At 39.7% G+C, this 144,179-nt stretch overlaps 1 long non-coding RNA gene across 4 annotated transcripts; it reads left to right on the forward strand.

Annotated features, from left to right (window-relative positions):
• The first annotated feature begins 16,514 nt into the window (after positions 1–16,514).
• On the forward strand, positions 16,515–88,769 carry LOC122564049 (uncharacterized). Of its 4 annotated transcripts, XR_015752340.1 has the most exons (5): positions 16,515–16,806; positions 66,059–66,175; positions 77,235–77,424; positions 80,965–81,108; positions 85,208–88,769. It is a non-coding gene; the product is annotated as an uncharacterized LOC122564049 (long non-coding RNA). The 4 variants fall into 4 exon arrangements; XR_015752343.1 differs by lacking the exon at positions 80,965–81,108; XR_015752341.1 differs by lacking the exon at positions 77,235–77,424.
• Positions 88,770–144,179: the final 55,410 nt, after the last annotated feature.

Here is a 144,179-nt window from a genome sequence, read left to right on the forward strand (position 1 = left end):
GAGGCAAATATTAATTCTGCGGCTAAAACCTATGACAGTACCAGATCCTCAGTGCTTCACATTCTCCTCCTCATCGGGATAGGGAAGTCTGTCTTTTGCTGAACTTTGGCATTTTGATTGAACCAAGCCCTGTTGGACAGACATTCCACTCCATCATCCTTTTGGCTGCCAGCTGTGATGAGAGTTACTTGGTCAGGTGCTGCCCTGTACAGAGCTTGACCCTATGGTTCTCATCCACAGAAAATAGTTCTGAGGTGGAGTCACTATCAGACATGTTAACTCTGATTTCTCTCCACCCATGCTGCCAGATCTGCTGAGCTTTTCCACCAGTTTTGTTTTTGTTTCTGATTTCCAGCATTCACAGTTATATCATTTTTAATTTTGTAACCTTATGACCTTGAGGAAAAATTATTATAAAATGGGATAACAAACGACACACACCAACACTGGTAATAAGTTTAAGAAGGCAAAGGCATCCATCTCTTAAATATCCTTGATCTCTTATATCCTGCTCCCTTATATACATTTACATTCATGTCTTGGCAGTTGGTTGAAGACAAGATGAATGTGACTTCCAAGTGGCTGTTCATTACCATTTCTCCTCACATTCTCTGTGACCATATCTTTCTAAACCTCAGCAATCAAGAGAAGTCCATATGAAATTCCCTCTTCAGACTTTCAGCCATTTTCCTCCCACCACTTCATCTCAGCAAACTCTTTGTGTCCACATTGAAGCTGGTCCGTGTCTCTCCTCCTGCAATGCTTCTAGACTGCCTCCCCATTTCTTCTCCAATTCCTAGTCAAGCCCATTTCCTCCAAGAAGCCAGCTGTTTCCTTTAATATAACTCCTGGCTGCTTACCATCCTCCTTCTCGACACAATGCTCATGGCTATTGTCAAGCTGTTACATTGAGCACTGCCCTATCTCTTTGATGGTACCAAAGGGTAATTGTGTTTATTTTTTTGTAGAGAGAAAGTATAAGAAATAGCTTACCCTTTGCACAATGATGTGATAGTTAATATGTGAGTCATTCAAAGAAAAAGGGCTAAAATACTGCAATTGCAACAGAAAGAGAGAGAAAGCAGTTCGAATGAGAGAATCCTTAATATGCAGAAAGCGAGTTACAAAGACTTTGTTTTCTATTTTTGCCTGAACAGTTCTATAGCTGAAAATGAGTAACCATTATTAATGTCTATTGTTGTTTTATATGATCAGGTAATGAAAGTTAATAAACTACACATCAAAAGGATGCAAGCAATACATGTATAAACTTTTCTAAATGTTGATTAATACTTAGTAAGGAATAATGGGTTCTTATTTAACTGAATCACACTGCTGTATCCACAAAGGCTTGAGTGATCTATGGATCATGTTTGAACCATGAAGTTAATGTATAACCTTTAATTTTGTTTCACCAGTTCATTATTTAAAAGTGTATATTATGTTTTTATAAAACGCAAGCAATGTTAATGGATGCATTGTGATGCTCTTATAAATTGGAATTTTTGTTGTGAAATAACTTCAGAACATATTTTTGCAGCAGAGCATAACAAGTATTATTTTTCAGATCAAAAAGCAAATTTGTCAGGTAAATCCAAATCTATTAATTATTAGGAAAAATATGTTTCTGTGCAAAGGTGACTGTACAGGAAATATTGTGTAAAGCAACATTATTGCCATTAGATGGACCCTAGGGTGTGATAATGAATTTGTTTGGGTGAAACCATGGCAATATTTCAAAATCATGGGATAAGCAGAAGTTTTATTGTTTGTGTGAAGTAGAGAATTTTGGAATATATGGTTTATTATCTGTGGCCCATAATTACATAACTCATGAGACCAGATTCATAGAGGCATTATTTATTTTACATGATACTGCTATCTAACAGATATTCATATGTCGCTTTTGAGATAAAATATATTTGAGGAATTAATGTCAGGAATTTAAGTAATTTTAGGTTGTCACAAATATAGGTTTTCTTGCATGTACAGCTTATAAGAGGCCGGGGCATAACAGACTTAGTAATGTCATGGAAAGTAATCCAAAACCAACAATATAAAAAAAGAATTTTTCAAAAATATGCTGTGGAAAAAGGATTGAAATAAACAGATGTTAAAGTTAAAAGCAAAAGCAACATACTGTGGATGCTGTAAATCTGAAATAGAAACAGAAAATGTTGGGAACATGCCTCTCTTACCTCCAGACAAAACTATTCCAATGCACTTCTGGCTGGCCTTCTACATTCTACTCTCCATAAACATGTTGTCATCCAGAACACTGTTGACCATGTCCTTGTTTATGCCAAATCCCATTTGTCCTTTGCCCTGTACTTGCTGTCGTACACTAGATAATCAAGAAATGCCTTGATTCTAATGATCTCATCCTTGTTTTCAAGTTATTCCATGGTCTCACCTCTTATCTCTCAATTTCCTCCACCTGTACAACCGTTACCCCAGAGATACCTGGCATCTTGAGCATCTCCAATCACCACCTGTGTTATTGATAACTGTTCTATTCTGCTGAGGTCCTTGGTCGTGAAATTCTCTCTCTAAGTCTCCCTTCCTCTCTTTGATCATATTCCCCAGTACTACGGTAGGAGGCTTAGCGTCAAATTTTGCTTCATAACTCTCCTGTGAAGTTATTGGGATTAACTCGCTTGGAAAACCAAACTATTTGCTCGAGGTGCTACATGAACATATATTGTTGTTTTATAAACACTTATTAGATTAGGCAGTATATATGAACAGGGAATAAAGGTTAATTGATCATTTTGATGACATTCCAACAAATCTGAAAAGTTGTTTTTCTGAAAAAAGTAAAAACAGTCAAGTTTGCTCTAGTCTTGATGATGGCTTAGTGAAGGCATAATGGCTAGAAAAGAAAGACACCAGTCTGCAGCTCACATGTTTGGCAAAACAAATGATCTTTTTGAGGAGTCCAGCATAAAATCTTTTTGCTGGTATATTTTTGCGGATGATACAAAACCTGAAAACATTGTAAGCTGTGAATAGGACAGCAGGAAACTTCAAAAGAATATAGACAAGTCAGTGGAGTGGGCAGACAAATGGCAAGTGATGTTTAATGTGGAGAAATGTAAAGTGATGCATTTTGGCACAAAGAACATGTAAAACCAGTGTAAACTAAAGGGTGCACAGAAGCAGATACCTGGTTATTATAGTTAAGTTACTAAAGGTAGCAGGAAAGGTAAAGTGAGCAGTTAATAAACGATGCTGCATCCTCGGCTTTATTAATAGGGATGTTGAGTAAAAGGGCGGGGAGGACGTGCTGAACCTGTATGAGACACTGATTAGACATTAGCTGGAGTATTGTGTACAATTTCAGGTGTCATAATTTAGGAAGGAAAGAATTTTATGAATGAATTGGTTAGAATCCAGCAGAGGTTTACAGAAATGATTCCAGATCTGGGAAACTACTGTTAGTTGATAGGAAGGAGAAGTTGAGACTGTTCATCTTGGAGAGGAGATTTGATCAAAGTTTTCAAAATCATCGGGGTGATAGGCAGAGTAAATGAGGAGAAACTGTTCTCTCACATCAAAGGATCAAGACTGAGAGGTCACAGATACAAGATAATTTGCCAAAGAGAAAATTGTAACTGGAAAAGCGCAGTTGGTCAGGCAGCATCTGAGGAACAAGAGAGTCAAAGATTTGAGCCTAAGCTCTTCATCATAAATGAGAGCTTATGCTTGAAACGTCGGTTCTCCTGCTCTTCGGATGCTGCCTGTCTGGCTGTGCTTTTCCAGCACTACACTTTTTGACTCTGATCTGCAGCATCTGCAGTCCTCACTTTCCCCTGTGGAACGTAACTGACTGGGAGTGAGATAGAGGCAGATTCAATTGAAGCATTTTGATTTTTTTAATTATCAGATAATTGTTTAAACAGAAGCAACAATCAGAGTTATGGAGAAAAAGCAGGAGAATGGCACAAAGACATAATGCTCATTTCGAGAGCCGGTGCAGACATGAAGGTCCGATGGTCTTCTTCTGCACAATAATAAAGCTGTGGTTCAGTGAGAGCACACCATGGACAGCTCAGATGGCTAACTCATTAGTTATACTTTATCCATTTTATATTTGTTTATTTTTTTATAGAGTCATAGAGTTATACAGCACTGAAACAGACCCTTCATTCCAACTCATCCAGGCCGATCAGATATCCAAACCTAATCTAGTCCCATCTGCCAGCACTTGGCCCATATCCCTCTAAACCCTTCTTATTCATATACCCATCCAGATGCCTTTAATGTTGTAATTGTACCAGCCTCCACCACTTCCCCTGGCAGCTCATTCCACCCTCTGTGCAAAAAGGTTGCTCTTTAGGGTCCTTTCAAATTTTTCCCCTCTCATAATAAACCTATGCCCTCAAGTTCCAGACTCCCGTGCCCCAGGGAAAACACCTTATCTATTTACCCTATCCATGCCCCTCATGATTTTATAAACATGTTTGTGTCAAAAGATTAGTCAAACAATTTTGTCCATATTACCTGAGATTTACAATTAGCTTCAATCCTAGGGGTTTTTTAAATGATCTGGGAAGACGGAAACAAATTTGATTTCAAACTTGAATTGCAATCAATGTAATCCTTACTGTTGTTGATATTCAATTGAGAGTATTAATCATTCCTGCTGGCTTATGAAAATATTCGTTTAACATGAAAATTTGGTCTTTCTGTCTATCTCCTACTTCAGTAAGGCAATGTAGAATGATTGGTGCTATTTCTTGCACTTTTTTCAGTTTAGTCCACTGCAAAGACCGTGCACAAGGGGCCTGGTGATGGGTGAAAATTGCAGTATGTCTCTGGAAGGAGTTCCTCAGCTTTGGGAAGAAGGGGTTGAGGAGGCAGTGACTGTCACATGGCAGACATCGGAGAATCTACTTTGAAGTTACCATAATTGTACACGTCTCCCTTCTTGGATAAAGCCACAATCACAGTGTACCGAACAAGCATCAACATATGCTCTTCTTCTCTGATGAGGGATATGACATTGTGCAGCCATGGCAAGAGCATATCTTCACAATGTTTCAACAAGGATTCTATCTGCTCCAGAAGTTTTGTTGTATTTTAGCTGCTGGATGACCTTTTCAACAACTATACATGCCTTTTATGATCTCACAAAAGCCTTTAACTTTGTCAGTTGTCAAGTATATTCCTCAAATTTGGCTGCGTTCAGAAATTTGTCATCATTGTCTGCTTACTCCATGACAATGTGCAACAAGTGATCCTCACCAATGGCACCACCACAAGCCCTCCTAAGACATACACCATTGCACCAGTTCTCTTCTCCATTTGCCTTGCTGCAATTCTATATCTCTACAGTAACAAATTACCTGCAGGCAGGGGATAATCTAAAGAATAGACAGAAAACTGTTCACACTGTGCTGCCTCCAATCCAAAGCCAAAACCACTCCAACTCTGTCTTAGAGCTTAAGTACATAGAAACCTTTGTGCATGCATTCATTCAGAAATTGAACTCTGGGTCAGTGTAGATTCCTTCTTCAAAGCAATTGAGAAAATGAACCTTTACTAAACAGATGGAAAACTTAGGTCCTTTTCCAGCAGTTCCCACAGCAAAACCTTTCTTCCCATTGATTAAGATTAACAGTAAGATCCTGAAAAATATAGACCATTTTTCATACTTTGGGAGCTCATCTAACAGAGATTACAAAATCCATTATCATCTCTAAATGCCACCTCAGATTTTGGCCAACTGAGACAAAACTAAGATTGGGTTTTGCTGGGAAATAATGATCCCCTGCTTCTATGTGCTTTAGAGAATAAAAGGCAACCTACAGTTGGCACCTCAAAGCACCCTGGAAGCAAAGCCAACTGTACCTTCACAAGACACTCAAAATTCAGCATCACAAAAGGTATCCAACTGCAGCAGCATCTCCCAATCCAGTTTGGCCACATTTGAGGCATCAATCACTCAAAAACAGCTTGGCTGGACAGAACATGACTTTCATATACTTGACACCAGATTCATGAAGCACCTACTCTTCTTAGAACTCATGGTCACTGGAGTATACTCCCAGAAGGATAGTGGAAATGTTTAGGGACATCCTCAGAGCATCTCTGAAGAGGTCAAAACGTGCCCTCTGACTCATAGGAAACCCTGTCTAATGACTAACCATATTGGAGTATGGTCATTTGAGTGGCACCAAATGTGTTGAGTAACCTCATCAGGAAAATGTATTGTAGTAATTGCAGACACCTCCAAACAACCCATCTACCCAACTCTTCAAATATCACTGTGCTCCATCACTTTGAAATGTTAAATTAATATTTTATTGTCAAGCATTTTACTGTTAATAATGTTCAGCTAGATTTAGATTGATACATGTTTAATTCAATATTAACACTTTGTTCCAATAAATTATGGTCATATTCCATCCTTTCATATGTTTGAAAATGATTTTATTGATTATCAAAATGAGAAATATCAATGCTAGGAAATGAGGGATTTTCCACATAAAACTCACAATATCAACATCAGCCACTGCTAGATCAGATTTGGTGAAAATTTGATCAAAAAATATTCACACTATTCAACCCAAAAATGTTTGTTTGTCTCAATCATTGACGAATAAGAACCTCCTGGGCATTAATATTCCACTATGATGTTTCCATTTCCAAAGTGATTATCGCTGTGCTTTTTTGAGTTGGATTGTCACTTTAGTGCTGTGTGTAGCTATTATGGACTTGCTTGCTTGTTAGGCTGCCAGCAGCATAAAGTAAAAATAAAGTAAGGTCATATATTTAATGGGATGGGAGGGGGGAGGGAGGAGGGGTTGTGGAGGTGGTGGAGGTGGTGGTGGTGGTCAATTGAATAGGTGTATTCAAGTAATGAAAAGATGAGGAAGATGGCAAATAATTAGGGAGACTAAGGGTTCAAATACATGATTGTTTGAAAGTGTGAGCACTGTTTTATAGAGTTATGAAAAAGGCTAATAGTATTTTGCATGGAATAAATGGAGACATAATGTACTAGAGAAAAGTAATGAGGATAACATTGGATTAGGCAACAATTCAACATATTTAGATCCGATGCAGTTTTGGGAGCTCCATTTCATTTATTACAAATGTCTTCAGGATAAAAAGACGAGTAGTATAAAGTACTTGAACGAATTCCACTGGAGCAGACGGGTTACAAGGCAATTTAACAGCGATTTTTAAATAAAGACTTTTAACAGGATATATAGAAAAGGAAGCATTTTTAAAACTTGCAGTATATAGTTCCTTAACTAATGACATCTGAAAACTCTTCTGGCCAATTCATTACTTTTGAAATATCAATACATCAACAAACATTAACACAAAATCTGTATATTACAACATCCAGAAAAAACACAAAATTAATGTTTAAAACAAAATCAAAGAACTACAGATGCTTAATTATCTGAAACAAAAACAGAAATTGTTGGAGGAACTCAGCAGTTCTGGCAGCATCTCTGGAGGGAATGCAGAGTTAACGTTTTGGGTCCAGAGAAGCTTCTTCAGAATGAATGAAGATAAATGGACAGTTACTTTATTTAGTTGCATTATGGATGCCGAAAGGGCTACAGGGAGAACTGATCTTCTCTGAATATCATTATAATATTTTTATATCCCCCTGAAAATTCAGTAAAGAAGGACCTTAGTTAATACCTTTTCTGAAATATGGCATCTCTGGCAAGGTAGCACACAATACTGTATCAAAGTGTCAGCCAAGATTATGCAGTTAATCCTGGTTCAAAGGTGAGAGTGACACCATGAAGCCAGGATATGACTGGGAAATTCCTTAAAGAGATAACACAATGATTTTGACAGATTTGTGGCAGAGACGTACATGCAAAAATGAAGTTCCTTAACACAACAGGTATGGCAATAGTTTAGGAACTGATCCAAGCTTTTTTGACAAGTTCACAATGATGGGTCATCAATGTGATATTGTCTTCAAGAAAGTGATGAAATGAATGTAAGAGATTTTATTTTTACACAGAGTGGGGAGCAGAAGATGGAATTTTTTTTCCAAAGGGAATGGTTAAGACAAAAGTAATTGCATCTTAAGGAAACAGCACATAAATATTTACAGCAGAGAAGTTATTGAGTGAAGCGGAAAAATCAGGGGACTGGTTCAGTTTAGGATTGATCTAGTTAAGAATCGGAACAGACATGTTTGGGATGGACTAAGTTAAAAATCACACAACACTACGTTGTAGTCCAACATGTTTATTGGAAAGTACAAGCTTTCGGAGCGCTGCTTCTTTATCATGATTTGGAGATGCGGGTGTTGGACTGGGGTGTACAAAGTTAAAAAATCACACAACACCAGGTTATAGTCCAACAGGTTTAATTGGAAGCACACTAGCTTTCGGAGCGATGCTCCTTCATCAGGTGATAGTGGAGGGCTCGATCGTAACATAGAATTTATAGCAAAAATTTACAGTGTGATGTAACTGAAATTATACATTGAAAAATTGATTGTCTGTTAAGCCTTTCATCTGTTAGAATACAGTGAGAGTAACTGTATTCTAACAGATGAAAGGCTTAACAGACAATCAATTTTTCAATGTATAATTTCAGTTACATCACACTGTAAATTTTTGCTATAAATTCTATGTTACGATCGAGCCCTCCACTATCACCTGATGAAGGAGCATCGCTCCGAAAGCTAGTGTGCTTCCAATTAAACCTGTTGGACTATAACTCGGTGTTGTGTGATTTTTAACTTTGCTTCTTTATCAGGTAGCTACCTGACGAAGGAGCAGTGCTCCGAAAGCTTGTACTTTCAAATAAACCTGTTGGACTGTAACCTGGTGTTGTGTGATTTTTAACTTGGTCCAGCTCAATTCAACACCAGCACCTCTACATCATTTTTGGGATGAACAGTTGACTTTAGATCCATGATTCCCTGGCCTTCCAGCGCTGAAAGTTTTTTTTGCTAGAATAAGTGATTGATATTGATTACTATGATAATCAACAATTCCAATTTCATTATATAGAGTGGTCAAAGATGTTTCTTCTGGGGGAGCACAAACAGTCTGAGCGTATGGTCCATATTAGTATTTACAGCAAAGATAGAAAGGTGGGGATGTGGTCCTGCAATTGGAATTTAGTGTGGTTGGTATAAAATTGATAAGCAGGAGTCTAAAGTAGTAATCTCTGGATTACTCCCAGTGTCACATGCAAGTGAGTACAGAAATAGGAAGATAAAGACAAGTAAATGTGTGACTGGAATGATGGCGTGGTAGGGGGAGGGCTTTAGATCCTTGGTAGACTGGGACTAGCTGTGGGGGAGATGGCACCTGCACAATCTAGATGACATCCTTGTGAAGTATTTTGCTAGTGCTATTAGGGAGACTTTAAACTTATTCAGTAGAGATGTGGGAACCAGGAAAGAATATTAGAAGGTAATACTAGTCAGATGAAATGCACAGAGAGGCAAATGGCACTAAAGTAGAGAATAGTAATTTAATGGGTGAAGTTAAATTAAAGAGGAAGAAATTAAAGCTAAATCATACTGTATACATATGAAAACACAGAGTACATTTAATAAGATTAGGGAGTTACAGGCACGATTTTCTTGTAGGATTATGATGTTGTAGTGATAACAGTGACCTGACTTAAGGAAGGCTGGATCTGGGTGTTTAGTATTCCTGGTTAGAAGGTATTCAGAAAAGATTCGAAAGGAAGAAAAAGAGGGTGGAGCCATTAAGTGGGAGTATTGCATTACTGGAAAAAAAGAATGTTTTAGAGAACATAAGGAAAGAATCAATTCAGCTTGAGCTGAGGAATAGGAAGGCTGCAATTTCATTGTTCAGTGTAATATATACACCACCAGCTTGTGGGAAGAATAGAGAAAAACAAATCAAGAAAATTAATGAGACTATAATAGTCTATAAACATTATAGACTAATTATGATGGAGAACTTTATATATTCAAGTATAAACTGAGATAGTGGTAGTGTAAGATACAGCGAGGGACAAGTGTTCCAAGATGTGTACAGGAGAATTTTCTATGCATCCAGTTCAACAAGAAAGGAGGACTGAGAGACCTGGATCTTTGAATGAGGTGGGCTAAGTAGTACAACTGACAGAGAAATAGCATTTAGGGGACAGTGATTACTATATTACAAGGTTTAAGATGATGGTAGAAAATGACGTTGGTCAATCCAGAGTTAACTGGCAGAAAGCACACTTCAATGGGGCAAGATTGGGATGGACTGGACAGACTGCAACCAAAGCTTAATGAGAGAAACAGTAGCTGAACAATTAACTACCTTCAAAGATGACATGGGTTTGGAATTGTTGAGGTATGTTCCCTCAAAAAGAAAATTCAGGACAAACAAATTCACACCTCCATTTCTGACAGAGAAAATAGAAAATAAGTTAAAAGAAGAAAGTATGCTCAGGACGGTGTCAGGTTGGAAATACTGTTGATAACCAAATTGAATATAAAATTTTCAGAAGGAAAGTGAAAAAGCAAATATGAATAGCAAAGAGGGAATTTTGGAAAAAAAGCATTCCCAAAGTCTCCTCTGAGTACATAAATCGTAAACATATGGCAAAAGGAGGAGTAGAGCCAATTAAATATCAAAAGAGGCATGGTTGAGGTGTTAAATTAATTCTTTGTAGCTTTGTAAATTAATTAATTTGTCATCCATATTGGATGGGGAAACTCAGTCACTGGAAGAGTTTTAAATTAACGAGGAAGGTGTATAGAATAGGTTGCCAGTAACTAAAGTTGACAAGCCACTGGCACTAGATGAGATGCATGCAGAGATATTAAAGGAAGTGAAAATAGTAATTGCAGAGGCACTGGTAATCATCTTTCAGACTTCTCTGGATTTGGGAATGGTGCTGAAAGATCAGAGAAGTGCAAACATTATACCCTTGTTCAAACAGAGTTGTAAATAGAGTTGCAGCAGTTAGAGATCTCTGTGATGGGAATGCTTCAAGAAATAATTACTCATTATCAAATTAATAATCACGAAAAGATGTAGCTTATTTGGAAGACTCAGCATAGATTTGTTAAGGAATAAACATGTCTAACTAACTTGCTGAGGTTTTTAAAGATGTGGTAGAGACAGTTGATGATGGCAAGGCTGTTGATTTGATGTATGTGGACTTCACGAAGATATTCAGTATAGTGCCACACAAAAGATTTGTGAGGAAACTAATAGGTTATGGAATAAAAAAAGTATCAACATGGATACAAAATTGGCTGGTGAGTTGGAAATACAGAGGAATGCGTAATGGGTATTTTCAGGCTGGGAGAAAGTTTGTCATGGAAATTCCCAGATGTTAATATTTGTTACTTTATCTAGATTTTGCTGTGCATGGGACAGTTGCAAAGTTTGTGGATGACTGCAAGCTTCAGAAAAGGTTAAACACTGACGAAGGCAGTGTAGAATTTCAAAAAGACATTGGCACATTGGTGGAGTTGGCAGATGGGTGGTAGATGAAGTTCAATCCAGGCAAGTGTAAAGTGATGTTCTTTGGAACAAAGAACATGGAAAGACCATATAAAACACAGTACTATACTAAAGGGTGGACAGGAGCAGAGAGCTGTATGTGTACATAAATCATTAGACTGTCAAGACAAGTAGAGAGAGCTGTTAACAAGGCATATACATATTTAAGCTTCATAAAAAGGGGCAAAATTTAGATAAACAAGGAGGATATGATGAATTTACATAAAACATTAGTTAGACCTCAGTTGGAATATTACATACAGTCTCAGCAGTAATTTTAGGAAAGATGTGAATGAATTGAGAAAGTACAGAAAAGGTTTAGAAAAATATTCCTGGGAGGAAATATTTCAGTTAAAAGGATTGATTTTAGAATTGGGATAATTTTCCTTGGAGAGGAGACCACTGATAGGTGATTTGACAGAAGTTTTCAAAATCATGAGGCATCTGGACAGATCGTATTTGGAGAAATTGTTCCCATTTACAAATGGATGGAGAACCAAAAGGCACTGTTTTAGAGTTTTGCAAAAAGAAAATGCACCTCTTTTTCACACAGCGAGTAGCTAGGACATGAGGTAGTAGTTGGAAATTCACTGCTTGGAATTGTGGTGGAAGCAGTTTCAATTGAAGGATATGGGGTGTATACTTAAATTGAAACAATGTACAGGGTTATAGGGAAAAGGTAAGAGAGTTGTCACAAGATGAAACACCCTGAGGGCCAGTGCAGACCCAATGGGCCAAGTGGACTCCTGCATTGTAACAACTCTGTGATATCATGTGTTCATCTGGATCATCAAAGGAAAATGGACAGACATTGGTCTTTATTCATCTAGTAATTTCTACATTCCTGTGACACAATAGACTGAAAGACCTCCTTCTGTGCATCAGCACTAGAAGTTCTATTGTGACAAACCAAACATTTTGGCCTAATGCCATCACAGTCAGCAAACAGAGACTTTTATCCAAGTTGCCAACACAGGATTCGAAGCCAGTTCCCAGGGTTACTAATCCAGTGCATCATCCCACCATCAAAATTATCATATTTTATTATAGTAGCATACCATCTTAGCAATTGTTCAGTTTGATTGTGGGTGAATCCTGGAAAAATCACTTCTATTGATCTAATGTTTAAATCTGTGTGTAATGTCACAACATTTGCCTACATTTTTATGCATACTTACATGCATCTACATTTGTCCATTTTATTGTGGTTCTGTAGTTCCATTTTTCTATTACTCATAATGCATTTACATCAAATTTGACTAGAAGTTGCTACAGGCAACAAAAGAAACATGACAAAACAGTTCAATTTAGTTATTCTGCCATTTTGTCTATTTTCTTATTGTTACTAAGAGTGATATTGACAATTAAATAGGATTTACCATAAGTAAATGAATTGGAATGGTTTAAAAGATTGTGTTCCATGAAACTGCAGGGTAATATCTTATTGATTTGATGCAGTGATGCTTATTTAATTCTTTCAATCAAAACATAAAACTGAAATGTGCTTTCCCTGTTGTGTCAACTCGGAGAAAGTGTGGACAGGAGATCAGAGTCAGGTAGCATCCGAGGAGCAGGAGAATCAACGTTTCAGGCATAACCCTTCATCAGGAATGACTCACTCCTGATGAAGGGTTTATGCCTGAAATGTCGATTCTCCTGCTCCTTGGATGCTGCTGGACCTGCTGTGCTTTTCCAGCAAAACACTCTTAACTCTTTCCATGTTGTGTGTTTGATACGTATCACCAGCTATGGCTTTCTTATCTGTAAAGTAAATGTACTTGTGTAATAATTTTCCCAAAATTATTTTCTGTAAATAGATGAAATTAGCGAATGTTAATCGGTGAATGTAAAATGAAACAAAATATAAATGTAAATGTGTCCAACCTGCAACCTTTGCCACTTACCTGAGCAGTTGTTGGGACCCTGGTTTGCTCCCTTCCTCATCGAAAGAGAAAATGTTGTCCTCAATGACTCCTATGTTTCCTAAAAATAATTTGTGTAAAATATCAAAGGTTATATGCCAGATAAATTGATTCCAGGCATATACTTTTCCAGTTATAGTTTGATTTCTATTCATATTCACAGAGTTTGACTACACTGATTATTTGTGCCCCCACCCCCCACCCTTACACCCAGTCAGGCGCTCTCTAAACATTTAGTCATTAACTATTCCCTAGTTCCATTCAGTCTTGGGCATCCTGGCCAGACATTACTAGATGAAAGCGATTTGCACATCAATGTTTAGTGGACTAGGGCCAGATTTTGTCATGACTTCCCAGATAGTCACCAAATCGACCTTTATCAAGAAGGTCCTGTTTCCACACTGTTAGTAATCTAATCTAATCTAATCAAGGTAGATCTTTGGAACTTCCAATGCAGACTTTGAGCAGAACACAAGAACATCTTGTAAATTCTGTCTTAGAAAATCTGATGGATTAAAGTTTTCATGTTGTTTCTGGTAGCTGACTATAACATTTATGCATTCTTGATCCCTAGGTTTCAGGGCAGAACAAAATGGATAGACATCATGTGTATAAGTTCGAGTGACAACTCATGGAACCTATGCAATTAATTCATAGTTCAATATCTCATGATAATCTCTCATATAGTTTGAAAAATAATGACATAGTATATGTCAATAACAAACACAACAATCACTGGAAAAGCTCAGTGGGACCGGCAGCCTTTGTGAAGAAAAATTAGAGTTAATGTTTTGGGTCCGGTGACCCTTCTTTAGACATCATCTATGTGTTGTGACAAAGAATGATATTAATGTTCATTATATTGCTGTGTCTGTGAGAAAACTGTATCCTATGTTATACAGAGAATAACAAATGACTGGCAATGAATGATAAGGCAGCAATGTAAACAAACTGTGTGGTTAATGTCATGAACCAGCTGAATCACTTAAAATAGTGCATACGGCACAGCTTTTAATTATAAATTTGAATAATATTTAATTAATGTTTTGTCTGTTTCTACTGCATCTTCTATTGGGTCAATCATATCAACAGCATTGACAAAAAAACAAAAATTGACTTATTGATCCAATTCCTCCTTCTCTAAGCAAAGCTGTTGAGCAACAATGAGAGACAGAGACTGGAGGAGGAGAGGAGCTGAAGTAGTTTGTTAAATCAGTACAAAACAGGAATTCTTGGTATTTGTCATAAAGATTATGGACTTTGAAATATTTGGTCCGCCCACGTAATGAGTTTTTTGGACCAAGTGTGTTATAGCACTATAAATAATAGCTTACTTCTTATTTTCATATTTAAATATTTACACATATTGTTGGTTTTCAGAGTTAGTTAAAAGTCATTTTCTATAGTTACTTAGGCTACAGGTGTGTACCAAAAGCATTTCCTCAGTCTGCTGAGAAAAGCCGTTGAAGAGAAACACTTTTTTTTTAAAACTAACAAATATGATTATAAATATTAGCTTATTTTTGTATGAATTAGTCCAGTTGGTTTGATCTGGTTCTTTCCCTTATCAGTTAATAATAACCATGATGGATGCAGTAAAACATTTATGGGAGACAGTTAGGTATCTGGCATATGCGTTAAACCATATTTAAGCATCTTCAAATCTTCTACATCAGTACAAAGTGCATACTATTTCTCCACTGACAAAAACACTTAATTAGTCCAAAGAGATTAGATGCAGGTTGACAGAGCCAGGTTTTGGGGATCCCCAAATGTGCACAGTGGTGCTGATTTTGTTTAAAATGTTAAAGCTCTGCAGTTTAAAAGTATAAAGCTACTAAAAGTACAAAGTTTCCATATACTAACATTTGAAGCTGAGTAGGTAGAAGCCAATTCCTAAGAAATTTGTAGCATCTTCAGATTGGCTAAGTCACTTATCAACAATGTCATTAGTGTACTGTAGACATGCCAATTTCTCAACTATCATTAGCAGATTTGTCATTTTGGTGTTGCATCAAGATCAAAGAAATCTGAGTCAAACCTACCCCTCCCATAAGGAGTCACAAGATGACTTCAGTGTTCACTGAATGTAAAACTGAAATGATGGCTGGTGAACATGATAGTTCATTGTAATATTATGAAAATATTCCTAATCATGGCATGGAAATATATCATATCCTACAGAGTGATGGCTTTAACAGTTGATGGTATGGATTTTATGTAGTAGCTGTTTACCTCTCACTGAAGCACAATAATGATTTTCATTAATCTCAATTCGTAAAACTGCATATTTTCATATTTAGCCTCCATGTAATAGAATCAAGTTTCCATTTGTTTACATCAGCAATGTCAGTGTAATCAATGCAGTTTTAGCTGAAAGAGAGCAAAATATTTTAGGTTGTTGGTAATGACTGGCTTATGCTTGAAGTCAGTTATATTTGTGTTTTTATTTAACCTATTTTTCTAATCAACCTTTTCAGAGATGTTATTACAGATCTGTTGAGCAGGTGGGACTTGAACCCACTCTTGGTCTATGGGGTAGCGACACTACCTTTGTGCCACTAGAGGGCTCTATATTTGTGTCTTGCACTACATCAAAATTCATTTCACCTGGTTCAGATCTTGACTACAAAATGGGCCATTTCCCCAGATCAAACTGTGAGTATCCACAAATTATATTTATTAGGGAAGGCTCTTCAAATTCTGTTTATTGTCGTAGATGCATAGGGATTAGCAGGCATTTTTAGGAAGTGCTTTTCATTTTAAAAGCATTTAAGTTAGTGAGAAACACATTAGTAAAACCTATGTAGCTATGAAATGGGCTAGTTTTTTAAAAATGGTTTTAGATTACTTACACACAGATGCATACCCTTATTTAAAAGGCTTCTATTAAGCACTAAATCCATTTTCAGCTTATTAAGAAAACTATGATTGGTTACCTCCCTTAAATATGTCAAAATATATTTCTTTATTGAACAGAAAAAAGCAGTTGTCTGGTTGCCATGTTTAGATCCTCCTGACCTTGGGCAAATCAGTGGCTCCCAGACTTGTCAATCATTGACAGTCTGGAAAAAAAAATCTCATTCATTACTGACAGTAGACTTTAGCCAATACAAAATTGACTGAGGATCATTTCTGTAATTGAGCATCCTCGCAGATGAACAGAACATAATGATCCTGGTTCATCTCCCTAATGATGTTCTCAGCCTCATAACATAATGCATCATAATCTAACATTAACATTTGCAGCTGCTCCTGACTGCACCAGACTGATTTTGAATACTACTTTAAAGACCTGTGTTTTCACTGTCCAGTTCAACTTCCTCTTGCAGTTCTGAAAGGTCTTCTTAGTGGATGAGCAGCCAACAACCTGTATTGCCCAGGTTGTTTCTGACTTTATAGATGTTGAGGTAAGGAAATTGATCTGCCAACAAACCCATTTACTTCACCGACCAGCTCTGGAAACTACCCTGGCAACGGTGAAATGAGATCCTGTAATAGTTGGCTCCTTTCAGGCTGAGGTCCAAGGAAGGAGGTATGTGACCTGCGGGACTAATCAGGGATGGAGTGGAAAATCTGCATGGGGCATGTGGTGTCTTGCCCAGCAATTAAATTGGGGAGCTAGGCATGCAATGACTGTCTAGTGTACTCTGTAAATAAGTGTTATTAGTTGCATTAAATCATTGTGTTTTCTAAGTTATCAGGCAGAGCCAAGCTTTGAAGCTATTATATTGACAATGAGGTAGAAGTCAGCAGCTCAAATTGCTTAAAAAAAGACCAGACAAGTCCAGCCTACAAATAAGATAACAGTCAAATGCCTCTTTTCAGAACATTAAAGCTGTTTAATCTAGCAACAGAAGGTTGGATATAGTATGTTGAATGCTTCAAAATCTTGTCATGCTAATGAATTAGAAGGGGAGAAGAAACAGGGATTTGTCCAACTGCATGTGGCACAAACATATAGTCTGATCTGAAACTTAACGTTCCCTGATGGCCTGGATAACAAAACAATCATAGATACTGTAGAATTACTCAAAGGGCACTACCACCCTAAGCTCCTGGTAATTTGATTTATTATTGTCAAATATGCAAGAGTACAGAAAAAGGTTCTGTATTGCATGCAGTACTGCAGATCATAACATACAAAGACATTGGATGATTGAACAGAGCGAGGAATACAAAGTTATGGCTGCAATGAAGGTGTACAAAAAGCAAGATTAACATTAGATTTGAAATTTGAGAAGCCCATTCAGAAGTTTAATAACAGCTGAGAAGAAGATTATCTTGAATCTGTCGGTATGTGTGTTTAAGCTTCTGTATCTTCTGCCCAACAGAAGAGGTTGGAAGATATTATAATAGGGTGGAAGGGGTCTTTGATGATGTTGGCTGCCTCTCCATGGCAACGAGAAATGTAGAATGAGTCAATGGATGGAAGGTTGGCTTGTGTGATGGTCTGGGCTGTGTTCACAACTCTGTAGTTTCTTATGTTTGTTGCCAGAGCAGTTGTTGTTGTATCAAGCTGTGATGCATCCAGATAGAATACCTTCTGTGGTGCATTTGTAAATGTTGGTGCAGGTCTTTATGTACATACTGAATTTCCTTAGCTTCCTGAGGTGGAAGTGGAGTTGTTGTGCCTTCTTGATTGTTGCATTGATGCAGGTGGTCCAGGGCAGATTGTTGGTGAATTGTCACTGCTAGGGACTTGACACTCTCAGCAACCTCCACCTCAGCTCCATTGATGTAGAAGGGAGCATGACCCCCTTTTGCTTCCTGAAGTCAATGATCAGTTTTGTTGACATTGAGGGAGAGATTTGCACCATGTCATCAAGCATTTTAACTCTTTCCTATATTCTGTCTTGTCATTGTTTGATATCTGGCCTACAATGGTCATTGATTTGTAGGGGGAGTTTGGATGAAATTTGGCAACACAGTCATCGGTGTACGGGGAGTACAATAGGGGACTGAGTACATATCCTTTCAGGATGCCGGTGTTGAGGATTGACATGGAGGAGGTGCTGTCTGATTGCGATTTGTGAGTCAGGAAATTGAGATCCAGGTGCAGAGGGTGGAGTAGAGACCTAGATCTTGAAGTTTGGAGATTAGTTTAGTTATGATTTTAGCATTGAAGGCAGAGTTGTAATCAATAAGTGGAAGCCTGACATAGTTTTACAACATTACAAGTTTAATTTGAACAGGAGAGCCTCAGGAGAGACTATTGCAGCCTTTGTAAAGATTTTTAGAGAGATTGAAAAGCCTTATGATTTTGAGTCTGCATTCAACGACATGCTAAGAGATCATTTAGTAATTGTCAATAATAAGGAAGCCACACAAAAGAAATTTTGACAAAATTAGAAATAGATCTTAAAAAAAAGTCCCTATGGAAAGCATGGAGAAAGGGCACCCAGGAGTACAAAATGCTCTGAGCAGTGCAATCCAGTTAGGGTAGGAAACCGCAAACAGGAGTGGCACCTGGAGTGAAGATGCTGGTCCAGCAAGGAAATGAATATGGGAATTGGAAGAGCAAGAAATATAAAAGATTAAATCAACAAGCTTGGATACAGCCTGTGTGCACAAAGTGTTTTAAATTCAGGAAGCCCCCAGCAGAAAAGGACACTTGAGGCATAAGTGCAAGTATAAGCAAAGCCTACCAGCACAAGTAAATCGACAGGATCAGTCCCATATAGAAACTGGTTCTGAGGTGAAGTGGACAGTTATGTCTGTCAACAATGTAAAAATGAGAAATCTCACCCTGATCACAGTGGAGCCATTGGTAAACAGAAAGGTATTATGAATGGAACAGACATTGGAGCTTCTACTATCATTGTGGAGGAGTAACCAGTATCTTCCCCTGAGGTTGAGGACCACTGGGTCCAGACTGATGACATATATGGAGAAGATATTAAGAGAACGGGTACAACACTGGCTCCAGTGACTAATCTGCTCAACTGCCTTTAGTCATGGTGGCTGATCAGAGACTGCGTTTAATAGAGCAGGACTGGCAGCAAGAAATCAAATCAGATTGGCTAAAGATTCTCAACATCTAAGAAGGATCGTATCAATATACCCACTTGCCTTTTGGAGTTTCATCAGCATGTGCTATATTCTAAACCACCATGAAGAGTTTATGACGTGACTTACCGGTTGTTATCGTATTGGTAACAGGTCAGATGGTAGAAGAACACTTGTTGAATTTGGAAGAAGTATTAAAGAGATTCCAAGATGTAGGAGCGTGCTTCAAGACAGAGAATTGCACCTTCCAGTCTAAAGAGGTGTTTTTCTTGGACTGTTGTGTGGATGCACTGGGGTACCCCATGGAGCACAATATGAATGCAATCAAGGATACTGGCCAGACTGATATCCACAGGAACCTTATAAATAGAGGAAGTGAAGGAATGACACAAGGATCATGTCCTTATGAAATAAATCCAACAGTAACAATCTCATTAGACATACCTCAGTCAGTTGAACTACATCACTATAAGACAAAAGAGACTTACAGTTTAAAAGACATTTGGATAAGTACATGAATAAGAAAGACTTGGAAGGATGTAGGCCAAGCACAGGGCAGGTGGAATTAGTTTGTTTGGGATTATGGTCGGTGTGGACTGCTTGGACTGAAGGGTCTGTTTTTGTACTACTGTATGACTCTATCATTCCTGTGGGAGGCATATTCTCAATTATTTAGACCCAAGGACTGGAATTCTATGAACAACCCCTTACCCCGCTCCACCTCTTTGGCTCTTCATCTTGCTCCTCCTTAAAGAAGCTTCTGAGGAATGTCTTTGGTCCCGTGTCAGGTTTCACTTGGTTATACTTCTGTTAAACACCGAGGGATGATTTACTATACTATGTGATTTCCATTTAGTGTTGTTGATTCTATAAATCCTCTAACTCATGTTGAAATAATTTTGCCAATCAAAATTTTAGACATCAAAATGCATGATATTTGAGACACCAGATTGCAAAGAAAATAGTAAGTAAGAAATTGATGTTTGTGTTTGTTTTTAATGGTTTCAAGGTTTAGTGTTTAATTATTAAAAGATTGGAGATCACAATGTGCTAATCCACCACATCGCATTCAAACAATTACTGAACATCACTGTCTGCACTGGTCAGTCAGGATCCTGTCATGCTGGCAGGATCAGACATATTGAGCTGTTTAGCTTAATTTTGGCATCTAAGCCAGACCTCATGCGTCAAACTGCTGTGCAATCTCATGCGAATTACATGTTCTTTCATCTGTTAATTGAACAGCGAAAACTCAATTCGTGTGCCAAAGTTCAACCAACCGAGTTCTGGGAATATTTCAGTAATGCTGCATCAAATGTAAATATACTTATTTACCCAGAGGATTCTGATCTCTCAAACTGACCATGTATAAAAACTATATTTGTAACATTTTAATTAGTTTACCTTGCTACTTGAAATCGGATAAAATCATAACATATTGAACCTTTTCATATATCAACATAATCAATGAACATCATTAGCTTGCTTTGTAATTCCTATTTATCCCCCAAAATTAAAAAGAAATTGCCTCTCATCTCTGCAGAGCAATACAAAAGAAAATGATATCAAAACTAGAAATTTATAAAACAAGCAAGTAAATGTTAAATGTGGACGCAGCTTTTTAGTAAGTAATATTTTTATGCCGCAGAGCACAATCATTGTAATTCAAATGGACCCAAACCTATCTCTAAATATAATGTTTAATACTGTATTAGTATTGGAAAGTAACACAGTATTTAATCCACCAATTCTTCTCTACTGCCCCATTTTTATAGAGGTTGGGCTGATTCTGAGGATGCAGCAAAATAACATTTAACCTGCGTTTGTTTCCAGAGCTTGAAATAATGAGTGGTAAATGTAGTACTTCTCATGAAAGACAATATTAGATAGGAGTTTTTGTTATTATCCCCTCAAAAATAATTTCTCAGATAATAATCAGCTTCCAGGTGAGCTGTGAATATATTATTACCCTCAAGGCTGGTAATTCAAACAACAGGTACACTTATTGGTTGTTGGGGAAATGGAGACAGTGGGGATTCAGGGATGAGGTTGAGGGGTAGTGAGAGGGATATGGGCAGTTAGGGAGATAAGTGGGAAAGGATGTTGGGGTAGTGAGAATGGGGTGAATGCAGAGGGAAAAGGAGGTACCAGAAAAGTGAGCACACCTTACATTATGATGACCAGTGGGATTAACTTGTATTTCATTGTTTAGAAGGACGAGGAGTGATATGATTAAGGCAGCTAAAATGTTAAGAAGTCTTTAAGAAACTAGTCTGAAGAAATTATTTGCTCTGAGGGAATTGAAAACAAGGAGGCCATAACTTTAAAATGTAGGCTAGGAAAGAGCAGTGGAATTTTGAAATATAAACAGCGTTAAATTATTGGAATTACCAGGATTCAGATTAACAAATATTTTGTGAAGTATGGATTAAATGTTAGTAAATAATGAGTTGATGTACAAATCACCCACAATCTATGAGTGATGAAGCAGGCTTAATGGGCTAAATAGCCAACACACTTTTTCTTATGGTAGAAGAAAGGGGGAGGAGATTGAAAATATTGGTAAAAGAATATAAAAAGGTCAGGAAGGAGTGACAATAACAGAAGGGGGTGACAGAAAAAGCATCATCATAGGATCATAGGGTCCAGAACAGGCACTCCGGCCCATCAAGTCCAAACCACCAAAACTACACTAAATCTATGCTTGTCCCACCTTCCAGCATTAGGCCCATTGCCTTGAATGTTATCAAAGTATTTTTTAAAGTTTGTGAGGTTGCCTGCCTCAGGTCAGAGGCAGAACAGAAGGGATGAGTAGGGCTAGGAACAGGAAGAGTAGAGGAAATGGAGGAGATTGGAAGGACAATCCACAGCTGAAGTATTTCCATTAATTAGTTTTGAAAGGCAGTGATGTGGCAATTCAGGTTGCCATCACCAAAAATGTGTGCACAATATAATTAGGGAGAAGGTTTTCTCACTCAATTTTAACTTAAAACATGTGAATGCTTCATGACTATTTAAGGATAAAAACATTACTTGATGCTTGGAGTCTGATTGGGACTGGGGAAATGGGGGAGTGCTCTATAGCCAGGACAATGTAAGCAACACATCTGTAGCACACAAGTTGAACTCATAACAAGACTTTTGGCTTCTCTTGTTAGTAAAATGGTTTCACTCAGATTGTGTTATCTGGTGTGATAGGGATGCAATCACATTATACTGATCCAGTATCCATTTCTGTACATGTTTAGTTATTGCATGTTTGGTAAAAGAAGAATTGTCATTTTTGCACTAACCCATACCTAAAGATGATGGGGTACCCACTGTTTAAGTTTTGATCATTTAGGATAACTTATGTCCTAAGACCTGAATGATTGGAAGGAATAAATCAATTCTGATAGAATCCTTCTTAATGTCTCAAGAGCAATGAAGAGTGCTGCCACAGGATACACCAGCTTTCCAATGAAATGAGAGCAATTTGCCATTTTGTGCAGTGGGAAAACTTTGGAGTTCAGCAAAACATGGTTAACTGCTCCCTTTCCTGATAAGTAGGGATTTGCAAATAAGGTAAAAATTTGAGGTCAATGTGGATCAGTAAGGACAGAATGAGACTTAGGTGTAAACTAGAACTCTGGAAGTAGAATTGTGTGACAAATTGTAGAGTGTTTAGATGGGAAACAATTAAAGCAAACATTACAGTAGTGATGACTGGAATAACACATTGAAATGATTACCAAATGTTCTTCCTAAGCTGAATGGTTATGCAGCAGCCTGTAAATTCCTGCACATGCAGCACACTAATTGGCCTCTTTAAGTTACCTGATGTATCTTCAAGGCAAAAATGCTTAAAAAGGATCATACACATAATCAAATCAGAGAATACATTGATGAGCATACTGGTAATGATTAGATTGAGGTAAAAGTGTTGAGTAAATGGATGTATATCTTTATCCTTGGCATAACTACTGAACATGTAGCTAATGAAACTGTTATAATTGTGACATGATGATGTTTGGGTCAGTCCAACTTCAGATAAGATTTCCTCTCCTGTTATCTTTTATCTAAAATTGTGTTCAATTAAGCCAATTAATGCTCACTCAGATGAGTGGCTACGACATGTTGGCAATAGGGATAAGACTCACCAGAGAAAAAGTGTCAAACAACATTATTCAAGGTTAATCTAGATACCAATACACAGTGGAAAAAAACATGGTGGAAAAGCATATATTAAGGAACATTGTTGAACGAAGAAATGGTTCTGAAAGAGCTGATGTTAAAGTTACACAATATACAATCCAATTTGATATGTTACACCGTCTTTAGATGGACAATCTGACAGACTTGCACAAGATTCCAAAGGGTCAAAGGTGACATTCCTGTCTCCTGCATTATAGGTAATTATGTCTAACTAGTCAATATAAATAGAACCTTATGTTATCATGCAGTAAGCTATCTTTCGTTGTATACGACCAATCCCTCCTCTTGTTCAGACTAAACAGTGGTATATCCTTTACAATTGATAAGTAAACAGGCCCTGAGACTCAGCATAGAGAACAGAGCTGAGAACTTTGATGACACAGTTGTAGGATCCCTACCCCTGGGCCAAAAGGCCTGGGATCAGAGGTTTGTCATAATAAGTCCATACAAGTTGACTAAAGATTGGTGGCAGCACTACAGCAACTGTTCGGTACAACAAATACAGTAACTAGTGTCTGGAAAAGGCCTATGATAACCATGTGATGTGTCCAAGCACTTTGGGTGATCAATTGGCATCCAGGTGAGCTACGAATCCTATCTTGGCCCACCCATAGCCTTATGCAGAACTATAGATGGGCCAACTAGTGGCAGAACTGCTATAGATGGTACACTATTGAAAATGTGGTGTGGCACAAACAGGGAAACTGCACAAAAGATGTTGGGCATTATTTTACTTCTCAAAACAGCATGAAGAAGCACTACTTTGGGGAAAAGGCTCTGCCCACACCACAGAAAGCTAACTGCCTTCCATCCTTTGACTCCATCGATACTTCCCACCGATTTAGAAAAGCACAACATTATTAAAGACCCCTCCCACCCTGTTTATATTCTCTTTCACCCTCTTCTGTCAGGCAGACGATATCAAAGTTTGAATACACGTACAAATAGATTCAACAACAGCTCCTTCCCAGCTGCTGTCAGACTTTTGAACAAACCTCTCAAATGTGAATTCTGATCTCTCTCTCTGCACCTTCTCCGCAGCTGTAACACTGTATTGTACAATCAGTTCTGGTACCCTGACGCACTTCATATGATGCGATCTGCCTGTGTATAGTATGCAAGACAACAATTTTCACTCTGCCTCTGTACATGTGATAACAATAAATCAAACTCCAACTCAGTGTTCCTTGTTCATCATAGAAACTCCTATTAAGAGCAAACAAGATATTTGTTTTCAAAAGCACATCTGTGCAGTAGTATTTCACTGTTGGATAAATTATGGATGTGGATGGTTATTATTGGAGCATGGAAATCATTGCTAATGGCTACCATACACAATTTTAAGTGAGACATAGAGGCAGAAATTATTATTTTGTCAGATAGCCTTAGATGACCAAATGAAGTCACCCTACAACCTCATCCATTAAATTATCTATAGCGGGAAGAACCAGCTTCTCAGTAAAAGGCTAGTTTTAAGCAACATTATGATACAAATATAAACAGATTGTTTAAGCACCATATGACCACCCATATTTATTGTTCAGTGCGAAAGCTTTCACAGGCCTCAGTCTCATCCTTAAGGCAGACAAAGTTTATCAGTCAGACACCGACAAGTGAGTTTAAACAACAGATCCTCTGACTTTTTAACAGATCCAGGGAAGTTCCATGTAGCACATCAAAAAAAAAGGCACCTGCATCTTCCAACTGTTGGTTTACACACAGGAAGGTCCTGAACCCAATAGCATTAAGAGGAGACTGAGATAATGTGCTGGAAAGGCATTTCTAAAGTCATACAGCTGACTACATGATGCTAGTTCCTAAACTGAACAACTCCATTAAAAATTGTGTCAATTTAATACATTTAATCAAGGCAGTGCATTAATACCTCAAAATGCATCTGAAAACAAGAACTTGACTAGACTCACAAACAAAAGTCAGACGTTCTTCACCAAGCTAGATGTGACTAGTGGCTTTTTGGCAACTTTCCTTGGACATGGACCCTAAAATGTTTGTAAGAGCCATGCACAAGTACCATAGGAGGGACAGTATAGGATAGGCAGCATCCAAGGAGCAGGAAAATCGACGTTTCGGGCAAAGCCCTTCATCAGGAATGAGCGATGAAGGGCTTTTGCCAGAAAAGTTGATTTTCCTGCTTCTCGGATGCTGTCTGGCCTGTTGTGCTTTTCCAGCATCATTCTAATCTCCAGCATCTGCAGTACCCACTTTCGCCTCAGTGTAGGATAGGCCAAGCTCAAACCCTTTAGAGTGATGTAGAATTGGCTTCCATTGCAAAAAGGATCCCATGACTCCGGAGAGCACCATGTGAAGGGGCATTGTACCCACATGGCTGCATAAGCCAAGATCAGACCTTGTTTACACACAAAATGTATTGATCGATAGAACAGCAGGGCTTTAATTTTGTTTTAAAGGAGAAACAGGTAGCTAGATGGCTTTCACAATTCAATCCTCAGAAAGATATTGTTACAACACAGTCACCAAGGTCTGAAATAAATGTTGAGAAAGCCTCACAAAGCAGTTTTCCATGATCTTTCACAACCCCCAATAGAATTCCAAAACGTTTCAAGGACATTGGTGAAACCAGGGAGTAGGCTTTTTCTGTAAAGCACAGAGACTTTGACAAGTGAAACAGGCGGTATGCAGTGCAGGAGCCAAAATAATGCTTGAGGATAAAGAATAATTGGAATCATAATGTTATATCCGATCATAAGGACCTGGTATTTGGATCTGTAGGGCTTCTCAAAAGGTTACATTTCTTGCTATTCTCTATGTATAATGATGACCAATAAGGCTTGTTCACCCTGATGAGAATGGACATGTTCTTACAAATAGAGCAATGATAATCTAGTAAATATAGAGACTGGTGATGACGCTGACAAATTTGCACCAAAGGTAAAAAGGTGAAAGTAAGTAATACAAAATAATGGCTCTGTGGGAGTGGGTTGGCAGAGATACAGGAAGGAAACATTATATGTTTATGAACTATTAATACTGGAGACTGTCAAAGAATCATAGAATCACAGAGTTGTCACAGTGCAGAAAGAGACTATTCAGCCCAACATGTCTACATCAGATCTGACAGTCTCCAATGAACAATATGACTTTAAGCCATTCATCTGTCTTTTCCCTATATCTTTGCACATTGTTTTTATTCAAATTATCAGCTAATACCATATTGAATGGCCTCAATTGATTCTGACTCCAGTAGAACTTTAGGCAGTGCATTTTAGACCCAGGCAACTCATTGTGTGAAGACGTTATTTCATACATCAAATTTGCTATGTTTGCAAATCACATTAAATTCGCACCCTATCATTCTCATACTCCCTATCATTTAACAAACAATTTATCCCTCTCTACTCTATCCATACCCCTCATGAACTTGAAAATTGCCACCAGATCTGCTTTTAGTCTTCTGCTCTTCAAGGAGAACAGCCCCAACTTAGTCATAGATTAGAGAGTCTTACAACATGCAGACAGGTCCTTCGGTCCAACTCATCCATGCCAACCAAGTTTCCTAAACTGGATTCATCTCATTTGCCTGCATCTAGCCCATAGCCCTCTAAAGCTTTCCTATCCATATATCTGAGAGAAAGTGAATACTGCAGATGCTGGAAAATGAGATGAAAAGTTTGGTGCTGGAAAAGCACAGCAGGTCATGCAGCATCCATGGAGCAAGAGAATGAATATTTTGGGCATAAGCCCTTCATAAGAATGTGGAGGGGAATGAGAGATAAATAGGGGGATGGAGGGTGGGGCTAGTGGGAAGGTAGGTGCAAAGGTGGATGCAGGTGGGAGGTGATTGTGATAGGTCGGTGGAAAGGTAGGACAGGTCAAGATGGCCGTGCCACATTGGAGAGTTGAATCTGGGATGAGGTATGTGGAGGGGAGTTATGGAAACTAGTGAAGTTGATATTGATGTCACGTAGTTGAAGGATCCCAAAGTAGAAAATGAGGTGTTCTTCCTCCAGTTGGCTGATGGCTTTGATTTGGTGGTGCAGGATTTGCGTGTCCTTGGGGGAGTAGGAGGGGACATTGAAGTGGTTGGCCACAGGGCAGTGGGATTGTTTGGTGTGTGTGTGTTCCAGACATGTTCCCTAAAATGCTACTCCTGGTTGGCGTCCTGTCTCCCCAATGTAGGGGAGACCACGTACCTGTCCAAATTTCTTTTAACTTTTGTAATTGTACCCATCTCTATCACTTCTTCTGGCAGGTCATTCCATATATGCACCATCATCTGTGTGAAAAGTTTACCCTCCTGTCCCTATTAAATCTTTCCCCTTTTACCTTAAACCTATGCTGTCTTGTTTTGGACTCCCCTATCCTGGGGAAAATACCTTGGCTACTCAGCTTATGTATTCCTCTCATGATTTTATAAACATCTACAAGATCACCCCCCACACCCACACCCAGCCTCCTACTCTCCAGGCAACAAGTTCCCAGCCTATCCATCCTCTCCCTATAACTCAAACCTTCCAGTCTCAGTGACATCCTTGAAAATCCTTTTTGCACCCTTTTCCATTTAATTAATATTCTTCCTATAGCAGGGTAACCAGAATTGTATGCAGTACTCCAAATGTGGCCTTACCAATGTCTTGCACAACCATAGCATAATGGCCCAATTCCTGTACTCAAGGCTCTGACCAATGAATTCAAATGCCAAATGTCTTCTTCACCATCCTGTCTACCTGTGATGCCACTTTCAAGGAACTATGTGCCTGCATCCATCTCTGTTTGATGATACACTCCAAGGCCCAACCATGAACTATAAGTCCTCCCCTGGTTTGTCTTAGCATAATGCAACACTTTGCTTTTATCTGAGTTAAAATCCATCTGCTATTCCTTGGCCAACTGTTCCAGTTGATCAAGATTCCATTCTACTTTTAGATAAGCTTCTTCAGCATCCACTAACCACCATTTCTTGTGTTATCTGCAAACTTACTAACCAAGCTTCCTATATTCTCATCTAAATTGTTCATATAAATCATGAACAACAGTGGACCTTGAACCAATCCTTGCAGCACACCACTGGTTACAGATGTCCAGTCTGAACAACAATTCTATACCACCATCCTCTGTCTCCTATTGTCAAGCCAATTTTGTAACCAATTGGCTAACTCTCCCTGGATCCCAAGTGATCTAATCTTATTAAACAGTCTACAATGTGGAACCTTGTTGAAAGCCTTGCTAAAGTCCATGTCGACAATGTCAACTACTCTGCCTTCATCTATCTTTGTGGTCACCTCTTCAAAAAAACACAATCAAATTTTTGAGACTTCCCCAATCTTGGATGTTATACCAAACCCCAGGAACTCCACTACAAACCATCCTTTAGCCCAAAAAAACATCCTGTTTCCTATCATTCAGCCAATTTTGTAACCATGCTGCTACTGTCCTTTTCATTTCATGAGCTATAACTGTATGGCAGTGTATCAGAAGGCATTCTGAAAATCTTGTATGTCACATCAATGGGCATTACCCTTACCCTTTCTGTTACTTCTTCAAAAAGCTTCAAGTTAGTCAAACACACAATTCCTTTAGAAATCCAATGGCAGTCATGATTTGGAAGTGCCGGTGTTGGACTGGGGTGTACAAAGTTAAAAATCACACAACACCAGGTTATAGTCCAACAGGTTTATTTGGAAGTACGAGCTTTTGGAGTGTTGCTCTGATGAACCACCTGATGAAAGACTAGCGCTCTGAAAGCTTGTGCTTCCAAATAAACCTGTTGGATTATAACCTGGTGTTGTGTGATTTTTAACTTTAGAAATCCATGTTGACTGTTCCTAAATAGCCCACCTTTTTTCAATGTGCTTCCTAACTCTATTCCTCTAATTATTCCTTTAAGTTTTGTCACCACTGAAGTTAAACTGACTGGTCTGTAATTGTTCGGCTTGTCCTTACTACCTATTTTGAACAAGCTCTAAGGTGAGATATGTAAGTAGAAATGGATCGGAAGGGTCAGTACAAATGTTTTATCTTCTTACAGAAAAGACCATGGGGCCAATGTTTTATTGAAAAGAACCATGTGTAAACCAGTTATATTAATGAGTCTGAATAATGTGTTCCATGAAAGAATACAGAATGACAATGCTGGGTAGGTTAAAAAGATGCAACAATGCTAATTTCTGACCTTATCCCATTTACACTTGATAACCAGGCCAGGAAATAAATTGGCTAACTGACTTAAATGAACAGTTCCTAAAATATCATGTGCAGAAGGGAATTGATTTAGTCGATAACTGAAGAACTTGAGGCAAGTTAGAAACTGGAAAATAGCATGGCCTGCATGTAATCACATCAGAACAAGCTTTTGGCTTGGATGGTAGCAATTGGATCATAAATACTACAGTTGTTGGAGAAAGGACTGAAGGATATATGATTATAGATAAATGACTTATTAAGGATTGCTTATTGCAAATCAAATTGACAAAGCAAACCCTCCGTGAGGAGGCCAAAATTATGAGACCAAAAAAACCACTAAAACATTTGTTTATAAACTCATTAATTACGGACAACTGTAAGTCATAAAAATGTCAGTAAAGGATGTTAACAATTTTGTTTTAAAGTGATAAAGAAAAAAAACATTGTTAATTGCAGCAGAGCCACAAAAGTATATATTTAAAGATCAGACAAATCTTTAATGGAATGGGATTGGAATGGATAGAATAGACATGGACTGAGATGGCCAACTGTCTCATGGAATACAATGGTTCTTGTTGGTAGTGGTGTCTTCCTCTGCAGGGCAAGCAGACCAGTGCTTAATAACATAGACATGCAATTCATGAGATAAGTGACTGTCTGTGTGCACAATGTGTCCTTGCAACAGCATTGCAATGAAAAGTAATGGTGTACTTCAAAGTGCAGCATTAAAATGCAGACGCATACCGTAAATGAGTTAGAGATGTACCATAATGATGCAATGAGGCTAAAACATGTCAGCTGCCAACATCCATAGACATGTAGTGTGTGTAACCATTACCTATTGAGTGTTCCTTATGATGTTGGTGGGTAGGTGTCCAGGATGGAAATCCAGAGGAAGAAGAAGTGAACTAGAGGTTTCAGGTACCCAGTCTTCACATTAGGAATTCTCAGCATCTAGTTTTTATCTGGTGATTAGTAGAATAGGTGACTGCATAATAATGAAACAAAATTCTGTAATCATAAGGGTGATAGGCAGTGATAATACCCAAATAGGCCTCTTGCTGCTCACAAGCAAGAAAATTATATCAACACTTGGGACTTTGTTAAAAAATGCAACTTGTCAGTCTCAATGTTGAGAAAGGCCTCACTCAGTTTCTCAAATGATTCTGCCAAATTTCTTGCCGTTATTGTTGAGGGCCTAGTAAGATTTCACCCAGCTATTTTTCTGGAATCTCTCAAAGTCTCCTTGACAACATCAGTCACTCTTGTCTTGGATCAATCATCATTTGTCTTTTCAAATAAAGTTTCCAAAATAGGTTCACACAAAACCTATGACTGCTCAGAAAATGTAGTTCTCATTGCTGATCAAGTAAAATTCTGATGCAATTTATCAGGATAGCTTGGAATGGACACACACACAAACAACCTGCTGCAGTGATGTTGGCAGAAGAAGCAACTACCCATGAATCTGAGTCAACCCTACCCTAGTTCAAATGTTCTTTTTGCACATGGGATCAAAACCGGTAGATCTCAGTTCAGTTCAAAAAGTATATCCGTTTACCACAGTTCTGTGAATATCTGCATAGATAGAATTTCGGGAACCTATAAAGATTGGATTACTTTGGGATGTTATGAAATAGCAGATGTCTTGCATTAGCTTCACGCTGAAAACTGGGCAAAATCCAAATTCAGTCAAACTGACTGGAATCTATAACATATATGGAAGCCAGTTACAAATGTGTTGTGAAGAAGTGAAAATACTAAATGTCCACAGAGACTGTTGACCAGACGGCACGCAGTTGAACATTCCCAGGAAAGCAAGTAATGGAATACGTGAGATTCAAATTAATGTTTCCTCAAGTTCTATTTATATGATACCAGAGGTCTACAGAGTTACATATGAATTTACACTATTCAAAGTAATTAATAGTCACATTGTAGAAGATTAAGTACCATGTTCATGTGCATTTTTTTATAATGTTCTCATGTCTAATTAAAGTGCCATTTTACTAATTGTTTCAATAGGCTCTGTATAGGGAAAATGACCTCTGAATGGCTCTTGCCCCTTCTTTTAATCTATGTCATACTGTAAAATCCCTACGGTCTTGGTGTTATAAATGACCTAACCACCAATTTAATCAACTATTTTTTGCATTTACTTTAAACCAAAAGCAGATTCAGAGACCCAAATTTCCATTGGTCCACACTTCGATCAGTTCCGTAAATAGAAAGCCATTATAAAATGGACTATATGGAGAAGGGAAGCATGTCTACTGTCGGCTGAAAAATGTAAAAGTGCTTTTAAACTGCTTAGTATTACAAAACATAATGTTGTTTCATCAATCTGCATTGAGAGGGTGTATGACTGACAGAGGCTTTTAATAGTGTCTTTTGAAAAAGGGAAATTTACATTGAGGAAATGAGTTAGAATGTATTTGAAATGTAAATTAGTTTCACAATAGCATGCATTGGAGAGTATTTATAGGCTAAAATCTCCTTTGTGTCATGGATACTTTACCTGATTATAAACCCTTAATGGAGAAAGTGAGGTCTGCAGATGCTGGAGATCAGAGCTGAAAATGTTTTGCTGGAACAGCGCAACAGGTCAGACAGCATCCAGGGAACAGGAGAATCGACGTTTCGGGCATAAGCCTGAAGAAGGGCTTATGCCCGAAACGTCGATTCTCCTGTTCCCTGGATGCTGTCTGACCTGCTGCGCTGTTCCAGCAACACATTTTCAACTATAAACCCTTAATTACATGTTTTGGTTGTCACTTATTTAAATGGGCGTGTAGAGATCATTTTATAATATATATATATATATATATATATATATAATCAGAATGGGATAAATTGATGTAATACTATATAAGGGTTTTGTTAAATAAATATTTCTTAACACTTTCCTTGTGTCTGCTGTGGTTCACATTGTAGCATTATTGTCTCTGAGTCACTAGCTTCTATACATAAGGCCCTATCCAGGCTTGAGCCCAAAAATCAAGGCTGAAACTCGGTGCACTACTACACAGCTGGAACCTTTTGGTTAAGGTAATAAATCAGACTCCATCTGCCTGCTTAGTGGATGTAAAAAAAAATCGCATGGCACTATTTCCATAAAACTATTGGATTGAGATCAATACTTATTATTAAATTTCATCTAAAAACAGGTTACCTGCTCATTACCACTTTGATGTGTATGGACGTTTGCTGTGCGCAACTGCATTTTCTGTATTGCAACACATATATAAATGTATTTCTTTGGATGTAAGATTGCTTTGAGTAATCTAGTGATCATGTAAAGTGCTATATAAATAAAATGTCCTTTCTTGTTGTTGGGATACAATTCAAATGCCCACAATACCTGAGACCATAGAGACTTTAGTAAGACTTAAAGTTAAGTTTATTCGTATCAATTATATCATCAGGACATGACTTTGCCATTTAATTTTGGACCAGTTCCTTTCTGACAAAAACATTTCTATTCCAAATTTAAGAGAAATTGAGATGAGCAAGTTGAAATTGCATCAAGAATACAGGAGAATCTTCCAACAATTTAAATCCCATATTTGCACTGTTTCTGTACAATTGGTATTGATGGTTGTGGGTAATCAGAGGAAATTAGGTTTTTAAAAAATACATTTACTTCTACAGCGAGAGAATTTTCTATCAATAGGCAGCAAACGCCCTACAATACATTTTTCAGCTGCACCAATAAAGATAAAACAAAAATCTTTGGATGTTGGATATCTGAAACAAAGAAAAACAAAGTGCTGGAAAAACTCAGCAGGTTTGGCAGGATCTGCGGAGAGAAAGAAAAGAGTTAACATTTTGAGTCCAGTGTTCTGATGAAGTTTTTTTTCTCTCACTCCACAAATGCTGCCAGACCTGCTGTATACATGCAACATTTTTTGTTTTATTTCATAATGACGTGTTATGGACCAGATAAAAACCCCTCACCATATTTTAAGAAGGTAGCTGAGACCCTAACTTATTTTAAATGTAGATATGAAGGGTTATGTTTCAGATGTGATGCAACTGGTCAAACTACTCAACATTAAACAAAACACAAATTATTTAAAGACTATAGGTAAAATACAAACAAAAGAAAGAGGAATTTAGCATAACTTAACAATTACTAACAAACTGATCCCATGTAGTAATATCTTATAAACACACTCTTTGGCAAAAAAAACCCAAATCAGACACAGATTTTCATATACAGTTCTTCAATCCAGAAGGGAAAAAACATCAAGAGAAAATTCAGAGAAAGTAGTAGCTAAGAGACATTCCCTGAAGCTCCAACACTTTTGAGACCCCAAAGATTTCCGCTTTAAACTAAAAAAAACTTCTCAAAACTCACTAAAAAAATAGAAAGGCTGGTCTGTGAGAGATGGCCATAACCAGGCTGCTTCCACTCCAATTTTTAAGAACCCATAAGGCCTCATAAATTGTTTACTTTCTTAGAGACAGCTTGCTACCTCTGTCTTATAATCTCTCTCTCTCAAAAAAACTGTACAAAATAATCTCTTAAAGTGACAGCATCACCACAGATGAGAAAGCTTAAGGTCTTGAGACATGGCTAATAATAAAAAGGTATGCTGTTAATTTATCATTTTCCTAAAAAGTTCAATCCTAAGTTACCTTACCCATTTATAGCAATCTCAGATACTGATCTTAGTTTGTAACCAGCAAGCAGTTAATGCTCAATTACTTTGACATAACTCAACTGCTTGTTATTTATTTGTCTGCTAGCCCACTGCATTAATTCTGTCTTACTCAGCATTTAAGTTTAAACTAAACTTGCAACAATTCAAAAATGAAAAAATAATATATTGCACTGACATTATCTATTATCCCTGAAACTGTCCATAAAATACTCATTCTTTGGTTTGTCATTTATATAAATTATTTGGATGAGAATATAGATGGCATGGTTAGTAAGTTTGTGGACAACACCAAAGTAGGCGGCATTGTAGACAGTGAAGAAGGCTTTCTAAAATTACAAAGGGATCTTGATAAGTAGGTCATTGGGCTGAAAAATGGCAGGTGGAGTTCAATCTGGATAAGTGCAAGGTATTACATTTTGATATATCAAGCAAGGGTAGGGCTTACACAATGATGGTAGGGCTTTGGGTAGCATTGTAAAACAGAGGGACCTAAGGATGCAGGTACACAATTCTTTGAAGCATCACAGGATGGTTAAAAAAGCATTTGACACGCTTGCCTTCATTGCTCAGTCCTTTGAGTATAGGAGTTGGAAATGATGTTGAAGTTGTACAGGACATTGGTGAGGCTTCTTCTGGAATACTGTGTCCAGTTCTAGTCATCCAGTTACAGGAAGGATTTTATCAAGCTGGAGAGGGTTCTGAAGAGATTTACCAGGATGATGCCAGATATGGAAGGTTTGAGTTATTTAAAAAAGACTGGATAAGCTGGGATTTTACTCACTAGGGTGTAGGAGATTGAGAGATGATCTGACAGAAGATTATAAAATAAGGAAAGGGATAGTTAGAGTTAATGGTAGTTGTCTTTTGTCTATGTTGGGGAATTTCAAGGCTGGAGGCATATTTTTAAGGTGAGAAAAGACAGATTTACAAAAGGCATAAAAGGCAAATATTTTATACATAGGTTTGCATGTGGAATGAACTTCCTGATAAAATGGTGGATGTGGGTACAATTACAACATTTAAAAGACATTTGGATAGATACATGAATAGGAAAGGTTTGAAAGAATATAGGCCAGAAGTAGGCAGATGGGACTCGTTTAGTTTGGGATTATGTTCAGCATGGACTGGTTGGACTGAAGCGTCTGTTTCCATGCTGTATGACTCTATGATTCTATGACTTTGCTTAATATTTTCTTTGATAATTGGAGAAAAGATTCAGGGAATTGGTAGAAACTTTATTTTAGCATTCTAACCCCCATGACTCAACGTTTGTGGGTACAAATCCAAACACAGGAACTTGCGCATAAAATTAATCAGAATATAAACAAGGGAATTCTCCACAGTATCCTGATCAATAGTCACCCCTCAAACACCACCTACAATTAGATGACTATCAAATTGTTGTTTTGGTACCTGAATGCGAGTTGTCTCCTGCATTTTCTAAATTACGCATGTCAAAATTCAAAAGAAAAAGGTATCTCATTGGCTGCAAATTGCATGAGACAATCTGAGGCTGAAGAAGATGCTTATGAAAATGCAAACTTTTTTTGTCCTTTTTCTGTGGTAACAGCCAGATACAATGCACGTGGAATTAACATAGTTAACTATATATGCTACAATTGATGGAATATATTAAGTCTACATTTTTCAACTGTGTATGGATAGATTTTCCTTTTCACTGCATTTGAAAATTTGGCATTCCCCAATTACAGTAAAGAGGAAGAGATTTGAGATCTGTCATGACTGGTATCTGCTCTTTCCCTTGCACTGATCTCAGATTTCCTGTTGAGGTCAGATTTCTGGTTGATGTTAACCAGCACATGCTCATTGTTCTTATTTTGCTGAAGTGTGAGAGTGTTTTACCAGTCTCAAGTTGAGCATGCATTTTATAGGAGCTTGATCTATACATAATCTGTTCAGCCCATATATGCAGAAAAAAAGTAAAAGAATTGTTGGCTATCAAATCTTACATTCAAGGGGTTAGATGATAATAACCAAATTCATTTTACAAAGGAAGAACTTGCTTTTAACAACTCTTAATAGTCATTAGAAGGAAGAAAATTATGATCCTATCGTTCTGGGCTGATTCTGAACTAAATAAATATTTTCATCAAATTATGCAAGCAGTCTATTAAGAAATGTGTTTTAAAAGTATGGCTTTTGTCAATTATGATGGTTAATTTGAAAGATTTGACATTAAAGGGCATAAATACCATTCATGCCTCCGGGTAGCACATTGTTCATTTTGTTTTGTATGTTATAATTTCTACTGGTTGCAAAACCTTGAAATAGAATTGTAACAAAAGTGTAAATGCTCTTTTCAACTGTATTCTGTCAAGATACAATAACACTTGTAGTTTTATACATGTAATGCACACATTTTAAGAACAATGATATATGCCTGCATCAGTCTTACATTATAAATCCTGCTTCATTCAACAGCTTAACTAAAGGTCAGGCAAGTTAACTTGGTTATTTCATCACCAGAACAACTTGTTCTGCTCTTCAGTATCAGGTCATGGATATTTTGCTTAGCTTTGCTAATGGTGGCATAGTGGCTCAGTGGTTAGCACTGCTGCCTAACAGTGCCAGGGACCTGGGTTTGATTCCCACCTTGAGTGACTGTCTGTCTGTGTAGAGTTTACACATTCTCCTGGTGTCTGCGTGGGTTTCTTCCTGGTGCTCTGGTTTCCTCCCACAATGCAAAGATGTGCAGGTCAGGTGAATTGGCCATGGGAAATTGCCCATCGTGTTAGATGCATTAGTCAGGGGTAAATGTAGGGGAATGTGTCTGTGTGAGTTGATCTTTGGAGGATTGGTGTAGACTTGTTGAGCCGAATGGCCTGTTTCCATACTGTAGGTAATCTAATCTTTACTGTAATGATGTAGACGAATTATCATTTTGTAAAACATAGCACTGATATGAGTGAATTATCTTTTAATTTACTTTATATTATGCTTTACAACAGCTTGCTATCTATACGGCGTCTTTTCATTTGACTTCTTTGAAAAAGAAAATCTAATTTATTTATTATAAATAGTGTCACTCATAAGATACCAGTGAAACAGTGTAATATATACAAACACAAATAATATTAAGTGTTATCAACAATGGTTGCAATGACATGTCAAGTGGGGAATTTTAACTGCTAGGGTGGGAGGGTTTCAGTGGATCTGTCAGGTCAGAAAAGCAAAAACTGCCAGCGTGTCAGGAACCCAACATTAAACCCTCTGCCTTCTGGATTTAACTTGAGCATATTTGGTTACATTCGAGGAATCCTGTGGGACAGACTGTTTTTTTGTTCTCAATGTGTGCTAATAGGCAGTTGAGTGCATTTTCTTTACCCTCAGTACTGGCTTTAATTGTCAGTGCAAGGATTTCACTGGCTTCCTGGAACTTAGTAGGTAGAGCAAGAATTGACAGACCTTGGATATTGACAGGCTGGAAAGCTTTATAAACTAAGAAATGCAAGCTGTTTTCTTCCCTTAGTGAGAGGCTTTTACTCACAGGATGTGTTCTAAGAGTCTGCCTTCACTACTTTGGAGGTGATTTCTGAGACTAATCCATTTTATTCCTGCTGCTTTGCAGGTGTTTTTTTTTTGCTTTTAATCCATACTTTCCAGCTGTCAGCCTTCTCAGCAGCATAGAGATAGCTTTTGCAGCTCGAACTAAGACCTCGATTGAGGAACAAAATGAAGAACAAAACCAACACCAGTTGCAACAGCAGCACCAATGGCAGGAAGAGGAGCAGCCTTCTCCTTCCTCACCTGTCACCCCAAAGGACAGAGGAAAAGAAAACAGAGTTGCAGCTTGCGGGAGGTGATACCTTCAACACAGGTTATGCTAGCCTCCTTCCTGCACCAGTCTATAAGGAACACTTACTGGTCTTGTGGAAAGTGAATTGAGATGGGTTGGACAAAGCTTTGACAAAGGGTCAGTTAGACTCTAAACGTCAGCTCTTTTCTCTCCTTACAGATGCTGCCAGATCCGCTGAGATTTTCCAGCATTTTCTCTTTTGGTTTGAGATGGGTTGGATTTTAGTCAATGTTCAGATCCCAACTCCAGACTGTGTTCTGGGTGAGGAACACATTTGGTGGGATCTTGAAGTTATTTTCAGGGGCGAGGGGAATTAAGAGGGGGTGTTTACAGGCCCCATCAGTGCAGAGGGAGAAACTAGTAATACTGGACTAATGAAAGATCAGTGTACTATCAGCAAGTTTTGAGAAGATTTGTAGCTCAGGTTGAGGTTCCAGATGTAGGTTTGCTCACTGAACTGGAATCCAGTTCAGCAAGTAAACCTACATACAGTGTACTATCAGTTTTCAGACCAGCAGATAAAACTGGTCCTGATACCTGTCATACAGGTCATTATAGAGACAGAAAAACTGTAGATGCTGGAATCCAAAGTAGACAGGTAGGAGGGGCTGGAAGAACACAGCAAGCCCGGCAGCATCAGGAGGTGCAGTCCTGAAGAAAGGTTACATCCAAAACATCGACTTATGCACCTCCTAATGCTGCCTGGCTTGCTGTGTTCTTCCAGCCTCCTGCCTGTCTACTGTCTACAGGTCATTATGACAGAAATATTGCTCTTGTAGCCAGTTACATTGGTCAAGGTACTTGTCGCAATGTACCACACTGTAAATATGTATGAATTACACGTTACTGTCTCTGGTGCAGCCCAAATATATTCTTCATGTTTTCCCAGAGTCTAACAAACTATATATAAAAGTCTGTAATTGTGCTGCTGAGGGTATATATGGCAATATCAAATGCAACATCATTTAACAGTTTGAAAGAACTTTTATTGAGAATGCCTTCTCTTTACTTTCCTAATGTCTTTTTTTAAGCAACATCCTGTACTTTCTATACTCATCTAGGGCACGTACTGCTTTGAGTCTTTGATGCCTACTATATTCCTTTCTTGCTTCTAGCTTCCTTTCTTTTCCTTATCCAATACTCTATTTCTCTTGAAGTCCATGAACGTGATGTGCTTATTACCATCATGATTCTGCTTAAGTAAGGGGCAACATCAGCATTCTCTCATGCAACTCAATTATCCCAAATGGGAAATTACAGCAGCTTTAACCCTCTCCTCCCTTAATTCTTTGGGAAGACTCAATCTAGACATGGGATACACAACAAGTTTAATCAGTGGCCTTACGATTGACACACACTGGTATGTTGAATGCAAGCAATATGAGCTTTGCTTGGAGATAGTCCATGTTCCACATTTATCCCATAAAGTCATAATCATCAAATTTGCCAATGTTTTCTTGGAGTCATCAAAGCGGACACACTGCCAGGATGGTGAGACTGCAGTTTATATTTTTTAATGTTCTTCAGTGGTCATTATCCTGAATAACCCTACTATTGACTTTGACCATTATATCTGAGCAAAGTGAATATATGAGATTACATCACTGCAAATAATTAATTGGCCCAATTAAAAGGATTTAAACCCCAGTGTTATCACCTTCCAATTCCCAGTGGTTTATCTAACTGTGGAGTTCAATGCAGCAACAGGCAAAGTCAAGGAGAAATAACTTCACGTTCATACAGCCAGACTTTGAAAGTCCATATATGAAAGTATGTAAACTAGCCGGTCATTGAACAGTATAGATTGTTGTTGACCAATCAGAATGATGGCTAGGTGTAACTCTGGTCTTAAACTTCTTGTGGAGGTGAGTAAGGCACCAAAAGGTCATTGTCCTTATCTGCAGCCAGCACCAGTTTTTGGGGGCTCAGAGACGATAAAAGTCATCTTTTTCGAACTGCAGCCTTTATTGTATCTTGATGGACCCAGGCAAATGTGAGGGAAGATTGTATAAACTTCTTTTTGCCTCCCCTTGTAACATTTTAATCAAGGAGCAAAAACTTTAGTCCTCCACTTAGCAGTTAATTTCAAAAGCCCATATTCAACATCTTTCTCCGTCTTTGTTCATTTCCGTGTGTTCAATGTGACTGTTGGCATCAACTCGCTGCAGAACAGCACTCATCATATCAGTTTAAAGGGTGATGGACAAGTCCAACCGCTGAGAGGGGCTATTGGTGTAACCTAGACCTTGGTCTGATTGGGAGAGGTGTATGCAGAAGGAAATCAAAAGATGCCACAAAGGAGACATGCCCAATGATGACTTTAGAAAGTCTAAAATGCAAAGTGGCTACGGCTGCCAGGTCTCTGCAGGGTAGATTGCCTGTGGGCCAGAGCTATGACCCTCAGGCTACTGCAGTGCTAGGGCATAATGATGGAATTAAAGGAGACACTGCTGCTCCTCCCATCAGCCTGGAGGCCACCTCGCAGGGACCTGTCAGCCATCTGGAAAATTCAAGAGGTTTACAGTTCATGCAGTCAATAGGTAGTGTGTTTTAATGGTTTCCCACCATTGATAAGTAAGTCGTGGACATTTCCCAGAAGCAGCTAGTAACACAAAAGAACTTCACACCTTTTCAGAATGAAATTTTAATCCTAAGAGAGTTCTTTGTCATCATTGTGCAGATAACATTTGTTTTTAATTCCTGCTGATAGCTAGTCAATATGAGTGAGTATTACATTTTATATGGCAATATCCACTTCAGGTAGCTGTGAGACCTGATCTCTCAATCACCAATGACATTCATACTGATACTCTGCTTGTCCCATCCTTCTCTGCAAATATCAGGTGGCAATGGCTGGAGGATTGCCCACAGTTCTCTGCTCTACATGGTGTCCCATGTTCTAAAGCCCTGCAAGGAGAGAGAGAAGAGAGTTGTGAGCATGAGAAATGAAATTACAATGAAATCGTAATGGGTGGAGGGTGACTAAGAGAGTTGGGTGTGACAAGTCAATACAATGAGGGTGAGTGGTGGTTGGTCAGGTGTGATCTGAAGCAATGCCTCAAAGAAAGGACCGAATGGAGCTACAAGGTGTTTTAGTTTGAGGAATGCCGTCTGGGCAAGTTTGCGTAGTTAGAGTGACAGAGTTTGCACTTCCTATCCTGATGAGCCATTGAACCTTTTGAAAGACTATCCAGGACCAAGGCAACACATTACTGCTGCTCACTTCCTTGGCCAATTCCAGCCATGCATATGTCACCTCCAGGACTCTCAATCACAGAAAACAGGATCTCCGTGTGGGCCCAGCTAGAAGAGCATCACTAGGAGCTAGGTCTCTCTTGACAGTTACAGAATGCTTCCATTCAGGGCCTCACTGGGTGCTTTAAATACTGAAGATTCAACAGTGATGTACAGTTTGTCATCACAAATTCTCCCCTTCATACCCCTACACCGTCTCTGATTTGTCCAGAGTTCCGCAATTAGGACACTAATTCCAATGTTCTATTTTAAAACAAAATCACTGACTAACCTACTACTCACACACCTTCAGATTCGGAAATGCCGGTGTTGGACTGGGGTGTACAAAGTTAAAAATCACACAACACCAGGTTATAATCCAACAGGTTTAATTGGAAGCACACTAGCTTTCGGAGCGATGCTCCTTCATCAGGTGACTACCACCTGGTGTTGTGATTTTTAACCTTTCAGATTCCTTACCCACTGCCAGCCTCCCTTATTGTGAGTGATCAACGTCATAATCTTCAGCCCAGAGTGTTCAGTGTCATCAGTGAGTGAAGCTGCAGGAGGTAGATGCCATTTTCCTTTCAATCCTCTCCGAGAACGCATATTTCCTTTTTTTTTGCTACAGACATGGCTGCTATGCTGGTGTCCTCCCACTTCTGAATTTGCAGTAAATCTAATCTTAATATCATTGTGTCATTTGAATGTACAGGAGTCTCAACTGTAAGAAAAATGAATGGAAGCAAATTGTGAGCAAAACTTGTGTTCAAACTTTGTTCCCATGACCTTGTCCGGCTGCCATGTTAAACATTTGAAAGCGTATTTGGACGATTATGAAATTTATAGAGCCCCGGATTTCAGAATTTAGACCCCATTTGCTTGACTTCCTCAGAAAGAAAACATTCAGAAAATGAATTTTCTATGAGAACAACAAATATAAGAAAAATGAATGACAATATATTTTCTCAGAGCTCAAATTGTGAAAACTCCTTAATAAGATCCTTGTTCAATGTGTTCGGAATCTGAAAGTTGAATATTAGTCTTAGGAAGGGTTAATACTGAGGAGTATTATAAGTACCAAGCAATATGTTGATACAATTTAGACTTATGGCAGAACCGCTTGGGATTTCAAAGAATCCCTACAGTGTGGAAGCAGGTCATTCAGCTTTTTGAGTCCATATCACCCCTCTGATGAGCATCCCACCTATATTTCACCCCCCAACCTATTCCTGTAACCCTGCATTTCCCAGGGCTAATACACCTAACCTGCAAATCCCTGGACATTATGGTCAATTTACCATGGACAATCCACATAACCTGCACAACTGCCTGTGAGAGGAAACCAGAGCACCCGGAGGATATAGCATCTCAGAGGAGTAAGATCAAACATCCAGCTCTTATATTGTTTCACTGTAGTCTGTAACTAATCACTAGCATTCAATAAACTAGTTCTTGTTCAATGTTAGGTGTCTCTTCTAGTTGTATCAATAATTGAGTTTCTGCACCACAACAGCTCAAGCAAGCCGAGTAGATTCCTACACTTAAAGATGATGCTGGAAGCCTACCACATGGTGAGATGCTAAAGATAGATCGCCGCACATAAGACATGGCTGTCAGTGGGACAAATTTTATTTAGTGCGCCTCATACAACATGGTAGCAGTGACAAACATCTTAAGATTTTCCAGTATCTTCAGACTCAGCTTTAAGTCACTTTACCATGCAGTTAGCAGCATGGAACAGCTAAGCAATTAACACCTTATAAATAAAATCTTCAAATTATGACTCAAGAAGGAAAAATCTACAGTCCCATTTCTACAAAATAAAAGCCTTCAAAACAAGGAAAGTAAATAATTCAAGGAGAATTGAGGAGAAATAATATTGGTCAGAAAATTTCATTTCGGAGATAGACCAAATACAGTCCAAAATTAAGCATTTTTATGAGATGGAATTCTTTCCAAAATAGATACTAAATCAGAAGCTTAGCAATTTAATCCACTTCTGTATGCAATTGAGAATATAGTTGATGACATTTACAGATCAAAAAAGTGTAAAAGAAGCAACAGATAATTTTGAAGAAACACAAAAAAGTTTTGACAATTACTTTTATCTCAGAATAAATGCATTTTTTTAAAAGAACAGATTTAAAAGAAGAGTTCAACATTCAGGAGAATCCATTAATAATATAAATGATTTCTATGGTATTAATGAAAAAAATGTAGCAATACTGATTTAAAGTCTGAATTCATAAAAAAAGACTGTTATAGGAATTGCTGATGAGACTTGGCAGGATATATTACAATCCATAGAAGATCTGACTGTAGAGAAAGCTATTCAGGTGTTACAAAAGCAGAAGTCTGGTTCAATACAAATTAATCCTACGAGAAGAAGTCCAATTTGGCACAGAAGACCAACAGATTCCATTCAGTTCTTAAAATATAAAACAAATGATCCATATGAAAAACCAGTGCAATGCGGAGGTCAAACAGGAAATACTAAAAGTCCTTGTCAGCACTGTGGAGCAAAGAAACCTCATGGACACAAACTTTGAGATGCAAAGGTAGTTTATTAAAACTGAATGTTTTATCTGTCATACAATAGGTCATTCTCAAAAAATGTGCCAAGTGGGAGACAGTTTCAGAAAGGCAAGAAGTCAATGATCAAACTAAATGAATAGGTTATTGAGGTAGAGCAGTATAAAAGAGAAGAAAAATATAAACAATCCTTGGAGGAAATATGAAATGTACACTTTACATTTTGGTAAGCTGGTAGTAATGCTAATAGCCATCTCACTTAAATGTAGGCAATAAAACGAGTATCACTATAGAATCATTGACTACAAAAAACACCTTTGGCACATTGGGTCTGCATCAATAAAACTAGTCTAAATCTACACTAGTCACACTTTCCAGCACTGGAAGCAAGCCTACCACATGGTGAGATACAAAGGTAGATCGCCGCACATATGGCATGGCGGTCAGTGGGACAAATTTTATTTAGCACATTCATACAACATGGTGCACTTCCTTATCCTTGAATATTATGACTTTTCAAGTGCCCATTCAAATACTTTTTAAAAGTTGTGAGGTTTCCTATCTCAACTGTCCTCCCAGACAGTGCATACCAGATTCTCACAATCCTCTGGGTGAAAAGATTTTCTTCAAATCCCTTCTAATCCTCCTGCCCTTCACCTTCACCCGCTTGTTATTGACCTTTCAACTAAAGGGAACAGCTACTTCTTATCCAACTGCCTATGCCTCTCGTAATCTTATGCACCTCAACCAAGTCCCCACCTCATTCTTCTCTGCTCTAAATAAAATACTATATCATCAGATAGTGAGCCATTGTTAAGAAAATATGGTCTACAGCCAATAACCGTGCAACTACATGGTGCAACAGGCATAGCACTTTCAATTAAAGGGTTATTATGAGCTAACTCTCCATCATAGGTGTTGCCAAATAGCAGAAAACCTATACTTAATTCATAATGAAGAATTCACATTCATTGACACCCATGCCACAAGGACGCCCTCAAAATGTTGTTTGTTTCTTTTCCTGCATCTCAATGTACTCACTCGTTCTACAGTTGGGGTGGAGGAAGCCTGCTCAGACGGCTCAGACGTACAAAGGATCTTCTTACTGAGGGCAAGGAGACTTTCCTCAGCTTCAATTTCCAAGGATTGGAGGGAAGCAGGCAGGGTGGAAGTGAGGGCCTGGCCTGAAGTGCCGTGGCAGGTGATTCCTGAGAGGTCTGTGTGTGGTGCTTCCTTGGCTTTATCCCTCCTGTTCCCTATTTCTTTGTTGCCATGAGGGTGGAGTATAGGTGTTTGCGCCTCTCCAGCAGAACCTGAGTATTGACCTGGCTCTCACGGCAACTACCAACCTCTCCATGGAGGCAGACAGACAATCAGATATTTGAGGCATCTGGGTCTCCACAGTGTAGCTGCACTACTGCAGCCTCTGTACTCTGAGGGTCATTGCCTGCCGCATCCATGTCTGCTACTTCTGTTTCTCCCCGTGCATGTGGATAAACTCCTTGATTACCGACACCTTAGATTCCTCTTTCTTGTTGGAGGCCAAGGAGGTGCCTAGTCCCCGACAGTACTCAGAGTGACAGAGGCCTGGGGGGGCTTTCTTCCTCAGTCAGTTGCAGAGGTGTTGGAGTGAGATGCTGACCAGCTTGTGCTCCCAAACGTTCTAAGGCTAACATTCTACCAGGGTGCCAGTATCTGAGCTGTTGTGGGTTGCAGGAAGCAGCCTTCACAATGTTTTCACTGAGGTCTCGGTATTCATGTCCTCAAAGAGTTGACTTCTGGCAGAGCAACCCATTTCTCTATTGAGGTCATAGCCACCCCATTGGTACCTGCAAGACATGAGGGAGAGAAAGAATAATGGCCTGGCTCAGAGTGGTGTGCAGTGAATGACACTGAGAACAGTATTAATTTCTGTACCAAATAAAATAATAAAATTTCAAAAATAATGAACTGTGCTTATATCTGTCATGCTTGGTAATGAATAATGGAGTGGAATGCATAATGGTATTTACGTTGTTGGTGTGACATGGATGTCTCATCATCCCCTTGGATCTCAGTCTTCTACGAGGGAAAGGAATCTCTCTGCATAGGTAAGTGTTTGTGTCAGATTTCGGGTACTCCTTCAGTCTGTTCTTCTCTCCTATAGTGTGCTGTCTTCTCCTGTAATGAGAAAAAAAAGAAGGATTGAGTGAGATGAAACTGAGTGGTACATCTATTAATGCTGATGCAGGTGGTCTAAAGGTGGTGAGGAGTCCCAGGTGAGTGAGGCGGTAACGCAGAATCCCAGCAGGATTAGTGTTGTGGAGGGGAGCTGGGCGCAAACAAAAGCAATTAAGTGACCACGTAGCAGCCAATAGTAAGAATAGTCAGCACTAACCTTACTGTGAGATAGGTGCAGTAGCAGAGAATGAATGGGTGCGAGGGAGCAGAGAGAAGAGTATGGCACTTGCCCTGGCACAGTGGAAAAGTCATTGATCTTCTTGTGTCACTACCATCTATTCCTCCAGACTGTGGAGACCAAATTGACTGGAGTGGTGACCTTGGTTCAGGCTGCCAAGATCTGGTGGTGTGACTTCATCTGCTGGTCCTCAGGGAGGAGGGCATCCTCATTAGGACTATCTTATCCATCAGGGTACCTGTCTGAGAATCAGGTACCGATTTCATCTTCTCCAACATCTTCTTCTGCATGAATGTCCGTCAATGAGTAAGGCCACATCAGACCGTCAGCCATTGAGGCAGGATGGATATTTAATGAGGCAAATTGGTCCTATAAGGCTAGAGAACTCACTAAACCTTCCAGTAGGATGCCCTCAAAAACATGGCCACACTGATTTTTGCCCCCCAAAAATTTTTTTAGCCCCATTTGTGTCAATCTGCGTTATCAAAGACATGTTCCTTTCAACTTTTCATCAGTTCATCAAAATGTATCTTGTCTCGTTTCTCAGAAATTTCCTTGTCCTGTAATGTTTTCCTTTTTTCACTTATATTGGTGAGTAGTTCAGCCTTACGTCCATCAGTAAGTTTGACTTCAGTCTGCAAAGTGAACCCATCTGGAACAGTGTTAAGAGCATTACAGCTGATCCGAGGTTGGAGAGAGATTGTTTTTCCTCAGCTTGGCAGAGGACGTTGCAAGGAACAAGGCAATCATTAATTGCCCATTTAAAGGCCTCTATTTGTAGCAGATCAGGAACATTGTCCAGGGGCCTTCCCATCACAGATTTAATTGGAGCTTGAATAGCAGGCTCCATACCCCTGCTCTCCCATCTGATTAAAGGCCCTCTCTTCACCACCAAACACTCGGAGAAGAAAGCATTGTGTTCCACTGATTTTGTGGAATATTGTATGACCAATATATTCTGTTATTGTTCCTAATATACAGATAATAATAAAATCAGTTGAACAAGATATAATGAGAAGAATCATATGTAATTTTCAATCTTTTATCTCATTCATCCCATTGACTTTGCCATGAAACATAGAGTTTGAAAGAAACAATCAGTAAATAGGATACCACAGCACTTAGCATATTCAGGCACTGCTCTATTTTAATATGAATTGCTTAAACTTTCAAAATTGACAAAATGTAAGACATAGCAGAAGATAACCTTGTTTTATACATCATAGAATCCCTACAGTGTGGAAACAGGCCCTTCAGCCCAACAGGTCCACACCAACCCTTTGAAGAGTAACCCAGCCAGACCCATTCCCCTACTACTCTACCTTTACCCCAGACAAATGCACCTAACCTTCACATCCCAAAACACTATGGGCAATTTAGCATGGCCAATTCACCTAACGTGCACATCTTTGGATTGTGGGAGGAAATCCACGCAGACACAGGGAGAACATGCAAACTTCACACAGACAGACACCTGAGGTGGGAATCAAACCTGGGGGCCTGGCGCTGTGAGGCTGCAGTGCTAACCACTGAGCCACTGTGCTGCTTTATATTCACACTATTCAAAAAAACTTGTTTCAAAATTATTGGTAAAAATCACACAACACCAGGTTATAGTCCAACAGGTCTATTTGGAATCACCAGCTTTCAAAGTGCTGCTTCTTCACAACCACCACTTTGAAAGCTAGTGATTCCAAATAGACCTGTTGGACAATAACCTGGTGTTGTCATTTTTAACCTTGTCCACCAGTCTAACACTGACACCTCCAAATTCAAAATTATACAACAGTTTGCAGATTATAACTTGGTCTCATGATAGGTTTGATGTTCTGAGGTTTTAATAGCAATCATAAATTTTTCAGATATTTTTGGAGTAAGGCACTCCCAGTGCTCTCTGTTCTGTGTGATGACAACATTTTAACTGCTTTCTGTTCATTATAAAAGTCCTCGATTTAGCAGTCCTGGTAAAATATAGCAATGAACTTTAAAGAAATTATTGTTTTCAGTCACACATTAAAGTTTCCTTTGTGCTGCCATATTGCGTCACATTAATAAATTCTGGGATTCTCAACTATTTTGTTTCAGAGGCATACTTCTCTTTTTAAAAAATATAGTGCAACTATTCAGTAAAACTATTACTTTCTGTATCAAATAAAGTACTAAAATTGCAAAAATAACGAACTGTGCTTATGTCTGTCATGCTTGGTAATTGGAACATTTCAAAGATTGGTTGGACAATACTACAGTGGTTGAGGTACATTTCCATGTTCTGTACAAATAAAACTAAAATTGAAATAGCTATCTTCATAATTGCTCAATTTTGTAGGTGCGTGGTAGTGTTACATTATTCACACAGCCAACATCTTTTCTTTTATTTGCTGATGGGATGTGGTCATCACTGACTGGCCAGCATTTATTTCCTGTCCCTAATTTCCCTTGAGAAGATGGTGATGAGCTGCCTTCTTCTACTGCCACAGTCCATGTGCTGTTGGTAGACTTTAGTGAAGGAATTCCAGGATTCTTGTCCCAGTTACAGTGAAGGAACAGTGATATATTTCCAAGTATGGATGGTGTGTGCCTTAGAGAGAACTTGTAAGTGGTGATTTTCTCATGTCTCTGCTGCCCTTGTCTTTCCAGATGGAAATGGTTGTGGGCTTGGAAGGTACTGTCTAATGATCTTTCTGCAGTGCATCTTGTAGATAATATACACTGCTGCTACTGAACATTGTGGTGAAGGGAATGGATGTTTGTGGATGTGGTTCCAATCAGGCGGGCTGCTTTCACTTGCTTATTCAGTGTTGTTAGAGCTGCACCCATCTAGGCAAGTGGGAAGTATTCCATCACAGTCCTGACTTGTGCCTTGTAGATTATGACTAGGCTTCGGAGAGTCAGAATGTCAATTACTCATCACAGCATTCCTAGGCTCTGACTTGCTTTTGTAGACACTGTTTATGTGGCGAGTCCAGTTAAGTTTCAGTTCAATGGTAACCATCCAGGATATTAACAGCAGGGGATTCAATGATGGTAATACCATTAAATGTCAAAGGGCAGTGGTTACATTGTCTCTTATTGGAGATAGTCATTGCCTGGCTTTTGTGTGGAGCGAATGTTTCCACTTATCAACCCAAGCCTGGATATTGTCCAGACCTTGTTGCACTTGAATATGGACTGCTTCAGTATCTGAGGAATCACAAATGGTACTTAACATTGTGCATTCATCAGCGATCATCCCCAGTTCTGACTTTATACTGGAGGGAAGCTCACCTGACAAAGCAGCTGATGATGATTGGGCATAAGACAATATCCTAAGGGACTTCTGCAGAGATGTCCTGGAGTTGAAATGACTTATGACTTCTGCAGAAAGTCTGCTGCCTGATTACCATTGATTCCAGTTTTGATGGGGATTCCTGGTTAAATATGATTGGTCAAAATGTGGCTTTGATGTCATGGGCTGTCATTGTCACTTTACCTCTGGAATTCACATTTTTTGTCCATGTTTGAACCAAGGCTGGAATAGATCAGGAGCTGGTGGATCCCAAATTGGGCTTCATTGAGCAGGTTATCACTGACCAGGTGCTACTTGATAGCACTGTTGATGAAACCACACTTTTCATCACCTTACTGATGATCGACAATAGACTGATGGGTGGTAATTGGCGGGGTTGAATTTGGACTCCTTTTTGTGTACACGACATATCTGGGCAATTTTTCACATTTGTTGGTAGAGAGCAGTACTGGAATAGCTTGGCTAGAGGAATGGAAAGTTCTGGAGCACAAATCTTCAGTACTATTGCTGGCATATTGTCAAGGCCCTTTGCAGTATTCAATACTTCCAACTATTTCTTGATATCACATGGAGTGAATTGAATTGACTAAAGACTGGCATATGTGATGCTGGAGGAGACTGAGATAGATCATCCACTTGGCACTTCTAGCTGAAGATTGTTGTGAAAGATTCAGCTTTATCTTTTGCAAGATGCACTGGGATTTTCCATCATTAAGGATGGGGATATTTGTGGTGCCTCCTCCTCCAGTGAGCTGTTTAATTATCCACCACCATTCACAACTGGATGTGGCAGGACTGCAGAGGTTAGATGTGACCCGTATGTTGCAGGATTGCTTAGCTTTGTCTATCATTGCTGCTTATGTTACTTAGCATTTAAATGGTTCTGTGTGGTAGCTTCACCGCATTACAACTCATTTTTGGCCATAATGCTGCTCCCCCCAGTATGCCCTCCTGCACTTTCCATTGAATCAAGATTGACCCCTGGCTTGATGGAGATGGTTGAGTGGGGGTTATGCCAGGCCATGAGGTTGCAGATTGTGTACTATAGTTCTGCTGCTATTAATGGCTCACAGCACCTGATGGATCCCCAGTCTTGAGTTGCTAGATATATTCAAAGTCTGTCCCATGTAGGACAGTGACAGTGCCGCACCACATGATGGAGGGTGTTCTCAATGTGAAGGTGGGACTTCATCTCTACAAGGACTATGTGGTGGTCACTCTTACCAATACTGTCATCGACAAATGCATCTGCAGTCAGCAGATTGGCAAGGATGAGGTCAACATGTTTTTCCCTCTTGTTGGTTCTACACCATCTCCCGTGGACCCAGTCTAGCAGCTATGTCCTTTAGAGTCCAACCAGCTCAATCAGTAGTACTGCTGCTGAGTCACTCTTGGTGACATTGAAATCCCCCATCCAGAATACATTTGTGTCCTTGCCACCCTCAGTGCTTTCTCCAAGTGTTGTTCAACATTGAGAAGTATAGATTCATCAAACAAAGGGAGGTCAATATGTGGTAATCAGCAAGAGATTTCTTTGCCCATTTTTAACCTGAAACAATGAGACTTCTGGGGGCTGGGAGTCAATTTTGAGGACCCTCACGGCAACTCCCAGGTGATAGTGGTGTCTGAGACATTGTCAGTGAGGTATGATTCTGGAGTATAACCATGTCAGGCTGTGGCTTGACTAGTCTATGAGACAGCTCTCCCAATTTTGGCACTATCCCCCAGCTGTTCGTAAGGAGAACTTTGTGGGGTCAACAGGTGCTTTAAATTCTTTGCTGAAACTTTGCAGTGCTTGATACAACTGAATGGTTGCTTGGCCATTTCAGAGGACAGTTGAGAATCAGCCACGTTTGCTGTGGCTCCAGAGTCACATACAGGGCACACTAGGTGAGGATGATAGATTTCCTTCCCTGAAGGATATTAGTGAACCAGATGGGATTTCCTGATAATCAACAATGGTTTCTTGGTCATTTGTAAATTCTTAATTCCAGATGTTTATTGAATTGAAATTCCACCGCCTGCCGTGCTGGGATTTGATCTTGGATTCCCAGTACATAGGCTAAATTTCAGAATTAATAGTCCAGATTTAATATACTACTAGGCCATTCTTAAGCCTGATGGTTGAACCTGATAAAGGAATCATATTGAATTAAAATCCAAATACTGCAAATGTTGGATATCTGAAATTAAAACAATAGGAAATATTAAGAGAAGCGAAGTTAACATTTTGAGTTGAATATGACTCATATTTTGAAGTACAAAGGAGTTTCAGGGTGGAATCTTCCTGGTCCCATGAGAAAAGTCAATTATTTTAGTGTTGGATCATGACGTGGCAGTGACTATCTGTTTGAATCATTAACTACCTATTTTGAGTGGATTGAAAATGCTGCCGAGATCTTTCCTGCAGCAAATCGGTTCCCTGCAATAACAAGACTGACAGGTGTCTAAGGGGGCTCAGCAACAAGGCTTCTTATTCTAACTCCCCCTTTCAGGGCTGCATTGATCAACTGGCCACAGAAAGTTTCTCCTCCACAGAATTGGCCTGTCAACTGTGGCCAAAGTTCATTTTATTTTAAATCCCATTTTTGCTTACACATTGCTAATGGCTTATAACTTTCTCCTTGACCCTTGGGGTTGATGAATTCCTGGCTGTGTACTTCTGAATTAACTGGCAGTAAGTAGTTAGAAAACTCAATGTTTTCCAAATTTATCCAGGGAGCATAAATACAGTACATATTCTTAATTAGTTTGACATTTGCAACTGTATTGTCCCATTCCACGACTATGAATATTGCTATGCAGACTTGTAAATAGGGAAAATATTATGACAGAATGCTGTCAGAATCTTTCAAATATAACTTTTGCAATCTTTTGTTTAGTCATTTGCTTATTTTTTAAAAACAAATTTCAATCTCAGATTTCAATATTTTCAGCTCTTGATGGAACATTTGCTTTTACTTTTATGGTTTTGTTCCTTTGATAAACTGAGTTTGAATTGCATCATTGCTATCTGGCTACATTCCAGCCTTTTGCTAGGTTTCTGTACATTGTGTTGCTTTAGTTGCACTTAACTAGAAAGGGAACATTGGGCATCTCTGGATAGCTTGTCATGATGCAAGAAGCTTCAGGTTATGATTCTTTATTGAGGCTGACTGATAGTGGTATAATGTCAGCGCATTAAAACTTAATGTGCAGGATACAGGCTGCTTGTCTCTCTGTATTAAATGACATTTAAGTATACTAAAGCTTAATGTGTTTTTGTATAAAATTCCTTTCCCATTTTAATAGAAGCACCAACTTATTTTTTCAAGCTGTATTGTTTTTCATTTTGCCTCAATATCCATTATGATTGTCAACAATAGACAAATGTTAACATGCTGTATTTGCAAATTTAACACCACAAAAACTGTAATGCAGTTCTGTGGTCAGATATAAAGTCAGCATTTGGCTGGAGCAAAGTTGGAGAATGAATTTCCTTCATCTCTTCTCTTTGCTGTTAACAATTTATGCTGCTTCAGTTCCACACAACAAGTTGGCTCATGTGGATGTATCAGCTACTCTCAGGGAGTCAACCTATGAAAGAGTAATGAGCCTGGAGAATAAGCAAGGCAAGCCTCTAGTAATGGTTCTCAGTACTAGGTCCACAGTGAAAAAATGCGGTGCTGGAAAAGCACAGCCAGTCAGGCAGCATCCAAGGAGCGGGAAAGTCGGACGTTTCGAGCATAAGCTCTTCATTGGGAATGTGGGTAGGAGTGCCCAATTGGGCTGAGAGATAAATGGGAGGGGGGTAGGGCTGGGGGAGAGGTAGCTAGGAATGCGATATGTGGATGAAGGTGGGGGTGATGGTGATAGGTCGGAGTAGAGGGTAGAGCAGATATGTGCGAACAAAGATGGACAGGCAGAACAGTTAAAGATGGCAGTGCCAAGTTGGAGGGTTGGATCTTGGATAAGGTGGGGGAGGGGAGATGAGGAAACTGCTGAAATCAACATTGATTCCGTGTAGTTGGCAGAAGATGAGTTGTTCTTTCTGCTCCTCAGAACCTATCGCCAACACCCTCCCATCTTCATCCACCTATCACATTCCTAGCTACATTCCCCCCACCCCAACCCCTCCCATTTATCTCTCAGCCCTATTGAGCACTCCTACCCACATTCCTGATGAAGAGCTTATGCTCAAAATGTCGACCCTGCTGCTCCTTCGCATGTTGCCTGACCGACTGTGCTTTTCCAGCGCCACATTTTTTTACTCTTGCCTCCAGCATCAGCAGTCCTCACTTTCTCGTAGTACTAAGTCCACAGACATACAAGTAACCTCATTCTTTGACTATTTAGGGCATACACATATTTTATTTTTTGTTTACTTACATCAATTTAATTAATTTTCAAATAGAATGACTTTACGCAAAGCCTACCCTGCATTACTTGATATCTACCTCATTTGTAATTGCAAATCTGATAACAACAAGAAGTTTTTCTTTGCCTATGGAAGGTGGGTATTACTTGAAAGTAAGGTCCCCAGTTCATCATGTTTTCCTCAGGATCAATACACTCTGTCTATAATGAGCAACAGTTTCCAACTACTGACACTTGACCGGAAAGAGAAATTGCAAGTTTGAAAATATCCAGAATGTGGAAATGTGTTGCTGGAAAAGCGCAGCAGGTCACGCAGCATCCAGGGAACAGGAGAATCGCCGTTTCGGGCATAAGCCCTTCTTCAGGCCCTGATTCCTGAAGAAGGGCTTATGCTCGAAACGTCGATTCTCCTGTTCCCTGGATGCTGCCTGACCTGCTGCGCTTTTCCAGCAACACATTTTCAGCTCTGATCTCCAGCATCTGCAGACCTCACTTTCTCCTCAATATCCAGAATGTCACATGGGAACAGCTCCTCAATTTTCCGTTGGGATTCTCTTTTGTCTCTTAAGTGTACATTTTATGAACTGATCGACAAAAGAGGAACATATAGTGTGCAACACACTGGATTACCGCCTGAGCCACAAGCTAATTGGCACAGGTTCAATAAGATGAAGCAATTAAATGCGTGGCTCAAAGTTTGGTGAGAGAGAAATGGGTTTGAATTCATGGGACATTGGCACCAGTACTAGGGGAAAAAGGGACCTGTTCTGATGGATTGGTCTTCATCTGAACTGTGCTGGGGCTAGAGACCTAGCGAATCGCATAACTAGAGCTGTAGATAGAGCTTTAAACTAAATGGTGATGGGGGTGGGGGGTGAAGGGTTCACTTACAGGGGAAATTAGAAAACCCAAATTAAAGGAGGGGGTAAGAGTACAGAACTCAAGAGAGGTTATCAAAATCTTTAGCACAGACATAAATACGACTGAATGTTTGGAAAGGGTTAGCGATCAAACTTCAAGCACACTGGACAAATGAACAACAATGAGAAGCAGGACCGTTAATACAGGACTGAAGGTGTTACATCTGAATGCACGCAGTAGAACGAATAAGGTAAATGAGCTTGTGGCACAGATCAAAATTGGCAGGTTTGACGTGGTAGGCATCATGGAGGTGTGGCTGCATGGGAATCAGGATTGGGAGCTGAATATTCAAGGATATACATCTTATCAAAAAGATAGGCAGGTGGGCAGAGGGAGTGGGATTGTCTTCATAGAAAGAAATGAAATTAGCCAATAGTAAGAAACAAAGTAGGATCAGATGGTGTAGAATCTGTGTGGGTAGAATTGAGGAACTGCAAAGGTAAAGAAACCATAACTGGAGTCACGTATAGGCCTAGCAGGAAAGATAATGAAACAGCAATGGCAGGAGTTTCTGGGAGTAATTCAGGAGACACAGCAGAGATTCATCCTGAGGGAAAAGAAACATGGTAAGAGAGGATGAGGCAAGCATGGCTGACTAATGAAGTTGGGGATAGCATAAAAGCAAAATAAAAAGCACATAATGTGGCAAAGGGCAGTGGGAAACCAGAGGATTGGGAAGCTTACAAAGACCAACAGTGGACAACAGAAAAAAAATAAGGAGGGAGAAGATTAAGTATGAGGGTAAGCTAGCCAGTAATATAAAGGAAGACTGTAAGAGTTTCTTTAGATATGTAAAAGGCAAAAGAAAAACAAAAGTGGACATTCAGCTGCTGGAAAATGATGCTGGAGAGATAGTGGTGGGGAACAAGGAAATGGCCGAGGAACTGAATAATTATTTCACATCGGTTTTCACGGTGGAAGACACGAGTAATATCCCAAAATTTCAAGAGAGTGAGGGGGCAGAGTTGTGTATATTGGCCATCACTTGAGAAGGTGTTAGAAAAACTGAATGACCTGAAGGTGGGTAAATTACCTGGAGCAGATGGACTACATCCCAGAGTTCTAAGGGCGATAGCTGAAAAGACAGTGTAGGTGTTAGTGGTGATCTTTTAGGAATCGGTAGAATCAGGAAGGGTCCCAGAGGACCGGAAAATCATTAACATGACACCCCTGTTTAAAAAGGGAGTAAAGCAAAAGACAGAAAACTACAGACTGATGAGCCTAACTTTGGTCATGGGTAAGATCCTGGAATCCATTGTGAACAATGAGATTTCTGAATACTTGGTAGTGTATGGTAAAATAGCACAAAGTCAGCTTGGTTTCATCAAGGGGAGGGCATGTCTGACAAATATTCTAGAATTCTTTGAGGAAGTAATGAGCAGGTTAGACCAAGGAGAGCCAATGGATGTTATCTACCTGGATTTCAAGAAGGTCTTTGACAAGGTACCGCACAGGAAGCTACTGAGTAAGGGGTCTAGATCAGAGTGGTGCTGGAAAAACACAGCAGGTCAGTCAGCATCCAAGGAGCAGGAAAATCAATGTTTCAGGCAAATGCCCTTCATCAGGAATGAAGGGCTACTGAGTAAGATAAGGACCCATGGTGTTAGAGGCAAGGTGCTAGCAAAGGACAGAAGCATGGCTGTCTGGCAGGAAGTAGAGAGTGGGGATAAAAGGGTGCTTCTCAGCTGATGACAAATAGTGTTTTGCAAAGCTCCGTATTGGGACCACAACTTTTCAATTTATACATTAACAATCTGAGGGCATTCTAGCTAAGTTTGCAGATGATAAAAAGATAGATTGAGGGACAGGTAGCATTGAGGAGGAGGGGAGGCTGCAGAAGGATTTGGACAAGTTAGAAGAGTGGGAAAAGAAGTGGCAGATGGAGTACAATGTGGGAAAGTGTGGGGTCATGCACTTTGTTAGGAAGAATAGAAACATTTACAAAATACCCTGCAAGACCTGTAACAAATGTGACATTGGACAAACAGGCAGAAACTAGACACCAGGATACATGAACATCAACTAGCCACAAAAAGATTTGACCCATTCTCACTAGTATCTTTACAAACAGATGAGAAGGACACCACTTCAACTGGGACAATACATCCATCCTAGGGCATGCCAAACAGAGACATGTGTGAGAATTCCTAGAAGCATGGCATTCCAAACGGAACTCTATCAACAAAGACATTGACTTGAATCCCATTTACCACCTTCTGAGAAAAAGAACAGTAAATGACATCACCACAGGAAATGACATCACCAACCCAAAGAAGCCTAAACACATAAATAAAAAGTGGGCCATACCACTAGTGCTTCATCCAGAGGCTTGCTGATGATGTTACCTAGTTTGATGATGAAATGTCTGAAACCGAACCTTCCAGATCAAGGAGCAAACCTAAATCCAGAATAGAAACATGGACTATTTTCTAAATGAGGAGAAAATTCAGAAGTCTTAAGTGCAAAGAGATTTGGGAGTTCTAGTCCAGGATTCTCTCAAGGTAAGCTTGTTGGTTGAGTCAGTGGTTAGGAAGGCAAATGCAATGATGGCACTTATTTTGAGAAGACATGAACATAAAAGCAGGGATATACTTCTGAGGCTTTATAAGACTCTGATCAGACCACATATGGAGTATTGTGTGCAGTTTTGAGCCCCATATCTTGGAAAGGATGCACTGGCCTTGGAGCATGTTTAAAGGAGATTCATGAGAATGGTCCCAGGAATGAATAGCTTAACATGTGAGGAATGTTTGAGGACTCTGGGTTTGTATTTGATGGAGTTTAGAAGGATGAATGGCCTGGACAGTGTAGAAGATGTTTCCTTTAGTGGGAGAGACTAGGACCCAAGAGCACAGCCTTAGAGTAAAGGGAAGATGTTTTAGAATGGAGATAAGGAGAAACTTCTTCAGCCAGAGAGTGGTGAATCTATAGAATTCATTGCCTCAGAAGGTGGTGGAGGCCAGGTTATTGAATATATTTAAGACGGAGATTGAATAAATTCTTGAGTATCAAGGATTATGGGGAGAAAGAGCATCTAGATATTTGAATTTTAGGCCTGTGTATTCACTGGTGTGTGTTACTCACCCAGGGAATGGGGGTGGTTAAGTCTGGGATGTGAACCCCAGGAGCTGGGCAAATTAGACAACACCACTTGGTGTAGAGTTGGACCCTGATTGGTCCCCCAACTGGGGAAAGCTTGGCAGGCTTCATTTCCAGTCAGGCAAGAAGCTCACAGCCAGGTAACCCAATTTTCAACCCAGTGTTCTGATCCTCGCTCTGAAGGGGCTGAGAGCTGGGACAAGCGATGCATCTGATCTGCTAACACAGGGAATCCCATCTAGAGGTGGAGTGTGTTTCTAATACCAGCTTACAGTTCAATCTCTAACCTTTGGGGTCTTTTTTTAATGAGAGAATGGTCTGATGTACAGGGAGCATTGAGCTGAGGTCTAAGCATTCCTCCACCTCCTGGCCCATAAGCAGTTCTGTGAAGGTAAATACCTTCTCCCCATATTACTTACTCTGGAAATACAGGCTCATCCCTGCAAAGTCAAACCAACCTCTGTAGAGACTGTAATGAGGTCAGCCAGGTGGACCTCATAGAATATGAGTTCGCTGTTTGTGGGGCTCTCAATTTGGTCCAATTAGGGAGTTCTGGCTGGCAGATGTAAACAGGAGTGTGTGAGGTTCTGTTCACTCTGACAGCTGGTTCTGAGGAAGCCAGATTAGTGTCAAGTACTGTGCATGAGTAAATAAAGAGTGACTTGGCAATAAGATACAGGCCTCTGTGGATTTATTATAATCGCCTTCTACACTGTTACAAATCTGTGATTCCATGATCCATAATTGGAGGTCTGATAATTGCTGAAGGGTCAGCAGTTCAAAGTTTTCAAACAGTTTTTCTGAAGTTTGGAACATACTCAATCCGGGGCAGCATAGTGGCACAGTGGTCAGCACTGCTGCCTCACAGTGCCAGGCACCCGGGTTTGAGTCCAGACTTGTCTGGGTGGGTTTCCTCCGGGGTGCTCTGGTTTCCTCCCAAACATGTGCAGGTTAGGCGAATTAGCCATGCTAAATTCCCCATAGTGTTCAGGGATATGTAGGTTAGGTGCATTAGTCAGGGGTAAATATAGAGTAATGTGGTCTGGGTCTTGGTGGGTTACGCTTCAGAGGGTCGGTGTGGACTTGTTGGGCTGAATGGCCTGTTTTCACACTATAGGGATTCTATGACTGGTTCAATACTTCTGCTAACTCCATTGAACTCAGTCCCTGCAACGTTTGATGTTTTGCAGTCCTCCACAGGATCATTTCTTCCTTTGAGCATTCCTGCACTATTTTTGGTTCATATTAAAGCCACTGGACTTGCAGCTCTTTCCAGTTGGCAAGATGTTAAAAATATGCAGTCAGCTCCTCAACAGCATGACAAAAATTCATGGTCAATCCTTCGTCCAAGTCCTTTGAACAAGAAGTGAATTTGCACCAAATTTCTTCTGCCAGTGGAGCCAGGCATTTCAAAGTCTGTCTCTTTGGCAGATGTAATTAAAATGCAATTGGTTTGGTCAATTAATTTTATCTTAGAAACTTCAAGAATTGAAGCTCTATGTTTTAGTATATTAACTGCTGAGACTAATGCTAACCATAATCATACTTCATTCCTGGCATATAAGTAAATGTTAACAAAACAGATAATCATTTTTCTTTTGCTAGGAGCTTGTCCAATTCCAGTTCTTCATTAATCATTAACTGGTGATAAAGAGCAATTGCTAGAACATTGGCTTGCACCATTGACACACTGATGACATTAATCAGTATAACAGAAAACTCAAGCTCACAACATTCTTGCTGGGAATCTCTGGTGTTCTTCCAATTGACAGTCATTTGTGAAAGATCGGAGGAAAGTTGAGGTATAGAGTTATAGTCAATTTAGAGAATCCTCAAAGAAATTCCTGCTATCTAGTTCATTTTGCTTTTGTCAGTAATTGATCATCAGTGGTACAATATCACTTGTGATACAATACTTGCTTTGGACCCAACTTCAATGTCTAACAATATAAAACAGAGGTGCAAGGATATTCTCAACTCCAATTATCTTTGTACAAACCAATAGTTTTGTTCCTTTTTTCTCCTCTCATTTGTTCCCAATTTTCACTCTTCCTTTCTGGAACATACTGAACCTCTGCTGGAGTTTAACTCTTAGAGTGCCAACTTGTACATGGAGAAATTCATCCATAAAAGCATAACAAATAGGAGCAGAATTAGACCACATGGCCCATCGAGTCTGCTCCACCATTTGATCATGGCTGATATGTTTCTTGATCCCATTCTCCTGCCTTCACCCTATAACCTTTGATCCCCTTACCAATCAAGAACCTATCTATCTCTGTCTTAAATAAACTCAATGACTCGGGTACCACAGTCTCTGCAGCAATGAGTTCCACAGATTAACCATTTTCTCGTTGAAGAAATTCTTCCTCATCTTCATTCTAAAGGATCTCCCTTTCACCCTGAAGCTGTGCCATTGGATCCTAGTCTCTCCTATTAGTGGAAACATCTTCTTGATGTCCACTGTACCCAGGCCTCTCAGAATCATCTATGCTATCATCTATATTAGCTTTGACAGATTGCCTGGATTTTACTATGAAATGAAGGCTGGTTTTAGTGCTGGTGAGGCATAAACTGAAACATGGTTTATCACAATTACCCCAACCAGATAATCACCACCAATGTTTTCCACCACCAGTTGGAACTGCTGTCCACATACCCTATATAATAGAGGCAGATGACTATAGCCAATGTTCTAACGCCATTCCTCTCTTCAAGAAAGGAAATAGGGAAATCCCCGGCAATTACAGACCAGTCAGTCTCACGTCTGTCGTCTGCAAGGTGTTAGAAAGGTTTCTAAGGGATAGGGTTTATGACCATCTGGAAGAGCAAGGCTTGATTAAATGCAGTCAGCACAGCTTTGTGAGGGGCAGGTCATGCCTCACAAATCTTATTGAGTTCTTTGAGGATGTTACTAGACAAGTTGATGAGGGTCGGGTGGTGGATGTGGCGTATATGGAATTCAGCAAGGCATTTGATAAGGTTCCCCATGGTAGGCTTGTTCAGAAGGTCCGGAGGATTGGGATACAGGGAAATTTATCTGTCTGGATACAGAATTGGCTGGTCGACAGAAGACAGTGAATGGTAGTGGAAGGAAAGTATTCTGCCTGGAAGTCAGTGGTGAGTGGTGTTCCACAGGGCTCTGTTCTTGGGCCTCTACTCCTTGTGATTTTTATTAATGACTTGGATGAGGAGATTGAAGGATGGGTTAGCAAGTTTGCAGACGTCACAAAGGTTGGAGGTGTCGTTGGCAGTATAGAGGACTGTTGTAGGCTGCAGCATGACATTGACAGGATGCAGAGATGGGCTGAGAGGTGGCAGATGGAGTTCAACCTGGATAAATGTGAAGTGATGCATTTTGGAAGGTCGAACTTGAAAGTTGAGTACAGGATTAAAGATAGGATTCTTAGCAGTGTGGAGGAACAGTGGGATCTTGGTGTGCAGGTACATAGATCCCTTAAAATTGCCACCCAAGTGTACAGGGTTGTTAAGAAAGCATATGGTGTTTTGGCTTTCATTAACAGGGGATTGAGTTTAAAAGCCATGAGATCTTGTTGCAGCTCTATAAAACTTTGGTTAGACCGCACTTGGAATACTGTGTCCAGTTCTGTTTGCCCTATTATAGGAAAGATGTGGATGCTTTGGAGAGGGTTTAGAGGAGGTTTACCTGCCTGGAATGGAGGGCTTCTCTTACGAAGAGAGGTTGACTGAGCTCGGGCTTTTTTCATTGGAAAAAAGAAGGAAGAGAGGACCTAATTGAGGTGTACAAGATAATGAGAGGCATAGATAGAGTTGATAGCCAGAGACTTTTCCCAGGGCAGAAATTGCTAACACGAGGGGTCATAGTTTTAAGCTGTGTGGCGGAAAGTATAGAGGGGATGTCAGAGGCGGGTTCTTTACGCAGAGAGTTGTGGAAGCATGGAATGCGTTGCCAGCAGCAGTTGTGGAAGCGAGGTCATTGGGGATATTTAAGATGCTGCAGGACATGCATATGGTCACAGAAATTTGAGGGTTCATACATTAGGTTTACCTTACTTGAGGATCAATGGTCGGCACAACATCATGGGCTGAAGGGCCTGTTCTGTCCCGTACTGTTCTATGTTCTCTATGTTCTATTTTCCTAAATTTCTGACCTAAAGAATGCCATGTTAAAATGTTGATATGAACAGCACTGCATCCATGTCGCTAGTGTATTATTCATGATTCATGTTGCTGTAACTGATCACATGATAGACATCAGTAAGAGGGAAGTCAGCAGTCTAGATGCACTGATGAAGAGACTTCTCCAGAGCTATATTGGATAATCCACTGTCTTCAGATAGTGTTACACAACGAGTGCTACAGGACATAAGGAGTTGAAGAGCTGGCTTTGAGCTGAGCAGCCTCATAGATATTGCATGTTGACATCCACAGCCTGTGATATTTTCAACCAATACCTCTAATAGCATGATTGGGTTAAACTACAAGGTGAAACATGGCAGCTGCCACCCCCCACCACCACTCCCTCAAATAGGCATCCCTCTATCTACCCACTCAGGGCCCTCAATTCACATGGAGAAAGGAAGGCCATTCACAAATCTTCCCACCATGACCTATTCAGGGTGGAAGTTGGTAAGCAGCAGAATTCCCATCCCTCTCCCTCCTGCCTAATTAAGTACCCTCTTGCCACAGAGAAAGGCACAAAATTGTACCAAGAGTCTCTTGCAAGTCCCCTTACTGCATGTTAGTTTAAGAGAAATAGGCTCTAACAGTATACATGCTTTAGTTAAATCAGCTAAGTGCTTTGCTTAAGTTCACAATCCGACTTGCAATCCCAGGTTCAGTTGACTCCACCATTTGAAAGGAGTCAATTTTTGCAGCTTTTTGGGATTGTCACGTGCTTGGCATGATGTCTTTTGTGTATCATCACTCACTTCATATTCCTTGCCAAAGAGGACAGTATGAATGAGGGAAGTTAGAGAAACTAACTGATGAAAATAGGGAAAAAGATCAAACCACAAGTTAACAAAAGCTTGAAAAATTGAACCCTTTCAGATGGTGGAGTCAGCTGAGCCTGGGATTGCAAACTGGACCATGACCTTAAAAAAAAAAGGTCTATGCTTTAAAACATACTTTACAATAAATTGCATTTTTGTAGATTGTAGATTATTGTGTAAATAGTTTCAGGATGGCTCAATGTTATTCATACCAACAGATTGATTTTGAACTTTGGCTGTTATTATATTGGTAAACATACCAGACAATTTTCACACAGAACAGTCTCACAAATAATAAGTGAATACATAATAAGAGAACCTGGATTTGGTGGGTGTTGGCTCAAAGAGGAATGTTGACCAGAACAACAAAGAATATACCTATTCAGGCAGCCAGCTGATTGAGCTGGCATGTCTAATAAGGGTATAGTGTTTCATTTGAACACCTCCAACAGTGCAGCACACAATAAGATATTGAAAGTATTGAACTGTATAGAGATAATGCGCTGAAAGGTCACAGTAGAGAACCTTCTGATTTAGAGAGAAAAGCGAAGATATCACTTCATTTTCATTTGTTTTTGTGTTGTGGGTGATGCTGGCAATTCCGCAGTTACCTTGAAAAGGTGATGGTGTGTTTTCTCCCAGAAATGCTGCTGTTTTTATGTTGATGATGCCTTTATGATGAAACTAGATAGGATATACAAAGAATTTGACTCAGCAACAATGAGAAAACAATGGTTTTCATCAAAGTCAAGATGTTGTGGGCTCTAGAGAAATTTAGATGTGATGGTGTTTCAATTGCATCAGTGATCCTGTCCTCCTCAGTGGTGGGGGTCAAAGCAATGGGAGGCACTGACCAAGTAATCTAAGTTGCCATAGTGCCCTCTGTATACAACTGCAGAAACAGTGCACTGATGACGGGAGTGGGTAGCAAGTCTAGTGACAGCGATACCAATTCAACAAATTCTAATAACACAAAGCAGCAATTACTTCGCTTCAAATAGTTACACAAATGTCATTTTCTGATAGTGTGTCAGACTGCCTACTTATTAAATGTTTTGAAATCCTGTCATATAATCACAAATTAATCTTCTTAGCACTTCGCTTGTTGCTTTTTATTAGCTTAAAAAAGGATTATTAAACGCTGGATATTTCTGTATAATTTTGTTGTGTAGAGATTAACATTTCAATACTCTATAGTGAAATCTTTTTTTTGTTATTGACACAATTACATGCGTGTCTGGTATGCAGCTCAGGCTCTCTGATATTCTCTTTTGTAACCATGGCAGCCTGAGCTAACCAAGCCAGTTCAACTTTGCTTCAAAGCGGTGAATGAATAAGATCTATTTGATTGGTTTTCCTTGCAACTATCTATAAAACTGAAAGTCCTGCATGTGGCACATGTAGGACAAAAATGTCAGTATAACTTAGGAACTACTCACAGGGTGTAAAATATTCCTGAGGGCCTGATTGTTCAAAATGCTCCTTGCAAACATTTGTTTCTGCTATTTCTATTCTATTTCTATTATTAAAATTCACCAACAGATTGCCATGTAAGAATCAATTAAAAAACAGATAATGATTTTTTTAAAAATTGTAATGTTTTAAGTTGGTGGCAGTTGGGGGCTGTGCATAGATATGAAGCTTCTGGAGCAGTGGGTGACCAAGCATTAGCATGAGCTTGGCTACATCAGTTGTGACCTGGGGCTTTCGATGTCTCAGTTATCTCCAACATCACAATCCTCCTGGCACAGCTTGATGTCTGGTCATCACAGAACAGTGACTCACTACGCAGGAGATGAAATTCGCTGTGTTGGAGCCATTGCCACGAAGTGATGACTTTGGACCAGGATTCCTCTCCACTTGAGCAGGCTGGATCAGCTCATATGGGCAGCTTCTCCCTCCTGCAGTTGTCTGCTTCAGACAAAATACAGGCTTGTAAGGGTTATCATATGTATTTTCCAATGGACTGTGTCCACCCTCCCAAAGCTGGAATGTTCCCACAACTCTACATTTTGCCTCATCTCCATTCTCCCCAACTCTTCAATTCAGCATTTATGATGAAGAGACATTTTTGGAAAGCATAAACAAATTACCTTCCCATTGTAGTAGCAATCCTAGAGATGATCATGAAGAGCACATATTCTATTCTTCCAAATCTTTTTTTTTAGTTGTGAATGTTAATGTCATTTGTAGTCTAAGAAGTTATAGAAAAGATTTTGAATGAGCGATATCTCGTACTATGATGATGTCAGGGATCACATGCTAAGGACTACTTGCCCAGCTTTAATGGAGAAAGGCACGTTTCATATGCCACATATGAACATTTAAAAGCTGGTAATAAAACTGTTACTATATAAATACAGAAGCGTCAGCATTTTTATGGATTAGATGGAAGTTTAGGGACATCAGCCTTGGATCCAAGTCTTACCAGAATAATTGGCTAGTTGCAAAGATGGCCAACAAAATGGCACCTATGCATGCACATACACATGCAATAATGTCAGTTACTAGTGAAATATGACCCTCAGCCAGAATGTAATTGCACATGCATGGTCGATAGTACATATACAAGAATAGATGTATAGTTTAATTTCTAATGCTGTGCATGGAATGTGAATCATTCAGATGCTATCAGAGCTCATTTGGATGCAGATTTGGTGAATGCTGTTCCACTGCTTTGTAGTGGTGTGGCCCTGCATACCTGTGCTTTTATGCATGCACATTGGCTGCACATCCTAGTGGTGGCATTGATAATAAATGCAGCAAACGTTACAGCATGGAGGTCTGAAACAAAAACAGCAGTTGCTGGGAAAGCTCAGCAGATCTGGCAGCATCTATGCAGAGAAATCAAAGTTAATGTTTTGGGTCTGGTGACCCTTCTTCAGAAGTGGTCAGCATGGAATCTGAAGATTTTATATTTAGATGTCATTTACAACATAACAACACTGGTAAAGTTTGCTAAAGAAAGCTGTTAACAAGAGCAATGACATTTTTTCTTTCAATCACAGAACCTACTGAAAAGAAGAAAACAAAAACCGACCTGAAGAGCAAAAGACAGAAAACAAAAAATTACCAGGATTGTTCCCACTCCAGATTGAGTTGGTGAGCCAGATGTTGAGGACTGGGTAAGAAAATTCAAATAGGCTTAAATAACAGAAAGACTGAAGTAATTGTACAAAGCTTGGAAAATGGCACAGAATACCTAGGCTGAATCATTTTATCCCAACAGAGCAATGAGACAAAATGGGCTGAATGAGACATAAAGGTGACAGTTTAGAATATTTTTTATGAAACCAACAGTTTAAAGTACCACAAACAATGACAGTTTGGAATATTGCTGGGAATGTGGAGGAAAAGTTAAGTAGTATTTACAGCCCTTTTGAGTGCAGAACAATTCTAACTATTAAAACAAAATTAAAAAATCTAAGTTATAGTGAAGCTCAGAGACAATGAAAAAGGTCTATTACTGAAAAACACTTTACAGAAGTAAACAGACAAAACTAGCAACGTTAATAAAGAACAATAAATTTAAACGTTTCTCAGCTAGAAGCTTTGAACAGAGCAATGGATCAAATCTGACACAATATTGGGCATGTTGAAGAAAGAATTTCTTAAAATATAAAATTGTTTCAAGACTAGACAATAAATGTGAAGCATCACATTAGCATATTTATTTATTCTTTCAGAGAAACAGCAGATGAAATGAGTGCAGGCAAAGGAATTAAGGAAGAACTGGACAAATTTGAGGATATTTGAAGGCCTTTGATAATCACTGCAATCTCAAAACAAATATGTAAATAAGACTTTGTAAAGATCCAAGCCTACCAAAAAATCTAGCAACCAGACAGTTAATAGAATATTGCATCAATGATTTATATATGTTGAGGCAAGTGACTACAGAGATTTGAAAACCAAATTGATTAGATACATCATTGCTGTTGAAATAGCTGATGAATCTCCATCAGATTAATCAGTCATCAATATATTTCCTATGGTGCAAATTAGTGAAAAACACCATAGAAATGAGACACCCAAAGGTAAAGTGTAAGATGCTGTAAACTCCTAGTGCTATAATTCAAAAAAGGCTTTATAGGTGAAATCAGTGTTCTGCAAGTAATGGAGAATGCTTCCCACATTCAAAAAAATGTGCCAAAATAAATGTCTAATCGTTAAAATTTCTAAAGGCATAGTCTTCAAAATATAACTGTCAAAGAAGTACAGAAATCTTTAGTGGAAGACAAGCCAAAATACTTACAAGAAGTATGAGAACATAATAAGGGAGAGACACCTCCTGACAGATTAAATTTGTGAAGTTAGAGCTTTGATGGAAGATGGAACAGTATTTAAATGTAAATACTAAAATGAATGTGTGTTAATAATAACCTGAACAAAGCACTGGGGGGAGGGAGTTTAAAAAGGTTTCAAAGGATTAATATATGAATGACATCACCCAATGTGATAATGTCAAAGATCACATGGTACAGACACCTTGCCAAACCTTTGTTAGAGAAGGTATAGGTCAAGTATCTTGTATAAATTAACAGTTGCTTTTCCTATCTGCTGCAATATCTGGATTCTTGTAAAGCTCCACAAATTCTTTGCCCATTCCCAACCCCATGTCCACATTGGGCTGGTTTTTATGATGTCCAATTCTGCTCCCCTATGGTCTGGGTCGAGATTCTTCTCATGTCTTCCATTCCACACAAACCAGCAGAGGTTCTTAAGTCCTCTTTTTTTATTCATTGGTAACAATGGCAAAAAAATGTTTACGTTAATGGGACAATCCTCTGATTTGTGTTGCCTATGAATGCATTCCAATCCTGTATCAGTGTGTGAAATCTAAATCATTCAAGAGACAGTGTTAAAATAGTTTATTTTTCAATGTATGCTAGATTTCTCAGTCCTCAAACTCTAGCCCACTCCTTTCCTCAAATGCTCCAAATTCTGACATTTTGTAATACTATATATCCCACAATCCCATGCCACTACATACCAAAATCCCATTTTTTCATTTTTCCCCTTCCATTTGCACTGTCAGATACTAGTATTTCTGGCCCTAACTGCTGCCAGGTTTCAGTAACTCCTCAAGAGCTGAAAACTACTCATAAAGGACTAACACCAGAATTTTACATTCCCTCCCAACTGTCCCAGATCACTAATCATTAGTTTTAGCTTCAAAAGTATATCATGAGGCACTTTTTGCCATCTGTTTTTCATCTTATCACCATCCAACACTGTTACCCAATTCCATTAATAATATATTCATGACTATCTTCATTATTTCTATTCAGGATATTAACAAGGTTAAGATTGAATGCATCTGGAAAGGAACATATATGATAGTCAGTGAGAGAGATTGGAAAACATACAAGAATGTAGGAGAGATAAAGCTACATGAGTTTAACTAAGACAAAGTAAATGCATTGCACATCGAGTGTATCAATAAGGAAAACAATTGTTGAAAAACAATTTAACTATAAAAGGAATGTTAAATTCAGAGATCTTGAAAAATGCTCCTTCTCTGAATCTACGGTGATAAGTTTATTCTCCCAATTTATCGAAGCTTGCAATAATACAACTTACATCACCTGAACACATTTGCACTATCACAATGCTGCTCCTTTGTTCTTACATGCTAGTGGTTCTTACTTGGTTGGCACTTAAATGTATTCATCAGTGCAATTAGCCAAACGTTACTCTATGAACTCATTCTTCAAGTTACCTTTGTCAATTTGATTTCTTCAATAATATTAAGATTAAGATGGCCCATGATGATTTCAGTACTTTTTGCATAAACTCCAATGTATTCTAGACTTATGCTCCATTCATCAATGTAGCTACTATTAGAAGATTTATAGTTATCTTCCATCAGTGGCTTCTTTCTCTTGCTATTGCTAAACTCTACACATAAAGATTCTTCATTTGATCTTCCAGGTCAACACCACTTCCTATTCTGAACCAATCCCATCTTTTATTAACAAAGGTAATTCACTTTATCTTCATTTCTTCATATCCTCTCAATTGTTCTTGAATATTCAATTTTTACTCTTTGTTAACTTGCAACCATGTCTCTGTAATGGATATCATACTATACACATTTATCAATATTTGTGCCAACAATTCGTCTATCTTTAATTTGTTTTATTCACCTTTTCTTTCTTCTGTGACCCTACTGGCTAGCACATTCTAGTGTTTGTATGCTTTGTCCCTTTCTGTCACTCCCTGGTTAATTTAATCAATATCATTTTTGTGTTCAACTGTCTTGTCTTTTATCTTTAACTTGCCAAACATTTCCTCAGCTGATCCATCTTGTAAAAAAAATGTGTAAAGTGATTACTTTACACATCAAAGCTACATGTGATGTTGCACGAATACCATTTTGGTTAATAACTGCTCCAACGTACAGCTCTGAGACTTGAAATGACTATGTATTGACACAAGAATCTTTAAGATATATATTAAATGAGCAGTGAGCAATTATCAATTTTATACACAGCCTTTACGACAGTTCGTTTAGTTTTACTTCAGTCCCTTTACTTCCATTTGTCCTATGTTGTTGACCATGCAGCTGCTCTATTCACTCAGAACATGCCAATCTTGATTAGGGATTCAAAAATCTTACCTACAATATTCAATTCTATCTTCACTTTTTTATTCTAGATGCAGCTTTTGTCTAAGCGAAGAGATTTAGGACAATCTGAAAACAACTACCCCCCTCTCAGAGCTCAGATATTATGGTGGCAAATAGCCAAGGTAGCGCAGGAAAGTTATGTCAGAACTTTCTTCTCTCTGTACCTGGAAAGATCTCACAGAGATTGTGACTTTTAAAAGATGGCACCTTATTTAGAGAACCTACCTAATGTGAGATCATCAACCAAAGCCAGCCTAAACAAGCGAGCATTTACAGTATTATTGGTGAATGTTAGGAACACAGTGTAGTGTTGTCAGACCTTAAGAGAGAACTGATCAGATTAGCACTTTAACTATCTTCATTAGAATTGTGGAGTCTGTTCTTTCCAATATGTTCTGCTCCAAGTTTGCTATCAAACATATAAAGTTGCCTTATTTTCATCTCAGTTGCAGAGAAACTATTTGGGTATTTCTAAAATTTCCAAGCAAGTTTTAGATTTTCAAACATTCTGCATTTTTAGTCATTACCTTTAAGGATGAAAGAAAAGCCTGTTCTTGCTTTCAATGGCTATTGTTCACCTATGAATTTTTACTCTGTGCCTCAATGTGCTACTTTACTGCAAGTTAGGGGAATTTGGAAAGATATATTCCCAAAAAAACCTGACCCTGTATTCAGTTGACATCCATAATTATACAATTTCAAGATGAAATTATTAAATGGTAATTGTGAGAAGACGGATTCATTTTAGTCCCATTATTTAAGGGCCCTGAGGCCAACTGTTGTGTCTCCTATTGAAACAATTGAAGTTGTACACAGGCAGGGGTCAAACTGGATCCTCATGGAACATGATGGTTTTGCTGTTCAGTGAACTGTCAGCTTGTGACTTGCTTTTCTTTACTTCTCCTTATGCTAATTCTATGCAAACAGAATAAAATTTCATAAGTAGGTAACCAAATTCCCTTACAACTTTGGTGAAGTCGTTCCTGGATGCAAAGTGGGCATCAGGAACATCTATAGTTTGGATGCTTGCAGATCTTAGCTCTCCAAAGTGGTGTCCATGGTATCCAGGCATATTTGTGACATATAATGCATTTGACACATTCTTGACCTATGTATTGGTGATAGTCATAGAGTCATAGAGATGTACAGCATGGAAACAGACCCTTTGGTCCAACCCGTCCATGCCGACCAGATATCCCAACCCAATCTAGTCCCAATCTTGCCAGCACCTGGTCCATATACCTCCAAACCCTTCCTATTCATATACCTATCCAAATGCCTCTTAAATATTGCAATCAGACCAGCCTCCACCACATCCTCTGGCAGCTCATTCCATACATGTGCCACCCTCTGCGTGAAAAAGTTGCCCCTTAGGTCTCTTTTATATCTTTCCCTTCTCACCCTAAACCTATGCCCTCTAGTTCTGGACTCCCTGACCCCAGGAAAAAGACTATGTCTATTTATCCTATCCATGCCCCTCATAATTTTGTAAACCTCTAAGGTCACCCCTCAGCCTCCGACACTCCAGGGAAAACAGCCCCAGCCTGTTCAGCCTCTCCCTATAGCTCAAATCCTCCATACCAGTAAATCTTTTCTGAACCCTTTCAAATTTCACAACATCTTTCCGATAGCAAGGAGACCAGAATTGCACGCAATATTCCAACAGTGGCCTAACCAAGGTGTGCACAAAAAGAACATACAAAGATTTGCCTGCCCTGAATGATTCTGTTTTATCAACCAATGTGTATCCACTGCTGCCATTTTCCAGCTCGATGATTCAGGTAACACCATCTCTTACCCTGCCATGGTCAAACATGATATCAAGCATTAGGAAGGAATACCCACCAGTGCTGTATAAAGGGATCATCAAATACTAACAGGTTAGTAGCTGTTTGATTTCATCAGGCTGCTGACACAATTCTTCATGTATTTAGTACTCCAAAGATCTGCGGAGAGAAACGTTGCAAGTGCTGAAGTACAATCTGCTGACTTCAAAATATTTGAACAGTCCAGTTTCTCATTGGTACACTTCTCATTGGCAAACCTTCCATTCAGAAAGATCATTGTCACAATCCGCATGGAGACTGATAACTTCAAAAAGTTAATTTTGAGTTTCCAGTTTGTAGTGATTGGAATCTGGTGGATCTCATTAACTATGCAAAGCTTGATTGGGATTATTAACTTGTGCCAATCAGGGAGCTCTGGCTGAAGGATAAAAACAGGGGATGGGCCCGGGTGTCCTTGGAGAAGGAGCGCGCGGTGTCCACCAGAAAAAAGTATAAACAGGAGATTAGTTTGATTTAGTCCCTACCCTCCCCTTCACTGTTTTGATCACACAGCATTGCCCTTTGTGAAGGGCAGTGCTTGTCACTGGCCACTCGGGTGTTTGCCTATCTTAAGAGTTGGAGCAGTGTGAGAGTGTGTTTGTCCATGCAAAAAAAAGAAAAAATAATAAAAACAGGGGATTCAGAATCTCCCCACTTCAGGGACTAACTCTGAGCTGGCTGGTTACAACCAGTGTACTGTACACATGTAAATAAAGGATGACTTGGTGATAAGAAACCAGTCTTTGTGCAGTTATTTCAAGTTGCTAGCTGAAATATTGACATAGTATGTTCTCACACTTTAGCATACATATTGCAACAGGCAGCTTAAAAGCCACATTGACTATGAAGTGTTTCGTAGGAAACATTCTTTAAATGGTGGGATGAATTTTTAACACAACTGAAAAATCCACTATCAGGTATACATTATGTTAACCTTCCATAGTAAAAAATCCAATTCTCCCACAACCAGTCCAACATGATTCTTAGCTCCCAAAAGTTTATTTCTGTTTTTGCCTTTCCTAGTTGAGTAGCCTTTAGGCAAAAACTGTCCCTCATGGTGAAAGATTTCCTGGAGGTTTTTTTTCTCCAACTCAACTGAGGCAATTTCATTTGTGAATTTGGTTTTTAAATCCAAAAGCTAGCTTCCATCCTCATTCAATTCCCTAAACCAGCCTCTAGTTAATTTCTCTCCCTTGGATGCTGCTACTTGTCTGTGAGTATCAAACTCACCTTAGAAACCTTTCAAGGTCCATCTCTATGGAAACATGAATCCTTTGAGCCTTGCATCCAGGTAAATATGCTGCAAGGGTTTTTTTTTTGAGTGTACATCTCTCTTTTATCTTGGAAGTAAATGGACAGTGTAAAGCACACAGTTTATAACTAAACATTCACAAAACATTCCAGAACTTTGGAAACTAGCACTTAACATAGAGCTACTGCTATTGTCTGCAATTGTAAATATTTTACATCTTCCTCCTAGCAAATGAAGTACATGTGCACAGTACACTGACTGTGACCAGCCAGCTCAGAGTTAGTCCCTCAAGTGGGGAGATTCTGAATCCCCTGTTTAACCTTTAAGAGCTATGTCACCCAAGTCTGTTGTTAGGTAGACTTCAAAACCAGTCACATGACTGTTTTCATTTCTCACATTTTCCTAAATGAACATTCCAAGCATCAGAACCTCAGAAAAATTATACTTATAGTGCAGAGCATTATAATTGTAGTACTGCAGAACAGAATAATTTACTGGAAGCAGGGAGATGGGCTTTTAGTAGGAGGTCACATCCACCTGCTCTAAGCCAGCTTTTATTTAAGATGGGAGCAAAGATAGGAAAAAAAGGCAAAATAAATATCCAAACATATGAGGAATCTATAATGTTTAAAGACTAGTCAAACTTTGAATTATTGCTGTTAAAGATAAGGGAATAAGTGTAAAAGAGAAATTACCAAAACAAATTAAAAAAATAATAAGTCCACTTTCAAGTAGTTTGTATCTAAAAGATGAAGCATCCCTTAATTTATTCTGTTCCAATGGAGCATATGCAATTTTTCAAGTTTTCTTCCTCTTTTGAACTTTATCATACCGATTGCCTGGTAAATCTGCACTGTGCCTTTTATTTTGCTTTAATGTCCATCTGATAATTACAATGTCAGCGTTGTGGTAATATATAGACTGTCATTTTCAAATTTCATCATTGTTATTAATACTTGGAATTTTCATTGACTGAAATAGTTTAACAGGGAAAAAAAAATGACATAATGGCCACTAAAATCAGTTGACCATGCAGGTTAGCTAAGCTTTATGAAATCAATGTGGAATAAATGAGATTGTCTGAACCAAAATTAATGTTTTTAGTAAAAGATAGCAAAACAAGTCCACCCAATCGTGCATGAAAAATCCCACATCTCTAACTGTGATTTACAACTTTTGTGATAAGATTCACGAATTGGAGATGAAGGTGCACCTGCAATTAACAATCTTGGAAATCATTAACTCAGACATTGAAATACACACGCCAGCTGCATTTTATGGGACTCTTTTTGGCAGAGCAGGGAAAATGTGTTTGTGATAGCAGAACTAGAGAAATCTCTCTCTGATTCTTAAGGAATAAAGCACTCAATGATGACATAAATTGGAGAGACGCATCCAGACATAAATCAAAGAACTGTGGATACTGGAGATCTGAATCAAAAACAGAAATTGCAGAAGGAACTCAGCAGGTCTGGCAGCATCAGTAGGGAGAAAGTAAAGTTAATGTTTCAAGTCAAGTGTCTCTCCAAGCTCTCACATCCAATCCTTACTTTGTCATCAAACCTGACAATAAGACGGGTGCTGTTGTCTAGCGTACTGACCTCAACATCAGGGAGGCTGAGTGCCAGTTCTCAGAAATCCTCCGATCTCCCCGTGGAACTGCCCCCACCATCAAGCATCAGGCTATTGTATCCACAACTGTCACTAACCTCATCTCATCTGGGGATCACCTCCAACACTCCCAGTTCATAGTCCACAACCCCATTCAGCATGCTTCAACTTGCTCCCCAAAATCCACAAAGAAGATTGCCTCGGCAGAGCCATTGTTTCTGCCTGGTCTTGTCCCACAGAACTTATTTCTTCCTTCCTTGACTCCAAATTTTTATCTCCTTGTCCAATCCCTTCCCACTTCCCTCCATGATTCTTCTGATGCTACACATCAGTTTCAGAATTTTCAGTTTGCAATCTTCAGCCACCTCTTCTTTACTATGGATCCTGTAGACATCCATCCCCCATCAGAATTGTCTCAACAGTTTCTTCTTCTTCCTGGAAAGAAGCCTGAACCATTTACATCCACCACCACCATTCTCCACCTGGCCAAGTGCTTTGAACAATTTCTCCTTCAACTCCTCTCACTTTCTTCAGGTCAAAGGGGTGGCCATAGATATCTGCATGGGGCCCAGTTATGCCTGTCTCTTTGTGAGGTGTACACAGTGTTCTTTGTTCTAGTCTTACCTGGCCATTCTTTCTCCGGTACATCTATGACATCTTCAGCGCTGTTTTCCTCTCTCATCCAGAATTTGAAAAGTTTATCAATTTTGCTTCCAATTTCCACCCTGCTATCATCTTCACCTAGTCCATCTCTGTCTCCTCCTTTCCTTTCCTCAACATGTTTCCATTTCTGAGAACTGCGTCTCATTTTCTGCTCTGGACTCCATAGTCTCTAGGACTCAACATCGAGTTCAAAGCATTAGTGCTTGATTCTGTCCTTCCATGCATACACCTACCCGCACACGTGATCCTGATATGACATATGTTTAGCACCAACTACCCATTTTCTCCTACTTTCAGCTGTCTATCACTTATTGAGCTCCTCTTCTGTCCAGGCCTGCTATCAGTCATTCCTGTTTGCACACCCTCCTTTATATCGTCTGTCTAGGTTCCATTTGCATCTACACACTCTCCCTTATCACAGTCCCCCCTCACTCAGCTCCCCCCCCCCCAATCTTCAGCATAAATAATACCTTTTTCTAGCTGGTATCAGTTCTGATGAAGAGACACTGCACTTAAAGTGTTAACCCTCCTTTCTCCGCAGATGTGTTGCCAGACCACCGGTGTTTTGTCAGAAATTTCTGTTTTTATTTGCAACATATCTAGAGACTGAGAACTTAAGGAGATCTAAAACATTGTTACTGCTGAGAATACAAAACATAAATTAAAAAAACGTGATTTCAATTTAAATTATTACACCTCAAGGACACTGTATATTCCTTTAATCTTGCTTTTGTACTGGACTCAAAACATTCTTAACCTTGTATCTGTCTGTATCTATGTTTGACGTCATATTTTTATTATTTTTCTTGAGCTTAATAGATAATAAAATTTCTCTTTCTTTACTCAAGAAAACCTTGTGATTGGCTCTTTACTGATAATCTGGACAATGGGCAACTATATTTTTTATATCAGAAAGCAATATATCCTCATGCTAAGGGGAAGATGAAAGTTTCCCATTTTCAATTAGTGTTTTGGTGAGGAAGAATCATGATGCCTAGTCTGCCATAACTTAGAGCAACTTTTCTCATGCAGACTTCAATACTTCACTTCATTAATTATGCAACTGGGGAGTCATGTAGCCAGAGAAGCTGAAATTCTTGCCACTAACAGGACCTGCCAGGACACATGCCTCCAACACCATATTTAAAGCCCAGATGCACACAACATTAGATGCTACAATCTAAGAACATGTCCCCACACTGTGATGCACATAACTCAACACAACCCAGAGTAAAAGAAAGCTCATCCACCATTTTGCCAACAGGGAGACTGACAATACTTTGCATAACCATGCTTTTATGTGAACAACACTGAGCTTAAAAGCAATGTACATGTAATGTGCTACGGCCTGTTTTGCATGCATCATACCAACTTAAACCATCTTGTGATTGATAGTACTGAATCAGTGGTGAATCCACACATCTCTGCAGGAAAATGTCCCTTTACATAACAATATATCAAGGGAGTGCACTGCTGTTCAAGACTGGGAGATGTACATTGGGCAGCTCACATGTCTGCTTCCCCCCATTGAGTATTGGACTGCAGAGAGAAATTGCATAAAGTCTGCCTCTGTCAGGTTAATCTGTCCTACAGATGCTCAAGCAGTTTAGAGCAACTTAGCAGTCTCCATGCACTCTGAAACATTGAAGGTTAACCAATGATGGAAGTATTAAAAGAATCATCTCAACCTGCAGTCGATAGTGCCCTGCATCTCAGGTTAGCCAGTGGTGGTAGAGAGTCCTAGGGTCTGCGCTGTTAGATTCTCCTCATCATCAGGGAAGGATATGAACAGCTGTGCTCTGGATGTACTTGTAGGTCAAAGATTGGGAGATGCCCATTGATGCCCATTTAATCCTTGAAATGTGTTGCTGGCAGTAAAATTCAGGGCAGCTATGAGCTTGACAGCCACCAGAATGAGGACAGTCACCCATTCTTTTGAGTACAAGTCTTGTTCCAGCAGATGACATAGTTCAGTGATGATTGGCTGGGACATCCTTAATCAGCGCCTGCACTGTCTTTCAGACAGTTTAATAAAATGACAGCAAGGTCTGTAAATGTAGAGTCGCACAATTCTTCTCCACCTCAATGCACCTTAAGCTGCTGTTTCTCCCTTTGGTGGTGTGCAGCAGCCTCTGAAGATTACTGTTTTTGCTAATGAGTCAGTAATCACTGTCTCCTCCTATGTTGTCTTGTTTTTGCAGTAGCACCAAGGCCACAAGGAATCCAACCATGGTGATCTCCATGAGAGATACATTCAGGAAGATAATTTTATTGAAGAAACTCCTGAGGCCCTCACATCCATCACAATGAAGATTCATGTTATGCCCGGAACAGTGTAGCATGGAGGCTTCCCAAGACAGTCATTGCCATGCTTCCAAAAGGAGCTCTGAAGTATGTCACCTTACTCAAATATATGTTGCACAATTAAAATCTTAGCGCTGCATCAGGTGGAGATTTCTGCCAATAGGTCTCCATACTTGCCCTGTCCCCTCCCAAAGCAAAGGCTCACTTCCACATTACAGACCATACGCTTGCATATTTACAGTTTAATGTACAAATCTGGCAGCTGTGAGGCATTATCTTCCCATGCTAGATATGGAATTTGTCTGTGAAAATCAAAATTCAGGTTCTGCTTATAAACGCCTTGTTCTCATTCTAGTTGCATTAGCTGTCAAGACAAGGAGGTAATTAGTGTGCACAATATAATGGCCATCTTTGCTTGAAGCCATAATTTATAATATGCCATCTTTGACAATATATGAGCTGCCACTGAAATATAAATTGAAGCCAAATGGGTGGCATCTCAGTGGAGATATGATTACTACAATTGCTCAAAGCAGGACCTCCAAGTTGAAGAGTTTACACTGATCCAAAAGAAAAAGGCAGTAACTTATTCCACTCAGTTTGCAAGTGGTGTCAGTAGTACTGTGCAGTTGACTTTTGAATCAACATGACAAGGTTCCAACTTCAATCAGTATGAGTGACTTTCAGGCTGTGCCTGTGATGCACTAATTCACCTCTCCCCGCCTTCCCTTTTCCCTCCCCATCTCGTGTTCCCTTTTGTGTACCTGTCCCTGTATACTCTATGACCTTTCAGCCTCCCCCACCATTTCCAGAGCCCATGGAGTGTGTAAACTGCTAGCACAGGTGTGATGTTGCCATTTCACTGTGCCACACAGCAACATGTCAATCTCCTGACTGTTCAATACTCCCTACTTCTCTGTCCATGCTAAAAAGCAATGTATGTCAAACAAAGACTGTCAACCTGGAACTGAGCTCTAAGGACACTGTGCACTAAAAATGCAACATGAGCTACCCAGAGGCTGGCCATTCTAAGTAAGTGCTGAAGTTAGTGAGTGTGCGCTATGAAAGCAATGTTGAGTCTACAAGAGCTGAAGCGTCCAAGTAAGCGCAAAGTGGATGAGAGCTATGCAATGCATGATGTATTTATGCGTTCTTGCACACAGAGGGACCTGGCAGAAACGTTTCAGTCAAAAGGGGCCCATGTGCTCCAACATAATGTGTTGAAGGGATGAAATGATGCAAGAGTTGTTCTAAGGGAAGGCATGATGATGTGCTGGTGGTTTGTCAGTGCTGACTTGAACAGATGAAGGTTCACAGACTTGGAAGCATGGACCATGTAAGGTCATTGTTGTAAAAAGGTGCTTGCACAATGGCTGGGACAAGCATTTGGTGAACTGCAGCTGCATGCCCTGTTCTGATTTACATGTTGAGAATTTGCACCATCTAGTTCACCATCTAGGGGAAGAGAATTGGAATGAACATATAAATAAGTTGAGTCAGATAAATAAGGTTAGAATAGGATTGTCTGAAGTTCAGAAGCCACCATTTACGTCTTGAGTGAAAAAATGAGAAAATGTTTTCTCAAGAACTTGATTTGTTTCACTCTCACTATACTTTCCTAACTTTCTTTCATTGTACAATGGGGAGGGCAGCCCTCCAGTCCATCTAATGTTGCATTCAACCAAGACGCTTGTACAGAAGGGAGTCAATTCACCTCTCCTAAACCTGGCAATGAAATACTTCAAAATGCAATAAGGTAATATCATGTAGAACCATTATTAAACAAGACTTGAAAGAGAATAATATGCTGTGATCCATACCTATATATCTTTACATAGCCATCAAGGGAGTGTATAAAATGAAGAATAGTCTTAATAAAGACCCAAGCCTTAATACATTATTCCTCACAGTTCGGCTGTACAATCTACTTTTTAATGATAACTTAAAAGAAAACCAACTTTGTTCAGTTTACTGTTCTGTTTTGTTTGTTATGTTACCAGTAGGTTGTCGGCCCTGTCATCTGCCCACACTCCTCCTCAACTACATGATCAAACATGGGTATAAGTCTAATGAGAATGAACAAATCACAGCAAAAATTAAGGTTAACTGCATCTAATTAACCTACCAATTAAGACTTGAATAATCACTGAAAAATTGTGCATGGAAAACAAATGAGTGGACAATTGAACACCTTTGGTATTAAAGAGAGTTTTGTGTGAGGCAAGACTAGCAGTGTGTTTAAGACAAAGATCAGCCTAACATAACAGAATATTGAAAATTGAATACAGCACCATGATTAATGACCTCGTAAGGATAATACCATAATTTTATCATTACCATCCCAAATGTCTCATTACTATCCTACTGTGCAGCTCCAGCTGTTTTAATAACATCATTCCAAAACCTAATGATATTAGATTGCTATGCTTGAGGTTGGAACAATTTTTTTTCTCTACACTATTAGAAGTAGTTACTGCCCCATGGAGGAGGTTGGAAAGGTGGCTGCTGCAATATGGTAATCCAATATGATGACAGTTTGTGAATTGATTGTAACTTTTGCAGTTGTTCAACATATAAACAGTTATGATTTGGAGATGCCGCTATTGGACTGGGGTGTACAAAGTTAAAGATCACACAATGCAGGTTATAGTCAACCACCTGATGAAGGAGCAGCGCTCCGAAAGCTAGTGCTTCAAATAAAACCTGTTGTACTATAGCCTGGTGTTGTGTGATTTTTAAACATTAAAACAGAGCTGTTTAAAGCCCTACAGTACTATTGGATAATATTTGGTTATAGTCAGGATTCATTTTTGTTTACAAGTTAGTACTGCAATTCCTCACTCAAACTATTTTTAGTTTATTTTATACTTGCATCACTATGAATTCAGAGAAGAATGCTAAAGTATCTGTAATAAACTGCAGTCACCTTCTGGATATATTTGTACATCCCAATAATACTGTAAATGAGAAATGTCACTTCTGATTTGAAATGATCTACTGTTTTGGCAGAGGTGGTTTATTCTATCCCATATGTTTACATGGTCATCTAATCTCCATGGAATCATAATTAATTTTCATCACGCTGGTGTACTATAAATTAGGCACATGTAAGAGATTAAATTCAGTAGCAATTTTACAAGTTAGTTAAGTAGCAAATGGATGCTTGTTCTAATAAATGGTTGTTATCAGCAATTTGATCAGACTTTTCCATTCATGTGTTGAGCCTAAACAATCATATTGTGTTTAGGCTACTATTACTCTGATCATTCTGCAGCCAGGCAAAACGTGCAATGGAAAGTCAGGGCCAATAGAACTCAAGATTCAGATTATAATCTCACTCACAAATCCAACAAATCTAAAAGGTTGAAAACAGGCTGTGTTGCTGTGTTGATAAGACATGCCTGTTTGATAGTCTGCCTTAAAAGAATGTAATAATGGTTATAATTATTGTTTAACATCACTTGAACTTGGTTGGATGTACTAAACATATACTGACAGGTTGTCAACTGTGAGTTAAACTCAATTTCGCAGTGCAGTGTAGCTATTTTCTAAGCAACCTTTTCAGAGATGTTGTTACACAGTTCTAGAGCAGATGGGATTTGAACATTGTCAACTCTATTCACTCAGTTACTGATGGATCACTTAACACACAATATATTTCAAGCTGGCTCAGCGACCATGCGAGAGGTCATGTAAGTCCTTCAACATGGTATTGAAGGTCATAGTGAAGGAACCACAAAGGAGAAGGGATGTCCTATTCTCACAAAGCAGGTAAGGAAACCAACTAGCTCTTCTTTCTCTCACTGTTGCAGCAAGTGTTCTGGCTCTGGCTGGCCTGTCCTCCTCCAACAGACCAAGGAGGGCCCTTAGCAACATCAAAACCAAATAACTTCCTCTGGTACCTTCTGTAAATTGGTTAGCTCAATTAGCTGGACAACTGGTTTGTCATACTGAGTAACACCAATAGCATGAGCTCAATTCACATATCAGATGAAGTCACTATGAACCCTCCTTCTCAAACTCTCCTCTCTCCTCACCTGAGACACAATAACCTTCAGATTACACCTCTCTCTAATGGAGAGCAACCCAATGGTCAGGTAGGATTATGGTGAGCTGAAAATGTGTTGCTGGAAAAGTGCAGCAGGTCAGGCAGCCTGAAGAAGGGCTCATGCCCAAAACGTCGATTCTCCTGCTCCTTGGATGCTGCCTGACCTGCTGCGCTTTTCCAGCAACACATTTTCAGCTCTGATCTCCAGCATCTGCAGTCCTCACTTTCTCCTAGGATTATGGTGACACTACTTTCTGTAGAATAGTGCAATTATTTTATTTTTAAGTGAAATCCTCAGAGATTTTGACAATAAAACTAAATAGATTATTCGTGAAGTATGCAACAAGTGTTATAGCAAGTCTCCCAATGTATTTCAAATTTATTCTTCAAACCACCAGCAACAGGTAAAATGTAGAAGATGATATGTCTCTAAGTAGAACTCCAAATACTTTGCAAGAACTTGTTTGTTCCCAATCATATTAGGTAAGGATGATGGATTATTATCCAGTGAAGTGCTATACATTGTCCTAAATGAGTTCTAATATGGAACATGAGGAGCAATCAGTCCTTAAGCAATTTCCCAGGTAATTATTCCTAAAGCAAGTTTTAATTCTTTATAAAGTAAATTATGAAGTATGTAAACCATTGAGGCTCAAACACTGATATTTGCAAAGCCCATTACTTACAACTTACCAATCTAAAAATGGCATGTGTTTTTTTTAGATTAGATTAGATTACTTACAGTGTGGAAACAGGCTCTTCAGCCCAACAAGTCCACACCAACCCGCCAAAGCGCAACCCACCCAGACCCATTCACCCCATCACCTAATACTATGGTCAATTTTAGCTTGGCCAATTCACCTAACCTGCACATTTTTTTGGACTGTGGGAGGAAACTAGAGCACCCGGAGAAAACCCACGCAGACACGGGGAGAATGTGCAAACTCCACACAGTCAGTTGCCTGAGGCGGGAATTGAACCCGGGTCTCTGGCGTTGTGAGGCAGCAGTGCTAACCACTGTGCTACCGTGCTGGTGTTTTCTGTTTTCTCTCTGTTAATCCATTTTCACTCCATGTTATAAAAGCAAAATACAGCAGATGCATGAGATCTGAAATTAAATTAGAAAGTGCTGGATAAACTCAATATTCCTGTTCATCAGTATAAAATCCACCATGGCTTCATCTCTCTTCAGTTCCAAAGAACAATTATAATAGACTTGAAATGTTAACTTTGTTTTCTCTTTGCTAAACAATCCTCACTCCATGATAATATTTTCACCCCAATCCCATCACTATGTAATATTCTCAAGCACACATTGTGAATTGCTTCTGGAAAATCAAAATACAATATATCCTTAGGTTCTTCCTTATCTACTCTGCTAGTTGCAATCTCCACCCAAACTTGACTTTCTGAGCTAAGATTCTTTCTCTGTACTTATCCCATGCTTTACTACCAGGTGAACAAGTTTCTATTTAATCCATCTCCTGTTAAGGTCAAGTATCCTGGAACATTTAACTTCCACCCTTGGCCACATTGCAACCAAGCTTCCATAATGACTTTTAACTTAACCTAATTTCTTTCAATGTATGCTATTATTTATCTGCTTTGTTGCAAACATTTCATATTTGTAGATATAGTGTTTTAGATATAATTATTCCTATTTTTCCTTAATGTGACCTTGGTCACTGATGACCTAAGATCTTGTTAAAGTGATAGTTCTTGTAGTAAGGAACGTTATTTTTTCCTAAAAACTGAAAATGCTCCAATATTTCTTAATTAGTTGCCTTACTTGATTCAATCTGTACTCTCTAGATGTGCGCAAGAACCTGGGGTTGTCCATTAACGGTTTTTGCCCCAAATTTATCTCAAAAATGCTAAAATTATTCATGAGGAGAAAGTTATCGGGAAATAGCAACAAAATAGAATTGTACCTACATGTTTTTGGGAACCAGAATGCTTTGTCCGCCCCGTGGTGTGCTATTCTCTATCATTTGAGATTGATGCAGAGGGTATACCTGCTGGACTTTAACATAACAAATCCCAAGCAGCCATCAGATTAGATATTAACAACAACATACATTGAGAAAAATATTTATTTTTAATAATTAATCCTTTTGAAAATATTAGCTAACATATTCCCAGCAAGAGGTAATTTCACAAACTGCACCTTGCTCAGATTCTAATTTTCTCATCTATTTTCGACAGTTAAGAGAATAGCACTGATTGTTTGTTTGAATTTCAAGCTTGATGAAAGTGTGTACTTTGCCTGTCATGTTAATTATTATTTACCTGGTTGATGTTACTGGCTTTTTCATATGCCTTTTAGTTTCTTCAGTAATTTCATAATTTTCATGATGAGTATTATTTCAGACCAAAACCACTGGATGTTGTAACCCACCTGGAATTCAAGAGTTATCACAACAGTGGTGGGGTGTGAGGGTGGGGGATTCATGAAGGAAGAATTTGAGATGGGACTCCAATCTGGCAGATTATGGCCCATTTAAACTGCACATAAAATCCTCATTGGGAGGTGGCTTCTTCAATGCAGTGTACATCTCAGCCGCCCTCCACTACCCTCCCCTTTACATGCACCTGTAGCATGTAAGTGGCATTTTGGAGAAAGTTTCTTTCCTGGAACATTTTCAAGGTGCATTCATTTTAAATCCAGTAGAACCCACTTTTCTGGACAACAGTGTTGGACAGCTGTGCCTGTGTCACCATAATAAGTATGAGAAACAGCCTCTTAATATAACCTACTCCATCCTGGGGTTTGTTGTAGGAACACTGCAGTGGGCAAAACCTCTGTACACCATACAGCAGGTCAGTTCAGACAAGTTGGGAGATGAGGGATGGTTAGTGACTGTTGAAATAACGACTGTTGAAAACATCCCATGAAGTGTCAGATTGACATTGGTGCATCATGCAACATCGCGGCATTCACAAGCTGGTGTGAGTCGGTACAACATGGCAATCCAAAGTGAAGCCCTTTAAAGTAAGTTTAAGGCAATATGATTGCACCATGCCCTGCCAAAAGGACATTGTGACTCCATTGCAACATAACAAACAAGGATCTGGAGTTCTAAATCTGTAGATGTCAAGCACATGACACTCATCTTAGCCAGAGTAAGTCTAAAGCTTGATCTGGTAACCCTCAATGTCCCTCAGAAGACATTTTCAATATCACAGTGCAATAAACCATTTCAGCAAGTTGACAGGGTCTGCTGGCATTGCCTTCTCTGGTAGTTCACCCAAAAGAGGACAGTCCTACTCTGTACCCTCCAGGTCCTTGTCTACAACACCGGATACCACTTTTGCTTTCTCGTCCATGCCCAGAGCGAATGTCTATGAATGTGCAGTGCAGCACTGGACTGCCTATGCTTGACCAAGTGAGTAAAGGTCTTTAAAAGATAGCATCAGTACCAGGATTTCAGGATTATAAGCTCATAAACATAGACATTTATAGATTGGAAGGAGGTTGTTTGGCCCATCATGTCCACACTTGTCAACAAAGATCTGGCAATACTACATTATCCAGCTTTTGGCCCATGGTCCTGGAGGCCACACAAGTGAATATATGAATACTGTTTAAACATTACAAGAGTTTCTGTTTCAAATACCCTTTCAAGTATACAGTGAGTTCCAGACTTCCACTTCCACTGGGTTAAAAAAAATTCTCAATAACTCCCCTCTTATTTTTCTACCTCTTTGCTTAAATCTGTGCTCCTGGTTATTGATCCCTCTACTAATGGAAAAAGTGTTGTCCTATCTGCTCTATATGCACATCTCATAATCTTATACATTTCCATCATGTCTCCTCTCCAGCTTTGCTGACCCAAGGAAAACAACACCAGCCTAAACAAAGTTTGCTCATTGCTCAGATCTTCAAAGCGAGTCCTTCCAGCTGCAGCAAGTAGGAGAATTGGACTAGCAGCCAATGATCGGGGTGCCATAGAAGCATGCTTGGTCGTTTAGTCCTAGGCCTTGCAGAAAGAAACTGTCCAGGAAACTGAATGAAAATGACACTGCCAAAATATAGTAAGATTCAGTCCCATGTGTGCAAAGCGAATGCAAATACTGAGGAAGAGAACAAACTGTTAATGCATGAGAAGGGTCATGCATACATTTTGTAACTTGGGTAGTGAAAAATGTACCTGATAATGCAGTTTTTTGCTTGATTTTTATATAAAAGGGGAATGTTTGGATTGAAATGTAATTATGTGCAAACATACTTCCTAGCCTGCTACAATCACGTGGCCTTTACCATGAGGCATACATGTTGTAAACAGACATCTTAAATTCTCTTTAATAAACACCCCATGCTGAACACAGTGCTGCTTTGATCTACCTGTTGTTGTACTCCAAAACATCTTGAACTTCCTCCTTTAAAAAGTCTCACAAAATTAAGTACCATTCAGGAAATCAACAGGGAAGAGGCAGACTCTCCCTGGGATCAAATTCTCTGAAGCCAAAAGTCCTGAAAGCTAAGGATTGTCAACCAATCAGAGATGAGCATCTCTTCACTGAGCAGTGGTGCCACCAGGAAGGCAACAACTGCTGCTGGCACTGCACCCACCTGAGACCTAAAATCCTGAATGGATCCAGGTGAACGATGACAGAAGAAACACTGTGGAATGGGGATCTGGTGTAAAGCCTACCCATGTTTAAAAGACACAAAATCACTGACAAGGGATAAACAGAATGAAAAAGCCTGCTCCAGCATTTAGACACAATGACGGACAAGTAAATAAAACAGAATTAAACGTCTGCTTCAGCACTTAAGTGAAGCACGATGGTAACTTTGAACAGGCTACTCCAAGGTGAACAGGAGGCCCTACATAAACAGCCATCTGAGAAAATTTAGTAAGAGGATGTCTAAAAATAGCCACAAGTTCATTAAACCATGACAAGTGATTAATTCCGGCCTCATTAATGAACGGATGTTGTCCCATTAGGTGAACAGTGCCCATTAGAACGGGGGGTGTAAATCTCATTCAGCCTAAATCATGCAACTGTGAAAACAATAGCTGAAGTTATTTTGTAGGAATCAAGTGTTTCTTTGAAGTTATTCATAATGTTAAGAAATAGGTTCTAGTTAAAGATTCTTTAGATAATCACAGATATAGATTTCAATATAATTATTGATACACATATATAACCAAAATATAATAGAAGCATTAGGGGAAAAGCATTCAAACATTGATGTGAAAGATAATTAGTCTCAGGAAATGCTTTCCTCATCTCCAAAAAAATGTCTGGTACATCCTGAATGAAATAAATTGTTCACAGAAAGTGCTAACAGTAAAAGTACCTGTAAAACTTTAATTTATAACTAACCTTATAATAGGAATTAATGCTATAAATCTTATGGCAGTTGATTAGAACCAACTGTCTTTTGTATTTTTTATATATATATAATTAGGACAGTGGAAAATACAAGAGGAGTAACAGAACTTGATGGAGATAGCAAATGAATACAAGGGACTACAAGGGGCTAGAAGTCCTTAGAGATCCTCATGGATGATTTTGGGATAGTGTAGGGGGACGAGCTGAGAAAAGTCCACAGGTCGGTGCAATATTGAGGGCCGAAGAGCCTGTTCTGCGCTGTATTGTTCTATGCTCTATGTTCTATAAGAAAGTCTGCAACTGGTCCAAAGGAGTATAACCAGTGACTTTGGAATGCAAGTTAATAGAATAGATGTATAGATAGATCCCAAGGCCTGGAAATTGCCATGTCTGTTAAACACCATGAGATCATGGGAACCTGGTACTGTCCTTAGGAGTGCCCGTCATTGATTGTATTTTACAGGATTGGATGTATAGAATAAGGGGAAGGACACATTGACCATGTTGTATGTGATTATTGTAACACAAAATGTGTAAAAATGCAGTATTTAACTGTAAATACCAGAGAGTGTCTTTGATCTTTCTTCTCAGCTGAAGATTAATAGAATGACTGGGTTCTCATGTCAAGGCCAAATTTGGGGGAAGGTCTTTGGTCGTCTCCCTGCATTAGCCAGTTGTTGCTTGTATAGGAATAAAGTCTGCCACATGCCGGATTGCTGCCTGCCTCCTGAGTCTTTGTCCCCGATCGGGGGGTTTCGCTCCGTCAAGGGGGAATGATGGTCATTGGCATAGACAAGGGTTTCTGTCAATGTGGCCCCCTTGGACTTAAGCAGCATACTTTTGGAAATATAAACAGACCCAAACCCAGAGTACAGTCCAAAACCATCCTCACTCCCATATGATAGAAACTCTTTTTCTTTGTGATCTCTACTGGCATTCATTGCCCACTAAAGAGCTCACAGGCAAGAAAGTCATCTATGGACCTTCGCACCACTGACTTAACTGTAGTTGAGACAGGAAAGTAGCAAAGAAACAAAGGCAGGAGTAATTTTAACTTTGTGATATGCTGTAAAATTGCTGATATTAGTTGATTGTCCCTTGTATATCTTGTCTGATTTTCCTTGACCTCAATGGAAGGGTACATTTTCAGTTAATCACTGTGAAATAATGCAGTGAGTCACAGTATGTTCAGGAAATCACTGGCCATGTTCCATCCCTAACCAAATAAAGGGACTCTGTTGAAAAGGCTGCAATCCAAACTGAATTGTACTGGAGAAGTACATTTCTTGTTACATCTGGAAATGTCACAGCTGCCTGTTCTCTATTCCTATTCTTTATTGGGATTTCAGACAGTCAGTTTTATTAAAGGAATCTGCATAGTGTACTGACTTCACTTTCTTTTCGTTTCCATTTGGCTCATCCACAATTTATGAAAATGTATGAGGTGGGAGTTGAAAAGGCAAAGAGGTTAAGTTTGTTTTGTTCATCTACACTCTTTAGGTTCCACTTGGTTACAACATAGTGTAGCTCCAATGTGAAACTACCAGATCCAATCACAATTTTAAAAATGCAGAAAAACTGCAACCAAATGTACATGCATTGGATTTCATTTTCCAGTACCTCCTTAGGGCCCCGGTTAATGGATTAATACTAACTTTTGGGCAAAATAAGTACGATTGTGCTGGGAAGGTGAGCTCCAAAATTGAGGTGAAAGGCTGTTAATCTTGTCATCATGGGTTTGCAGACAGTCATAAGTGAGGACAGTTTCTTACTTAGTGTGCTGCCTAATCTCAAGTTTCCAAAGGATTTTGTGGCAAAACGAACATAATTTTTAGTGATATATCTAAATGTCTTTGAATAAGTTAGAAAATGTCTACTCATTGTCTACCAAGTGATCCATGTTTTCTGATTTTGAAAGCAGAGCATTTGAAAGCAATTCCAATGGACAACTGACCCCAATATTTACAGTGCGTTGTTTTCAGTGGCTGGAAGACATTGATATAGGAAACTCTGAAATACATCACAACTTATTTCTCCAAGTCTGCCTGACAGCCTTACCATCAGAGGAGCAGAGGAGCAGGCAGGGAGGCAGGAAAGAGGTCATATAGGAGTTATCTGCTGTGTCTGTAGATTATAGTATCGTGAGTGAGATGTTGAGGAGGGTGGCAAAATGTGGTCAATGGGGGATGGCAAAATGGTGGCCTTGGATGCACAATTGTGGTCGGTGGGAGGGCAAAATGATGGGCAGGGGAAAGAGGTAGTGGCCTTGAAAGGTGTGCTTTTTCTTCATTTGCTTAGGGATGTAGATGTTGTTGGGTAGATCAGCATTTATTGTCACTCTCTAATTACCCTGGAGGAAGTGATGATGAGCTGCAGTCCTGAGCTGCTACTGAAGGGACACTCACAGTGCTGTTAGGAGGTGACTCCCAGGATTTTGACTCAGTGACAGTGAAGGAACGGTGATATAGTTCCAAGTCAGGATGAACTATGGCTTGGAGGGGGTGTAGTGGTGTTCCCACATATCTTGTTTTTGTAAATGGTAGTGGTCATGGATTTGAAAGGTGCTATTGAAGAAATTTTACTGTGTTACTACAGTGCATCTTCTGATGGTATACACTGCTGTCACTGTGCATCAGTGGTGGAGAGAGTGAATATTGAAAAAGAGTACATGGGACACCAAGAAAGTGGGCTGCCTTTTCCTGGATTCTGTCAAGTTTCTTTAGTGATTTCTGATATTTTTGTATCAAGGTATTCCAGCCTATTCCTTCCTGTGTCTTGTGAATGGTGGGCAGACTTTGGGGAAAAACGAGGTGACTGACTCACTGCAAAATTTCTATACTCTTACCTACTCTTGCAACCACAGTACTTATATGACTGACTCCATTCAATCTTGGTTCAAAGGTATTTCCCAGAATGCCAGTAGTGGGAGGATTCATTGATGGTAATGCCATTGATCATTAAGGGCTATGGTTAGATCTTGTCTCATTAGAAATGGTCTTGACTGGCATCTGTGTGGAGCAAATGTTACTTGCCACTTATCAGCCCAAGCCTGGATGTGGTTTGAACCTTACAGTACATGCACACAGACAGCTTCAGTATTCAAGGAATCAATAGTGGTACTGAACGTTGTGCAATCATCAGTGAACAACCTCACTTTTGACTATATGAATGAGAGAAGGTCGCTAATGAAGGCACTGAAGAAGGTTGGACCTAGAATGCTGCCCCGAGGAACTCCTGCAGAGATGTCTTGTGGTTGAGCTGATTGACCTCCAACAACCACAGCCATCTTTCCTTGTGCTAAGTATGACCTTAATGGTCCCAGGAATGAAAAGCTTAACATATGAGAAACGTTTGATGACTCTGGGTCTATATTCAATGGAGCTTAAGGAATGAGGGGGGGTTCTAGATGAAACTTATAAAATACCGAATGGCCTGGACAGAGTAGATGCTGGGAAGATGTTTCCATTGGTAGGAGACACTAGGACCCAAGGGCATAGTCTTAGAGTAAAGAAAGACCTTTTAGAATGGAGATAAGGAGAAACTTCTTCAGCCATAGAGTGGTGAATCTTTGGAATTCATTGTTACAGAAGGCTGTGGAAGACAGGTCACTGAGAATATTTAAGATGGAGATAGATAGGTTCTTGATTGTCAAGTGGATCAAGGGTTACAGGGAGAAAGTGGGAAAACAGGGTTGAGAAACTTACCAGCCATGATTGAATGGTAGAGCAGACTTCAGCTGAATGGCCTAATTCCTGCTCCTATGTCTTATGGTCTCATGAGAGGAGAGTTTTCCCAATTCCCATTAACTCTGGTTTTTCTAAGATACACTCAGTCAATTTTGTTTTAATTTAATCATGGAATCTGCGTGTCACTGGCTGGGCCAGCATATATTTCCCATTTCTAATTACTCTTGCGAATCATAAAATCTGTATAGTGTGGAAGCAGGCCATTCGGTCCATCAAGTCCACACCCACCCACCGAACAGCATCCCACTCAGACCCATCCCCCTACCCTATCCCTGTAACACTGCATTTCCCATGGCTAATACACGTTGCCTTCACATCCCTGTGACACTATGGGCAATTTGGCATGGCCAATTCACCAAAGCTGCATGTCTTTTGACTGCAGCAATTGGAGGAAACCCCACACAGACACGGGGTGGGGGGCGAATGTGTAAGCTCCACACAGACAGTTAATGGAGGGTAGAATCAAACCTGGGACCCTGGCCCTGTAAGGCAACAGTGCTAACCACTGAGCCTCCATGCCACCCCAAAGGACTTGGTGGTGAGCTGCCTCCTTGAAATGCACCAGTCCATATGCCATAGGTAGACACCCAATGCCATAAAATCTATGTTCTATGATTTTGTCCTAACATCAGTGAAGGAATGGTAATATATTTCCATGTCAGATGGTGAGTTCGGCTTTGATGTGATGGGAGCCATTCTCTCCTAGGTCTGCAGCACTTCTGCATCTATCATCTAACAGTTGAAGCTGGCTTGCAAAGAAAATCTGGATTCATTGAAAATAAATTGATGGATATTTTCTCCAAGGGTAAATTCTAAGCAGTTAAGAGGAATTAGCAAAATTATTTTGTGTGAACCATCAAAAAAGTGATATGATTGTCCTCACCATGACATTCACGTAGTTTTGAGGAAGCTGCTCTTAGATGAAAAACAGAATAAACATCACTGAACTTGTCTCTCTTTAATTGAATTTTCACTTATAAATATAAAAACAAGCAATCTAAACACAGTGAAGACAAAAATCTGCTGGCCAGCTCTTGGCCTTCATAGAAATTACACATCAATCTCTAATTTCAAGGTAAGTCGAACAGCTATCTTTCATTAATAACTATACTTCAAACCAGGTATTATTCATTAGCATAAATTATTGCATTACAAAGCCCTTTATAGAGGTCATAATTCCAATCAACAAAATACCTCAATCGAGCATTTGAAATGACTGTGCAAACAGTTTAGCCATTTGTGGTTCAAAGGATGTGATAGAGCTAACATTTGTATGAGAAATTTCACATCTGCTGCACTGACAGGATTCGTAGCTTCTTACACAGGACTAGGTTAGATTAACCTATGAGCTGTGAAAATAAGAGAAAACAGCAAGTTTGCAAGTGAGAGCTTAGGTATTAATGTAGTATTTGAATGCTGAAGGAGAAAAAATACTCAATAAATAAATAAGCCCCCTCGAGCAGGCACGATGATGGGGGATTGGTTAGGAGATTCGGGACAGAATCTTGGCATTTGGAATACTGTCTGCAATTAGGATAGGGCCTAACCAAGGCTGATGCAGGAATCCTGCCCACTGGTGCTGGAACATCAAGTGGGTTCATTAATAAGACACTTAAAGCCAATTGTTTCTGAGCCCAGTGGAATTTACTGGTGGCTCAGGGATTTAATGGGAGTTGCCCAGCTTTTCCTGCACTTCTCAAAAACCAGCCATCAAAACTATATCAAATTGCAAAGGCATCATGGGGTTCAATTGTTCACGGATACTTAGTGCTGGATTGTGGGACGTGACATCTGATGTGGTGTCCACTGAAAGCTACCCATTCTTGTCTCTGAATCCCCTTCTCCCCCTGTCCAGACAGCCCCCCCCCCCCCCTTCTCCACTGCTCTCATTCCACCCTTACCTATAATCAGGGGTCTAAAGTCTGATTAGGTCATCAGAACATTACTGATAGCAGTGACCACCCCTAATGAAGATGTTGGTAGTGGTAAAATTCAGTTGGTAGCTGATTAACAGCTCTCATGGTGAGGGTGGGATTTCTGCCCCAAACCTGAACCCCAGATCCTAAACCCTGTGGGAGGCCCAACGCAGTACAAACGAGCTCCTAATCAGAACATGCCCCCAATGAAATAGGACAGGGTTTGCATCAGTTCTCTAACTGGAGGGTAAGAGTAAACCCATCACAAGTACAAAATTCCAGCCACTGATAAGCAACAGCAAAAAAAAAAGCACTCACATTTAGAGTCAAATATTCCAAAATAACTACGAACAAATGAGGAGGTTGTGAATTAGTGTATTAAGCATACCGAAAGAAACTAGCATAAAAATCTCATCAGAGAATCAACAGGGAACTACATTCAGTTCTGCTATTTTCTGATCAGATTTTGGTAGACAGAAATGTATCAATCTCTATTTTAAATATGCTTAAAGACTGCAGTTTCCAAAGCCCCTGTGGTTGAGAATCCAAAGATTAACTCAGAGTACAAAAGTCTTTTTCTCATCTCCATTCTAAATAGCCATCCATCTTCTTCTTAAATTGTACCCTCTGGTTCTAGGTTCAAGGTTCTAGATGGAGAAATATCTTAGCTGCATCTAGCTTACCTATCCCTTTAAGTATTTTGTAAGTTTAAATGAGATCACCTCTCATTCATCCAAGCTCTAAAGAATGCAGGCCTAATTTACCCAATCATTTTTCATAGGACAGTCCACCATCCAAGGAACAAGTCTAGTGAACCTTTATTGCACTCCCCTCTGTGCCAATAATATCTTTCCTGTGATAGGGAGACCAAAATTGCACACAATGCTTCAGATGCGGTATAACTGTATTTTGGTACAATTGAAGAAAGACTGCCATTCCTTACCTAAGCTTTCTTGCAATAAAGGCTAATATTCAACCTGGAATAAAGGCTAATATTTGGAAGGCTAATATTCAATTAGCCTTCCAAATAGCTTACTGTAACTACATGTTAGCCTTCACAAAGGTAACACAAGTCCCTTTGCACATTTACATTTTCTGACCTCTCACCATTTTAGAACTAGTCTGTACGTCTATTCTTCCTATTGAAATGGATAACCTGCCATTTATTTCAAACGTGCTGGGCATCTGGTTCGGAGTGCCTGGAGCATGCACCAAAACTTAGGCAGAGCACATTGCCAGGGTGAGATGGAAATTGAGCAGATGGGAGCACTGCTCCCTCTCCATTGCAGGTAAAGACTGGTTATCAGGTGTGAGTTACTCTCAGTGTTGTCGTGCGTGGTGCAGTTCTGGCACATTTTCAGACTCCATTTGAGGTCAAAGTCGGTAGAGAATCAATGGGTCAAATGGCCTCTATCCAAAATATAGGGCTTCTATGTTTCCATGCTTCTATTCTATCTATTGTGTTCTTGCCCACTCAATTAATCTGTCCAATTCCTTCTGAAGCAAGTTTACATGTTCCTGCCAACTGTACTTAGCTTTGGATCATCCATAAATTTAGAAATATGATATTTATTCCCCACAAATTTTTTCAGCCTGCCTTCCCTTCGACTTTGGTGTTACTTTTGGAGGTGAGACCAGTGATATCATGCTTCGTCATAACATCCATTAATTCTGCCCAGGATATGTCCAATTGAAAATCTGTGTCGGCACAAGGAAGGCCTAACTATCAAACACCTGCAAGCAGTAACCTCCATCCTGAAGGCTTCAAGAGTTCAACAGATTTCGATCCTTAATAATTCTGCTCTCAGTAGGTGTGAAATCTGGTTGGTCTATGAGATTGAACAGAGAGAGAATTTTCAAACTGAAGAGAGGGGTTGTTGAAGTGATGAGATGAGAAACCATCTAGCTTCCTTCTGATGAGTTTGTGTTCATTTTAACACCCGCCTCTGTTCTAGATGCTTTATATTTGCATGTTCCTGATTGCAGAAGGAAGCGCAAGCCATTGGAGCTATTGCAAGAGAGGATTTTGGGCTGGCTATGATGTCCTGAAGGAATTGTTCCTGGTACTGTGTGTTTGTATATTATGCTAACAATATAATGTGAAGATTTCTCCTTGAAGTAGCTACTTTCTGGCTGCCACTTGATACGTAAGTTGTCGCCGTGAGACAAGATGATTGGAGAAGGCCAACCAGGGAAGGAACATCTAACGTTTTATTGTTGGGATCAAGAGCTCTTCCATTCTTAATTGAGGGGAAATATTTTTAGAAGAGTCTTAGCTTTATAGATCTTTTTCAGATATTGCTCCTTTTCTCAAAAATATTAGCTTGGCAGAAAACCTGTAATGACACTACGACATGGGTATGGTGTTCAGATTGCAGTTGCATGCCAATGATGTCCTTGAACCTGATCTGCATCTGTAAAGATGGATCCCACAGTTTTCCAATGGATATCCTGCTCACTGACTAAAAGAAGCTGGTTACTAGTGACATCCACGGAACAACAGCCTGTTTAAAAAGGGCATTGTAACTGTCCATCAGAGCAATTTACACCAATTGTCCTCCTTCAAATAATTCAGCAGAGTTTGAGTCATTTATTGCCACAAAACCTACACAGAAGTTAAGATGGAAGAAGAAAGCTATACATAAGTTAAGATGAGATTTTCAGGATTTGGTCTGTTGAAATAACAGTTTGAAGTTGTGAAGTTAGTTTAATGTTTGCTGAGCTGACTGAAGATCTGGGAAAACCATAAGATGAGCCAAAAGCATCACCGTCACAAGTTCAGACTTGTCCAATGAAAAGTTAAATCAGGAACAGCAATCTTGCTTTAGGAGGTGCATCCTATTTTATGTAAGCCTTGTAAGTTTTGGTTATACCAAATATCATGTTGTTGGGCAGTCTAATCATGAGATGATTTGAAGAGCAGCCTGTCCTTCATATTAAGATCAGCTCCAGAATTAACGTAGCCTCGTCCAATGGCCACATTCTTGTCTATGTCTCACTCTAAGACTTTGAACATATAGGGCCTTATTTTATTCTCCAGATGTGGGAGAATTTTGAATGAGCTAAAATCTCATTTATCATATCAGCTGTTACTTCAGTTCAGCCTGTAGGGGTATTGTACAGTTTGTGGTATGATCTTTGACATAAAGTATCAAAACAAGACCTGTCCATCCGCTCAAGTACACGCTAATGATTTAATTACACTTTAGAAAAAACAGGGGCATCCTGGCCAACGTTCATTACTCAACAACACAGCCAAAAGAGAATGGCTGTTCATTTATTCTATTGTTGTTTTTGGACCATACTGCATGCAAACAGTGACTGCAAATCGTTACTAAGACATTGTTGTATAGCGCATCGGGATATCCTGAGAATATAACAGTGCATATATTAGTGTTGTTTATACCTACATTCAGCCTGAATGGTTATATTGCAGTTCAGTGAAAACTTTGATGCAGATATTTTATGACCTGACAATTTAATGTAAATGCTTTATCAACACAATTAATTGTGCTTACTTATTGGGATTATTCACTAAACAGGAATCTGATGGAATGTATTAAACCTGTGGCATAATTTCCTTAAATGGAAAGATTTCTAAGATATGAATTGTTTCCAGCTGGAAATCAGGTCAGAATTTAGTTATTGGATGTCGATAGAAAAAACAGTTTGTGATTCTCCATTCTTATTCACGTTGACAGAGTTGATCTTTGATAGGTTGAATTATTTTCATTTTAAGTGCCATAAATATTCATGGTTTGTCCTGTCTCAACTATGCTTACTTTCTGGATCAGCCTACCACTTCACTCTCTTTGCACTTTGAACTATTGTAGAAAGACCCATCATAATGAATAATGCATATTTAAAAATTGGTGAAGGTTCATTGTTTTAAAAGAAGAATGTTTTTAACTCCCTTGCCCAAACACTCAAGAGAAAAGTTTAATTCTTAGAAAAGAGAAAGGAAGGCCCAAACTGCATGACTGTACCTACCTCCAGCTTTACGAGGGAGGGTGAACAACATATTCTCAAGGGGCAGGTCAATATTATAGACCCAGTAGCTAAGGAGAGGTGAGGGTTGCTGCATTGCACAAGTAAGTACTTTTCCATTTCTGATTGTGGACCAAAAGGAGTAGTAGTGTTTCCTCCCATCTCTAAACCTGTATGTTTGCCTGTAATAAATCCTTCTTCATGATATTAGTCTTATTTACTGCTACCAAAAGGGAAAGGTGCCCACACATAGATAGAAGACAGTTTGGTTTTGTGGAACAGAATAGTTTATTTTGTTGCATTTAATAGCTAGTTACTTCACATGTAAGTTACATATTAGCTCTTGTGAGACCTTATGTTAGACTCAAGACCAAGTATGCATTACTGTCGGGGCATTGGTTAGCTCAATTGGCTGGATGGCTAGTTTGCAATGCAGGGTAATGCCAATAGTGTATAGTATAATTGCTGTAGCAGCTAAGATCACCATGAAGGTCCATTTAATCCAATAAAGGATGATACATCTTCCTGGGTGAATCCAAACTCATTGGTTCAACATTTTTTCTTATTGTATCTTTATTTTCTAAGTATTATTTGATCTCTGGCTTTTACACATTCTCTGAAAATTTCCCAAGTTGCTTCGGTGTGATAAAGATGGAGATTGCTCTGTGCATTTTTTTCTTAGCTCCAAGAACAGTGAGTTCGAGCATCGATTTCCTTGGCCCATCTTGTGATGCTTTGGTGTTTTTGTTCCTTAGAAAGTATAACAAATCCAATGATCTTCTTGGGTGACTGTGTAGAGTTTGCACATTCTCCCAGTGTCTGCGTGGGTTTCCTCCAGATGCCCAAGTGTCCTCCCCCAGTCCAAAGATGTGCAGGTTAGGTAGATTGGCCATACTAAATTACCCATAGTCTCCAGGGATGTATACATTAGGTGAGTTAGCCATGGGAAATGCAGGGATAGAGTAGGTGCATGAGTCCAGTTGGGGGACTCTTCAGAGGGTCGATGTGGATGTAGTGGGCTGAATGGCCTGCTTCCACACTGTAGAGATTCCATGGTTCTAAATATTCTCACAATATACAAAGATCATTAATAAATTATCATATGTTCTCCTGGAAGGTATATTATTCTCCTAAATCATGCTTTTCCCATGGTAAGTTTGGTTCTAAAAGCAAAGTAATTATCAAATGCTCTAACAATATTGTCAACTATTGAGTAAACTCCAATTGCTAATGCATGTAAGTGACTGTTTTGAATAATCCTTCAAAGATGTTTGTTATAATCATGTTCCCAGACTGAGCAATAATCTTCTGGAAATCTCTGAAAACATAAACTCATCAAGACAGTCAATGCATCAAGAAACTTCTTGATGAGATTAAAATCCAAATTTGTGACTTATATGCTGCCACATATTGAACATACTTCAAAAAAACCTACACAGTAGAATTGCAAGTTAGAACAATCCTATAAGAAGATGACTGAATGACTTTACACTTCAGTTTTGGAACAGGTCATACCTCTCATTATGTGCAATGCAAGCCTTGGTGGTTAACTGTCTGTTCTCTAGAAAGCGTGCTCACATGATTCCCACAATATTGAACCCAAATACCTTATTAACTTAAAGCATTTTGAAGTAGCAGACAGTTAAAAGGTCAGAGCTGTTCCATATCACATTTACTAACAAAATCAATACCCACTGATGTTATTATTGGACAAGTCAATCCCAGACTTAAATCTAGGTTGATAGATTTTTTTTTATTTTAATGGGGTAATTTTTCACTGAAACATGAACACACAAAGCTGCACATTCAGTTTTAACATTAAAACAGATGTTCATTGCATAATATAAATTAAGATAAAATAGAATGATTGAAGCTATTTACATTTAGCACACACTGAAAACCTTTGAAACACATGGTCAAAATATAATTTCATTCATTCAAAGAGCATCTCTTACACCAAAGAGCACTCCCTTCTCTGTCCCACGTAGTGTTTAGCTTAGCTGTGACTTCAATTCTGATTGGTTATTCCTTGATTCATCAGATAACCGAGCTTAAACTTTCTTAGCTTTACATGAGCCCTTTAGGATTTTAATCATAAACTTCTAGCCTGGAACATCTAAACGTAACCTCTTTCTTCACAGGCCTAAGCTTTGTCCCTTTCTCAGGAGGAAGCGTTTTTCATATCCAGCTTCATCCAAACCTTCTGCAAAATTGCCAAATTGAAACACAAAAGCTGTTTTCCCTAAACCTCAAGAAGCAATTCAGGATCTGAAAGCCAAATGCATTAACCTGTTTACTTCACTTTTTTTTATAAACTCTTGCAATGTCGACAACACCCCATTACTCGACAGAAAGTCTCTCTCCAATAATGTTTTAAAATAAATCACCATGAGGATATTGCCAGGGTTGGAGGAACCAAGCAATAGGGAGAGGTTGAATGGGGCTGGAACTGTTTTCCCTGGAGCATCAGAGGCTGACGGGTGACCTTATAGAGATTTATAAAGTCATGAGGGGCATGGATAGGATAAATAGACAAAGGCTCTTCCCTGGGCTTGGGGAGTGGAGAACTAGGGGACATAGGTTTAGGGTGAGAGGGGAAAGATATAAAAGAGACCTAAGGGGCAACTCTTTCACACAGAGGTTGGTATGTGTATGGAATGAGCTGCCAAAGGAAGTGGTGGGGGCTAGTACAATTGCAACATTTAAAAGGCATCTGGATGGGTATACGAATAGGAAGGATTTGGAGGGATATGGGCCAAGTGCTGGCAGGTGGGACTACATTGGGTTGGGATACCTGGTCAGCATGGAGTTGGACCGAAAGGTCTGTTTTCATGCTGAACATCTCGATGACTCTATAACTACAGAAATACTTACAAGTTAGTCATTAAACTCCTTCATCGCATTATCCTCCGCTACTTCCACCACCTACAAATGGACCCCACCACCAGAGATATATTTCCCTCCACACCCGTATTAGCATTCCAGAGAGACCATTCCCTCCGCGGCTCCCACGTCAAGTCCACGTCCCCACCAGCCTACATCCCACACCTGGCACCTTTCCCTGCCACCGCAGAAAGTACAAAATCTGTGCCCACATCACTCCCCTCACCTCCATCAAAGGCCCCAAAGGATCCTTCCACATCCAACAGAAATTTACCCATAACTCTACCAATGTCATCTACTACATCCGTTGCACCCGCTGTGGTCTCCTCTACATCGGGGAGACAGGATGGCTTCTTACGGATTGTTTCAGAGAACATCCGCACCCACCAACCCCACCACCCCGTGAATGAACACTTCAACTTCCCTTCCACTCCTTCAAGGATGTGCAAGTCCTGGGCCTCCTCCACCACCAAACTGTCACCACCCAATGCCTGGAAGAAGAACGCCTCATATTCTGCCTTGGGACTGAGCAACCACAGAGGATAAATGTGGATTTCAACAGTTTTTTCATTTCCCCTCCCCGCACATTATCCCAGTCCCAAGCCTCCAACTTGGCACTGCCATCCTGACCTGTCCATCAACTTTCCCATCTATCTGCTCCACACCTCCCGAACTACCATCTTCCCCCTGACCTTCATCTAGCTATCGCTTTCTCAGCTACCTTCCCCCCAACACTAATTTCTGCTAATTAGTTTTGAAAAGTTTCTAAATGGCTTAGAATTGTTCACCTATTTCTACTGAAAAATTATTTTCAAGCATTTAAAGATTGTTGAAATGCTTTTAAAATCTTTCATTTTTTATTTTTTTCTGAAATGACAGAAAAGAATATATATGTGTGTACGTGCCTGTATTCTTAGTGGGTTTCTGCTCTTTTTTAACAATATGAACAATTTGCACACTTTCTGTTCTTTCTATATAAGATTCTGTCTTACTAAACTTTTAAAACAACTTAGATATCATGCTGCTTTTGTTCCATTAAACCTATTTTCAGTTGCACAACCAAAATCAGGTTTTACTTAAAAACAGTGATTTTTAATAAATTCTTCTTCTGCCTTTGACTTTTTCAATTTAAGTAGTTGAGTTATACTTCTGACTGAACAAATTTTTAATGAGTATCCTTTCTTTAAAGATTTTATCACAATCTTTTCTGGCAATTTTAAATTATCATAATGATGCCCTTTTATAAATTTTCTTTTAGCCTTCTAATATAATACGATATAGGCCTCTCAGTATATATTTATTTCTTTAATTCAAGAACATTCATTCATTCTCACTTTTCCTCAAAGACACCTAGCATTCTTCAAGTGTCCAATATCATTTTAACCTGGATTTATAATTTGGAATTTTCTCTTTGACACTTCTGTGAGACACTCCATGTGCAGCATTAGGTCATCCATTGTTTTCATTATTTTGTACCGTTTTGAGCTTTTACAGTAGTTAGCTTAGCAGTACTATTATTCCTGAAGCCACTTTTTACGACTGGCTGCTTCTACAGAAGGTGACTATCCTGTGTGCTTTAAAACTGTTGAATATTTAAAGAAACCTTCACAGTTTTCTTACTGAAGTTTTGCTATAGACCTGAATTTAACAATAAAAAAAGTTTATTATGCAAAATCAAAGAAGGTACAATAGAATAAACTAAGCTCTTTACATTTAACACAATTTGAAGTATTTCAAAATGCACAGTAAAATTACAATCCCATCATTTTAGTGTACTCAAACACCAGTGAATGTTAACTTGCTTCCTGATCATATCTATGACTTTGATTTAATTATTTCATTGAATTTTCAATCTTGAAATTTTTATGGACTTTTTCTTGATTAGTCACACAACTGAGTTTATACTTTCTCAGCTTCAGATAATACTATCAGAGTTCAAACCATAGAACAATAAAATGGCTACAATGTGAAAGCAAGCTATTTGGGCCATCGAACAGCATCCACCCTGTAACCCTGCATTTCCTGTGGCTAATCCACCTAACCTACACATCCCTGAATACAATGGACAATTTAGCATGGCTAATCCACCTAAACTGATTGAGAGTCATAGAGATTTATAGCATGGAACAGGCCCTTCAGTTCAACTCATCCATGCCGACCAGGTATCCTAAATTAATCGAGTTCCATTTGACAGCATTTGGCCCATATCCCTCTAAACCCTTCTTATTCATGTGCACATTCAGATGCCTTTTAAATGTTATATTTATACCAGCCTCCACCACTTCCTCTGGCAGCTCATTTCGTATATGCACCACCGTTTGCGTGGAAAATTGCAACTTAGATCCCTTTTAAATCATTCCCCTCTCACATGAACCCTATTTCCTTTAGTTCTGGACTCCCTCACCCCAGGGAAAAGATCTTATCTATTTACCCTATTCATGCCCTTGTGATTTTATATATTTCTATAAGATCACTTCTTAACCTTCAACGGTCCAGAGAAAACAGATCTGCAAACTTACGAAATATAGCTCCTATATTCACATCCAAATTGTTTATATAAATGATGAAAAGCAGTGGACCCAGCATCAATCCTTGTATGACACCACTGGTCACAGGCCTCCAGTCTGAAAAGCAACCGTCCACACCACCCTCTGTCTTCAACTTTCAAGCCAGTTCTGTATCCAAATGGCTAGTTCTCCCTGTATTTCATGTGATCTAACCTTGCAAATGAGGAACCTTGTTGAATGCTTTACTGAAGGCTACATAGACTACGTCCACCATTCTGCCCTCATCAATCCTCTTCATTACTTCTTCAAAAAACTCAATCAAGTTAGTGAGACATAATTTCCCACGCACAAAGCCATGTTGACTATCCCTAATTAGTCCCTGCCTGTCCAAATACATGTAAATCCTGTCCCTCAGGATTCCCTCCAACAAAATGCCCATCACCGACATCAGACTCACCAGTCTATTGTTCCCTGGCTTGTCCTTACCACCTTTCTTAAACAGTGGCACCACATTAGCCAACCTCCAGTCTTCCGGCACCTCAACTGTGACCTTTGATGATACAAATATCTCATCAAGGGCCCGGAATCACTTCCCTAGTTTTCCATAGAGTTCTAGGGTATACTGATCAGGTCCTGGGAATTTATCCCCCTTTATGCATTTCAAGACATCCAGCACCTCCTCCTCTGTAATATGGACACATTTCAAGATGTCACCATCTATTTCCCCACATTCCATACTTTCCATGTTCTTCTCCACAGTAAACTCATGCAAAATACTCATTTAGTGTCTCCCCCATCTCCTGCGGTTCTACGTATAGGCTGCGTTGCTGATCTTTGAGGGGTCCTATTCTCTCCTTAGTTAATCTTTTGTCCCTAATGTATTCATAAAATCCCTTTGGATTCTCCTTAACCCTATTTGCCAAAGTTATCTCATGTACCCTTTTTGCCCTCCTGATTTCCCTCTTAAGTATACTCCTACTGTCTTTATACTCCTCTAAGGATTCACTCGATTTCTGCTGTCTGTACCTGACATATGCTTCATTCTTGTTCTTGACCAAAACCTTAATTTCTCTAGACATCCAGCATTCCCTACACCTACCAGCTTTGCCTTTCACCCTAACAGGAATATATTGTCTCTGGACTCTTGTTAACTCATTTTGAAGGCTTCCCATTTTCCAGCTGTCCCTTTACCTGTGACCATCCGCACCCAATCAACTTTTGAGCGTTCTTGCCTAATAGCTGTCAAAATTGGCCTTCCTCCAGTTTAGAACTTTGACTTTTAGATCCTATCTATCTTTTTCCATCACTACTTTAAAACTGATAGAATTAAGGTCACTGGCTCCAAAATGCTCCCCCACTGACACTTCAGTCACTTGCTCTGCCTTATTTCCCAAGGGTACATGATCTTTGGACTATGGGAAGAAACCAGAACACCCAGAGAAAACCCACACAGACATGGGGAGAATGTGCAAACTCCACACAAATGGTCACCTGAGGGTGGAGTTGAACCTGGATCTCTGGCACTGTGAGCCACCATGCCACCCCGAAATCAAGTACTCTAGTTCAGAACTTCCAAAATAATATGTTTACATCGAGTAAAACCATTTCCTACTGTTCTGAATTTTTTTTTCTTCAGAAGAAAATGTGCTTTTACATCTAACTCCAGTCAGGATGTCTACACACTGAAAACAAAAGCTTTACAAGCTCTGTGGTTTTCCCTAAGTGAAAAAAAAACTGGAATCTTTTAACTAAAAGCAAGCTAATGACATTCAATGTTTACTCTATTCAATCATAAAACTGTCCCAATGCAAACAAATTCCTATCATCACCCTAAGCACTTCCTATCTCGTAACTGTTAAAAAAATTGCTCCAAAAACACTCACATGTTGATCATGAAAACCTCTCATATCTACAAAGCAAAATCCAAATGCCGTAACTCCAAAATCCAAACTCCAAAATAAATGATATTCATGAACACAGAGGGTGGTAGACAAAGTTCAGAAGCCAGGATGGCTGAAGTTCCATGCACACATGAAACAACAGCAGAAGCAGCAGTGTGAACTATCTATAAGATGTACTGCAGAAATTCACCAAAGATCTTTAGACGTCACGTTCCAGACCTGCAGCTTCTTCCATCTGGAATGACAAGTGCAGCATATGCACTGGAACACTACCACTGCCACATTCCCCTCCAAACCACTCAGCATCCTGACTTGGGTCAGGATCTTGGAATTCCTTTCCTTGTGGTATTGTGGGTCAACCTACAGCATGCAGACTGCCATGGTTCAAGAAAGCAGCAGACTACCACCTTCTCAAAGGCAACTAGGGATGAATAACAAATATAGGCCCATCCAGCAACACCAATAGCTCATAGGTAAATGGATTTTAAAAATTGCTATTTGTTAAATAAAAGCAAAACAAAATATTTCAAGCTGGATTTCAGTCTGAGATCTGAACCTTTCCAGTAATAATAGCTGGGATCTGGAATGTAATACCTTCCATGATCTCCACCACCCAACAGTCTCTACCCTATACCTGTTTCGGATGGTATTCTAACACTTCTTGTCTCTCTTGTTCTGTCTCTCTCTCTCGCTCTCTCTCTCTCTCACACACACACACACACACACACATACACACACACACATCAGATTTGTTTTTCAAATCTGATGATCCATTTGTTGCTAGCTACACTGCTGGTTGATCTGGAAAAGACAGCAGACTCACAATGGACCATGTCACCTGCTGAACATTTATTATAGCTAAAGAAAATTCTATTCATTTTATGACTCCTTCTGTATTTCTGAAAAATGAATGTTGAAAAGACAAATTAGGTTTTAATTCCAATGTCTAGAGCATGAATCAAAAGTATTAAACTACTTAAGTTCATCTTACATTGACAAATGGCTGATTTCTTGCTTCTGTCTTCTGCAGCCAGGATAGAAGTGTGAACGAATACTCATTGATGGGAGCATTGTGTATTTATAATTCTACGATTATAATTCATTAGATGGTCTCATTTGTCAGGTATGTCAAAAATGGAGCAAATACGCAGAAATCAGTATACACAATCAGGGCCAAAGCAAAGTACATAATTTATGTTTTATTTTTCCTTTAATTTATGAAAATTAAAATTGGAAAGTTTTACATTATCATTCATGCATACTTGGCATGATACGTACAAGAAATTGCAATCATGGAATGTTTTCAGTTTTTAATGTATTATTTTGTAATGCAATAAAAACTCTCAGATCTCTTTGAGAGTTCTTTATTAAATCTTCGTTAAAGTGTGTAAAAAGTGACTGTATTCCACTGTTTCTTTAAACATTTTGACTATATCTATGCTGTCAGAAAGTCAGTTATTAATGCAGAAAATGTGTGAACCTCTCTTCTGAATGTGAAGAGCTATGCTAATGACTGGCAGAGTGACTCAGCAGAAATTTCAGGGAATCAGTACAAAAGATCAAGGAAACTCATGCCTCCCTTAAAAATTCACTTATAAGTAAACATTTCTGATCCTTTGTGCTGCAAATTGGCATCAAGTTGTATTTATGCCATCATTGCGATGCAAGCTTCCAGGAAGTTGCTCAGTCTGAATAATAATTTACCTTCTCTAATGTGGAGGCAGCTCTGAAAATGTGTTGCTGGAAAAGCGCAGAAGGTCAGGCAGCATCCAGGGAACAGGAGAATCGACGTTTCGGGCATAAGAAGGGCTTATGCCCGAAACGTCGATTCTCCTGTTCCCTGGATGCTGCCTGACCTGCTGCGCTTTTCCAGCAACACATTTTCAGTTCTGATCTCCAGCATCTGCAGACCTCACTTTCTCCTAATGTGGAGGCAACATATTAAGGTTCTTCAGGCATGGGACATGAAATGCTCAAATAAACAATGACTATGAAGCAGTTCTTCATTAGCTGACCTTGGTATATACCTTAATGAGACTCTTGAAGCTGTGCGCATAAAGCGTGTTTATCTGGATAGTTAATAATGTAAGTGCAGAGCAGGGTGCTTTCTGATGGCTCTGTATCCCTCAATCAGCATCACCCACTATAAACCATTCAGGCAATTCTCATATTTGCTGCTACCTGGACCTTACTACATGTAATTTGGCTTCTGTGCTTTTCCACAATAGCAGCTGCACAATAAAGTAATTCATTGGTTAAAAAGCAGTTTGAAAACTTCTAGCAATGTGTCATGGCACAGTAGAATTGCAGGTCTTTTGTTTGACTGGTAGCGCTTTACATTTCAGATTACGTTTGATGCCATACTTGAATGACAGGGAATCAGTGTCTTCATAAACAATTCTCACATTGATATAACGAAGACATTCTTGTAGCTGAATTTCATCCTTCACAACATCCATTAATAATTTCAATTCATTTGGGGACAAATGTTGTTGCAAGCAATGGCACACATGAGAGTTTGACTACAATTGGTTTTCTGTTAAATAACTGTCAACTCTGGAGGGAGGTTACTTATAGCACAACACAGAATACAGTTAATTTGTTGTTCTGTGTTGCATCTCTGGTCTAACATTTTTTGATGTATTTTATGATGCTTATAAGCACAAAAGTGTATCTACATTAGAATCAAGTTGCAGAGCTTATAGTATAATCCAGCTCCCTTGTGTTGAAATATTTTATCACATTATCCGACCAAGCTAATCAATTTAATACATCACATTCCATCCACTTGCATCTCCCCAAGACATTCATCTGCTTGTATATAAAAATATTCACACAATTCCTCAGAACTCACTTCTTGAATATTTCCAACTTACTATAGGTGTTGAGTCATTTTGCCCATATAATATGTCTTGGGCAAAGATGTTTTCTATTCCTCTTGCCAAGTTCCTGATTGTGAATTATTTCCAGAATTTTGCATCCTTGTTTAGAAAGAAAAGATAAATTTACATTAATATTGTGTCTTTCATATTTCCAAATGTCTCAATGAACTTTAGGGCCAATAACTTACTTTTCTAAGTGTGACTACTTTTTAAATAAAAGAAAGTGAGGACTGCAGATGCTGGAGATCAGACTCGAAAATTGTGGTGCTGGAAAAGCACACCTAGTCAGGCAGCATCCAAGGAGCATGAGAGTCAATGTTTCGAGCACAAGCTCTTCATCAGGAAGAGTTCATGCTTGAAACGTTGACTCTCCTGCTCCTTGGATGCTGCCTGACCGGCTGTACTTTTCTAGCACCACGCTTTTCAACTACTTTTTAAATAAACCAATTTTCAGATAGAAAGGCCCCATAAAAAGTGAAATTGCATGTTCACTCAGTTACATGTTAATTATATTGGTTGAGGGAGGAAAGTTAACTAAGACTCTTCATCTTGAAGTGTTCTAATTGATCAGTTGGGGAGTAGCAAATAATATCCTAGTCTAGGGCATCATTCTGGATGCATCCGTCTGGATTTAAGTACTCTGGCTGAAACTTGTGCCATTCCCTCGGGCAGAGTGCAGCATAAAATTGGGTACCATGCCAGAGATATCATTCCCAGAACCAATGCACTTGCTCCTAACCCTTCCACAGTTTTACCAGTGGCAAGTCAGGCCAATTAACAGCTACCTCCCACTACTGCTGCAATGTTATCTTCAACAGGTGAACACCATGTCTATGTCTCTAACCCACCAGATTTCACTGTAGGTGGGCTGGTTGCCAGAAAGTGGGAAGGAGTCCTTCGTTTACAGGACCCCTTCCAGCACATTAGATTACGTTACAGTGTGGAAACAGGCCCTTCAGCCCAACAAGTCCACACCGACCCGCCGAAGCACAACCCACCCATACCCCTACATTTACTCCTTACCTAACACTACGGGCAATTTAGCACGGCCAATTCACCTGACCTGCACATCTTTGGACGGTGGGAGGAAACTGAAGCACCCGGAGGAAACCCACGCAGACATGGAGAGAACGTGTAAACTCCACACAGTCAGTCGCCTAAGGCAGGAATTGAACCCGGGTCTCAGGCGCTGTGAGGCAGCTTTGCTAACCACTGTGTCACTGTGCCACCCGAGGTATTACTCTTACCCACAGTGTCCTCCAATCCTCCCCACACACATTGAACCCACACAACCTTCATCCTGGTCTGTCAGCCTAGTTGCAATGAGACCCCAGATGTACCTTAAAGTCTGGGCTCCATCATACATTTTCCTCTGGTACAGTTGCAGTATCAGCAGTGGCCACATCTCCCAGTGGCAATGCTGGGACAAGAAAGCTGACATCCATTTGACTGGTCAGCAGTGGTGATGTGCTGTTGGGAATGGAAGGTCTAACTGAAGCTAATTAACAGATTTGGATGTGAGCATAAGAGGTATAGTTAGTAAGTTTGCAGATGGCACTAAAATTGGCGGTGTAATTGACAGCAAAGAAGGTTATCTCAGATTACAACGGGATCTTGATCAGATGGGCCAATGGGCTGAGAAGTGGCAGATGAACTTTAATTTAGATAAACGTGAGGTGCTGCATTTTTGGAAAGCAAATCATAGCAGGACTTATACACTTAATGGTAAGGTCCTAGGGAGTGTTGCTGAACAAAGAGACCTTGGAGTGCAGGTTCATAGCTCTGTGGAAGTAGAGTCGCAGGTAGACAGGATAATGAAGAAGGCATTTGGTATGATTTTCTTTATTGGTCAGCGTATTGAGTACAGGAGTTGGGAGGTCATGTTCAGGACATTGATTAGGCCACTTTTGGAATATTGCATGCAATTCTGGTCTCCATCCTATTGGAAGGATATTGTGAAACCTGAAAGGGTTCAGAAAATATTTACAAGAATGTTGCCAGGGTTGGAGGATTTGAGCTATAGGGAGAGGTTGAATAGGCTAGGGCTGTTTTCCCTGGAGCGTCGAAGGTTGAGGGGTGATCTTCTGGAGGTTTATAAAAAGTCTTGAGGGGCATGGATAGAATAAATAGACAAAGTCTCTACCCTGGGGTGGGGAGTCCAGAACTAGAGGGCATAGGTTTAGGGTGAGAGGGGAAAGATATAAAAGAGACCTAAGGGGCAACTTTTTCATGCAGAGGGTAGTGCATGTGTGGAATTGGCTGCCAGAGGAAGTGGTGGAGGCTAGTACAATTGCAACAGTTAAAAGGCATCTGGATGGGTGTATGAATAGGAAGGATTTGGAGGGATATGGGCCGGGTGCTGGCGGGTGGGACTAGATTGGGTTGGGATATCTCGTCGGCATGGACAAGTTGGACCAAAGGTCTGTTTCCGTGCTGTGCATCTCTATGACTTTAAGACTCTATAACACCTTGCCAGCCATTGAATGGTCATATGGGATGAGCTGACTAAGCAAGAATGAGCTGCCACCATGCCCTCGCTCACACTGAGGGTGTGGATGTGGGGGGTGTTGGTCGGGATTGGTATCTCTCCCCAGATTGAAAATTGCTTTTCAGGGGAGTGATTCAATCTGTGACCTTCTTACTCAGATACAACAAAACCAACAACAACTGTCAGCAAGAAGCTAATGGTCAGCTGCTTTGGGCATTTCTTTGACAGCACAGATTTTGTTTCTTTGAGGAGTTTCCAGGAAGATTGATTTTGCAAATTCATTCAGTCCAAGTGAATACAACTTAACATAGTCTTCATTAAATTGCATTTGAATAATCGTTTCTTGGCAGTTAGATGGTATGTTAGTTGCCCAGACCATTTCTGCAGTGGAAAATGTAAAAGACATCAACAACTTTACCTTCACCAAGTCATCTCTAATTTCTCAAGATATTGTAATTGGACTAGTTTAAGCTGGTGAACAAATTATTTTTCGTAAGTGCCACATATTTGTGCTTTGCAGGCATATATTGAAAATATTTGTTGAGGCTTTTGACACTTGAGAGTGACTGCCAGATTCTCCCTATCAATTCCATAAACTTGAATATGAAACATAACTGTATGCAGTATGTCTCTAAATCATGGCTTGCAGCTTTATTTTAAAGAAACAAGGCTGAATTCTGTGAATGTTGTACTTATTCCATATGGGTCTGTACAGGTTGTTTTGGAATAACACATTAACACATATTGGCTATAATGTGATTGACAAATTGTAGATGCTGTTTGGATAATGCGAAGTTTCTGATGAACAGGTATAGTGACTTTCTGTAGCGATCTTCTGCAGCGCTATTTTCTATAGCGGTTTTTCATAGCACTTTTTTTAATAGCGTGAGGGTGCAGAGGAAGACAACTGTTGCGTTACAGCAGTATGAGCTGTATTTGACATTTCTTTTCATATTAGGTAAATTTGGAAGGTAGTCAATTGGACAAGGTTCAATTGAAAAGTATATGAAAGATAATCACAAGTATCTCGCAAATGAGTGAACAATTTTTTTTGTTCTTTCCCAGTATGTGGGCATCACTGACAAGGCCAACATTTATTGCCTATCCCTTTTTGCCCTTGAGAAGGTGATGGTGACCTGCATTCTTGAATCATTGCCATCCATCTGACGTAGCTCATTCACAGTATTATTAGGAAGGAAGTTCCAGAATTTAACCCAAAGACAGTGGAGGAATGGAGATATCATTCCAAGTCAAGATGGTGTGTGATTTGGAAAGGAATTGCAAGTGATAGTATTCCTATGTATCTGCTGCTTTATCCTTTCTAGCTGGTCGAGCTCACACCTATTAAAGTCGGTTGAAATAGCTTTGGTGAGTTGCTGCAGTATAACTTTTAAATGATTCACACTGCTGGCACTTTGCATCAGTGTTGGAAGGAATGAATGTGGAAGTTCATGAACGTGGTGTCAATCAAGCAGACTGCTTTGCCTTGGATAGTGTCAAGCTTCTTAAGTCTTATTAAGAGTTGCATTCATCCAGACAAGTGGAGAGCATTCCATCACACTCTTTACTTATGCCTTATACTAATTAAATACTTCATGTTGTAAATTGAGGTACAAATGATTTATCCTGTGATGTAAAAATTCAAAAATGTAGACTTAACTTTCTAAAACGCGAGTGGCTATTAGAAATTCAAAGCCATGTTCTCTTCGAACTATTTTAACATTGGCAACACTTGTGTCCGATTAAGTTTCCAACATGACTTTCAATTCATCAACACAAAATTATGTAGTAAACAAACCATTTTAACAATCTCAGACAAAATATCCTTGTCTATCCTGCATCTATACATAAACATTAACTAACCATTCATAGAGTCATAGAGATGTACACAGAAACAGACCTATCAGTCCAACTCGTCCATGCCAACCAGATATCCCAACCCAATCTAGTCCCACCCACCAGCACCCGGCCCATATCCCTCCAAACCCTTCCGATTCATATATCCGTTCCAGACGCCTTTTAAATGTTACAAATGTACGAGCCTCCACCACTCCCTCTGGCAGCCGATTCCACACACGCACCACTGTCTGCATGAAGAAGTTGCCGCTTAGATCTCTTTTATATCTTTCCCATCTCACCCTAAACCTATGCCCTCTAGTTTTGAACTCCCCCATCCCAGGGAAAAGACCTTGTCTATTTATCCTATCCAAGCCCCTCATGATTTTATAAACCTCCAGAAGATCACCCCTCAGCCTCCAATGCTTCAGGGAAAACAGCACCAGTCTATTCAACCTCTCCCTATAGCTCAAATCCTCCAACCATGACAACATCCTTGTAGATATTTTCTGAACCCTTTCAAGTTTCACAATATCCTTCCAATAGGATGGAGACCAGAATTGCACGCAATATTCCAAAAGTGGCCTAACCAATGCCCTGTACAGCCGCAACATGGCCTCCCAACTCCTGTACTCAATACTCTGATCAATAAAGGAAAGCATACCAAAAGCCTTCTTCACTATCCTTTCTACCTGTGACTGTACTTTCCAGGAGCTATGAACCTGCACTCCAAGGTCTCTTTGTTTAGCAACACTCCCTAGGACCTTACCATTAAGTATATAAGGCCTACTAAGATTTGCTTTCCTAAAATGCAGTACCTTGTATTTATCTAAATTAAAGTTCATCTGCCACTCCTCGGCCCATTGGCTCATCTGATCACGATCCTGTTGTAATCCGAGGTAACCTTCTTTGCTGTCCATTACACCTCCAATTTTGGTGTCATCTGTAAACTTACTAACTATACCTCTTAAGCTCACATCCAAATCATTTGTATAAATGACAAAAAGTAGCAGACCCGGTACCGAACCTTGTGGCACTCCACTGGTCACAGGCCTCCAGTCTGAAAAACAACCCTCCAACACCACCCTCTGTCTTCTACCTTTGAGCCAGTTCTGTATCCAAATGGCTACTTCTCCCTGTATTCCATGAGATCTAACCTTGCTAACTGCATTCAAACAGAAAACAGTTCTTTCTTTGATTTCAAGTTCCTTTTTTACACAACACTTTTGGATTATTATGAAGGAACTTACAGTGCTATTTACCAAACCTGTGATTCTCATCACAATGACATTCATTGCTAAAATGCAGTTGGATATTTCATTTGTTCCTTTCACTGTTGTAAAGATGCACACTTTAGAAAATTTCTTTTTTTGGGGGGTTGTGCTAATTGCACAAGTTCTTAGCTGTAGTGTATTGAAAATCTGTACGTTATCCACTTCAGATTACCATACACTTGCACCAGCAGAGAGAGTTTACATAGGAACATAGTAATGTAAGCCATTCAGGTCCTGGAGTCTATTCCACCATTCAATTAGATTATGACTGATCTGTGCCCTAGCTCCTTTTACCTGCCTTTGGCCCATTTCTCTTAATACTTTTGCTGAACATCTCTCTCAGATATAAAATTCATAACTGATCCAGCATCCACTGCTATTTGTGAAAGAGAGTTCCAAATCTCTACTGTCCTTTGTGTGTAGAAGTTCTTCCTAACATCTCTACTGGATGTTCTGGTCCTAATCCACAACCAGTGGAAATAATTTATCTTTATCTACCCTGTCTTTTCCCGTTAATATCTTGAAAACTTTGATCAGATTACACCTTATCCTTATAAATTCTAGAGAAAACAGGTTTAATTTGTGTAATCTCTCTTTATAACTTAATCAATGAAGTCCGAGTATCAATTTTGTAAACCTATGTTATACCCCCTCCAAAGTCAATATATCCTCCCTGTGGTTCAAAAGATCTTGGGACTGAATTTTCCAGCCTTTCAAGATGATCAGGTGCCAGTTACCTCACCCTGTTCTTGGTGCTTGTCATGTTTTTAGCCATTTCAAGTTCAGGGACAATCAGACTGATTGGAACTTCCCAGCTGGTCTCCAGTTTTGACAGGAGCAGCTTAGCCTGGAGCTAGGCCAAAGGCCTGTGGTTCAGCAGTTCCAGACCGACCTACTGCCCCTCTTTGTCTGCCTGGCTACAGTTAAAAATCACACAACACCAGGTTGTCTAACAGGTTTATTTGGAAGTACAAGCTTTCAGAGTGCTGTTCCTTTTGTCAGGTAGCTAGCTACCTGATGAGGGAGCAGCAGTCTGAAAGCTTGCACCTCCAAATAAAACCCTTGAACTATAACCTGTTTCTGCGTGATTTTTAACTTTGTCCACCCCAGTACAACACTGGCACCTCCACATCATGCCTGGCTACAGACACAAGGCAAAGTTCCAATGTTTGTGTTAGTGGATGACATGCTAGTTTTATTCTGAATGACGTTGAGATTTCTGTGTGTTGTTGGTGCTGCACTCACCTGAGCAGTCGGAAGTAGACTATTACACTCCTCTCATATGTCTTACAGACACGATTTGAGGAGTCAGGAAATGAGTTCCTTGCTGCAGGAATCACAGATTTTAAGATACTTTTGTAGACAGGCGGTTTATGTGGCTGGTCCAGTTAGAATTCTAGTCAATGGATTCGGTGATAGAAATGCCATTCAATGTCTCGAGAGATGGTTAGATCTCTGTTATTGAAATTGATCATTGCTTAATATTTGTGGCATTACATTAAAATCCTAGTAACTGAGAGGGTGGCATGGTGGCTCAGTGGTTAGCACTGCTGCCTCACAGAAGCATAGACCCAGGTTTAATTCCAGCCTTGGGTGACTGTCTGTGTGGAGTTTGCATATTCTCTCCATGTCTGTGTGGGTTTCCTCCCACAGTCCAAAGATGTGCAGGTCAGGTGAATCAGCCATTCTAAATTGCCCATAGTGTTAGGTGCATTAGTCAAAAGGGTCTGGGTGGGTTACTCTTTGGAGGGTTGGTGTGGACTTGTTGGGCCAAAGGGCCTGTTTCCACACTGTAGGGAATCTAATCCAAAAAAAATTAAGAAACTGTGTAGACAGATAATTGATGCAAAGAATATTCTCACAGGATTTTAGAACAGAGGATCTTTGTACCTCATGTATGGAACGTAACCATGTTTTAGTGATGTTACTAATTGTTCAAATCTTAATAATTCATTATAATTTGATTTATGTATGTCATCTATTCAGTAAAAATGTTTCCTGATCACTGGCTGATTGATTCACTTTCCTATGTTGTGAAAAGACTTGATTCATGGTTATTTTAGTCGTATGTTTACATTAGAAATTATCCTTGTCCTACTGATCTTTTAGATTATTTTGTTAGTCTGATTTTGCAGGATGACTCAACAACACTAAGTTGGATTTTTATACTCCTTTTATACTACAGGTTAGACTTCCAAAATTCAACATCCTCACGACTAAGTCGGTGCCAGATTTTGGATTTTGGCCAATAAAATCAGATAGTCAATTCAAGGCCAGATTCAGTGAATAGGAGATGCAAGACTGGGTTAGATGAAGTTAAAGATTATTCAGGTCAACTCAACATGCATGAAATAGACCAAAGGGCCTCATTCTGTAAACAAGCTGCAAAATCTCAGAGGGATGTTGGGATGGAAGAGATTACAGAGATAAGGTGCAGCAAAAACACTGGAAGAATTTTAAAACAAAGATGGCAATTTTGACAATTGATCATTATTTAACCATTAAATCAGTGTCCAAAGCGCAGGAGTGAAAGGCAAACTTGACTTGGCATAAGATTGGCAACAGAATTTTGTCAGATTAATTTTATAGGGCACAGAAAGCTAAATATGAAAAGAACAAAGGAAAACAATTAAAAATGGCCTGTAAATTTGTAAATTTATTTGCTAAATTACTTATTCACTTCTATACGCAACTTAGCTCCTGGTAATCTTAAATTCATATGTGCTACTAAAACAGGGCCAATCAGGTAGAACCATGCGTGAAGTCATGAAGTAGTTTCGCTTCATTTGCATCTGTCCACAAATTGGCAGATCCACAAGAAAAGTTGCAGCATTGAATGGGAGGAGATCCAGCTTAACAGAGACCAACAGTCTTTTCAAAACAAAATATGCTGGAAACGTTAAGCAGGACAGACAGTATCTGTGGAAAGCATTGGCAAGTTAGTACTCCAGCTATGGGATGATCATCAGAACTGAAAAATGTTACAACAAATAGAAGTTAACTAGAAAGAATAAAGAAAAAAACAAGGAGGAAAGTAAATGAGAGAAGAGAAAACATGATCTACCATGGGCTTGAGTGAAAAATAGATGATATTTAAAACATTTATAAGAATAGAAGGTACTAGTGAAGGCAAATTAAAGGAGAATGTAGCCTAAAACGCTGACAAAGTAGAGCAATCTCTTTAGTTTTGTTTCAGAAGGTTGAACAGAACCTTAACAGGCTCTGAGAGATGTGAGCTGTGGCAAAGTGTGTGGCCAAATCAGGTGAGATATTCAGCAAAGTCCATCTTGATGCCATGAGGATTTTGCCAAATCTCATACATTTTTCTGATATAGCATGGCAAGATTCTCAATAGGCAGTAGCAAGTTTCCAAGTGACAATCATTATTCTTAGTTAAGTGCCTTGTTAACAGCCCAAACTGCCATTGATTGCAATCTTTCCAAACTTGCCATACACACCTGCCATTGGGAAAAAAAATCAACATGGAAACCAGAATGGGTTTTTGGCAGGTTCAACTCACTGCTTGCTCCAAAGATTTTCCATATCAGATACTAGGCATGAACAGCTCAGACACACTCCATGGGCACTGGCCACATGAACTCCACGTCCATAGACATTGGTATCCAATATGTGCCAGCCTCATTGAACCTTCATAGCACATTTTCGATCCGCATGCAGGACACATCTGCACTTCAATGCTTCATCTCAGGCTGCACTAGCAATGGTCATTGTAATGCTGCAGCAAGGACACTGTGTGCTCAGAAACATGTTCCCGGACTAGACCAGGATGTAACAAACACTGGAGGCTGGGCTTTCCTTCAGCGATAGGAAACAAAGGGCAGGTTACCTCAAGAGGGGAGTATTCACTGCCCTGGGATGTTCAAGGGGAAGATCTCTCGATTGTCATTGACACAAGCTTTCTGTCTAATTCAAGGAGGTGGCTATGCTCTTGAAATTTAATCTTCAGTCAGAGATCTTCCAGCATGAGATGAGCGGTGGATTATGAGAGGATACTTCAGCATAAAGGTGCCATTCCTCCACTTTTTGTTTACATTCTTGAGAGAGAACTCAAGTAACATCAACATGATTATTCAACCCCGCCCCCCAATCCCCCACAGATGTTGTCAAACTTGCTGAGGTCTCCCAGCATTTTCTGTTTTAATTTCAGATTTCCAGACACCTGTGTATTTTTCTGGAAGACTGGAGTCTGGAGATGTGAAAACTATGACTGAGTTTTTAATCAACAGTTAGACTAAGGTAAAGTTGAAAGTGAGTGATGTGAAGTTGCAGGTGGCAGTCTTTATGATGGAAAGGCACCTCAGCTTGGTACAAACAGGACAGAAGTTCAAAACAGGGAGAAGGTGAGGACTGCAGATGCTGGAGATCAGACCTTAAAAATGTGTTGCTGGAAAAGCGCAGCAGGTCAGGCAGCATCAAAGGAACAGGACAATCGACATTTCGGGCATAAGCCCTTCTTCAGGAATGAGGAGGGTATGCCAAGCAGGCTAAGATAAAAGGTAGGGAGGAGGGACTTGGGGGAGGAGCGTTGGGAATACGATAGGTGGAAGGAGGTTAAGGTGAGGGTGATAGGCCGGAGAGGGGGTGGGGGGCGGAGAGGTCGGGAAGAAGATTGCAGGTCAACAAGGCAGTGCTGAGTCTGAGGGTTGGGACTGAGAAAAGGTGGGGGGAGAGGAAATGAGAAAGCTGGAGAAATTTGCATTCATCCCTTGTGATTAGAGGGTTCCTAGGCGGAAGACGAGGCGCTCTTCCTCCAGGCATCGTGTTGCCATGGTCTGGCGATGGAGGAGGCCAAGGACCTGCATGTCCTTGGCGGAGTGGGAGGGGGAGTTAAAGTGTTCAGCCACGGGGCCAACCCAACCGCCCTGTGGTTGAACACTTTAACTACCCCTCCCACTCTGCCAAGGACATGCAGGTCCTTGGCCTCCTCCATCACCAGACCATAGCAACACGACACCTGGAGGAAGAGCACCTCATTTTCCGCCTAGGAACCCTCCAACCACAAGGGATGAATGCAGATTTCTCCAGCTTTCTCATTTCCCCTCCCCCCACCTTTTCTCAGTCCCAACCCTCAGACTCAGCACCGCCTTCTTGACCTGCAATCTTCTTCCCGACCTCTCCGCCCCCACCCCCTCTCCGGTCTACCACCCTCACCTTAACCTCCTTCCACCTATCACATTCCCAACGCCCCTCCTCCAAGTCCCTCCTCCCTACCTTTTATCTTAGCCTGCTTGGCACACCCTCCTCATCCCTGAAGTAGGGCTTATGCCCGAAACGTCGATTCTCCTGCTCCTTTGATGCTGCCTGACCTGTTGCGCTTTTCCAGCAACACATTTTTAAGAAGTTCAAAGCAGTCTGGTTCAACCAGAGACAGTCACTGGGAGCTGCAGCGATAAATTTCAGCTTATTGCACCTGATTTACCTTCCTATTTGTTTGTAATCCTTAGATGTGAGTGGCAGCTTTACTGGTATGGTACCTGAGATGAATTAATGTAAATAGGCTGAAGACTGTGATGTTTGTGCAGGTTGAAATCTCACCCTTTGGTACCAATCATTATGAACGTGAAGTACAGACATTAGTATCATTCAGTTTCCAGTCTGAGCATCCTGTACGCCTTGGAGGGTGTATAACTGAAATTAGAAGTTCAGCTTATTTATAGGCTAAATCCATGTTTTCATTGCTAAATACTGTGCTCATAGAAAGTACTCAAATATTATTACATTGAGCAAATACAATATCCATTATATGAACCCTGTCTAATTTAACCTCTAGGAGATTACCCCTTTGATCTCCTGCAACGCTACAATGTTGTTTTGTAGTAATTTGCACAGAATGTGAATGCTCAGAAGAGAACAGTTCATGCTCAGATCTGCTAAGTAGTTAATTATTTGGAAGGAAAATTCAAATACAAACACATCTCTCTGGAAAGCTTCAGATTGTAACACTAACACCATGTTTAATCCATCAAAGGTGGCAAGATGGAAGAAGCAAGTAATATGTAATGAAGGATTAGTGAGTGTTTCCCTGTTTCAGTAGGTAATTTTTAAAGTATCTAATGATTGGCTTTTTGAATTGTAGCTGATTCTAAAAAAAAAGCCAGCTGATTATTATGACCAGGTTCGGAGGGTGAATCAATTCATCACTTTTAAACCCAGGTTTCCTGCATCAAATCATACAGCTGTATCACACTCAATTAAAACATGAGGTTAGTAAAAATTAAGAAGTCAATTACAAGGTTTTCTTGAGTGAAAGAAAGAGGAATTTTATTACTTGCTACCCCTAAGAAAAACAACAGAACATGACATCTAACACATAAACAAATATTAGTATGAAGTTTGAAACAAACTGAGAGGGAGCCAGCCCTCTAGTTCTAATGAAACTTCTCCATTTTCTTCTCTCGATCCAAAAACTGTAATCTGAAATACATTTCACTTGACTATTCCTGCGTGTGGCTTCATTTTTTTTTAAGCTGGATAACCTGCTGTCGACTTTCATCTCAGTGTTTGCAACTTCCAGAAAGGTATGTCAAATAACAGCTATAGATCTGAGTGACTGCGTTCAATCATTTTGATAACATATTAAATTGTGTGAAAGGCTAGGTTTTGTTTTTTGATTGTTTCATGAACCTTTCAACCTTAAGTCAGGTGGTCATCGCAGCTATCTTAGATCATCAAGTTTCCTTGTTTAAAACCATTTTAGTCCATGAAAGGTCGCAAGTGACAGATGTCAAAAACTAACAGTCCATGTCACTACAATTATAACATGATAAAATATAAAACTTGTTATGAAATGTTTAGATAAATTGATAAACACATTTAATCATATCACTTTTAATCACATTTGTTCATGGAGGACGTCAATGAAATTTTATTTCTGAATATTTCATAGATTGTCATTGTTGATTTTCCCTCCAGTCAAGGATAGTGTCAAATCGGGTTGTGGGTTTCTATCATAGGTAACCAAGTGACTTAGCAGAAACATTCTTGACTCATGGATCTTTGAGTACATGAAGTACGGAATCCAGAATACAGGATTTGTTTCTTTCCCTTTGTCAGCACTCATAAGACATTATGATAACGTTTGATGGAACTTTATGGACAAGTTGTCACCATTCTGAATGATTGACAGCAAACAATTCTAATGCCAAAGCTGCCACATTTCAAGAACTGCTTCAGAGTGTCTTTAAGGTGTTTTCTTTCTCCTCCACTGGAGCTCTGGCCAAATGTGAGCTGTGAAAACAGGTCCTAGCGGAGGAAAAGCTCTCTGGATATCTAGACACAGTGTCTAGTCAATCAGGGCTGATTTTGCTGGTGACAAAGAGCAACATTTCCAAACAAATTCCACAGCTTCCAACACTTAGCACATGTTGTATGATTTACCATCGGCATATGACAATTGTGCATGACAAGATTCAAAACTCATGCAGTCACATAGAGTTTGAGTGGAAATAAAAATCAGGAAGGATGTAAGAGAGGCTGGTGACTTACTAACACACACTTTACAATATCATTCAACATCAAGGTGCAATGTCCTGCTGCTACAAATCTTAATCGTGGGCAAAATGTGCTGTCAAACACACAGCGCCTCAAATTGTAGTAGCAATGCCGATATGATGCAGCTGGGATCAAATGTTGTTTAATTCAATGAAGTGGCATGATGCAGTGAAAAGTGAGTACTTTGGAGCACAGCAGAAGTTCTTCATTGTTCGCCGTCTGATTTTCTTTAACCACACAATTCCATTCAGCATAGTCCTGGTTTTTAAAACATGTATATTGATTATATCTGTATAATAAATTCTGATTGGAATCATTTGTTTCTTCAATAAGCACCTGTCATTGTGTTAAAATCTATTTTGTGGTAAGAGGGCTAGCTTAGCCATTTCCTTTCCCAGCTATCTGCCAATACCAGCATGTAATTGGACAGTAAAGTGAAACTGAACAAGATTAATTTTCCTGTTGCTGGCATAAAATCCTCCCCAGTAAAAACATTCCTTTCTGAGCTCCACTCACACAACTTTTAATCTTAATGCCCAGGAAAAAACAAATTGATGAGATCCTACCGCCCTGTGTATCCAGAGTTGAAGACTCAAACAATGTCCAAAGCTGACCCCAAATGGAGTTTACAGGGTTCATGTTGTTACACCTCATTATTATGAGGAAGGTGAGAGAAGACTGACAAAAGAAAGACCTAGGGCAGAATCTTACCGGGACCTGAACCACATGGGCTACGGTCAGGTTTGTAATAGAATCGCATGGGAAGATTGGAAAGGCCAATCAGGAGTAACTCACTTTGTCCTTTATGCATATGCTGAGCAGCAAGATAACTTTCTCCCTAGGTAGTGGTGAGTTGCCATTCAAGGGGGATTATAGCTTGTTAAACATCTTATTAATAGCTAAGCTTACCTCATTAATTTTCAGCTTCCAATTTTACCAATAGTGTCAAACAAGCTAAAAGAGAAAATGCTGGAAAATCTCAGCAGGCCTGGCAGCATCTGTAAGGAGAGAAAAGAGCTGATGTTTCGAGTCTAACTGACCCTTTGTCAAAGCTTTGACAAAGGGTCAGTTAGACTCGAAACATCAGCTCTTTTCTCTCCTTACAGATGCTGCCAGACCTGCTGAGATTTTCCAGCATTTTCTCTTTTGGTTTCAGATTCCAGCATCCGCAGTAATTTGCTTTTATCCAGTGTCAAACAAGCTAGATGTTGAGCATCTCAGTTCATGATCCATGGACACCAGCCACATGTAACCCCTCATTCACAGACATTGGCATCTGACATTTGCCAACCCTCATGATTCTTATGACATCTCTTCGAATTACTTATACTGGTGCTAAGTAAGTACAGACCTGCATTGGTGGATATACTGGCTACCACCATTGAAATGGTGCTGCAAGAACAATTTGTGCATAGGGACAGGCATCCAGCTCAAACTTAAACCACAGTGTATTTCAGGGCTTCTTGCTTGCTCTGTTAGTACTTGTGCACTTAGCACCTACTTGCATGTTCACCAGCCTTTCCTTGCAATGTTAAGCTATGCCTGATATCATGTTGGATTTTTAACTGGAAACTAAAAGCTATCGGTACTGCCTTATTGATGTACCCTTTTTCACAGAGACAAAGACAGACAATTTGTCAAGCTTGTCAGTGGAGACATGACTGTGGAGGGGGACATCTCACTGTCTGGTATACTGAGATGTCAATCTAGCATCTAAAGTATGTGCTAGCTGTCTGTGTGACAAACACATTTCACGTTTATTCAACCAAATGGCCGTGTTGGAAAGTAAATGGATTGCTATTTCTCTGTCCAGTCAATGGGAGGTTGCTGTCAGTCAGAGGGAACCCATGTAGGCCAGTCCAAGTAAGGCTTTCATATTTCCTTCCCTAAAGGACATTAGAAGCAGTTGGGTTTTTTTCAACAATTATAAAAGTTATCACAGTCACCACTACTGAAATTGTTTTTTTTATTTCAGATTTATTCATTGAATTTAAATTCCATCTTCTGCTATTGTAGGATTTGAACACATGTCAACAGACCATTATTTGGACATCTGGATTATTGGTCCAGTGATAATGTCATTATTGTGGCATCTCCCTTATACATGTGAACGAGACCATAGACTTGCTAGGGCAATACTTGATGGGAAATGGTGAAATAAATGCAGAAATGTACTGTTAGTGATTGCATTGTTTCACAGTATTCTTGGTATCTGTATAAAGTATACATTACCTTCCCCTCGGATTTCAAACCTACCGTGGTTGCCCAACTATTTACTGGTGCCTTCCTTTCTTCTAGAATGATCAAAGGAATGGAAAGAAGTAGGTGATGAAAGGAAGGAGGGATAATAGAAAGGAAGAAGAGCAGAAGCAATGATGATAATTTAGAGGCAGTAGATTCTGAGGACAAGATTACAGAGGAATCTCAGGGGCTCCAAGATCCTGTCCCACCTTTTACTGGATATTCAGAAAGTGATACCCTTTAATGTTAAGCAACCCCAAGAGTTAATGATAGACTTCACAATGGTGTGTTTTTGTCATCTGTTTCATTCAACATTTCAAGGAACCCAACAACACATTAAAGTTAGATAGCCCTATCATACTCCTGACATTGTCATTCAAAACTGGATAAATCCTCCAATTCTTCTTAGTTATAGATGCATTGCCAGACAAGCCTCTGGGTGATATTCTATCTCTTGTACCTCTATGCTGCAATGATATTCAATCTTTTCCATTATAAATAGATACAAGGAAAGTCTCATTAGAAATCCTTTTAGTATGCATAGGGTGAAATTTCAGAGTTGCTGAAACTAGGTACAAGTGAAACAACAACAAAATCCACTTTAAAAGCTCTTCCATTACTCCTGCACTTTCTCTTGAATGTTTATTCAAGCTGCATTAATCTATTGATAATAGCTAGGCTTACTTTATTTCATTCTAAGCTCTCAGCTGCATCAACAAGCACGTACTTGGAAATTTTGCTTAGATTTGGAACCACAGGCAACTTAAAATCGTCCTTAAACATTTATAGCAAAATTTGCCAAGAGGCAGCAAGTAAATTCACAGTTCATTCCTTCAATGCATCTCACCCACCTCGCCATCAGAAATCATACAAGTTCAGATCAAAAGTCACACTGACCACTTCTTTTCCAACAAATAGAGCTCTCCATAAAGTTTATAGCTACCAAATAATAGGATTATAACTTGTCCCTGATGGATTCAAAGGAGGCAATGACTTAGTGATATTATTGCCAGGCTATTTATACAAAGACCCAGGTAACATTCTGGGGACATGGGTTTAAATCCTGTCATGCAGATTATAGAATTTAAATCACTTAAAAATCTGGATCTAATCTGATCTGTTGCTTCTTCACAAAATCCACAAACACAACTCCCCAGACCGATCCATTGTTTCGGCCTGTTCCTGTCCCAAAGAACTTATTTCTTTCTACCTTGACTGGATTTTTCTCTCCCCCTTGTCCAGTTCCTTCCCAATTATACCCACAATTCAGCGGATTCTTTACGTCACTCTCAAAATTTCCAGGTTGACATGAGTAGCCATCTCCTCTTCAACACAAACATGCAATCACTCTACAGGCCCATCCCTGTCAGAAGTCAGATCTTATGGCTCTCCGCTTCCTGGAGAAAAAGGCTTGAACCATCCCCATTCACTTTCTTTGCCTGATTGATCCCATCCTCACTTTGAACAACTTCTTCTTTAACTCCTCTCCCTTTCTTCAGGTCAGAAGGATGGCCATGGATACCCGCATGAGCCCCAGTAATGCGTGTCTCTTTGTGGGGTACGTGGAGCATTCCTTTTCCAATCCTATTTGGGTGCCTGTCCACAACTCTTTCTCCAGTATATTGATGACATCATCTGTGCTGTTTCCCCCTCTCATCTTGAATTGAAAATGTTTATCCATTTTGTTTCCCATTCCCACACCACGCTCTCCTTCACCTAGTCCATCTTTGACTCCTTCCTTCCCTTCTTAGACACCTCTGTTTCCATTTCTGGGGGAAGGCTAGTCACCAATATCTATGACAAACCCACTGACTCCCACAATTACCTGACCATACAACCTCACACCCTACTTCCTGTAAAGAGTCCATCCCATTCTCCTCGTTCCTCTGTTGTTGTTGCATCTGTTTTGACCATGCAACCTTCCTCAGGAGAGCCTCCGAAATGTCCACATTTATCCTCATCCAAGTATTCCCCTCTACCATGGTTACAGGGCCCCCCATCAAGTCCAGCCCATCTCCTGCACTTCTGCCTTCATCCTTCCCTTCCACAATAACAATAGAGTTCTCACTTTCTATCCCATCACCCTCCATATCTAAAAGGTCATTAGCTTCCATTTCTTTCACCTCCCGTCCCTTGTCAGTATTCCGCAGGGATTGTTCCCTCTGGGCTACCCTGGTTCATTCTTCCTTCACTCTCAACACCTCCCCACAGCCCCACGCACATTCCAGTGCAATCACAGAAATTGCCCATTTACTCCCTCCCTTCTCACGATCCAAGGCCCCCAATACACTTTCCAGATGAAAAAGCAATTCATCTGCATCTCATTCACTCTATTCTAGTGCTTTGACTGTCCACAATTTGTCTTGAGTGTATCAGAGAGATGAAACACAGACTGGTAACTGCTTTGCCAAGCACCTATGATCTTTCCATAAAAATGACCCTGCCTTTCCAATTTCCTACCACTTCAACACACCACTGTATTCCCATGCCAACATTTCTGTTCCTGACCTGTTGCAGTTCTCCAGGTACACTCAATGCAAGCTGAAGGAACAATATCCATCTTTCATCTAGGTACCATGCAGCCTTCAGGACTCAACATTGAATTTAACAATTTCAGAATTAGACACCCTCCTCTATTTTTGTCCGCACCTCCCATTTTCAACCATTTACACAAACTCTGATTTATCATTAGCGCTCCACTCAGCGTTTATCTCTCTCAGCTAATCATCAGCAATCTCTTTGTTTGCCTGTCTCTTTTTTTTCTCTCTTGCTCTCTCAGGGTTCTGACTCCATGTGTTCTAGACAGTCCCCTTTCCCCAGCTCCCCCCAATACCCTGCCACAATAAACATAAATACCAGCTATTCACAGCTATTTTTAGCTCCAATAAAGGGTCATTGGACTAAAGACATTAACTCTTACTTTTGTCACTCCATTAATGCTGCCTGCGTTTCTCCAGCACTTTCTTTTTAATTGTTTCATTAAACCATTGTTGATGGTCAGAAAAACTCTGAAACTTTATTGCTGGAACAGCACAGCAGGTCAGGCAGCATCTAGGGAACAGAAGATTCGACGTTTCGGGCACATGCCCTGGTCAGAAAAACTCAACAACTTCACTCATAGCTTTTAGGGAAGGAAGCTGCCATCCTTTCTTGGTCTGGCCTACATGTGACTCCAGACCTGCAGCACTGTTGTTAACTATTAACTGCTCTCAGGTAATTAGGAATAGGCATTAAGTGCTGGCCTAGCCAGTGATGCCCACATCCTGTGAATGAATTTTTAAAATTCCTAATCTTGTTGCTGAACTAATCGTTGAGATTGATTTTGTGACACCTTGATGCAAACCACTCAGAGTGGTAAATGGTGCATCATTAAACTGATTGAAACACAATCCAGATAGTAATGTCAAGGCATAAATGTGACATTCTTATTTTTTCCAGTGCATCACATTTGTTTATCAGGCAGTTAATAAAAGCATCTGGTAAACAACCTCTTCTTTCCAATAGGTTACTATATATAATCACAGAACAGTGTTCCAATTACTTTTGTGCCATTACTACAATAAATAAAAGTCAGTTGTAATGAATTAGTAATTTCTGGATAGAGATTTAACTGAAAACGTATCACAGATGATTTTAATTGTTCAGTACAGCTGAGAAGCATTTAGCCAGAAAAAGCATGACAGGTCAATTGCTATTTACCTGAATGAATGTGCACATTCTGACATAAGGACAGAAATAAATCATTTATCCACTCAAGTGTCTTCTGCTGTTCAATTAGATCATGACTGATCCTAGTCCTAACTCCACATATCTATCTTTGCCACTTCCTTCTTTAGTTAATCTTTGGTTAACAAAAATGCACCAAGTGTTACTGTTTGAAGAAGAGATTTCCAAATTGTACCATCCTTTGGCAAATAAAAATGTTTCCTAATCAATCTAAAAAGGTCTAGTTCTGATTTTTAGACTATGTCCCTTGGCCTCAACTTCCCAAACAGTGGAAATTGTTATATCTGTTCCCCTCAGTGGACCAAATCACCTCCTATCCTTCTAAATTCTAGAGAATGCAACACTAATTTGCCTAAGTTTTTATCATAATTATAACCTTTAGATTTCAAGTATCATTCTGGTAAAAGTTGTAAACATTTACCAGAAGCTTTTGTGTTGCATAAATACTTGCATATGAGCAGTAGAATTAGGGGTAGGAGTAGGTCATTATATCTCAAGACTATTTTGCCAGTCAATAAGATTATGGCTGATCTGATTGTGGCCTCAACTCTACTTTCCTAGCTATCCTGTGTACATTTTGACTCCCTTGACAATGAAGAATCTGTGTAACTCACCTTGAAATTATTCAATTACCCTGTTTCCGCTGCTGTCCAGGGAAGAGAGTTGAAAAACTCATGATTCTCTGAATGAAAATATTTCTCATCTCCAATTCTTTTACAGCTATGCCCCTTAATCTCTGCCCCAAGGTATTGTTTTAGCATCACTTGTGAAGGCTCTTTTGGTTCTTACGTGACTCATTAAGGCCACCTCTTATTCCTTTGAATTCCTGTGGATACCGATCCAACCTGGCCAATATCCCTTATAAGATTATACATAGTCCCATCTAAAAAATCAGTTGAGAGAATATTTCCTGATCTCCATTTATTTCCTTTCTTAAATAAAGAAAGTAAAAGTGTAGATGTGGTCTGATCGGAGCCCTGTACAACTGTGGTAAATATTTGCATTTTTTAATATTCTATTCCCCATGAAATCAATAATGACATCCCATTTGATTCTCCTCTCAAGACTATCTTGTCCCACTTGGCTGATACCCGAGTCCACTGCTCCCAGGTTCATCATAAAAGTTAAAGATTTAATCAAATTACTCAAAAACTGCCATTTTCCTGTCTGATGTTCTCAGGTTAACAGAAACAATGACGAAGTTTCTATATTTAACAAGAAATAACTTTTCTTTTACAAATAAATCAGTTCTCAGCACAGGCAAAAAGAAGATATATTATCAACTTATGACTTTACCCTATCCTAAACCCCTACATTTAACCCTTACATATAGATGCAGATACACATAGATGAACAAAAAAAGCAGATGTTATAGGACTAGAAAGAAAAATTGTGAGAACATAAATTTCAATGAGGTGCTCTTTTTACTCTTTACTGCAAATGGAAGGTATTTGGCACAGTGAGATTTCAACTCTTGAGTCACAGATGAGAAGTAGCTGTTTAAATGCAAATAGTGGATAAAAATAGTTAACTAGCTTCTACTTCTTTGTTACCTTAATGCGATGAGAAAGAGCGATGCTGTCTTTTTAGAGTCTGGAGGCTTCTGCCCCACATTTTTCACACTCAGGCTACCATCTGCTCAGGAGCCAATCAATGAATTATTGTCATGCTAAGCATTCCTGACCCATGCAGCTGGTCCTCATTGAAAGATAAAACAATCAACAGGCTGTCTCTTGGCAAAAATGCTTAGAATATTTAGCCATGGTGTGATGACTTCACCAATCATTTCCCATTGAATGAACAAAGCAACAGGGTAAATACAACTCACAATGAGTTCCAGTAGCTCATTTTAAAACTGCACCACCCCATTCTACAGTACCCTTGTCTTAAAACAGTATCATTTTACCATTTTGATCCATAATCAAAATGTAAAAAAAAATTTACACAGATAATATATCCTTCTCAGGTGTGACGCTGAGACTATTGACAATACTCCAGATAAGGTCCACAGCTTTTAAAAACTGACATATGACTTCTGCTACTTTAGAAGTTCTTCAATTTTTTTGTACCTGTTCATAACACTTAATGGTGTATACTGGAACACTGACATGGGGATGTGCATGCATATGTAAGAACTAAAATGTCATTTGCCTGTATGGTCAATTTGTATTTATTCATTTTGCATTAAATTGTATTTAGCTGTTTAATACAACATAATATTGTGAGTTCTAAGAATTGTTGATGCATATGGACAGGAAGCTCTCATTGCAACCATCTCCTGACCTTTGACTGTAACCTCTATTTTAACATCCTTAATTATTTCATGAAAACCAATGTAAATATTCAGTCAGTCTTTTGTTTGGAATATTTACTCATCATGTCAAGCTAAGACCTAACATTCTCACGGTTACTTGAAGATGAAATGGTAAAAGCTCATTCTTAAGCTTACGCAAAGGGCATATAATTTTCAAAAACCACAAAGATCAATAAAAAGCCACATAGAAATTAACTGATTTATTTTTGTCTTGACAATAGAGTTATAGTACAAAGTAATATAATTTAATTTACAAAAAGCATGAAACTGATCTCTCTGAATTAATTGTAATAAAATATGATTGACCTTTTTTTCACTGATGTATTATTTTATTGTTGATCCTGTTTGAATTCATTTCTAAACAAATGATAAGTCTATCTGAATTTTCAAAACTCTGGCCAGTTTAATTCAGTTTGCACAGTGACTTTCAGAAATTGAGGGTAATATGACAGGAAACGTATTAATCAGCATAGGAAACCATACTCTGCCTGATTAGGAAACTCAAGTATGTGCAGGGCTACAAATGATGATGTGTTAGAAATAGACATAACAGAAATGTGCAATTGGTTAGTCAGCATTCCAAAGATTGAAAGGTTAATGTTTCAGTGGAATTGATCTGACTGGTTGTCGATGGAAGTCATGGTAATCTAGCCAGTCCAATCCATTCCATTCTGACAAAGCTCTTAGAAAGAGCCATTGGTCGTCTTGGCAACAACAGCCTCACAGGCAACAAAAACAACACAGTCAACAAGAGTTCAGCACTTTGTTTGGAATAGCCTACAATGAAACTACAGTTGATCTTAAATATTACTGAAGTTGCTGAAGCTTTTCATAATCATGCTCATTGGTCAAACAAAAAAATTCTAAATTTTAAACAAGCACAACAATTTATAGAACAGTCAAACGAGTTTCTGATTGATTAGCAGTTTGACTCTGATTGATAAAGGTGTTGTCAAGGAGTAAGCAATAGAGAATTATAGGTTTCCCATGTGTGATAGCCTCCATAAGGCCCATGGTGAATCACTATTTAGTCTCTCTGTGGAGCTTGTTAAGTATGAGTTAACTTGTTACCAGGTAATGGCCTGTCCTGCTGAAACACATCAGCTCAGCCCGACATTCCGAATGTTTGGGCATCCGGTGTGGAGCAGTGTGGGTGAATCGGAAGACCTCCTCATCAGTCTGCTCCTGGGTCTGAACAGGTTGGCTTTTAACAGGTCCAGGTAGAAGGCTGTGAAGGACCTCGTATCTGCTAACAGTCTGCACTCTTTTACAGTTATGTTCGTGCCTGGGTGTCATTGCAGAGGGAGTGCACGTGTCCATCAATGCTCTCAATACCTTCATAGAGAGAGAAAGACGGGCACCGTGGGGAATATAGCGCTTTATTTCCCCCTTCAATTTTTTTTATATCTTTACAAGAAAGTCACAATAAGGCTTTCTATTTATTGTATTTTTGACTGGAAGACTCAGAGAGTAGAAGTTAAGGAGTGTTGGAAAAAATTCAGAAAAATGTCTATTGCACATTTCTCTGAGTATCATTGAATAGAGATGAGGGTGTGACAAGGGAAGCTTGAATCCACAGAGTGCAAATATCAACCAGAAAAAGGTCCCAGCTCCAAAATCCAAACATATTATGCAAGTTATTTCAATAGTCTCCATTATCTGTCATGATAAAAGAGAGGGTCTGGTAGATGAACGAATCTGATTGATACTTAACTCATCAAAACCAACATAAATAAGAAAAGAACAAGTAGTTGGGTTTACAAGTAGTCATTTAGTAGTACAGGACTTGAGTATCAATGATAAAAGACATTTTGTTGAAACTTTTTGTCTTGCACTTAGTCACAGAATCATAGAGATATACAGCAAGAAAATATACCCTTCAGACCAACTCATCCATGCTAACCAGAAATCCTAAATAAATCTAATCCCTTTTGCTAGCATTTGGCCCATATCCTTCTAAATCTTTCCTATTTATTTACCAATCTGGATGCCTTTTAAATGTTGTAATTCTATGAGCCTCCACTACTTCCTCTGGAAACTCATTCCACACATGCACCATCTTCTGTGTGAAAACATTGCCTCTTATGTCCCTTTCAAATCTTTCCCCTCTCACCTTAAACCTATGCCCTCTAGTTTTGGATTCCCCCACTCCAGGGAAAAGACTTTGTCTATTTATCCTATCATGCCCCTCATGATTTTATAAACTTCTATAAGGTCACCCCTCAACCTCCGACACTCCAGGAAAAGTAGCCCCAGCCTAATCAGCCTCTCCCTATAACTCAAATTCTCCAACCTTGGCAACATCCTTATAAATCTTTTCTGAACCCTTTCAAATTTCATAACATCCTTCCTATAGCAGTGAGACCAGAATTGAACACAGTATTCCAAAAGTGGCCTAATCAATGTCCTATACAGTCATAACATGACCTCTCAACTCCTATACTCAATGCACTGACCAATAAAGGAAAGCATACCAAATGCCTTCCTTACCATTCTACCTACCCAAGCCTCCACTAGGAACTATGAACCTGCACTCCAAGGTCTCTTTGTTCAGAAACACTCCCCAGGACCTTGCCATTAAGTGTATAAATCCTGCCCTGATTTGCCTTTCCAAAATGCAGCACATCACATTTATCTAAATTAAACTCCATCTGCCATTCCTTGGCCCATTTGTCCATCTGATCAAGATCCCATTGTAATCTGAGGTAACTTTCTATCCTCCTATTCCTACCCTCACTGGCTGTTGGCACCAGGAGTAATCCAGCTAATACTACTCTCAAGGACCTCCTTTTTAAATTCCCGCCTAACTTCCTAAATTCTCTCCTCAGAATTTCATCCTTTTCTCTTCTTATATTGTTAATTCCAATGAATACAACAACCTCCTGCTGGTCTCTCTCCCCTCTGCACCCTTTCCATGATATTCCTGATCCTGGGACCAGAGGACAACACACCATTCTGATGTCTCGCTGTTGGCTACAGAAACGTCTGTTTGTACCCCTGACTAGAGAGTCCCCGACCGCTTTGAACCTGATGTACCCCTTATTACATTAGAGCCAGTCTTGATACCAGAAACTTGGGCTGTTTGTGCTAAGAGAGTACATCACCCCCTGAGAGTCCATCACCCCCTACATTTTCCAAAACAGCATGTTTGTTTGAGATGGCGATAGTCACAGGAGACTCCTTTATGACATGCCCCACTCTCCTCCCTTTCCTGGAGGCAACCCAGCCACCTAACTATATCTTCAGTTTATCTTCCTTCCCGTATCTCCTATAAATTCCTCATTGCCTTTAACTGCCACTTCATCCAATCCATGCAATCCAATAGGATTCGCAACTAAACATACTTCCTGTAAATATAATCATCAGTAACGTGGAAACTCTCCCTGACCTCCCACACCCAACAGGAAGGACACATTAATCTGCTATGCTTTCTTTTATTGGTCAGAGTATTGGGTACAGGGGTTGGGAGGTCATGTTGCGGCTGTACAGGACATTGGTTAGGCCACTGTTGGAATATTGTGTGCAATTCTGGTTTCCTTCCTATTGGAAAGATGTTGTGAAACTTGAAAGGGTTCAGAAAATATTTACAAGGATGTTTCCAGGGTTGGAGGATTTGAGCTATAGGGAGAGGCTGAACAGGCTGGGGCTGTTTTCCCTGGAGCGTCGGAGGTTGAGGGGTGACCTTATAGAGGGTTACAAAATCATGAGGGGCATGGATAGGATAAATAGACAAAGTCTTTTCCCTGGGATCGGGGAGTCCAGAACTAGAGGGCATAGGTTTAGGGTGAGAGGGGAAAGATATAAAAGAGACCTAAGGGGCAAATTTTTCACACATAGGGTGATACGTGTATGGAATGAGCTGCCAGAGGAAGTGGTGGAATTGCAACATTTAAAAGGCATTTGGATGGGTAGATGAATAAGAAGGGTTTGGAAGGATATGGGCTGGGTGCTGGCAGGTGGGACTAGATTGGGTTGGGATATCTGGTCGGCATGGACGGGTTGGACCGAAGGGTCTGTTTCCGTACTGTACATCTCTATGACCCAGAAAATAGCACAGTCTTAATGGTCTAAAAAACACTGCTCCAGGCTAACTTAATATCTATGTTTTACATTTTTAAAATTTATTCAAGAGACAGATCTTAACAAAATATATAGTCAAAAAAGAACCCACCCTACTCACTGTTATGGATTTACAAAAACAAAGTAAGGTTACGTTTTCAAAAGCCACTTAGCTGTTCCCCTGTTGTGAGCTGTCCCACATAGGTTTCTCTCTTTGTTAATTTTTCTTAGAATGAACTCTGATATCCAGAGAGACTTAAAATCAAACAGGAGGACTCGGCAAGATGGCAGCAATTCTGTAGGACTGCAGTGGACAGCTCTGCCTAACAGCCAAGATATACCCGGTGTGTTTGCCATCCCTGGTCAACTTATGTGGTGGAAATGTTAGTTTAAAACCTTACAGAACACATATTTGTTAATATTTGGGAGTGGGAAGGATGCCAAAGGGAAAAGGAGCAAGCAAACAGCAGCAGGGAGGACACTCCCCTGCAGCACCTACCACACCAGAGACAGTAGCAGCAGCAGCCTCTCCTGAATCGCCCGGGGACCTGACCGACTCACAGGAATTGGTCGCGGCGATGGAGAGACTTACCTTGAAAGTTGCGGCTGCGATTGAGGAAATCTGTGGGGAGATTCGTGCCCAGGTGCAACCTATTGCATCCATGCTGCAGAGCACAAGCAGGAGATCCAGGGCCTCGGATAGAGCCTGGAGGAGGTGGAGGGTCAAACTAAGGCCTCGGAAGCTGCAATGGAGTCCTCATCCAGTCGGATCCAGGTGCTGGAGCAAGAGGTGCGGGCCTTGAGAAACCATATTGATGACCTCAAAAATCGAGGTCGGAGGATAAATCTCTGAAGGTGAGGAAGGTGAGCAGCCAGTCAGTTTCTTTGAAAACTGGCTGCCAAAGTTTTTGGGCCTTCACATCGAGTCCAGCAGGCTTTGGATTGAAAGGGCGTATCGGATTACAGTGCACAGGTCAGGGCCGGTGCAGCATCCCCGCCTGGTCCTAGTGCACTTCCTCTCATATAAGGACAAGCAAAAAGTCATTGAAGCTTCCAGATGCCTGGGAAAAGATCCGCAGACGCTGCTGTACAAGGGGTCAAAAATCATGTTTTTCCAGGATTTTTCAGCAGCTGTAATCTGAAAGAGGAAGTCCTTCAATTAAGTTAAAAAGAGGCTGAGGAACCTGGGCATCCAGTACTTCATGAGATACCCTGCAGTACTTCGTTTCAGCCACGAAGACTCAGCGGATAAGGCTAAAAACTTTGTGGACACTTTAAAATAGACGGATTGGCCTGAAGAATATGGTTAATGTTTGTTCTCTTTTCTATCTTTCCCCATGTTTTCCCTTCCTTTTTTTTATTCCTTTCTTTCTCCCTTTTTGGAAAGGGGAAAAGACTTTGAAATAAGTTGTTCCTTTTTTTTAATAACTGGATTTTCTGATGAGAAATTTTGTGGATGTTCTTTGTTGTCTCTCTTCCTTTTTTTTGTTTATTCTGCTTCTCTTTTAGTCACAAGTAGGGGTGTCATGAAGCCAGGGATGGGTGGAATGCTCATCCTGATTTTGTCTTTTGATTTAAGGATCATCTCCTTGTTTTTTTTTCTGGCCTAAGGCTGGGGCACAGTCCGGGTTTGAAGGAGGGGATGGGTAGGGTGAATGCCCCCTATGGGCAGGGGGAAGAGTCTTCCATTCAAGGTTCTATAGTTGGTTTTCTTTATAGTTTTTTGGTAGTAATAGTTGTTTATAGTAATAGTTTTTGTATATATAGTTTGTCGATTCTATGAGTCTTTATTTACTTATGCTCGGCGCTGTGTAAGCAGGGTTCAAGGGTGTCTGAAAGGGGAAATGGCTAAGTGCCTTATTAAATGGTGCACCTGGAACATTAAGGGAAGTCATTCACCTATTAAACGGAAAAAAGTGCTTTCTAGCCTTAAGAGGAAAAGGGTTGATATCGCTTTGTTGCAGGAACCCCATCTTGATGATGGGGAACACCTGAAATTACAACAGGGGGGTTAAGACCAGGTATTCTTTTCATCCTTTACTACTAAAAGTAGGGGAGTGGCTGTACCTATTCAGAAAAATCTTCCATTCACATTATTAGAGCAGGTGAAAGATGAGCAGGGATGGTTTGTGATACTTAAAGCTCTGATACATGGGGAGGAATATCTACTGTCCTCTGGAGCATCCCCTCAAATTTTTGATTAGTGCTTTCTCTAAGTTGAGTGCTTTTGGAACACGGCACATTATTATAGGGGGGATTTTAATTTCTTTTGGATCACACAGTGGACAGGATGCGTTGTGGGCCCCCAACTACTTCTTCGCAGGCCAAGTAGGTGGTTGACTTATGCGAGGAGTTGGGGCTGGTGGATATTTGGAGATGTCTTCACCCTACCGGCAGGGACATCACCTTTTTTTCAAACCCACATAAATGTCACACGAGGATTAACCACTTTCTGGCTCCCTCGGACCTTCTGGATTCGATTATTGGTTGTAATCATGCGGCAGTATATTTGGAGGTTAAGGCCAAGAGTGAAGGGCTAGGTTTGCAGCATTGGCGTTTGGACCCCTTTCTCCTTAAGGATTCCAAATTTGTGGAATACTTTTTGAAGGAGTTTCAGGAATTCTTGACTATCAACTCAGGCACAGCTGGTAGTCCGTCCATGCTATGGGAGACTGCTAAGGCCTTTGCTAGGGGATTAGTTATTTCCTACTCGGCTAGCTCGAAACAACAGAAGGAAGAACAGCAGTGTCTACTTGAGACTCGGTTGAAAGCCACGGAGGCAGCACATTTTGCGCTGCCTTCGGTGACTAAGCTATAGCTGATCACAGCCCTTCGGGCTGCCTTGAAATCAATACTGACACAAAACGCAAAGAAAGAATTTGCTTTTGCTAGATAGAGGTTGTTCGAATATGGGGATACGTCAGGGAAGTATTTGGCATAGTTGAAACTTTATTGCTGGAACAGCACAGCAGGTCAGGCAGCATCCAGGGAACAGGAGATTCGACGTTTCGGGCACAGGCCCTTCCTCAGGAATTCCTGAGGAAGGGCCTGTGCCCGAAACGTCGAATCTCCTGTTCCCTGGATGCTGCCTGACCTGCTGTGCTGTTCCAGCAATAAAGTTTCAACTTTGATCTCCAGCATCTGCAGACCTCACTTTCTCCTCAAGTATTTGGCATACCTGACTAGGAAAAAGCATGCTCCCCAATCCATTACTCCAATCAGAAACAGCGCCGGGGTCCTTACATACGATGCTAAAAAGATTAATGAGGCTTTTCGGAGCTTTTACTCCGAATTGTATCGGTCTGAAGGTTGCAAAGACAGGAGTGCTAAAATGGAGACCTTTTTTTAAGAACCTGGACCTCCCAGGGGTAACCTTGGAACAGGCCCCTCTCCTTAATGCCCCCTTGACAGTTCAGGAAATACAGGAGGCAGCTAGGCAACTTCAGAGTGGGAACGCACCTGGCCCTGATGGTCTTCCGGGTGAGTTTTATAAGGAGTTTATAGGGATTCTGTCAGGGCCGATGTTGGAGATGTACAATCACTTCTATATGTATGAATGCCTACCACCATCTTTGAGAGAAGCTAATAGTCCAGCTAATAATTCTTAAGAAGGGAAAGGTTCCTGAGGATTGTGCCTCATACAGGCCCATCTCTCTATTAAATTCAGAGTTCAAGATTCTGTCCAAGATCCTGGCACTGAGATTAAAGAGGACCAGACAGGCTTTCTAAGGGGCCGTAGGTCCTCTAATAATATTAGAAGGTTGCTGAATATGATCCAAGTTTGTCAGCAATGATCAATTCAGGGGTCAGTGATTTCCTTCGATGCAGAGAAAGCATTTGACAGGGTGGAATGGCCGTATCATTTTTATGTCTTAGAACAGTTTGGGTTGGGTGGAGTCTTTGCTAGGTGGGTGGAGGTTTTATATCACCACCCTCTGGCCGCGCTCATCACTAACTGGGTGAAGTCTGGGAATTTTACGATTGGTAGGGGTAGTCAGCAAGGCTGCCCCCTCTCACCGTTGTTGTTTACGTTGGTGATAGAGCCGCTGGCAGAGGCCATTTGTCAGAACCTCCACATAACCGCTCCGGAAGTAGGACTGAGGGCACACAAGATTACACTGCATGCAGGTGATGTCCTTCTGTTTTTATCGAATCCGATGATCATACCCCATTTGATACAATGTATCAATTCATTTGAGGCTATTTCAGGATATAAGATTAACTTTGCAAAATCGGAGGCTGTGCCTTTGGGGAACCTTGAGGATGTGCCAGAAGTTGAAGGTGGCTCTAAGTTCCCTTTTAAGTGGTCACAGGTAGGGTTCCAGTACCTAGGCATTTTTATTACCCCCAAGTTTGATCTGCTATTTTGGACTAACTTTGCTCATTTGCTCGACAATATTAGGCGAGATCTCCAGAGATGGGAGGCTCTTCCAATTTCATAGCTGGGCTGAATACCTCTCATTAAGATGAATGTTCTTCCTCATTTGCTTTATCCGATGCGTATGCTCCCTATAATGTTTCCCAGGTCAATGCTGCAGAAGCTTATGAGGTAGTTTGGTTCCTTTGTTTAGCATTGTGGGCGGCCCCTCATCAAACTTACTAAATTGCAGTTGCCTCAAGGAGGGGGAGGGGTTGATTTCCCAGACATTAGACGGTATCAATTGAGTTCCCTACTGTCCTTTGTCTGCGATTGGGTAGGTAATGATCCAAACTCAATATGTCTGGATATTGAGGCCTCCCAAGCAAAGTGCCCTCTTATTAACCTATTGTTCATGGATAAGATGAGAACAGTTATGGACCACTGCCAGAACCCCATTGTCATTAGTACAGTCAAGGCATGGAGGGCGATGCATCAGAGTGAGGGTTGTTTATCCAAGACTTCACCATTTACACCTATAGTTGGCATGCCAGGGTTCCGACCAGGGATGATGGACTCAGGGTTCAAACTATGGGCAGCGAGAGGAGTTTCTAGTTTGGGAGACTTATTTGAGGGGGAGGTCACGATGTCTTTTGAGCAACTGAACCACAAATATGGTTTGCCCAGCAGAGACCTTTTCTGTTTTTTTCAGGTTATGGATTTCATCCAGAAGAAGACTACACTTCTCACTAAGCCCTATACGCCCGATACAGAGAGGTTGTTACTACGCTCCATAAGCATCCTTTCGGTTAGTGCCCTCTATCGCCTGCTGGGTGGTAGATCCTGGCAGGATATTAACCGGTTATGTGAGGTCTGGGAGCAAGAGCTGGGAGCGGAGATCTCTTCTGAAACATGGGAGAATGCTTGAAAGATCTCAATCTGTAATAGGACATGCGCTACACAGTTAAATGTTCTGCACAGGGCTCATCTGGCACCAGACCGTCTGGCGAAGTTTAAAAAAGGGGCATCTTCAGTGTGCCCCAAATGTAAAATAAGTGTAGGTACTCTTACCCATTGCTTCTGGACATGCCACAGGCTCCGTGTTTATTGGAGCGCTAGGGCGGGAGAGATAGGGAGGGTATTGAGGGCTGAAGTCAAAGTAGACCTGATATCTCTCCTCTTAGATCTACCGAATTTACCATCTTTAGACGGGCATGGGAAGAAACAATTTAATATTCTTGCACACCGTGCACGGAAGAATATTCTGATGAATTGGGTGTCTGAGAACCTGCCGGGCTTGCTGGGATGGCAGAAATTAATTATGGAGCACATTCCCTTGGACTTTTTCACAAACATGGTGCACCACACAACAGACAACTTTTATAAGACATGGCAAATTGAGTGATTTGGATATAGATTTATCAGTTATCTTAACTAGGGTGTTTGTTTAACCAGGATGATTAGATTAATCAAGCTGTGGGCCCTGGAGGGGGTCTTCCGAGTTAATACGGGTATGTATACAATGCTCCCGTTCCTTTGTTTGGGAGCCTTGCGCTGAGCATAGCTGTTCTGTGTTTTTTTTTGTTTTTTTTTGCTTTTCTTTCTTTTATTGGTGTTGCTTTATACAGTATTAGGGTTTGCTTTGTATTATAGAGTAGATTAGTAGTTAATAGATAGTAGTTGTATTGTAATTTGTGTCTTTTTTCTTTTTATTATACTGATATTTGTGATTGATTGTTTTTTCAATAATTCTATATGTTTGTTAAGTTAAAAAAATTGCTAATAAATATATTTACAAAAGAAATCAAACAGGAGAACAGTTAGCTGTGCAAATTCACTGTTCGGTCAGACAGCAGTGCAGGTTTATTCCTCCATTTGATTCACTTCACTGATGGTCACTATCTTTGTTTGTCTTCCTCATCTTTAAAAGCACCGTTGTTTTGATCTTTCTCCCCAAAATTCCAAACAAATGCAACAACTTATAAAATAGTAATTACTGCTCCTAGAATTTGAGGAAATCAGCTCCAACACTGAAAATTTGCCAGAAAACCAATTTAAGGGAGAAACCATAATTTGGACTGTATGGGAGGTGAGCTGACTGATTGGCAAGTAGACTTTAATTGGCAGAGACATTGCCATGGAGAATGTGCCAGTTAATAATTGGATTTACTGAGATTTTATTCAAATTTTAAACCAGACAGGTTGACTCTGATTTGTCAAAACAATGCCCTGAGAAATAAGTGGGTCTCATCTATTTTGTTGAATTGAAACAGACACAGTGAGTGCATGTGTGCTTTCTGTCTACAAAGGACAAAGCCCTAGAGCTTCCAGTACATGTAATATGCCATACTGTGACCCTAATTGGCAATCCTAAATTGGTTGATGGGTGCAGCTCTTTGATAGCTTCATAAGGTTGCTCAGGGTTCACAAGTGGGAATGTCTGCATTTCAAAGCTACAAGAAAAGATGGATAATTTTAACTGTTCAAAGTCTGATGGTATTTTAAATGCTGAAAGCTCACTTCAATTTATCTGACTACTACCACCTCTTTTATTTATGTTCAGAAACATTATGTAAATCCATTGCCACAGTCATGATATTGGACAGTTGTGTACATAAGTAGAATGTGTTAAAGCTGGTATAGATTTGTTTATATATAAATTTGACAATGCAGCTGTTTTATGAATCTGACAGAACAATATGTGAAAATAAATTATATTGTTACATTCAACAGAACCCCATCAGCAATGAGCTTGGTTTAAACAAGTAACAATTGAAGCAAATAGCCCAAACCCAACAGAGATTGAGGGCAGATTTCTGGGAAACCATGCTTCACATTTTGAAACAAGTATTAATTTTGTTCAGAAACATTGTACCTGCTCTGTGAATGCAGCCATATAGAGCAAATAGCAAAATCCTTTTCACAACTTCTTTTGTGGAAGTGTTTTCAAACCTGCACTTATTTCATGTCATGAAATTATTTTAGACATATACTTTGATGTACTGACAAAATAAGTTTAAAAGCATTTCTGGTACTGATGGCCATAATCTCATATTTTTGAAGCGGAGTAAAAGAATCAGTACCATTTCAGAAAATAGCAAGCTTCACTTTTCCATTTAGATTACCGACCCTCCGAAGAGCAACCCACCCAGACCCATTCCCCTACATTTACCCCTGACTAATGCACCTAACACTATGGGCAATTTAGCATGGCCAATTCACCTAACCTGCACATCTTTGGACGGTGGGAGGAAACCAGAGCAAACCCACACAGACACAGGGAGAACATGCAAACTCCACACAGACAGTTGCCCAAGGTAGGAATTGAACTCAGGGTCCCTGGCGCTGTGAGGCAGCAGTGCTAACCACTGTGCCACTGTGCTGCCCTACTTCAAGAACTCTACTTAGAAGTTACTTTCAATGCCTGTTTCACACATCAGTTATAAAAAGTATCAGTAACTTGCAGGAATCTTTTAGTTATTTTGTTCATGGCATGTTGGGAAGTTATTAAATGCACATAATATCAAAAGTGGTCTTTAGATACAAATCAGATTGGCTGGAAAGTTGAGCCGTCCTTGCAGCACCAGAAATCAGTAGCAAGCCACTGCAAAGTAAATAGTTCATATCACCACCTACCAAACTAACAGCAGTTTTTTTTTGGAAATCACACTGTTCAAACATGTTATGAAACACCTCCAGGTTGGGTGAAAGTTGAACCTTGAGTTTCTAGCTCAGAGATTGGGAAACCACACAGCATCACAAGACCGTCCTAACAGGGTTTTGCAATACAATATTAGGTCAAGCCAATTATTTTATAACATAAACATACAACGCTGTTTTGTTAGATCCCAAAATTACCATGCCAATAATATCAAGCAATTGAAACTAATTTTATAATAAACTTTTTAAAAACTTTCAATGATTTTCAAAAAAACATGTTGACTGCAGTAGCAGCAACCTGCATTATTCTCAATTACCTATGTAGGGTATTTTAGAAAGATAAAAGCAGAGCAGGAGAAGAGGAAGATGATTGACTCTAGGTCTTTTTAAGGATAGACATAATGTTTGAACATATATTATATTGAATATTGAGTCAATATTCCTGTCACTGATATGATGAGATTAATTTCTTCCTCAAGTAAATGAGGCACTTGCTTTATAATTGGCTTATGTTGCTGATGTTCCAAAGTCTAAAATTATCTCAAAGAACAAAACTTAAGGGTGGTTTAAGTGTGTCAGCTACTGACAGTGCTTAAGTGTGGTGACATTTGTCTGCAAATATTTTTGGATTATGATGGTGAACAGCTGTTATGATAAACTACATAAGTCAACATCTCCACAGATCTCCGTCCTTCTAAAAGTGTGGTTCCAGTTGGATTCACTGGTAGAATCTGTGGTGAAAATTGGTAGGTGAGTAAAAATCTCTGCTAGCCTGCTTGCATAATCTTCTCCTCAACCCAGTGACCTGTCTATTATTTCTCCCAACAGGAAGTTTCAAGGAGATTATGATGGAAAAACTGGTTGCATTTCTATTCATAGAATCCCTACTGTGTGGAAGCAGGCCATTCAGTCCATTGAGTCCACACTGACCCGCTGAAGAACATCCCACCCAGACCTAGTTCTCTATCACTGCAGTTCCCAAGGCCATTCCAACTAGCCTGCACATCTTTGGACTGTGGGAGGAAATCAGAGCATCCAGAGAAATCCATGCAGATATCGGGAGAATGTGTCAACTCCACACAGATAATTATCCAACCGGAGAATCAAACCCGGGTCCCAAGTCCCTGTGCTCACCACTGAGCCACCATGCCACCCCATGTTACTAAGAACTATTCTCGGTCCAAAGAAATTGCCAAATCTATTGAGTCTTTCCAGCACTTCTTGTTTTCATTTCAATTAGATGGCATTTTTAACTTAGTTAAGCATCTCAAGGGCTTCACAAGATCATTATTGTTGTATATAGGTTAATATTGAGGAATGCCATCAGATAGAGTTTATCTTACAGAGATTTTAGCAACTGATTACAGTTATATTAATATGACAGACACTGTAAAAGAAACTTTGAGGAGGACTCAGTATTAGGACTCACTTCTTCGAAATTCAAAGCTGTTCAGCTCACAAGCCGGCAAATCCTATCACTTATGGTCCTTCTCAATATTAACCCTTCCAGATTGATACAGAATATCTCCTCCCAACTTTTCTTAATTATTATATTTTTGTATATAATTACATTTTCACTTACTCCCTCAAAGTCTCTGATTTTACAATTCAAGTGATTTGAATAGTGCACCATTTCATTGGATTGTATTCTGTTTGGTTTAGAAGACTGATTATTTGCTGGGTTGCAGACCATTGACAATATGTGGTTTATTGGCCCCTGCATGATCAATTTCCTATCAGGTTTGTCCCACTTTAGGAGGTGGCGTTGTAGTGGTAATGTCACTGGAATAGTAATCTAGAACTCCCAAGTTAATTTTCTTGGGACATGGGTTTGAATCCCACCATGGCCGATGGTGAAATTTGAATTCAATAAAAATCTAGATTTAAAAAATGGTCTCATGGTGACCATGTAAACACTGTTGATTGTTTATAAAATATATCTGGTTCACTAATGACCTTTAGGGAAGGAAATTGCTTTTTTTACCTGGTCTGGCTTACATGTGACTCTAGCAGTGCAGTTGACTCTTAAATGCACTCTGGGCAATTAGGGATAGGTAATAAATGCCAGCAATACTGGCATCCTGTGAACAATAAAAATAAAATTATCAGTTGTAGAAGATTAGCATATGATGGCATAAGCTTCCTGCAGTTCCTTTATACGACTCATTCAGCAGTTTGAACAATATACTGTCTCCATTGGTCTGTAGTTCCTTGGATAACTAAACCTTTCAGTTCAGATCCCTGACTCACACCTGTTGCCTCTGGCCTAAAAGTGATAACTGTCTTCGATAGGAGCATCTATTGACGTGTGTGGCCTGTTGCACACAATAGGACTGATCCTAATTAGATACATTTTGATAGTGCTTTAGGCATAAGTATGGAATGTGGAGTTCAGTCTTCAGCTTCTTGCCATCTACAATTCTGATAGGCCGCACTTAAGTGATGTGGATCAATAACTTTGCAGAAACTTCTTCAAGAATGTTTTACCTGATTGCCTGACAACTGCAGCAGCTCAAGCTGTAAGGCACTTTTAAAAAGATTCTGTAATGTCATACGTGTGAGCATTCCTTACCATTTTCATATTTATTATATTTGGTCAAATATCTAATCTGATATGACATTCTATTAGAATGAATCACAGAATATTGTTCTGGTATCATTGTTTCACTTATTATAATTCAGCAGGTAAAAGACTATTAATTCATTTACATTGACACCCATCTCACCCTCATAATGCTATCTCATTGATTTTGAATAGCTACTTCAGAATGCTGTCAGTGTAAATTACAGCAAAACCCTTTGGAGGTTGCATGTTCCACAGGTTTTTCATGTTTAATGCTTCAAGATTGTTAGTTAGAAGCTCCCTTGAAAGTGTAATGGTAGGATTAAACTAAAAAGCAGTAGGAAAATAAGAAACACATCTGATATAGGATAAGTCGTAGACCATTCAGCGTCTCTCACCATTCAATTAGGTCATAGTTCAATTATGTCTCAAGACTACTTAGAAGCCTGAATTCTATTTTCCCTAATTAAAAATCACATAACACCAGGTTATAGTCCAACAGGTTTATTTGGAAACAACTGCCTAATAAAGGAGCAGCGCTCTGAAAGCTAGTGCTTCCAATTAAACCTGTTGGAGTATAGCCTGGCATTGTGTAATTTTTAACCTTGTACAACCCAGTCCAACACCGACATCTCCAAATCATGATGTCCCTTAATGACCTTTCTAAATGAAAATGATAAAAATGAGCTGACCACAGAGCATAGCAGTTGATACAACATTGATACAATAAAATAGAGCAGGTAATGGAGTCCTATTTGTCAAAGATTACAGACCTTGATCTCCAAGAGATTGGAAAACTACATAATGAACTATATAATGAGATTTTTAACCTGAAAAGTTAACATTCAATGGATTATCAGGTTAAAAATCATGACCACTTACTCTATGATGAGGTAAGAATGGTGTTTGAAAATAGATTATGGAATTTCAATTAACCAATCTAAACCAGAAGTCCAAGTTATTAAACATTAATGGTACACCAGGTAAATTGGAAGAGGCTGCTCACATCTAGACTTTGTAATCATCGGTGAATCAGATAACATTCAGGAAATGGAACACATGATGTTTTTGGATGTTAGTGAACATGGAAAGTTCCACTTTAGAACATTAGGAATTTAAAGTTCCAAATACCAATAGTCAGGTGTAATCAAATAAAGCAAACTTCATGACAATGAGGAAAGAAAGTAAGTAGTGATTGTAAGTATTCTGTACAGTTCACAATTGCTTTAACCCCTTCCCCGGTGACTTTTTTTGGAGAAAACGTTTCATTTTCAGATGAATTTTTTTATTGCTTTTTTTTATATAGTATTTTTAATGTTGATTATGGAAATAACTTTTGTTTTTATCTATTTCCAATATTTTACTTGAAATTTTATTTTGAAGATACCATTTTCGGCAAAAAAAAATTTATCTTTCAAGTAGTTCATCTTTCGACCAGTTCATTTCTTGATCTGGCATTTTCACAATACCCCCAAGCATTTTCAAGGCGAAAAACACACAGAGTTTTGCCTTTGTTACAGGGTGCCACATACAACCTCTTTCTCCAGTTTGTTCAGCAAAGCGATTAGTTTCGTCCACAACTCGATCAATAATTCTGTT

The sequence above is a fragment of the Chiloscyllium plagiosum genome, unplaced genomic scaffold, assembly GCF_037043375.1.
Source record: "Chiloscyllium plagiosum isolate Xiang-an unplaced genomic scaffold, Cpla_swu_hap1 HiC_scaffold_31, whole genome shotgun sequence".
Classification (NCBI taxonomy): Eukaryota; Metazoa; Chordata; class Chondrichthyes; order Orectolobiformes; family Hemiscylliidae; genus Chiloscyllium; species Chiloscyllium plagiosum.